We start from the raw sequence: 142,952 nt of genomic DNA on the forward strand, positions 1-142,952 counted from the left end.
CGCTGCTGGGGCTCCTGCCTGCACGGGACGCACAGGAGACTCCACGGAGGAAGCTAGAAACACCGAGGTGGAGGATCTCACCAGCTGCTATTGCCCTCAAAAGATCCCTGCCGCAGCACACACCAGGCTGTGTCTAGAGGGGCTTTGGCAAGGGTACAGTCACATGGGGGAGGAGAGAGGGAAAGGGACCCATACTTACCAAGGCAGATCTGGGTTTGAATATTATTCTGCCACTTAATAGCTCTTTTACCTTTATAAATCACTGAACCCCCTTAGCCTTAATTTTCCCATCTGTAAAATGGACATCAAAGTATCTATTCTGTAGGGTGCTTGTGAGGACTCAATGCGACAAGCTAGGTAAAAGTGGCAAGCAAATAACTGAGGCTCCCTTCCTTCTCTACCAGGTACCCTGGAGGCAGCCAGTGTGTCTTATTCAGTCAGCTCAGGTCCTTATTTATTTTATTCATTTCTGCGGGGATAAATTCACCTACCTTTCAAGGAGAATATGAGGTTTCAATGAGATAAAAGATCAAAACTGTGCTTAGCATAGTTACTGGACCAAAATAGGCACTCCATAGGTCTTGTTGGGTACCGGGATGGAGGGATGGATGGATGGATAGATGGGTGGGTAGATGGGTGGGTAGATAGATGATAGATGGATGGATAAATGGATGGGTGGCTGGATTGATGGATAGATGGGTGCGTAGATGGATGGATGAATGGGTGGATGAATAGATGGGTGGGTAGATAGATGATAGATGGATGGATAAATGGATGGATGAATAGATGGATGGGTAGATAGATGATAGATGGATGGATAAATGGATGGGTGGCTGGATTGATGGATAGATGGGTGGGTAGATGGATGGATGAATGGGTGGACAGATGGATGGCTAGGTGAGAGGTTGGCTTGCTGGCAAAATATCAAAGGGCACATGATCTGTTCTGTAGAAATACCAATTCTGCATAAAAAACCAGGTGCTTTACAAGAGGCGTTTATTATATCTCTTTGTGACCTTAGGTCTATAAAACAGATGAATAAAAATAGGCATAAGCATATCCGTTTCTAGTCAGCTGTGACCTACACTTAATCACTCTCGTGTCTATGACACATCTCGATGAGGCCAGTCTTGCATGAGCCAGCATTCTCCAACTGAGATCACTGGTAGTTCCCTGGGGCAAGGGCTGAGATGAGGAAACTGCAAGGTGAGGCCCTTCTGATACACAGGATGCCTTGGAAACCCCAATCAACGATGTTTCACCAAAAGAGTTAGGACCTTTTTTCCATAATCCCATCACCATTGCAAGAATGGAGAGACGCAGATGAATGGCCAGTTCCATGCTGTGTACCTTCTGCCAAACCTTAGCCCCTCTAAGCTCCATGTTCCTCTTAGTAAGATGACTGGCTTGGACCCTCCCATTTCCAAAATGTCCTGATCCTCTGAAAATCCCCTACATCTTCTATCAAAGTCAAAATAAAAATGTAGAGGAAGCTCTAAATTTAACATATTATTTGGGAAGGAAGAACTGTAATTCAGAATACACACACACACCAATATGTCCAAAGAACAAACAAGGTTAAAGGTTTTATTTTTATTTTTTTCATTTTTCTTTTTCTTTTTCTTTTCTTCTTTTCTTTTCTTTTCTTTTCTTCTTTCCTTTCCTTTCCTTTTCTCTTTTCTTTTTCTTTTCTTTTCTTTTCTTTTCTTTTCTTTTCTTTTCTTTTCTTTTCTTTTCTTTTCTTTTCTTTTCTTTCTTTCTTTCTTTTTTTTTTTTTTTGAGACAGAGTCTCATTCTGTTGCCCAGGCTAGAGTGCCGTGGCATCAGCCTAGCTCGCAGCAACCTCAAACTCCTGGGCTCAAGCAATCCTTCTGCCTCAGCCTCCTGAGTAGCTGGGACTACAGGCATGTGCCACCATACCCAGCTAATTATTCTTTTTAGATATATTTTTAGTTGATAGGCTAATTTCCTTCTATTTTTAGTAGAGACGAGGTCTCACTCTTGCTCAGGCTGGTGAGGTTTTATTTCTCAAAAGGAATGTTACATGTGATCTTGAGAGAAAGTTCATTGGTATTAGTAACGCTTTGGGAAAATGACAAACTCGAACTGGTGGGCAACTCTAGTGGGCAAAATTAGTCCTAGAGGTACAGTAAGTTACCTCAGCAACTATACCTAAAACTGGCTTCAGGTTGTAATAGGCAGTTTCAGCCACAGGATTTGCAGAGAATTACATTTTTAGAGCAATGTTATGTACCCTGAGTGTTTTTCCCCCTGGACCCTTGACTCTCATTTAGTTGGATAGGACAAGAATGACCCAATTTGGATGATCAACTTTCACACTTCCTTTAAAATATGGATGTAGAACTTTGGAAGAATGTGTATTAAATTTCTTCCCCATCTGTCCCTATAGAGTCTCCTTAAACCCTTTCAAAATAATTGCATGTATGTGCTACTATGACTGTTTATGCTCTTCCCTGGGGAAGCCGTACACTTTGGAGACAGACAGATCTCAATTGCAGGTGTTGGCGAGATGATTAGGATCCGGTCCCTGCCCCCAGGGTAGGGAAGACACTATGACATGGATAAACCACAATAGTCATAGTAAATAAGGTATAAAAAAAGGCAAACCCTCCCAGTCTCAAAATGTTGCCTTCAGGAATTCAGAAAGCAGTGTTCTTGGTGTTACTGGAGGTGTTCTGGGCAAGGTCAAAAGAAGAGATGGGCTGGGCATAGCGGCTCACACCTCCAGTCCCCGCTGAAGTGGAAGGATCTTGTGCACTATGATCATGCCTATGAACAGCCACTGCACTCCAGCCTGGGCCACATAGTGAGACCCTGTCTCTAAAAAAAAAAAAAACACGAGAAGAGGCCGGGCACAGTGGCTCACACCTATAATCCTAGCACTCTGGGAGGCTGAAGCTGGAGGATCGCTTGAGCCCAGGAGTTCAAGCCCAGCCTCAGAAAGAGTGAGACCTCGTCTCTACTAAAAATAGAAAAAAAATTAGCTGACCAACTAAAAATAGAAACAAAAAATTAGCGGGGCATGGTGGCTCATGCCTGTAGTCCCAGCTACTCAGGAGGCTGAGGCAGAAGGATCCCTTGAGCCCAAGAGTTTGAGGTTGCTGTAAGCTAGGCTGACGCCACGGCACTCACTCTAGCCCGGGCTGTCCCTATTGAGACTGTGTCAGAAAAATAAAAAAAAATAAATAAAAACACACACAAGAAGAGAAGATGTCTGAGGACACAAGCAGGCCGAGGTTACAGGAGGAGGAACGGTGGCTGCATTGTGGGTGACAAAGAGAGCAGGGCTGGAGCATGGGCTACAGCCTCATCTCCTCCTCCCACCCACCTGGAAGGGGTGAGAGCCCGGCCTGCGTGCTGGGCAACATCCTGGGAGAAGCAGGGAGGTAATCATGAGTCGTCTCCAACTGTCAGAGCTACTCTCTACTGAGCACTTTATGCACGTCACAGCGGGGCTTCCTGAAGCAAGCTGTGTGAGTCACTGGGGCATATGGAGTGACTCTAGACAGAACACAGAGAAACACTTTTAGTAGTTACGTTTTTCTGTTTATGTTTACCTTCCATTTGTGGCAGGGGGCATTAGTTTTTATTTACAATTATGAGTTTTCTTTTAAATAAATGTAAAATATTTATTAAGTAGACACATAGGTGGTACAGAGATATCACAAAGGTTGCGAGGAGGGTACAGAAATGACAGAAATTCAGAAAACACTGTCCATCAGCATACCGCGTTTACCCTATTCAGAGCTCTTTGAGTTGTAAGCGATAGACACCCACTCAAGTCAGCGTAAGCAGAATGAGAGACTGTATCCTGACAAGGGAATCTCACAGCGTCCTGTGAGGTAGGTTTTACCTCATGGGTAACACTCCTAAGAGGTAGGAAACTCAGCTCCATCGGCAAGAAATGATAAAGCCAAGGCTTGAACCTGGGTCTGTGCGACCCCAAAGCTCAAGCATGCTGCACTAGCCAGCTGGTCACCATCAGCCAAGTCCAGCCCTGAGCCGCCATCCCAGACCCAAGCAGGTTACTGGCTCAGTGGGGGACATTCATCAAAGTCAGCAATTGAGCGCTTGCCCAGGACACAGGAAGGAAGCGTCCTAACTTCATGGGGACTCTGTCTGGAAGGAGGGAAGATTCCTCAGAAGGAGCACAGAGCTCTGGAAACCAGAAGCCTCCTCTGAGTCCCTGAGTCTGGAGGCTGAGAGGTTCACATTGCAGGCTCACATCCCTGTCTCGGGGTAGGAGAGGAGGCCCACTTGGAGACATCTGCCAAAACTCACGATCCTCAACAGAAGCGGACACCTGCTGGCCCTTGGGACTGTGACTCCTGGAAGCCAGGTTAGGAGGAGTGGCGGGAGGAGAACTGACAGGCTCCTTCCCCCCAGAGGCCTCAGGCACTTTCCAGCCCAAGTGCCTGTTCGCATGGAAGCCTCTGGACACTGAGGTGCCCTGGCCTAGAGGGCCCCAATTTTGCTTTGCGGGGTCGTTGAGCCACAGTGGGTGGCTGCCCCACAGGAGGTACTTAGTCAGGGTCTGTCGTGGAAACAGAAAGATAGATGAGGTGGGCATGGCTCTCCCACTCCCCCAGAGCTGACCCAGGCGCACGGCAAGGCCTGCGCAGAGAAACACATCTGCCTCGAGAAGCAAACTCCTGTCCTAGCTTTTGGTCTGTTCATGTTTTGTCATCTCTAGTCACCATTCAGGAAAGGTTGCTGGGTGAGTCAAGAGAAGACTCCATTGAGCCACTTCGCCAGGGAAATGTCACACAGACTTTATGTCTGAGGGCAGATAGAGGATGATACTGTCCTAGCTCAAAAGTCTGCCCCTAAAGATAGTGCCACACAGCTGGCAGGCATGGGGACTGTTCCTTTCCCAAAATTCTTCTCTGCCAGTATCGCATGGGAGTAGTTGCTCAAAGCTCTAGGCTGCTACCCCAATGGGGTGAACTAGGTGGCTCAAAGTCTGTCCCTGAGGTCTGCACCTGGCCCTGACATTCCTCCCAGCTCTGGAAGACTCAGGATAAGGTCGCAGACAAGGGTGTGCCCAAAGATGGAAGAAGGGGCTCATTCAAGTTCTGGATTTTTCAGCAGTCACTCTGCCATCATCCCTGCCAGGGGGAGGTAGCCCCTATACCTACGGGGCCACCAGTGGCTTGGGAGGAGGTGCCCAGACCACAGCAGTAGCCCTTCTTCCCCCAGCTCAGTCCGTGATGTTCATGGAAGAAAAGGTCTGGACCCAACAAGCAGGGACTAATTCTTGAGGGAATTGGCGGGGACCTGGCTGAGGGGTACAACCACCTCGGTGCCTGTCTCCGTGGTGGCCCGGGAGCATTTCCGGCTGCTGCGCATGCTGTAGAGCTTCTCCGTGAGGTGCTTGCGGAACTTCTTGGTGAGGAAACAGTAGATGACAGGGTCCAGCACGCAGTTGGTGCTGAGGAGGCAGAGGGTGACCTGATGCGCGTCGTTAATGGCCTGGTGGAAGTCGCTGTTCTGGTAGCCCAGCTCGGCCAGCGTCCAGGGCAGCTGCACCATGTGGTGGGGCACAAAGCAGATGCTGAACACGGCCAGGACCGCGCAGACCATCCACAGCGCCCGGCGCTTCACCTCCGCGTTGCGCGGCTGCTGCACCGGCTGCGTGAGCAGCGTGCGGATGATGACCAGGTTGCAGAAGAGGATGATGAGGAAGACCAGGAAGAAGCTGAACACGATGAAGATATGGATGACGAGCACCGGCACGCTGCGCTGCTCGTAATGCTCAAAGCAGCGGGTGACGTTGGCGGAGCCAGCCTTGACGGCCACTACGTTAGTGGAGTCCAGGATGAGGAAGTAGGATGCGGCGGCCACGATGGCCACCCAGATGACCAGGGACAGACAGATGCCGCGCTTTCGGGTGGTGGCCTGAGCAGTCTTGATGGGCCGAGTTACTGCCTGGAAGCGGTTGTAAGTGATGACGCCCAGGAAGGCCACAGAGCAGTAGGTGTTGATGAAGAAGAGGCAGCCAGCCAGGTTGCACAGGAATTTGGGGAGAATCCAGTTGCCCTGGTTGTAGTAGTAGACGATCCACAGCGGCAGGGAGACCAAGAAGAGCAGGTCGGCCATGGTGAGGTTCACCATGAAGATCTTTATCTCATTGAGTTTCTTGGAAGGGTACAGGCGGGCAAAGACCCACAGCACGTAGCCATTGGAGACGACCCCAAGAACAAAGATGATGCTGTAAACAATCGGGAAGAGGGTGTATCGGAATTCAGAATCCACTCGAAAGGAATCATTGGGCTCCATCATTCTGGGCTGGAAGGGTCAGCAGGTCACAGGGTCCTGGCTGTGCCTGGAAGACCACACAGGAATTCTGGTTAATAAAGGGCCAAGAAGGGACTGTCCTCTTTCATCAATTCCAAGACTCCCTGCTGTGGTTGGAATGATGGTGTCCCCTCTAAATTTCATCTTATAACATAATCCCCAGTGCAACAGTGTTAAGAGATATGGCCCTTGGGAGGTGACTAAGGCAGAGGGAACAATGGGATTAGCACACTTATAAAAGGGCTCGAGGTTCAAGGGAGAACTCTTCCCTCCTGCCCTTTTCGCCTTCCTGTCCCTTCCGCCATGTGAGGTCATACCTTTCAAGGCACCATCTTGGAAGCATTTATCTGGGCCTCGCCAGACACTGAACCTGCTGGTGCCCTGATCTTCAACATCCTCCAGAAATGAATTTCAGTTCTTTGTAAATCGCCCAGTCTCAACACTAGTGAACTGAACCCTCCCATTTTGTACATTTTTTAAAAACTCTAAAGTTGATAGTATCTTCCAATTAATTGGCAGTGAGGTTTTTTTCCCATATGAAATAATGGTGTAAACGTTTTTACAATGAATAGCAACTAAGATTCAACAAAATCAATAGTAATTCAGTTTCTTTTCTTTCCTTTTATTCAATGTTAAAATATCACTTTTTCTTTATTGGTTTATTTTAACTTAAAGTTTTTAATAATTTATTTCTAGTGATAAGATATAAAAATCATGTTATAAAAATTTTAATTTTTCTATTGATGGAATTTGAAATAAAAATGTTGTGGCAAATGCTCTGTATTTTAAAATAATTTATATTCTCATAAAAAGTCTGGAAAATACAGAGAAGTATAATATTTGGGTCACCCAGAGCATAAAATGCTAGGCAGTCATTAAATGGAATGAGTTAGATCTGATTATACTGATACAGAAAGCTATTCCTGGATAACATTGTTAAGTAAAAACAAAACAAAGCAAAAGTTTGAGAAAATGTTTGGTCTGACATCATTATATACGTGTGTATAAATAGACGATCTAGAAAAATACACTTCAAAAAGTTCAGACTGGTAAGTAGCCTCTGGGAAGCTGAGAGGTAGGCTTGTGGAGTTTATTTACTTCATACTTTTATTTGTTTGAACTTTTAAGGAGCATTTATCATTTTTTTAATAGAGGTGGGGTCTCACTATATTGCTCAGGCTAGATTCAAACTCCTGGGCTCAAGAGATCCTCCTGCCTAAGCCTCTCCAGTAGCTGGAACTACAGGTATGTGCCACCATGCCTGGCTAATTTTTTTTGTTGTTGTTGTATTTTTAAAAGAGACAGAGTCTCACTCTTGCTCAGGCTGGTCTCGAACTCCTGAGCTCAAGCAATCCTCCCATCTCGGCCTTCCAGAGTGCTAGGATTACAGGCATTAGCCACCGCGCCCAGCCCTTATGATCTTAATAATTAAAAATTGTTTAAATACAATTTAAAAAGAAGAGTAGAAAGTGGAGAAACCCAGTAGACAATATTTTAACCAAGTATTCAAGAGTGACATCACCATTAATAAGACATATCAACATCATGTACCCCTGTTATGACATACTGGGAAAAAAAAACAATTATCACTTCTGTGGCAGCCTTGCCAAAAATGCATAATCTCAATTTACTCATAAGAAAATGTGGGATAACTCCAAAGTGTGAGACATTCTACAAAATGATTGGCCAGTATTAATTGAAAGTGTCAAGGTTGTGAAAGACAAGGGAAGACTGAGGAACTGTCACAGACTAAAGGGAACATACGACAACGAAAAGCAATGTGAGATTCTGGATTGTATCCCAGAACAGAAAAAGGTCATTATGAGGAAAACTGGTGAAGTTCAAATAAGGCCTATAATTTAGCTAATAACATTGTAGCAACATTCATTTCCTGGTTTTGATCACTGTATTGTGGTTCTACCAGTTGTTAACTTTGGGGAAAGTTGGGTGGAGGGCAAACAGGAATTCTGTACTACTTTGCAACTTTTTTTGAAGGCCTAAAGTTATTTCAAAACAAACAAAAAAATTTTATGTATATTAAAGAAGATTAAAACTGGCCATAATTCCACTGTACAAAGTCTGGCCCATTTTCAACAATTCCTCCCCACCACCCACTCTCCATCCAAACCAGTTGCTCAGCTGGGTGTGGTGGCACATGCCTGTAGTCCCAGCTACGAGGGAGGCTGAGGCATGAGGATCGCTTGAGCCCAGGAGTCTGAGGTTGCAGTGAGTTATAATAATGCTACTGCTCTCTAGTCCGGGCAAGAGAATAAAACCCTGTCTCAAAAAAACAACAAAAGGCCGAGGGAAAAAACAACAACAACCACCAGTTGCTTCCTTTTTTGTCCCTCCCCTCCCCTCTTGTTCCTCCCACTACTGCTCCACTGCCAGCACCCAGAAAGAACTCAGCCTGGGCTCAGCAAGGCCCAGCTCACCATATATCAAAGTGTAGTAAAGAGCACACAACGGGGATTAAGAAGCAAGAAAGACAGTTAACACTCAGGAGCACGCACCTCTTTCTGAGCCAGGCACCTGCCAGATGCTTCCACATGGACTACTTCATTTCTTCTCACACAAACCCTTCGTACTAGGAAGTACAGTCTGCATGTTACAGAATAGGAAACTGAGTACAGGGTGGTTGTGTGACTTGTGCAAGATCACACAGCTATTAAGGGATGGTGCCAGGATCTCAGAGATCCAGCTCTGTTCTTTCACACATTCGTCCAACAAATGTTTCTGAGTGCCAACTGCATGTCAGGTGCCCCGCTGAGCACAGGAGCTGCAGGGCGAACGCGGACTGACTGAAGGGGCCCTGCCCTCGGGGAACATACACAAGGAGACACACGAAAGCAATTGCTGTACAAAGAAAATGGGCTGCTGATATGGAGAGCGAAAAGAGATCTACTTAGAAAGGAGGTGACGTTTCAACCGAGGCGTGAAGCAAGAACAAGAGAACCTTCCAGGCAAAGCGATCTGCATGGGGCCAGGACTGTGGCCCAGCTCGGCAGTTTCCAGGAACTGAAATGAGTCCACCAGAAGGCCCTCACCCTGACCTCCAGCTGCCACTCCACCCTCATCTCGTGCCACCTTACCACCAGGCTCCGGCCAAAATGGACTTCCCAGGTGGGTCTTCAAACCTGTCCAGATAGTTTCTGCCTAGGAGCCTCCGTGACACCCATCCACTGCCTTGAAGGCTCTTCCCTACCCACGCCCCACTTTCACCTTGCCGACTCCAACTCCTGCTCGCTGGCCTTAGGCCCAAGACAGTCCCCCACCCCACAAAACTTCCTGTACTTCATAACCCTGAGCACAGTTGTAACCACATTGACATTCGTGTGACTATTTAATGCTTCACCCACTTGTCTGTGAGCAGCAGGACAGCAAGGACCCTGTCTGTCTCTCCAGCACCGCATCCCTAGCAGCAAAAGCCAATAAATGAAGGAAGGGGTGATAAGCCATATTCATTACACCCGTCCCTTGGGGAGGCCACAGCAGTAGAAACACTTACAGAAGCCTAAAGATACTTACAGGTATGTTTAAATAAGCAACTGGCCCTAACTGGAATTTTGTTGATTCAGAACATTTTTGTGCTTTGCTCCATTTAGTGTGGTAGGGGTTTATCTACCTTAAATTAAATAAATGTAGGTTTTATTATTCCCAATAAATCATTGTGATTCCTTTAAAAGCAAACTCATCCTCCAGTCCCACTGAATTACGTAGTTGATTTGAAGGTGTATTTTATGCTGTTTCCTCAGCAGCAAAATTACCAGCTTCTACACTGCTGAGACCTTTTCCACCCCAAGGCAGTCTTGCCATCTGATTCCAAGCTCTAGGACAATAGTTCTCAATGGGTGGTCCATGAATTGGGGATGGGAGGATCTATGAGATCAAATTATTTTCATAATAATACCAAGACATCATTTTCCTTTTTCAGTCTACTGACATTTGCCCTAGTAGGGCAAAAGCAATGGTGAGCAAAACTGTTGGCTCCTTAGCACAAATCAATGCAGTGACACCAAACTGTACTAGAGTCATTGTAGTCTGCAGATCCACAGACTCACAGTGTAGAGGGAAAGAAGGCCAATGTCACTTTAAAATGTCCTCAATAAAGCAAGGAAATTATTAATTTTATTAAATTTTGAATAACATTTTTTTAATATTCTATGTGTAAAATGGGAAATGCACATGAAGTTACTTGTGCTGCAAACCCAACTACAATGGCTGTCTTCAAAGAAAACAAATGATAGGACTTAATACCAATGATAAAACTCGAGAGAAAGAATTTTTGGAGAACTTGTATCTGCCAGCATTAGCTTGGCAGCTTTCTAATACTTAAAGAATTTTCTAATGAGATTGATGGCAATATTAATGAATGCAATTTTTGATATTGTATAATGAAAGGTCAACCATTAGAAGAAATGCATAACTCAGAGAACCAATATTTTTCAAATGAGCAAGGAATTTATATGATTTTCAAATTATTCATAGGTAAAAGATCCATTCAATGGCAAGATAGACCAATCCAGTGTAGTGTAAGAGATCACAAAAAGTTCATTGATATTATTTAGATTCTTTTTTTTTTTTTTTGAGACAGAGTCTCGCTTTGTTGCACAGGCTAGAGTGAGTGCCGTAGCATCAGCCTAGCTCACAGCAAACTCCTGGGCTCAAGCAATCCTCCTGCCTCAGCCTCCTGAGTAGCTGGTACTACAGGCATGCGCCACCATGCCTGGCTAATTTTTTTTTCTATATATATTAGTTGGCCAATCAATTTCTTTCTATTTATAGTAGAGACGGGGTCTCACTCTTGCTCAGGCTGGTTTCGAACTCCTGACCTCGAGCAATCCGCCCGTCTCGGCCTTAAAGAGTGCTAGGATTACAGGCGTGAGCCACCGTGCCCGACCTAGATTCTATTAATAGATTACAACTAACCTTTAAGAAACTACCATTTGTGGGCCAGGCACAGTGGCTCACATCTGTAATCCTAGTACTCTTGGGAGGCTGAGGTGAGAGGATAGCTTGAGGTCAGGAGTTTGAGACCAGCCTGAGCAAGAGCGAGACCCTGTCTCTACTCAAAATAGAAAGAAATTAGCCAGGCATGGTGGCACATGCCTGTAGTCCCAGTTACTTGGGAGGCTGAGGCAGGAGGATCGCTTAAGCTCAGTAGTTTGAGGTTGCTGTGAGCAAGGCTGACGCCACGGCACTCTAGCCCAGGCAACAGAGACTCTGTTTCAGAAAAAAAGAAAAGAAAAAAGAAATTGCCATTTGTGGAGCTTTGACTTAGTTTGACATAGTATCAAAGAAGAGTATCACCAAAGAAGAGTATCTGAAAAAGCCATTGAAACTTCCCTTCCTTTACGAGTATATATCTGTTCGAGGGCAGATTTTCTTCATCTACTTCAACCAAAACAACCTATCACGACAAAGGGAATACAGAAGTAGATCTGAGAATCCAGCTGTCTTCTATTAAGCCCGGCATCAAAGAAGTTTGTAAACAAATATAAATCAACGCCACCCTTCTCCCTAAATTGTTTGTGTCTTGGAAAATCTAGTTATTTTTTTCACAAAAATGTGTTATTTATGTTAACATGAAAGAAGTTTATTATTGGACTTTTTAATTTAAAAATGAAAAGTTTTAGAATGTCTTAGTGTTAATATAGTAAATATTGATAGATATAATCCATGTGAACAAAAGCTCTTTGGAGTCTTCAATAATATATTTTTTTCTTTTTTTTGAGACAGTCTCAGTCCGTCACCCTGTACCCCGGGTAGTGTACAGTGATGTCACCATAGCTCACTGCAACCTCAAACTCCTGGGCTCAAGCTATCCTCCTGCCTCAGCCTCCCTTTAAGGATATAAAGGGAATCCGAAACCAGAAGATTTGGACACTGCTGCTTCACAATCTCAGCACCCCCCTTTCCTTTGAGCCCAAGATGCCCGTTCATCTGGAACTGGCCTTCTTTCTCTCTTTTGCTCTACCCTCATGCCTTGGGGACCCTGTTCCTGGGATGATGAGGCACCTTTGTCCTAGCTCTGTCCGAGACAGACAGGGACTGAGGCGCAGCCCACAGCTGGGCAGAGCATGGTGCTCACTCTAGGTCTTTGCAGAAGTCATGTCCCTACCCACCCCCGACGCAGGAGGTACCTTCCTCTTCTCCAGTATGGGCTCCAGCTGAGTGGGGTGAGGGGCAACTATCCACCGGAAACTCTCCAGCCAGAGGACCCAGCCCAGGATGTCCTGAGCCCTGCCCCTTGCCTGCCTCGGCCTGTTGAGAAAGTCTTTGTACCAGGCCAGGACCAGGGCGAGCCAAGTGAGGCACTCACTGGGTGCAAAATTTAAGGGGGCACCAAAACCTCTGTAATCAAGATAAATAATATTTTAATGCAATTTTTTTTTTTTGAGACAGAGTCTCGCTTTGTTGTCCAGGCTAGAGTGAGTGCCACGGCGTCAGCCTAGCTCACAGCAACCTCAAACTCCTGGGCTCAAGCGATCCTCCTGCCTCAGCCTCCCAAGTAGCTGGGACTACAGGCATGTGCCACCATGCCTGGCTAATTTTTTATACATATATATATATATATATATATCAGTTGGCCAATTAAATTATTTGTATTTATGGTAGAGACGGGGTCTCGCTCTTGGTCAGGCTGGTTTTGAACTCCTGACCTCGAGCAATCCGCCCGCCTCGGCCTCCCAAGAGCTAGGATTACAGGCGTGAGCCACTGCGCCCGGCTTAATGCAATATTTTTAAAAATCAAAAGGAGTATTACTGATTCTTCCTTTTGCCTCACGCTCTAACATGGATCTGCCTGGGACAATTATGATCCTGTCTTCATGTAAAATTTTGGGGCCGGGTACGGTGGCTCACGCCTGTAATCCTAGCACTCTGGGAGGCCAGGGTTGGGTGGACTTTGTTTGGATCCTGATTCAAATAATCCAACTGTAAAAAATATTTTTTAGACAATGGGAAAACTCAGCCACAAAGTATTAGATGGTATTAAAAAATTCCTGTTAATTTTGTCAGGTAGGATAATGATATTGTGGTTATATTTTTTAATTCCTTATCTATTAGATACACATAATGAAATATTTATAGATGAAATTATACAAGATCTGGAATTGGCTTTAAAATATTCCAGGAAAAAAATGTGCCTGCATGCTAATCCCCATCTTGAAGTTGGTTTTCCAGGAACCCAAGCTAGGAGAATGTGTACTCGAGCCCGTCTGACACTAGAAGCTCCTGGTCCACACAGCCCCCAAAGGAGGCCCAGCAGAGGACTCTTCCTTCCAGATAAAGGCCCAGAATCGGTGTGGGGAGCGTGGGTGGAACTGCTTTGCCCAAAGCCTTTGCCCTTGGTGTCTCCAGTACCTGCCTCCCTGGCCCTTCCTTCCCACTTCTGCTGCCTTCTGTCCAGTCCCAGGGTCCTGGTTCCCATGTGACTCCCACTCCCTTGGCCCTCATCCCCAACTTAGTGCCTAGCTGGACCTTTGCAGCAGCAGGACCCTTGAAATCACCCAAAATATTCATATAACCAGCCGAGTCTCCTCTGGGCTTGGGGGCTCATCCCTCCATGCCTTTATTCATGCAGTTTCCTCTGCCAAGAAACCTTTCCCTCCTTCTCTTTTCCTGCATGTTTAGTAGAACATCATTGAAGATTTCTCAGGCCTCATTTCCTCCAGATAGTTTTTCCCAAGCCTGGGGAGCCTCCTGCACACCCACCCTCACCCCCAGACCTGGTTAAGTGCCCATCTTTTGGTCTTCCACAGCTCACAGGGCTCTGTATTTTTTTTTAATTATTTTATTTATTTATTTTAGAGACAGGGTCTGACTCTGTCACCCAGGCTGAAATGCAGTGGTGTGATCATAGCTCACTGCAGCCTCCAACTCCCAGGCTCAAGTGATCCTCCTGTCCCAGCCTCCCAAGTAACTGGGACTACAGGTGTGCACCACCACACCCAGCTAGTTTTTCTTATTTTTCATAGAGATGGGGTATCACTATGTTGCCCAGGTTGGCCTGGAACTCCTGGCCTCAAATGATCCTCCTGCCCTGGCCTCCTAAAGAGCTGGGATTACAGGCACGAGCCACCGCGTCCAGTCGCTCATAGCTTTTTTTTTTTTTTTTTTTTGAGACAGAGTCTCGCTTTGTTGCCCAGGCTAGAGTGAGTGCCGTGGCGTCAGCCTAGCTCACAGCAACCTCAGACTCCTGGGCTCAAGTGATCCTTCTGCCTCAGCCTCCCGGGTAGCTGGGACTACAGGCATGCGCCACCATGCCCGGCTAATTTTTTATATATATATCAGTTGGCCAATTAGTTTCTTTCTATTTATAGTAGAGACGGGGTCTCGCTCTTGCTCAGGCTGGTTTCGAACTCCTGACCTTGAGCAATCCGCCCGCCTCGGCCTCCTAAGAGCTAGGATTACAGGCGTGAGCCACAGCGCCCGGCCAAGTTGCTCATAGCTTTTTATCCCACTGAAATCACTTGTATGTGTCCTCTCTGCCTCCCAGGAGCAGAGACAATGTGCATTCATCCACTTCACGGTCACTGGCATCCTGCTGTGGGTAGCAGGGTGGGTGCTATGCACTATGTTGAGGTTACTGCAGGAATGAAACAGGCAGGTTCCTGCTCTTGAAGAGCTTATGCTCTAGCTGGAAGAAACAGTAAAAAATAAGGAGAGAGATAAAAGAACAAGATAATTTCAAATTGTGATGAACTCAATAAAAGAAATAAAAAAATAGTAACACGATGAAGATTGGTTAGGTCTATTGCTTTAAATAGAGTGACCAGGGAAGGCTTCTCAGAGGAGGTGACATATAAACAAAACCAGAGACACATTTTCCATGCAGTCAGGGAAGCTTAAGCTTCAAGGCTCCTTCTTAAGCCCTGTGTCTAATTGTGTGTTTGTAATTTGGTATCTCCTCTTCAAAGAGGGGCCTCCAAATTATATAAGCTTTAGGGACCCGAAAAACCTGTATCTTGTCCTGGCTGAAATCTAGAAAGTGAGAAGGAACAAGTCAGGAGAAGGTCTGGAAGAAGGGTGTTCCTGGCAAAGGGGATCATGTGCAAAGGGCCTGAGGTAGGAACAAGAAACTGAAAGGTCAACGTGGCCCTTAGGGAGTGAGAAATAGGAAGAGTGGGATGTAATCAGAGGGTAACAAGCCCCAGATTGCTCCTAGACCACGGTAAGGAGTTTGGATTTTATTCTACGAGTGTCAGAGAGCCACTGCGGTGCTGTTAAACAGGCAAGAAACATGATCTGACTTGCTCTGGCTTAGCAACTAGATGGCAGAGAACAGATGGTAGGGGCAGCCGTGGAAACAGAGAGACCATTTTGGAGGTGAAAGATGGTGGTGACGTGGACCAGAGAGAGGCATCTCCAGTTTTTCTCTCCATCCCAGCACTCAGCACGAGCCAGAGCAGGAGTCTGGTAAACACTAGCCAAGTGAACAAACATGTCGCCACCAACAGGATTGCCTGCTGTCCAGAGCAGCTGCCACTCAAGGCAGAGCCCTCTGCAACCTGGCTGCTCGCACTGTGGTCCGTGGACCAGCAGCAGCAGCATCACCTTGGACAAGCAGCATCAGCTTATTTGAAACAAAGATCTGAGCCCCATGTCAGATCTACTGGATCAGAATCTGCATCTTAACGAGATGCCCATGTGATTCACACACACTCTGGAGTCTGAGAAGGGCTGTGCCCCAGCACACCGCCAGCCACACGTGCCTGATCCAACACCGTCCTTGACTCCCCTCGCCCGGGATCGAGTCCTCGCTCTCTTCCCACCATTCCCTGCTCCATGCTCTACCCTGGCCCCTGAATTTCTTGCTGCTTCTTTAAAAATGCTATTTCTCCTCGAACCTCCGTGCCTTTGCTCATGCTGTGGCCCCTACCTAGAGGACCTTTTTCCTATTGCTTTACCTAGGAAAATCTTACTCGCCTTTCAGACCTAATGTAAAGAGTGCTTCCTCTGGGCACCTTCTTCTGATCGCCACAGGCAAAATGACTTGCCACCTTCTCTGGGTCACCACACACTGGACATATTCCTCAGTACAGCACTTGACACAACATGGGTTAAGTATGGCTTTCTGTGGCTGTTTCCTTATCAGACTAGGAGCTTCTTGGGGGCAGGGACTAGATCTTTCTCATCTCTGTACCCCCAGTATAGGGCACCGAGGAATGAAATGAATGAATGACCAAACTCCTGATAACCATTCCAAAGAGCCTGGCACAAAGGGCATGTGCATGGTCTCTCCAGGGAGGTGCACTGGGGTGGAATGCGTCAGGGACAATAAGGCCTCTGGAGTCAGAAAGACCCATTTATACCTGGTTTATACCTGGCTTACCATTTACTTGCTGTGTGAACTTGGGCAAGTGACTTCACCTCTCTGAGCCCCAATTTCTTAATGTGCAAAATCTCACAATTCTAACAATGGTTCCAAAGATAAGCATGCAAAATGGCTAGAACAGAGTCTGAGCCACAAATGGCCAGGCCTCCCTCTCCCCATCAACCCAGCTGCATGGAGCCAGGAGAGGGGACTATGAGACACCACTGACCCAGGGACAGAACCCCCAGCTAACGCCAGCAAAGCTTTCAACAGCTCAGGAAGAGGATGAGCACTTGGAAGAAGAAGGAAGAGGAGGCTCAGAACACTCAGTTTAACACATGGGCTCTGCTTCTCTGATGGATTAAGGCTGGGCAGCTTGCCCAGGTGGAGCCCTCAGCTTGGGGGGTAGGGTAGGGAGGCCATAAATATTCACAGAGACAGAAGAATTCTGCTATCTGAATCTACTACCCCTTGCCCTGCTCAGTGTTCGGCTCCATCCCCACTGGTAATATTTCCAGCCCCTAGGGGACCAGGATAAGGGGTTCTCATCCACAGCTGGGCAGTCGGAGGGGAGGGACCATCGGGTGCTGGGCAGAAGGAAGTATTTGCTGCTCAATTTCCCAGAGGAGACTGTGGGTTGGGAAATTGGGTTCACCAATCTGGCTACCCCAAATATTTGGGGCCAGTTGAAGTCAAGAGTACACAAGTCTAAATAATTAAAAGCTAAAAATAAGATACATCCAAGTTCATCGGCAGCCCCTGCCCCAGCAGCTTCTTGCAGCCCGCAGGCCTGCGGGTACATTCACAAACAGAACGTGGGCTGCAAGTGGTGGGTGGGAGAAACCTAGGTTCCAAGTGGGCACACTCTCTGGCATCCAAGTGCTCCTTGGTCTGTGGGGGAGCACATGGCTGGAGGGGAGCCAGGCCCAGGCCACCTAAGTGCAGGGCATTGACACATACTTTTTACTCATCATCATATTTCCTCTTCAGATCAGCTTCATGAGGTAGGTTTTACAAGATGCCCATTTTTTCCAGGGAAGAAAGTGAGATTAGAGAAGAAAACAGACTCATCCACAGTCACAAAGCTGGAAAGTAAGTGGTAGTCTTGGCAATTTGAACCCCAAGGATTGTCCTGACTCTCCTAGACCAAGCTGTCACCCCTGCTGGAATCAAATTGCTCCTTGGCCAATTTGTCCACTCCCAAGCCTGTCCTGTGGCTTGAGAACAGGAGCTTTAGATGCTGTAAGGCCCCAGGATGAGATGCCTGTGACCTGGGGCCCTGCTTTTACCTTTGCTCCCCAAAGCTGGAAAGGGACCGGAGCAAAGAGAGGGTGCGGTCTGCTCTGCACCCATCTGACTCCTGCCCGGCAGCACTGGAGCTGGGACCAAACCCTGCTTCAGCCACTAATCTCACCCTGTGACTCTGAGTCTCTGTATCCTTATTTGTAAAATGAAGATTTTTAAATGAGCCTAAGAGAAAAGGAAATTAAGAAAGCAATCCCATTTATAACAGAATCAAAAAGAATAAAATACTTACGAATAAACTTAACCAAGGAAGCAGAAGACCTGTACACTGAAACCTACAAAACATCGCTTAAAGAAATGAAAGATGACACAAATAAATGGAAAGACATCCCAAGCTCATGCATTGGAAGACTTAATATTTTTAAAATGTCCATAATACCCAAAGTGTTCTACATATTCAATGCAATGTCTATCAAAATCCCAATGTCGTTTTTTGCAGAAATCAAAAAGCCCATTCTAAAATTCATATGAAATCTAAAAGGACCCCAAATAACCAAAACAATATTGAAAAAGAAGAACAAAGCTGGAGGTCTCACAATTCCTGATTTCAAAACATATTACAAAGCTATGGTAATGAAAATAGAGTGGTATTGGCATAACGACAGACACATAGATCAATGGAACAGAATAGAGAGCCCAAAAATAAACCCTCACATCTATAGTCAAATCATTTTTGACAAGTGGGCCTGGAATGCACAATGGGGAAAGGACAATCTTTTCAACAAATGGTGCTAGGAAAACTGGATATCCACATGCAAAAGAATGAAGATGAATTCTTGTCTTACACCATATACAACATTTAACTTAAAAATTAAAGACCTAAACCTAAGCCCTGAAACTATAAAACTCCTAACAGAAAACATAGGATAAAAGCTTCACAACATTGGGATGGGTAATGATTTCTTGGATTTGATACCAAAAGCACAGGCAATAAAAGCAAAAATAGACAAATGGGACTATTTGGTTTTGGGTTTTGTTTTTTTGTTTTTGTTTTTGTTTTTGTTTTGGTCAAACTTAAAAAATTCCATGCAGCAAAGGAAAACAATCAACAGAGTGAAGAGGCAACCTTCAGAATGGGACCATATATCAGATAAGGGGTTAATATTGAGAACTCCTATAATTCAATAACAAACAACTCAATTTAAAAAGGCAAAAGACTTGAATGGACATTTTTCCAAAGAAGATATACAAATGACAACAAGCACATGAAAAGATGCTCAACATCACTAATCATCAGAGAACAACAAATCAAAACCATAATGCAGGATCACCCCACACCCATTAGGATGGTCATTATGAAAACACAGAAAATAACAAGTGTTGGTGAGAGTGTAAGAAATTGGAACATATAAGTTAATAATAGGTTCACACCTATGATCCCAGCACTTTGGGAGTCTGAGGCAGGAAGATTGCTTGAGGCCAGGAATTCAAGAACAGCCTGGGCAACAGAACAAGACCCTATCTCTACAAAAAGATTTAAAAATTAGCCTGGCAAGGTGGCGTATGCCACTTGTCCTAGCCATTCCCTGAGTCGCTTGGGTCGCTTGAGCCCAGGAGTTGGAGGTTATAGGGAGCTATGATCGCACCACTGCACTCCAGCCTGGGTAACAGAGCAAGACCCTGTCTCTAAAAAAAAAGGAAAAATTGGAAGCCTTGCCCACTGTTGGTGGGATTATAAAATGGTGCAGCTGCTGTGGAAAACAGTATGGAGGTTCCTCAAAAAATTAAAAATAGAACGATCATCTGACCCAGCAATTCCACTTCTGGGTATACTGAATATCCAAAAGAACTGAAAAGAGGATCTTGAAAAGATACTTGCACACCCATGTTCATAGCAGCATTATTCACAATAGCTGAGCAGTGGACACAACCTAAATGTCCATCACGGATGAATGGATAAACAAAATGTGGTATAGACAGACAATGAAATATTATTCAGCCTTAAAAAGGAAGGGAATTCTGACACATGCTACAACATGGATGAACCTTGAAGACATTATGCTAAGTGCAATAAACCAGTCACTGAAAGACAAATACTGTACGATTCCGTTTATATTAGGCATCTAAAGTAATCACATGCACAGAACCAAAAGTAGAATGATGGTTGCCAGGAACTGGGGTGAGGGGGAAATGGGGAGTTGTTCAATGGATACGAAGTTTCAGTTATGGGAGATAAGAGTTCTAGAGATCCGTTACACAACGTGACTATAGTTAACACGCCTAAACTGTATACCTAAAAACTAGGGCCTCTGATGAAACCTATGTTGGTAGTGACATCTGACAGTGTTAATGAGAATGCCAACTGCTCTGATGAAAAAAAAATTGTCAAGAGAGTAAATTTATGCTATTTTTTTTTTACCATACTAAAAAAAAATGTTTTTTAATGGGCCTGAGAGATGGCAGATTTGAAAGCACATTGTATATTTTAACTTGGAATGATATGACTTAATAGTTGTGCAATCTTTGGTAAAACTGCTTCTCTTCTCTGAGCTTTGTGAACTAAAATAAAATCTTAAGTCCCCCAGATGATTGAATGGACCCCCTCTTGGTCAAGGGGACCCCCAGAAATACCCTAAAGCTGCATTGCTGGCCAAAGCTACACAAGACAAAGCTTAAACCACACCTCCAGGTCATCAATTTACTTAACAGATCCCTTGAGTCTGGGTGTATGTCGGGTGACTTGTCTCTAACAGACTTTCTTAACTTAAAACTCTACGAGCCTTTAGACAAAGCTTCATTTCCTTAACCAATTTACAAATCAAAGAATCTTTAAATGCACCTATAATCTGTAATGCCCCACTCAGAGATGTCCTTTTCAGGCCAAACCAATGTACCCCTTCCATGTATTGATTTATGACTTTATGTGTCATTCCTGTCTCCCTGAAATGTATAATATCAAACTGTAACCCAACCACGGCAAGACCACTTGCTCAAGGCTTGTTGGTTGTGGCTCTCTGGGCCATGATCACACTTATTCAGCTCAGAATAAATCTCTTTAAATTATTTTACATAGTTTGGGTTCTTTGCTGTTGACAGCTTCATCTGTAAAAGGTGGATAGTAGGGCCGGGCGAGGTGGCTAACACCTGTAATCCTAGCACTCTGGGAGGCCGAGGCAGGAGGATCACTTGAGCTCAGGAGTTCAACACCAGACTGAGCAAGAGTGAGACCTCGTCTCTACAAAAAACAGAAAAAATTCACCAGGTGTGGTGGCGCATGCCTGTAGTTCCAGCTACTCGGGAGGCCAAGGCAGAAAAATCGCTTGAGCCCAGGAGTTGGAGGTTGCAGTGAGCTATGATGCCACCACTGACTGCACTCTACCCAGGGCGACAGAACGAGACCCTATCTCAAAAAAAAATTTGATTTAATAAAGAAATAAAATGTGGACAGGAACACATCTCCTTTACAGGGCTTTTCTAAGCATCAAGTGAAATAAAGAATGAATAGTATTTAAAGAACAATAGTTAAAAACACAGGCTCTATAGTAAGACAAACCTGGGTTCAAATCCTGCCTATGTCACTTCCTAGACACAGGACCATTGCCAAGGATGGCCTCTCTGAGTCTCAAGTCATTGCTCTGTACGTGGAGCTGACAACAGCCCAGGCACATACCTCTCCAGAGTGGTGTGAAGATTCAGTGAAATGAGTGTGAAGTGCTTAGCACAGTTCAAGTTATTTACAATCAACAGCTCTAAAAAGCTGTGTCTACAGGAAATCAAGACAATCTGCTAATTAGATCAGATCGAATGTTCTCCAAATGTTTCACTGCTCACATCAAGTTCACCCCAGCTTGAAGCCCCCTACGTCGGGCTGCCAGATATATCATTACATTACCCGTCCAAGCTCCTGGGAACCAGTTAGGGTCTTTTTTATGGCAGCTGGGGTCAGTTGGCACAATGACATCGGCCAATTCTTACCCAAGGCAAGTGATTTAATTTCCATGAGTTTCTGTTTACTCATCTGTAGAATGGAGATAATAATAATGCCTACCTTATAGGGTTGTTGTAAGGACTGAACAGGACATGCATGGTTTATAGTGAGAGCTCACTGAGTGTTGGCTATTGTTAGTCTTACTTCTCTACCCATGACAGGGCTCCCACAACGATAGGTATCAAGTTGCATTATAACAGCTGCTGAATTCTCCCTCCTGGGCTGGGAACTCCCTGGGGCCCAAGCTCCTGGCACGTCACCAGCACCCATGGCAGGGCCTCCTTCACAGCAAGTTCTCAAGAAACCCCACACACAGTCACAGTGTCCCTCACCCTTCACTTCCAAACCCTCACAGAGCAGCCGCAGCCACTCCCAGCCCCCAGATTCCCAGGGGACAGTCCCAGTTTCCTCACGGGAATAATGTCAACATGACAGATAAACCTCTAAAGCGCTTGACATATAGTAGGTGCTCAATAAATGAGTTACCTCCTGTTCTGACCTCCTCTGTTGCTTGACATTCGTGTCCTGGCCTGGCCGTGCTGGCCATACCTCACAGAGTGGTTTCATGCTCATTTCTGCAGGATTCAGAAGGATTTGAGGGGCACATTAGGGGAGCAAGTATCCTGAGCTCTGGGGAATTCTGTGTCACTTGCCGCACCTCCTGAGACAAAGGAGTCCAGCACCGTGCTGGGCACTTTTATTGCTTGATGAATGGAGTTCCTTGTGCAGGAGAAGGACAGTGATGGGCTTAGGGCCCCAGAGATGGCGTGGTCTGGGTCCCAGTCAGAGTTACCCAGTGTTCCTTCTCACTGGGGACTCTACCCTGACCCCAGGTATGTGTACCACATTGATGAGATTCAGTCCCTGCCCCACTGGCCTAGGAAATCCCTATAAAGTTGCAGGCCCCCTAACTTGGCCTGGGTCTCTGCTCCTGCCTGCCAAGTCATATCTGTGAGTCACCCTTCCCCTCACCTTGCTTCCTGGAAGTTGGCCAGGGCAGGGCAGGGCAGGGAGAGTGAGGAGGTGCCTCCTCCTCTGGGCTTCCCCAGCACTGGGCACACCCCTCTGTTCTACCAGGAATCGCCCTGACTTCCCAGCCCGGCAGCTCCGGTGTCCAGCTGGTGTCCCCGAGGCCAGTCCAGGACCTGGCCAGGGAAGAGAGTAGGTCTAGGCACAGGCCCTGGAGCCACACAGACTTGAGTCTGCACCTGGCTCTGCTCTTTCCTTGCCGTGTGGTCTTTGGCTGTCCCAACCTCCGTTTCCTCCTCTGCAAAACGGTAAAACCGTCCTTACAGGGTAGTCATAAGAGCAGAATGAAGCAATTTACTCAGTAACTGTGAACTCCCTTCCCCGCTGTCCTCAGAACGTATTTGTTGAATAATTGAATAAGGAAGCAAACAAACTGGCCATGCACCAAGCCAGCCACATCTCCTCTTTTGGAAGAAGCAACCAGGGGTGGCAGGAGAGAAAAGCGCAGGAATTGGAATCCGGACCCAGGCTCTGGCCTCGGCGAGCCGCCCACCGCCTAGAGTGAGTCTCTCCCCAGCTCTGAGCCTTGGGATTTTTATCTGCAAAATGCAGTGTCCGGCTTACCTCGAAGCATTGTTGTAAAAAGGAAGTGAGATTATTGGGGGTGACAAAGAGTTTGGTAAACAGTAAAGCACTTGGTAAACCGAAATGGGCTCTACAAACTGTGAAGGGCTATGCATAATGTATAAATTCGTGACATGCTTCTCCCATCAGTGAGCTGGGCTGGACTCAGAACCCAGGCCCTGAGGGTCCCCCTCCTGCAGAACTAAGGGGACAGGGAGGGGCGGCTGAGTAGTGATTCTCCCCACTCATATTCTCTCTCCCCCCAACACACACATGCTCAAACACATACACACGTGGTCTGGCACTGGTTCCCCTGGCTGAAGACGCGCAGAGGCGTATCAACCTCTCAGCTGGTTTTGTTGGTGTTCCTGCTTCCAGGAGCTGTTGGGCTGGCCTGGGCCCACCTGCAGGCACATGTGGACACAGCCAGAGCCAACTCCCGTCCACCCCACACAACCACAGACACACGTGCAGCCACAAAGATACGCCAGAGGCTTCTCCTTGCTCTCACCATTCTGCCAAGGAACCTGAGTGTGGCTGGTTTGAGAGGTGACAGGGCCCAGTCATTTGCCATTTAGGAACCAGCATTCCCAACCCAGACACCTCCCCCCTAGGACATATCAGGGAGAGTTCCCAGGAGGGGTGCTACCAAAAAGGAGAGTGCCTTCCTCTTCAGCAAGGCCTTGCTCACCGGCCTGGGGTGAGAAGTGGAGTCTCTGCTCCCCACAAAACGACAAACACGATCCCAGCCTCTTGTCATAGCCACCTCCAACCCCAGCACCAACCACAGGAAAGTCCGTCTTGGAGGCACATTTTGTCATGAATGCTATAGACTGTAAATCCCTTACCTAAACCTTCCATGGCCAGTTGGGGAAACTGAGACCCAGAAAAGAGAAAGGATTTTCCCAAGGTGACAAGAGTATCCCGGACAGAGCTGGGACTCACTGTCCATTCCCTTCCAACGACAACCTACTGCTCTATCATTTGTCTATTCAGTGTACATTCTAAGCATGTACCACATGGCAAACTCTGTGCTAAGGGCAAGGATAAAATAATGAATAAAATAAGTCTCTCATCCTTAAGGCATTTACAGTAAAATAAAGAATGACAGCATCAGCCTTAGTAGTAATGCATCAGCTCACATTTGTGCAGCATTTTCCAATTGACAAAGCATTTTCCTACCCTGCCTTTTACTTTGTCCTCCCGACAAACCCATAAGTCAGTATTTTCACCGCAATCTGCAGAGGAGTAAAGCAGGGCTGCTCGGTGGCCCAGTGGCCCAGTGGCCCAGTGCCCGGTCCTGACTTGTAAGCAAGACCGGAATCAAAACCCCAGGTGCCCCCCCACCCCCAGGGCCATTCCTTCACCTTCCAGCCAACTTCTTTCCCTGGCTGGCTTGTCAGGACCTAAAGATAGGGACATCTGTTTTTCTTTTTTGCTTCCCTCGCCATCCCCTAAGCTCCCCTCCCATGCACACCCCCCCAAACATCTGGAACACAGCTGGGTATTGGATCAGAGCTAAATGAGAGTGGCCTGAATGTCCGGGGAGAGCCTGCTGGTTCTCCCATTCTTCACAGGTGGGCGAGCGCACAACCCCACGTCTGGTCCTCCTGCCAGTGAAGGACAGGGGGTACCCGCCTGGGCCCTGTCCCCAGCACCTGGGACCAGAAAGGGGAAAGTGTGAGCCTGGTGCTTTGTACCAACAACCTGGTTATTTTCAGCATCCCCCAGGAAACGCAGCATTTCGCGAGCTCCTTAGTACCCAGCCCTGTACCAGATCCTTACCCCTCCTAGCAAGTATGCCGAGAAATGGCATTATCCCCATTTGACAATTTAGAAAACTACACAGAGAGAGCGTGTTTCTCGGCCAAGGTCACACAGCTGATAAAGTAGATGGCATTCGGCCCCCAGAGATCTAATTAACCCCCTCTCATCACCACTGTCACCTCCCAGGGAGGTCTCTGGGGTCACCTCAGTGCTGCCTTGGCCTCAGAGAACCAAAGAGGGGTTTGGGGTTCCCTGGGAAAGTTTGGTCATCAGAAGTTCTTTCTAAACATGAGACTGGCCCTGAGAAATATACCAGTCCTTAAAAACAGAACCACCCATCTGCTTAGGTGCAGCCTAGAGGCATGGCCTTGGGCACCTGAGAACATTTTCATATGCCCCCCTTGCCCTGCCACCCCCCTGCCCAGCTGGAGCTGGGACCCCTCTTACCTGCAGCAGGGGCAGTAGCTGCGAACCCTCAGGGGCTGAGTGTCTCCGTCCGGTCCCGGCCCCAGCCCCAGCCTCTGCGCTGTCTGGCAATTGCAGAAGTGAGGAAACAGAGCATATCACTGCCAAGTCACCCCTGGGAGGAAATGCTGTGACTCTAGGACCCCTCCAACGGATGCCACCTCCAAGCTGGGCCACCCAGCCCTGAGCACCGCGCACAGGCTTCTGAGGGACAGGGTGGGGCGTGGACAGCGCCCCGAGCCGGGGACCTGCAGCGAGAGGGGAAACGCAAGAGAGAGAAGGCAAGAAACTGGGAGAGTGTGCACTCGGGAGCGAGGAAGAGGAGGGAGGAGAAATCAGTGACCAAGAACACAGGAGCGAGGGAGGGGGCGGAGGGCGTCAGGAAAACAGTGAGAGAGCAGAGGCAGAGATGGAGGGGGCGAGGCAAAGGGAGAAAGATGTAAACAGGGGAGAGAGCATGAGGGAAGGGGGGACACAGACACCAAAGGAGTTCAAAGGAAAAAGATGAGACACAGACAGCGTGTGCCAGAGAGAAAATGAAAGAAAGGGGGTGGAGGACAGGGAGAAGCCACCAGCATGTAAAAAGGACGAGAGGAGAGGCCATCAGGGAGCTGCCCTGGTCAGCAGCATGGCTGGGCAGGACATCTGTGGTGACCAAGAAGCACTGAGCCCAGGACTCCCAAGAGGACAGAGTGCTGCGGGAGCGGGCAGGGAGGAAGCTCCTAAGCCCCTGAGCCGCTGCTCTTCGCTCTCCGCAGCCTGTGAGTTCACGGAGCAGAGGGCAACTGAGGGTGAACAGGTGAGTCTGTGGTGAGCGCGGGTGTGGCCTGCCGTGAGCTGGGTGGGGACTTCCCTACATAGTGAGGAATGAGCCAGCATTCCTGCCTCAGTTTCCAGTCCATTTACCCACTTGTTCATTCCACCAAGCAACAAACGTTGCCTGGGCACCCCCAGGCTCCAGGCGCTGTGGTGGACGCTAAGAAAGCAAGTCCCTCAGATGCATCAGCCACACCCTGGACACAGGGGGAGACTCGCGTCCAGACGGGGTCGGGGCCCACGGCGAGGCAGGTGCAAAGCAGAGCCCAGAGTGCAGGCTCCTGACTGCCCACTCAGTTCCAGCCTCAGCCCAACCCGGTGTCTGGGCTGGCCGCCTCCTGCTGTCCGGACCTAATTGTTGTCCCTTATCAAGGCTGAAAATGGCTCTCAAAGGACAAACCACCTTGAACATGTATTTCAGCCCTAAAGAACTAGAGCCAAGAATCTGCACCCTCCGCCGGCTGCGCCCCCATCACACATAGTCAAACACACTCAAACCACTTATACGTGTAACACGTGCGGCACACACTCTCCTCCACGCACACGCACTCTCACACCTACTCTCCCATCGTGCACACCTGCCAGGCTCACCGCCTCGCTCCAGCTCACAAACCCACGCTGCTCCACATTCACCCCCACACATTCCCTCCTTGAGTCCCAACATGCAGCCTCCTGCCACGGACTTCAGAACAAGCACAGCTTGGTCATCCTCGTTGCCTCCTTAAGAGGCCTTTTGGGCCTCGAGTGCCCTGAGACACAAGAGGCTGTAGACTGTATGTTGCATTTGACCTTCACACAAACTGTCCGCCTGGAAGACACCCCCCAGCTTTGCTCCCCAACTCAGAGCCTCCTTTCCCCAAATGGCTTCACCTTCTCAGCCTTCCTCAGGCCACCAGCTCCCAGGAGGAATGTCAAGCCTGGTAGGGACCTCCAGGATCAACCAGTCCCTACTGACCGGAGTCTCCAGGACACCAGGCTCAAATCCGGGACTGCTCGGCTCAGCCTGTTTCCCGCTTTCCAATACACAGTCCCCTCCATGTGCACATGTAGCAGTTGCATGTCAGGATCTCTTTTGAGATTATCAATAAGCAGGGTGGGTAGGTAGACATCATCAATATTTTACAAACAAGGAAACTGAGGTTGACTCTCTCACATCCCACATCCATTCTGTTAGCAAATTCTATCATCTCTCCTTTAGAATACATCCAAATTCGAATCTAATCAAGACTTTAGATCTAACCTTCCGTTTACAGGCAATAGAGGGGACAGAAGAATAAAGTAAAGGACCCTACAAAGAAGCAATCAGCCAAATCCAGAATGCAGGACATTCTAGAGCACAACTGATCCAATTCTTTCAACAAATCAACCACTTGAAAACAAAAACAGAAAAGCAGGGAAGAGACTGCTCCAGATTAAAAGAGATTCAAGAGACACAAAGATCTAATACAATATGTGGATCTGTTTTGGAACCCAGATCATCAAATCAACTGTAAAAAGACACATGTTTCAGTCAGGGTCCTGGAAAGAGAAGGCACCCTGAAACTGGGCAATCGTGAAGACACATGGGGCCAGGCACAGTGGCTCACGCCTGTAATCCCAGCACTTTGGGAGGCCAAAGTGGGAGGATCATTTGAGGCCAGGAGTTTGAGACCAGCCTGGGCAACATACGGAGACCCAGTCCCTACAAAAGAAAAAAAATTTTGTTTGTTTTAAAGATTCGTAGGCAGGGCTAAAGAATAGTGTAGTATTCAGAGGCTGCCAAGAGTGGGAATCCCTTATCACCGGCAAGGCTGAGAGGAGGGAGCAGCTCCTAAAACCCAAAGAGGCTGTTTGGGAAGGACAGCCAGACAGGAGATGTGACCTTGGAGAGAAAATTGCAGCTGATCCTGCAACTGGCAGAGAGGGAACCAGGAAGTAAACACCCAAACCTCTCTCTTCACCTGTGCTCTGACGTCTTACCAGTGCCTCCGGGTTGGCTGAGCCCAAGAAGCAAGGGACATTTTATATAATAAATGTTTTATTATATAAAATTTTATTATTTTATTATATAAATATTATATATTTATATATAATATATAATATAATATATAATAAATATATATTATTTATATATTATATAAATATTATTTTATTATATAAAATGTCCATAGTTGTAGAAATATTTAGTGGATGAAATTACAGGCATTTGCCTTAAACTATTACAGCAAAATAAGAAGAAAGGATGGAGACAGAAAACGAGAGAAAAGAAGCAAAGAAAGGAAGAAAGAGAAAGAAAAGAAAGAAAGTGAGGAGGGAAGGGAGGAGAGAAGTATGGACAGATAGAGAGAGAGGAAGGAAGGATGAGAGGGAGGGGGAAAATAGAGAATGTGGCAAAATATTTATAATTATTGAATCTGGGGAATGGGTGTTGTAGTAGACTGAATACAAGCCCTCAAAGATATCAGGTTCTAATCCATGGAACTTGTGCATGTTACCTTATATGGCAAAGATTTTGCAGATGGGCCTTAATACAATCATAAGTATCCATGTAAAAGAGAGACTGAGGGGGACTTGACTTCAGACAGGAAAGGAGAAGGCAATGTGACCACAGAGGCGAGCAATGAGACCACAAATCAGAAAGGCCTGTAGCCGCAAGGAACAGATCCTGCCTTAGGGCCTCTGGAGGGACAAAGGCTCTGATAGCACCTTGATTTTGGCCCAGTGACACTGATTTTTGGAGTTCTGGCCCCCAGAGCCATAAGAGAATAAATGTGTGTTGTTTTAAGCCACCTGGGTTGGGCTACCTTATCATAGCAGCCACATGAAACAAATACAAGAAATATAAGGATTTATTGAACTCTGTGTGTATGTTTGAAAACTTTCCTAATAAAGTTGTGTTTGAGCAGGCACAATTCATAACACTGCTTATGAAACAGTCTTTCCAAGGAAATATAAACAGAATCAACAAGTTCAGCCAGAAATTTACAGGCAATACAGAAAGGAACAGATCATAGAGATGCACCCAACAAACCCAAACAATGCAGAATGGTAGAGAGCAAACAACCTGGTTTCTTAAACAAATAAGTTGGAAGGAAGAAAAAAGATGAAGGGAAAAACTACAGATTAAAAGAGAATTAAACTGCCGGGCGCAGTGGCTCAAGCCTGTAATCCTAGCACTCTGGGAGGCCGAAGGGGGCGGATAGTTTGAGCTCAGAAGTTTGAGACCAGCCTGAGCAAGAATGAGACCCCATCTCTACTAAAAATAGAAAGAAATTAATTGGACAACTAAAAATACATAGAAAAAATTAGCCAGGCATGGTGGCACGTGCCTGTAGTCCCAGCTACTCAGGAGGCTGAGGCAGGAGGATTGCTTGAGCCCAGGAGTTTGAGGTTGCTGTGAGCTAGGCTGCGCCACAGCACTCTAGTCCGGGCAGCAGAGTGAGACTCTGTCTCAAAAAAAAAAGAGAGAGAGAGAATTAAGAGACATGGCAACTAATTGCTATGTAAGAATTTTTTTTGGATCTTGATTCAACAAATGGAAGAAAAACAAAAGAAAGAAATTGATGAGAAAATTAGAAATTTGAACACGTAATGGATAGTCAAATTATATTAAGGAATTAATGTTAAGTATTGGGTATGTTAATGGTTTCATAGTTAATGTTAAAAAAGAATTCTTATTTTTTAGAGATACACATAAAATATTTACAGATGAAATTATACACTTGGGATTTACTTCAAAATAATACAGAACCTATCTCAGTGGGAAAAAGTGGGTTAATAATTGTTGAAGCTAAGGGCAAATGGGGATCCATTATGCCATTAAGTGCACTCTTGCATGTGTTTCCAATTTTTTATAATAAAAAAAAGTTTTCTTGTTGTTTGTTTATTGAAGCAATTCACATTCATTTCAGTTTTGGAGATCAGAACAGCAATGAAAAAGAGAACTGCCCCAGTGTAATATAATGGATAATTGTGCCTTGCGATGCAACCTTCCTGAGATTGCATTTTACTGGGATGTTAAGTGCTGTATCTCATTCAACAGAGATGGAAGTGAAAATGGTGTAAGCTAGAAAGCTCTGTTAAATGGCAGAAAAGGGGCCGCAATAGCAACGAAGATGCTTACACCAGAGTTTTAAAGGGTTTGAATAAATTTGTTTCATGAAATTTGAGAGTATAAAAAATAAATATTTATGAAATAACAAACTATTGCCCCAAATATTTAAGCATGTAAATAACTAAAGGAATAAATTAAATATTGTAAGTAGGCATTTGACTATACCAGTGGTTCTCAACCAGGGGATATTTTGCCCTCCAGGGGACATTTTTCAATGTCTAGAGACGTTTTTGGTGGTCACAACTGGCAGGTGGGGTGGGGCGGGGTGTGCCGCTGGCATCTCCAAGTGACAGAGGTTAGGGAGGTGCCTAAACAACCCACAATACACAGAACAGCCCCTACCACAAAAAAATTACTTGACCCAAAATGTTAATAGTTCTGGGATTAAGAAACCTGGACTGTATTATCTATATTGCTAAGAGTTTATATATTCAAATTGACCTAAAAAAATCTCTTTTGCTCAGTTCTGTGCCTTTGGTCAGTTCTGTGCTTTAATTACTGTGCCAGTAATTAAAAAAAAAAAAAAATTGGCCAGGTGCAGTGGCTCACACTTGTAATCCTAGCACTCTAGGAGGCTGAGGCAGGAAGATTGCATGAGGTCAGGAGTTTGACACCAGCCTGAGCAAGAACAAGACCCCATCTCTACCAAAAATTGAAAAATTAGGCCGGGCGTGGTGGCTCACACCTATAATCCTAGCACTCTGGGAGGCTGAGGTGGGTGGACTGTTTGAGCTCTGGAGTTTGAGACCAGGCTAAGCAAGAGCGAGACCCCATCTCTACTAAAAATAGAAAGAAATTAGCCAAACAACTAAAAATAGAAAAAATTAGCCAGGCATGGTGGCATGCGCCTGTAGTCCCAGCTACTCAGGAGACTGAGGCAGGAGGATCACTTGAGCCCAGGAGTTGGAGGTTGCTGTGAGCTAGGTTGACGCCAGGGCACTCTAGCCCGGGCAGTCTCACAGAGTGAGACTGTGTCTCAAAAAAAAACAAAAACAAAAAACAAAAAACTTGAAAAATTAGCTGGGCGTGGCCATGGTTCGGACTAAGCACAGACCTATAGTCCCAGCTACTCTAGAGGCTGAGGCAGGAGGAGTATCACCTGAATCTAGGGGTTTGAGGTTTTGCAGTGAACTATGACCAAACTACTGCACTTTAGCTGGGGCGACAGAGTCACCTGGCCTTCCTGCCCTTCCTCAACACTCCAGGCACACTCCGGCCTCAACCTTTTGCACCTGCCTGGTTTCTCTATGCCTGGAACACTCTTCCCTAGACACCCAAAGTTCGGGTCTTCCCTCACATGCCACTTTCTCAGTGAGGCCTTTCCTGCCCACCCTAGTAAACTGCGGCCACCCCCAACAGTCCCTAAGCCCCTACCTCGCTTTATTTTTCTCCATGGTATTTATTGTGACTAACATGCCATATATTCTGCTTATTTACTTTGCTTATTATCTGTCTCCCCAACCACATTGTAATCTCTTTGTTTCTTGTTCTATTCCAAGATCTGGAACATTGCCCGGCACATTGCAGGTGCTAGATAATGTTTCTCGAATGAATAAATGAGATTAAAGAGAGGAAGTGACTTATCCAAAGTAACATAGCTGGCGGGTAGCAGAGCTGGAATTGAGACCCAGATACACTAAACCTCAGCTGGGTCCTGCACAACTGTTATATAAGCTTTGTTAAGTTCTTTCTGTTCTTGGAACCTGTCCTTCACCTAGAGTGGTGTGGATGCTTTGCTTCTGGGGACAGCCCTTTTCTCATCTGTGATGGAGGATAATGGGGGAGGAAGAATAGCATAGGGTGGGACTGCAAACTAGCACAACCTCTTTGGAAAGCAGCATGGAGATACCTCAAAGAACTAAAAGTAGACCTACCATTCGATCCAGCAATCCCACTACTGGGTATTTACCCAAAGGAAAAGAAAGACATTTTATAAAAAAAAAAACACATGCACTTGAATGTTTATAGCAGCACAATTCACAATTGCAAAGATGTGGAAATAGTCCAAGTGCCCATCAATACATGAGTGTATTAATAAAATGTCATATATGTATACCATGGAATATTACTCGGCCATGAAAAAGGTGAATGAATACCTCTTGTATTAAGATAGAACTGGAGACCATCCTTCTAAGTGCAGTATAGCAAGAATGGAAAAACAAACAACACATGTACTTACTATTAAATTGGAACTAATTGATCAGTACTCATGCACATACGATAGTAAAATTCAACAGAAAAAATGGAAGCAGGAGGGAGGGGGAAGAGGGGATGGGTAAATTCAGTCCTAATGGGTACAGTGCACACTATCTGGGTGATGGACACACTTACAACTTTGACTTAAACTGTACAAAAGCAATTCATGTAAACAAAACGTTTATACCCCCACAATATTCTGAAATTTAAAAAATAAAACTACAAAGGGAAAACCGGAAAAAAAAACAAAAAAAGAATAGCATAGGGAAAAGAGCATGGATTGTAGAATCAAAGAGACTTGAGTTCAAATCTTGCCTGCCACTCACTTGCTGTGTAAACTTGAAAAAGCCAAATTACCTCTTCAAGCCTCAGTTTCCTAATATGCAAAACGTAAATAATCACAACCTCCTTCTGTTGTGAGGAATATGAAACCAAAAAAAAAAAAAAAGGTTATAAAGATTGGAAAGACTCACTGAAAGTATATTATATGGTGGTGTAAAAAAAAAAAGATTGGAAAGAAAAAATAAAACTATCATTTTCACAGACAATATAACGATTTACATAGAAAAATGACAGCATTCCATGGCCAAATTAACAGAACCAATAAAAAATTTCAACTAGATTTCTAAATATAAAATTTACATATACAAAACAATCATGCTCCTATAAGCAATTAAACAGATAATGTCTTTCTTTTCTTTTCTTTCGTTTTTTACATATTAGGAGATTTGTTGCAAGGAATTGGCTTATGTGGTTGTGTGGCTGGGCAAGTCTGAAGTCCATGCAACAGGCTGTCGAGAAGGGCAGGCTGGAACTCTTGCCCACAGGCCGAAGCTGCTGTCCATAGGCTAGAATTTTCTCTTTCTTTTTTCTCTTTTAATCACAGGCTTATTCTCTAAATTTTTGTTGTTGTTTTTGTTGTTATTTGTTTGTTTGGGACAGGGTCTCACTCTGTCACCCAGACTGGAGTGCAGTGGTATGATCACAGCTCACTGCAACTTCCACCTCTCTGGTTCCAGTAATCCTCCTGGTGCAGCCTCCTAAGTAGCTGGAACTACAGGTGCGTGCCACCACGCCCAGCTAATTCTTTTTTTTTTTTTTTTGGAGAGGTGGGATCTCAAACTCCTGGCCTCAAGTGATTCTCTTACCTCAGCCTCCCAAAGCTGGGATTGCAGGCATGAGCCACAACACCCAGCCAGAATATCAAAATGTCTTTTTTTTTTTTTGAGACAGAGTCTCACTCTGTTGCCTGAGCTAGAGTGCCATGGTGTCAGCTGAGCTCACAGCAACCTCAAATTCCTGGGCTCAAGCCATCTGCCTGCCTCAGCCTCTTGAGTAGCTGGGACTACAGGCATGTGCCACCATGCCCGGCTAATTTTTTTCTATATATTTTTAGTTGTCCAATTAATTTCTTTCTATTTCTAGTAGAGACGGGGTTTCGCTCTTGCTCAGGGTGGTCTCGAACTCCTGAGCTCAAACGATCTGCCTGCCTCAGCCTCCCAGCGTGCTAGGATACAGGCATGAGCCACCGCGCTCGGCCCAGAATATGTCATTTTTAAGAAGATACAATTTGTAATAGTAAGAAAATTATCTTGGCTTTTTTCTTTTGAGGAAGCAAATATATATACAAGATCTTGATGGAGGAAATTACAAAAATCATTGAAAAAATAATTAAACAAGAATTAAATAAAAGAATAGATGTACCATATTCATGGATGGAACTGTCAATATCATAAAAATATAAATTATTCCCATATAATCTATAAATTCAGTGCCATTCCAGTCAAAATCCCAATAGAGTTTTCCAAGGAACTTTATAAGCTAATCCTAAAATTTCAAATGAAAAAGCAAAGAGTAGCCAAGAAATTTTTGAAGAACAAGGACAGATGCTAGAACTTTCCTTATTATATATCAAGTCTTATTATAAAGTTAGAGTACTAAGACAGAGTGGTATTAACAAAAGGATAAATAGTCCAAAGGAACAAAATAGAGGCTCCAGAAATACAGAGCACACATATATGGAAATTTGACACATATGACAGAGTTGCCATTAAAGATCAATAAGAGTAACTATTGGTACATGTTATTAACTATCTATTAGGAAAAACACAATAATAAAATTAGATCCCTACCTGATACCATATCCAGAATTAAATTCCAAATAGAATAATGACCTAACTGTGAAAAGCAAAATATGAAAAATTTTGGAAGAAAATAGAAGAGAATATCTTTATAATATAAGGGTATGGGAAATTTTCTTAAATTGAGACACGGGAATTAAAAATAGTAAAACAAAGAGCTGGATAAATTTGACCACATAAATTTGAAAACTGTATACATCAAAAGATACTATAAAACTGGTAAAGAGACAAGATCAGGAGAAGATATTTGCAACAAATATAACAAAGAATTTCCAGGAATTACATAAAATAAATTCCTATAAATCAATAACTTTAAACAAAAACCCAATAGTAAAATGGATCAAAGAAGGAATAGGCAATTCACAGAAGAATAACCTGAATGACCAAGAAACATAAAAATATTATTGATATTTTGGGAAATCAGGAGCCTAACTTAAAACAATCTCCCATCAGGTTGGAAAAAATTCAAGCCTGCCAATTCCAAGTACTGAGGAAGATGTAGAACAATGAAAGCTCTCATTATGCAGCTAAAAAAAGGATACAATTGGCACTAGTCTTTTGGAAATTAATAACAATTCCCAAAAGTCATAATAAAGTTAGAAATATGTACATCCGTTCTAGGTATTCACCAAAAATATTAAACACATTAATAAGGAAACATATATTTGTACGTTTCTACAATGTAATCCTGTACATAAGTTAAAATGCACAGAGCTACCTGTAATAACATGAATAATAAACATGATGCCAAACTAACAAAGCATGTTGCAGAAGGGTAAATATATTAATGCATGGTACTGTTTCTTAAAATTGTAAAACATTATTATGTTGGAGAACACAACACATTGCATCAATATATACAGACAAATTCAGAATATGATTAGCACTGGGGAGAGGAGAGGGGTAGATTAGTGTGGGTACACAGGAAGCTTCTATTATATCTGTGGTATTCTATTTAACTCAACAGTGGGTACACAGGTATTTGTAATATTATTCTATATATAGTCTATATATTATATTTATTTTATATTCTCTATATAATATACGTCTATATGTAAAGTACATGAGCCTGAGATTAGCCAGAATAATTTGGAGAATGAGAAGATAGATGAGCAGTTGGGAACAGACCGCATCACCTATCGACACTTACTGTAAAGTCACAGTAATTAAGACAGGGCGGTGTAGGCAAAGGGAGAGACAAATAGTGCAAACTCACAGAACTCTCTCTTATTTACTCATCCTCCCTGAAACTTTGGGAGTTTGAATCCCAACTCTGCCACTTCACAACTGCATCACCTTGCACAAGTCACTCAAGCTCCCTGAGCTCCAGATTGTTCATCTGCAAAGCACCATGACATGACGCTCGCTCACCATGGACATGGGCATGTAAGGAACGGCCCTGGCAGGTAGTCCTCACTCTCCGCTCCTCTCTCCTTCTTTTCTTCCTTTATCCCTTCCCTCCTCTCCCTCTCCAGCCCCAGTGCACTTTTTTTTTTATTTCATCATATTATGGGGGTACAAATATTGTTACGTTTACATATATTGCCCTTGCCACCCCTTCCCCCTGCTGAGTCTTGGCAGCAAAGTGAGAACTGCTCCCGCCCCATGTTGTAAGAGGTGTCACCTCATCATAGGAAGTATCTTAAAAGGAAGCCTCAGAGGTGTGGCCAGGGCCCACAGAGTGGCCTCAGGGAAGGTAAACCTGGCCCAGGGGACTTAAGGACAGGGAAGTCTCTGGGGATTTAGGACAACAGAGGGCTCCAGTTGGAAGTAGCCCTAGAGGGGGCCACTGACTTTGGGCTGGGCAGGGGAAGGCTGGGGAAAGCCCAGCGCCTGGGCACTCTCCTTGGAACACTAAGACATGTTTAAGCAGCACGTAAACTAAATGTCACGAGTCTAACTCGGTAGTTAAGAGAGAGATCTCCAAGAGGTAATTCAAGTTTCCTCAAGGGGGAAATTGAGTGGTTGGAGAATAAGAACAGCACTGCAGAGTCTTTTCATATGTACTCTTTTACATCTACTGAACTTTTCTTTTCTTTTTTTTTTTTTGAGACAGAGTCTCACTTTGTTGCCCAGGCTAGAGTGAGTGCCGTCTCATCAGCCTAGCTCACAGCAACCTCAAACTCCTGGGCTCAAGTGATCCTCCTGCCTCAGCCTCCCAAGTAGCTGGGACTACAGGCATGCGCCACCATTCTCGGCTGATTTTTTCTATATATATATATATATTAGTTGGCCAATTAATTTCTTTCTATTTACAGTAGAGATGGGGTCTCGCTTTTGCTCAGGCTGGTTTCGAACCCCTGACCTCGAGCAATCCTCCCGCCTCGGCCTCCCAGAGTGCTAGGATTACAGGCATGAGCCATTGCGCCCAGCCTCTACTCAACTTTTAACTTGCTAATGTGTTACTTCTTTAAAAAAAATTTTTTTCATCTGACATTTTTAATCTAAAAAAATAAAAAATAAAAAAAATAAAATAAAATAAATTTTTTAAGTTAAAAAAAGAGGTGAACTCTGGGACCAGACTCACCTAAGTTTGAGTCCCATTGCTGCCACTTAGCTTTGGCACACTGGGCAAGTTTCTTAACCTCTGCAGGCCTATTTCCACAGCTATAAAATAAAGATAATGGTACCCACTTCTTAAAGGTATTATGTAAGATGATGCTTATAAAAGTGTTTAGCATTATGTCTGGCTTCCAAGAGGCATGTGACAAATGCTAGCTGTTTTCATTATCAGCGTATGCAGAGTCCTAGGGCTATAGGAAGCAGCGGCCAGCCAGCCAGGAGAGGCAGCCTCTCTTTCCTGCTCTTTGATGCATCTGGGACCTGGCTCTGCTCCTCCCCTATGGCTCAGCTATGCCACCCTGGCCACCCCAATGCACAGCAGACACCGGGGGGTGAGAAGTGGGGATGGCGTTACTGACTGGGCCCAGCTCCTGCCCTTGCCCTGACCGAGCTGTAGCACCCAAGGATCTTGAGGCCCCATTTGGGGTAGAAGGGGGTCCTGTGATATGTACGGGTGGTTGCACTGATGTGTGTCTATGTGTGCATGTGTGTGTAGGGGAGATGCTTGTGTGACCATGTGGAATATGTTTGTCTGTAGCTGAGTAAGCCGGGGGAGTCTTCGATGTTGGGGTGTGCGTCTGTCAGCACAGTAGCACATTGTGTGTCTGTAGGATGTGTGTTTCATCCTGTGGGTTACAAACTGCATACGTGAGGGAATATTGTGTCAGTTGGTGACAGTTTGTGCATTGTGTATGGTGACGGGTCATGAGTTGCATCTGTGGGTGATGAGGGTCTGTCGTGTGTTGTGAAGTGTTTCTGTGGTTGACCAGGCTGTTTTGTGTGACGTGTGCAAGGGAATGCCGTGTCGGTGGGTGCTAAATGTCTATGAGGGGTGACAGGATGTATGCGGTGTCTGTGGGTGACAATGGGAGGTTGTATGTCCACGAGGGGGTGCTGAAGGGAGAGAAGGCAGACATCACCTAGCTATGTGCACCCTTCCAGAATTTGACCAGCCTCAATGATTCTGCAGGGTTGCTCGACAAAGTGGCCTAACCTGACCCTCTCCCCCAGGCCACCAACCTCTTACCTGAGAAACAGCAGGCACGCTGGTCTAGGAGGTGACAAAGAGGCTGAGGGGGAGAGGGCCTCAGAGAGCATACTTCCTGGGTAGCTTCTCAGGGAACTCAAGACGCAGGGACGAGTGGGGAGGAGGCAGAGGCAGAGGGTGACTCACTCTACCCTCCAATGAGCAGCGGCAGGGTGAAGGATTAGGAGAGGCCTGCCTGCGGGTTCTGCTGGGTGGGTGGGGCATCTGAGGCCAGGAAGCCAGCTCCTTGGGTGGGTCTCCAACCCCAAGGTCATCAGGAATACCCAAATCCAGCCAGGCAGCCTGCATACCAGCTCAGCCAACAATACAGGCTGGGCCCATCCATGCTGAGTCCCCCTAGGAGGAAGGGCTGGGCCCGGGGAAGCAGAGGAGGGAGGAACTGGGTCCCTTGTCTGAGGAGGAGATGGGCCCTTACCTAGAGAAGGTCCCATCCCTGTGCTCAGGTGCCCCAGGCTGGGGTGGTAGGAGGGATAGAGCCCTGTCCTCAGGAGTCTCCAGGCTTTGAGGGTCAGGGGGATAGAGCCTTGTCCTCAGGAGGCCCGGTCTTAGGGGGGCAGGGGGATAGAGCCCTGTCCTCAGGAACCTGTCAGTGGGTGCAGCCCCAAGCTGATGGAAAAGACCCAACACTACTTCCAGAATACACCCCTGCCTGAGAGGACACACAGCCAGTCTGGCCCACAGGAAACCACAGTCCAAGGGATGTGACACACCTACTCTCAGGTGCCCCCAGCCAAGGAGGAGCCCTGCCTTCAGGAATGCCCAGTCTATTGGGAAAGAGAAATTTCTGCCTCCTGAAGCCATTTCCAGTTGAGAGGGAGACAAAGCCATCCCTGTCCTTATGGGCCCCCAGTCTAATGGCGAAGACAAACCTTCACTCTGAGCAGTCCCTAGTCTGACCAAGGCAAAGGACCATAGTTCTGGCAAAAGCCTAGGGCTGCACCCAGAGGTCTGCACCCAGAGGTCTGCACTCAATGTTACTCCTTGTCTCTGCCTTGGCCACTGCCCCCCTCACCAAAATATCTGATAGGGCTTAGCAGGGAACAGGGGTGTTAGGCCACAGAGGAAAGCAAACTGGGCCATGGCATAGGTGGGCATTCTCAAATGCTGATTCTAAGTCTACTAGATTGGGTTGTTTTTTTTGTTTTTTTTTTGAGACAGAGTCTCGCTTTGTTGTCCAGGCTAGAGTGAGTGCCGTGGCGTCAGCCTAGCTCACAGCAACCTCAAACTCCTGGGCTTGAGTGGTCCTTCTGCCTCAGCCTCCCGAGTAGCTGGGACTACAGGCATGCGCCACCATGCCCGGCTAATTTTTTATATATATATCAGTTGGCCAATTAATTTCTTTCTATTTATAGTAGAGACGGGGTCTCGCTCTTGCTGGTTTTGAACTCCTGACCTTGAGCAATCCGCCCGCCTCGGCCTCCCAAGAGCTAGGATTACAGGCGTGAGCCACAGCGCCCGGCCCTAGATTGGGTTTTGACTGCTACCCCTGGTCCTCAGCTCGAGCCCTCCACCGAACACCTCTGAGCCTCGGTTTCCTTAGTTTATAACGGCGGCACATACTCCCTACGTCATCCCTAGCATGGTACCTGGCACATAACAGGGATTCACTACATGAAAATAACTTTATTTACCCCAGCTCCTGCCTAGGGTCCCAGAGGTAGGGGTCAACTCCTTTCCACACATCAGACTCAGTTTGAGAACTTGTTAAAAATGGACACTTTTTTTTTTTTTAAGCAGTTTTTCAGATTCTACTTCCAGAGACTCTGACCCGGTAGTGCCAGTAGTGGGGCTGGGAAATGAAATTTTAACTAGCGCCAGTGTGATTCCAAGTTAGCAGTCCACGGAGCAGAGCAGGCTTGGAAGGATGCCGGAGGAAGCAGGGGCTGGGAGAGGAGAGGTCGGTCACCTGGGGCTCTTTCTACCTGTGCTTGCCTAGATGTCCCCTTAAGAATGGCTGCCCCTCCCCATCTGATGGCTCCAGCCCAGGCCAAGTTAACCTGAGAATTTGTGAAAGATCCACCTGTCTCTCTCTCTCTCACACACACCCTGAATCAGAATCTTCAAGGAGACCAGAAAAATGTCTAAAGTTTCCCAGGTGTTCTCAATCCTGAGCTCTCTCATCCAATTCTTGAAGCAGGAAATGCCATGCTGCGGAGTAGGGCAGGGAGGAGCAGCCACTGTGTACCCCGCTGGACTGGGCACCTAGTTTCCCTGATCTCCTCAACCTTAAGGACAATCAACAGAAGTGATGAGGAAGCTTAGGCTCAGAGAAGTTTCAAGACTTGCACAAGGGCCGGGCATGGTGGCTTACATCTGTAATCCTACCACTCTGGGAGGCTGAGGTGGGCAGATTGTTTGAGCTCAGGAGTTCAAGACCAGCCTGAGCAAGAGCGAGACCCAGTCTCTACCAAAAATAGAAAAAAATTACCTGGGTGTGGTGGTGCACCTGTAGTCCCAGCTACTCAGGAGGCTGAGGCAGGAGGATTGCTTGATCCTAGGAATTTAAGGATGCAGTGAGCTCCGATGACACCACTGTACTCTACCCAGGGTGACAAGAGACTGTCTCAAAAAAAAAAGGGACATTTTTTTCCTCACTCCTCCCCCCTTTTAATTAATAAAAAAAAATTTTTTTAAAAGACTTACACAAGGTCTGTTTGTAGTGGAGCCAGGATTCGAACTCCACTCTAATGCCAAATGCAGGCTTGTTGTCTCCATTTGCAAGGTTTATTCTTTTGAAAAGAAACAGGATCTCTGGTACCAGAGTTCACAGACAGGAATGGAGAAGGTGTTTTACCCTCATTTTACCAAAGAGGAGACAGCTGAAGTCCAGAGAGGGAAAATGATTTGCCAGGTTCACAAAGCTAGTGAGTGGCAGGGCAGATACTCACGGAGGGAACCCCAATCCCCTTCTATGCGCGTTCCACAACACCCCATAGAGCTCTGAGCCCCGATCCCAATGGTGAGAAGCGCTGATAACCTCCAGCAAGTGGGCAGAAGATCCAGATATGGTAGGATGGGGTCAGGGGAGAGGGGAAGGAAAAGGAGAAGGGCCAATCCGGTTTCTCAGAGGTTCCACCCTTAGCGCAGGCCCAGACCCATCCGTAGCCTCCCACATACTTCCTCCTCCCTCCGCTGTGGCATCAGGGTGGTGAGAGTAGCCAGAAGGTTGGGCCTGGCTGTGGCTGCCCCAGGAAGCAGCTGAGAGGCCACAGCCAGGGGTGAGGGTTCAGGTGCCCAGACTACCAAAGGCAATGACTGATGCCCTCAGCGGTCACACTGTGTTTTAAAGGTACAATTCCCACTTAACACACAAGGAAGCTGAGGCTCGGAGATGAAGTTGGCCCAAAAGCTAGGGTGTTAACTAACCCTACCGAACTGGCCCCTTCCACTTCACCTCTGCCCACAGTGGTCCTCTTAGCCCAGAGGGCTGCGCAGTGGGACATGTGTGGGAGGGGGTGGCTATCTGCTCCATTACTTGCAGCTAACCACAGGAAGGAGCGAAGTGGCTCCTCCAGCCCTTCATTCCCTCTGGGCCCTGGCATTCCTCCAGCGAGCCTTTCCTGCCCAAAGAGCTCCCCTTAACCTATTCCTGGATGAAGGGGCTGGAGATACTGCCACTGTCCTGGCCACAGTCCTGCCCCAGAGGCCAGCCTTGACTATGCTGCCTCAGTTCAATGCCCACCACACACCCTTCTCCCAAGCCAGGTCATCAGAGAAGATTGCTCCGAGCGGGCTTATGAGAATGGGCTGGGACCTCTACTGATCTGCCCAGTGGGTCTGTGGCTAAAATGTGCCAGAAAGGAAATGAGAAGACTTTGGTCCTTCTGGGAAAATAGGATATCCTGTCTGAAACCCAAATTTTTTGATATAACTTCATGATCACTCCAGGAATAACAAAGGACATTCAATTCCACGAATGGGCTATGCTCTTACCTCTAGGCCTTTGCACATGCTATTTCCTCTGACTGCAACATCTTTGCCTCAGGTCCTACCCCCTCTATGCCAGACACTAGTAGGTGTTCCCAGCACACACTCCCTCTTTCATTCTTGCCGGGGAAACTTTATTTCATTGCTAACAGTAGGTGCCCAGCCCCAAGGGACGAAGCTTGGTGTACTGCCTATCCATTCTCCTTTGCCACTCTCCCAGCCACACTTACCATTAACAGGTGTCCATGGGACTCATTTTCTGGCCAATGTCATCTTCCGAGAAAATTTCTGCTTCCTAGATGACTTCCTTCTGCTTAGCAGAAGGAAGGTGTGGTGCTGCCACAACCTTCTTGTGACTATGAGATACTCAGGCCCCGGAGAGGCTGAAGCAGCAGCACAGCAACAGCCTGTTTCCGGAGGGAGGGGGAGGGGCAAAAACCAGCCTAATGGGCACTATGAACACTATCTGGGTTATGGGCACACCTACAGCTGGGACTTGAGCATTACAAAAATGATCCAACCTAAAACATTTGTATCCCCTTAATATTTTGAAATAAAAAAAAATAAAAAATGGGAGGTGGGATCGCTCAAGGTCAGGAGTTCAAAACCAACCTGAACAAGAGCGAGACCCCGTCTCTACTATAAATAGAAAGAAATTAATTGGCCAATTAATATATATAGAAAAACTTAGCTGGGCATGGTGGCGCATGCCTGTAGTCCCAGCCATTCGGGAGGCTGAGGCAGTAGGATCACTTGAGCCCAGGAGATTGAGGTTGCTGTGAGCTAGGCTGACGCCATGGCACTCACTCTAGCCTGGGCAACAAAGTGAGACTCTGTCTCAAAAAATAAAAATAAAATAAAAAATATTGGCTGATAAGGTACTTCTGGATGGTCAAAAAAAAAGTGAACAAAAATTTATATTATATAGAATTAAATATTGTAAGCAAAATATTCCCCTACTTATTTTTCCCAGTTTTTCTTTGAAGCTGAAAACATTCCTAACTGGTACATCAGCCACTGGGTCCCAACTTTTATAAACAGGTCACTTTCTCCAGGAAACATACCTTGGGTGTTAAAAACAAGAGCAAGGGCTCCCTCCTCAGAGCAGTAGATGCATTGTCACTTGCCTGTGTACCTTAGCTGTGAGGCAGGCAGCAGGAATCCTGTGGTGTTCACCATTTTATTTCTAAACCAGCATACTTACTGAACAAATACACACACCCATAGCTAATTGCTGGCACAGCCCCCTCGAGGGCAAAAATGAGCTTGCAGATAGCTGACCACCACTTAACCTCTAAGGAAGGCGCGGGTATGTACACCCACACACTGGAGTAAGACAGGTGTCACTTTGCCTGGCTAGAAAACCAAGCCACTGCTCCCTGCACAGGACAGCCTGCATTACCTCACAAGTATGGCCTTTTGCAGAGTGACTGAACACCTCCCTCCCTCTGCCTTGGTCCAGTTTTAGCCAGAGCCACAGCTACCCACCCCCCCACACCCCATCCCCATGCTCTAGTTTCATATGTGGTTTGGACGTGCTCTGCTGTACTTGGAAAGACAGTAAGACACCCAAGCTTCTGTCCCCTCCCACAGAGAAGCAAATCAAAGTTATGGTATCTGTGGATACTATAAAACATTGTGCCTCTCATATCATTGTACCTATTTACTCATCAACAACTGCAAAAAGCAAAAGTCTAGTTTCAAGCCATCCAGTTTTCTTATTTTTACATTTCATGTGTCACCTTTCTATTTCTCACTTTATGCCCCTCCCAAGGGCTGATCCTATCTCTCTCAGCAAACAGGACATTTGAGCATATATTATGAGCTGGATGCTTTCATATATTATTTCAGTTAATCCTCAGAATAATCAGTATCTTCATTTTACATAGAAATAATAGCATAATGGCAATACCCACTGAGCACAATGGTAGCTACCTTATATATGCCATGGGTAATCCTCCCTAAAAGCTGCTGCAGTAATTTATATTCCCATTTTGCAGATGAAGAAACTAAGGTTCGGCAAAAAAATGGTAGGGGACCAGTTTCTGTCCAGCCTCAAAGCATTCTGAGGTTGGGCCAAGCCAGACAAGGGACCCACCCTTGGAATAATACCTGAGGGAGAGAACATCAATGGTTTGGGTATAAAAATTTATTATACATAAAGAACATTACCACTAACAAATGCAGACAGACTAGGATACCATGGTATTGAATGGAGGATAGCTAATTCTTTGGAAAGTGGACAGGTTTAGGTGGCTTCCGGCTTCAAGCCACCTTGATTGGTCAGTTAGATGGGAGGGCACATGCCAAACACCACAGGGCACCAGGGCATCAAGCAATTGCTCTGGGTGTCCACACTGCCTTCCCTGCCTGATCTGGGGCTTTCAAGAATGGCATACCCAGAAGCTAGCAACTGAATTAAAGGGGCTCCCCTAAGGTGGCTCAAGCTTGTCTTTGAAGTCACGGCAACACCATGTTAAGCAATATGTTTAATTGGGTGATTTCCACAAACTATACACGAAGTTTCTAACCATCACAATTCAGTGAAGTACAAAACATTAAGTTACTGGCTGTGGGAAGAGAAGGCAGCACCAATGGGTGGCACCTTCCAATCTGGTTGTTCTAGGAGTGGGGGTAGGGGAAGGTCTTTTGTTAACCAAGCCCCTCATTTCGATGTACAAAAGAATTACTCTGATCAATAATAAATTGTATTGAAAACAAAATGGGCTAAAAAGCAAATACTACTCTATGTTGGGGTGGAAGTGGGAGGAAAGAATGAGTCCTTCAAAGCAGGAAGGGAGACGGCTGGAGGAAGGTTCTGTGGCTGTGATCCTAGAAGGTCACTCACGCTGCTCCATTTTTACTTTTGGTGGTCTCAGGAAGGTCCGATTTTTCTTCTCTTTCTTCCCCTTTGTATTTGCTTGGAAGTTTCGCCAGCTGTCCACACGACCATCTCGACTTTCCTAAGCACAAAGAAGCATGAGGTGAGGAGACCAGCTAACAAGAAGAAGGACCGGAACCTGCCCTACCATCCACCAACCCTCCTGTGATCCAGCCCAGGTCAGCCCTCCGGAATAATCCAAGAGTAGGAGAGCAGGGCTTTTCTCCCACACCCAAAGGCCTAGGCAAGTGTCACAGCACCCCTAGAAAGCAGGATGTGATGCAGGTTGAAAAAGGAGAACAAAATTAATAATACTCACCACATCAACTAGGCCCCATTTATTGTGGACCTCTGGGCTAGACGTTTAGCATGTTATTTCTAATTTTCACAAAGAGCTGGCTATGGTGTATAAAGCCACCAGCATTTCACAAATGATGACAGGCTCAGAGAAGTTACATCATTTTCTCAAAGCCATACAGCTAACCAGCAGTACAGGCACTTTTTCCACTATACCTTTTTGCAACCCCCCCAAACGTGGATGGCTGATCCAAAGCCAGTATAATGCCTAGCCAGTTGTGCCTCAGAGGGCCACTAGGATCTCCACCTTGATAAAGGGGCCTCTTCATATTCTCTCTTTTCATACATGCAGTGAGACAAAACAAAGATAATTCTCTGGTTAGTCAACCCCTACCCTGAGTCCTAAATCCTACATAAGATCAAATGTTGCTACAATCCAGAAATTGGCCAAGCATCTAAAGGATATAACCAGGATCTCAAAGAAAAGTCAAATTCAAAAGCTGGCTGGGCGCGGTGGCTCACGCCTGTAATCCTAGCACTCTGGGAGGCCGAGGCGGGAGGACTGCGCCAGATCAGGAGTTCGAAACTAGCCTGAGCAAGAGTGAGACCCTGTCTCTACTATAAATAGAAAGAAATTAATTGGCCAACTAATATATATAGAAAAAAAATTAGCTGGGCATGGTGGCACATGCCTGTAGTCCCAGCTACTTGGGAGGCTGAGTCCCAGCTGAGCAATCTCCTGGATTGCTTGAGCCCAGGAGATTGAGGTTGCTGTGAGCTAGGCTGACACCATGGCACTCACTCTAGCCTGGGCAACAAAGTGAGACTCCATCTCAAAAAAAACAAACAAACAAACAACAAAAAGCTATAAGTCTCTCTGTAGGCAGGACACAGGGGTCAAAAGAACCCCAGTTGCTACTAACAGACCCTCAAGTAGGGTGCTACTCCTATGTTTGCCCCCTAAATTAAACGTGCAATCCATTTTTCTTTTATTTTATTTTTAGAGAATGGGTCTCAGTCTGTCACACAGGCTAGAGTGCAGTGGCACAATCATAGCTCACTGCAGCCTCGAACTCCTTGGCTCCAGCGATTTTCCAGCCTCAGCCTCCCAAGTAGCTGGGAACAGGTGTGTGCCAATACACCTGGCTAATTGCAATCCATTTTTCTTGAGCCCACTTGGCAGCTATGGCTACCACAATCTCTCAAAATCCTTCCAGGGATCCTCACTGCACTTACCATGGCTGCAGAAGCTTCTAGGAGGCTGAGCCAGGAACAGATTCATTCTCCACAGCTCCCACTCTCCCCTACATAGCCCATTTCCCTCTGACTGCCTGCCCCACTCAATCCTCTGAATGCCACAGGAACCATGTTTCCTTATTCTGGAAAAACAATCTCTAGTCACCTTAGAAATTTACCTCAAAGTTTTTCTGCCACTCTCTTTCTCGTTTGGCTTTTTCTTGAGCTTCAATCTCTTCTTCCCTTTGTCGTTTCCTAGGAGGAAAACCAGACCATAGTATTTATAGAATACTCATACACTGTGTTAACCATACAAGTTAAGGCATCTCCCAACAGAAGCACACATACATAGTAAATCAATTCCCTAAAAATCTATAACTATGGCTGTCTGGAAAGGGCTCAAATCCCTTTGTGTCTCTTTTTAAAACATGCAAATGAGGGCCGGGCGCAGTGGCTCATGCCCGTAATCTTAGCACTCTGGGAAGCCGAGGTGCGTGGATCGCTCAAGGCCAGGTGTTCGAAACCAGCCTGAGCAAGATCGACACCCCATCTCTACTAAAAATAGAAAAAAATCAATTGGACAACTAGAAATATATAGAAAAAGTTAGCTGGGCATGGTGGTGTGTGCCTGTTGTCCCAGGTACTCAGAAGACTGAGGCAGTAGGATTGCTTGAGCCCAGCAGTTTGAGGTTGCTGTGAGCTAGGCTGATGCCGTGGCATTCTAGCCCAGGCAACAGAGTAAGACTCTGACTCAAAAAAAAAAAAAAAAAAAAAAAAATGTGCAGATAAGACTGTGGGCAGAGGTGTGGGGAAAGACATAAATATCTGTTACAGAGATAGATAAATAAGGTAACCAAAGCCCAGTCAACACTAATCTAAGGTTTTGAGCTCAGTCAATGATAAAGCTATGTAGAGAATACAGGCCGCTTTATTTCAACAGAATGACCATTATACTGCAGTTCTTTTTTTTTTGAGACAGAGTCTCACTCTGGTGCCCTGGCTAGAGTGCCGTGGCTTCAGCCTAGCTCACAGCAACCTCAATCTCCTGGGCTCAGGCGATCCTACTGCCTCAGCCTCCCGAGTAGCTGGGACTACAGGCATGCACCACCATGCCCAGCTAATTTTTTCTATATATTTTTAGTTAGCCAATTAATTTCCTTATATTTTTAGTACAGACAGGGTCTCGCTCTTGCTCAGGATGGTTTCAAACTACTGACCTTGAGCGATCCACCCACCTCTGCCTTCCAAAGTGCTAGGATTACAGGCGCCCGGCCTACACAGTACTCTTGATTATAAATAAACTCCCTAAGGACAGGCCTATTCAGTATTTCCCAAAAGTCAAAGAGAAAACTTCTTACCCTTATGATTCAAAAGCTTGACTATTTCAGATAACTATATTAACAGTCTCTTAAGTGATACACTACATAATTCCTTCCTTAGAAAAATCCCCAAAGACCACTGTTAGTTAGTCTGGGTATTTAGATATAGTTTAAATGAATATACTGATATGTACCTTTCATGCATCTCTTTGGCTTCTTTCTCTTTCCTTTTAATTTCCAGCTCAGCAAAGAGTTTCATGGTCTGTTTATATACTGCTTGTTTAAACTATAAAAAAATTAAGAAAAAAATAAATAAAAGTAAATATTTTACCAGCAACTTGAATCTAGTACTTTCAGCTGGAGCCCAAGACAAAGCAAATTAACCCTGAAGGCATTTCAGATCTTCTAGGCAAAAAGAGAAAAAAAAAAAAAAAGACAAAGCAGATTAGAACCCAGCAAGGAAAAAAGACTCTTCAGAGAGAACCACTTAATGCTGCTGCCTCTCTTGGGACATAAACAACACATCCACCTATGAGAACTTTCCATTTTACCATGCAGATAATACAGAGGAATCTGGCTATGGTCGAAATTATCAATAAGAAAAAAAATTCTACCCCCTATCACTACCACGTGAGATTTTTGGAGGGTACTTTCCTCTAAACAATCTCCAAAAATATGAAACTAAAAAAAAAAAAAAGAAATTTGTCCTGAGTACAGGGGCAGGTAGGTTGGGAAGAAAGAAAAAGAGGAAAAAAAAAGAACTTCCAAAAATAACTTTCTTTTTTTTCACAAATATTTTATAATTATCTGCTCTGTGCCAGGCACCGAGCTAGGTACTAGGGATACAAAGTTGCTATCAAGCAGCCCAGTCTCAGGGGTCTATTGACTGTGGCAGAGCTACTAGTTACCCCTCCACTAGAATCATGTATCTCAAGGTATAAAGCCACCCAATATAAAAGCAAATCCCAGGCTTCCCTGTAGGTAGATATGGCCACGTAACTTAAGCTTCAGTCAATAGGATATAGAGAAAAGTTATGTATACAACTTCTGGAATGTTTTTAGAGGGAGCAGGTTTATTCTTTCTTCCTCCTTTCCTCTATTCTGCTGTTTAGTACATGGATGAGGTGAGAAGACATCCTAGACTATGAGGATGGAGGTAACATTCTTATTGGCAGAGCCACAGAAAGGAGTAGACCAAGTCCTTCAATGACACATGGCACAGAGCTGGTACAGTACCAGCCAACTTCCCAAAGGTTATTATTATTATTATTATTTTTTGAGACAAGTCTCGCTTTGTTGCCCAGGCTAGAGTGAGTGTCGTGGTGTCAGCCTAGCTCACAGCAACCTCAATCTCCTGGGCTCAAGCAATCCTTCTGCCTCAGCCTCCCGAGTAGCTGGGACTACAGGCATGCGCCACCATGCCCGGCTAATTTTTTCTATATATATTAGTTGGCCAATTAATTTCTTTCTATTTATAGTAGAGATGGGGTCTCGCTCTTGCTCAGGCTGGTTTCGAACTCCTGACCTCGAGCAATCCACCCGCCTCGGCCTCCCAAAGTGCTAGGATTATAGGCGTGAGCCACTGCGCCCGGCCGTGACCAGCTTTTAATTTTTTACTTTCAAGAGTTCCTTTCCCTAAGTCCTCCTTTAAGAGTAAAAAAAAAATAGAGTTCTTAAAAACAGAGGTTACATTCTTATTCTACCTTAAAACTTTTTCCTCCAGATATAAAGTATTTTAAATATACATATAAGTACAAAACATAATCCATCATGCAGATTTAATAGGGCCTATATTCTAAAATCAGACAGTGGAGCAAAGAGTGATACATGGAAAAAAAGGGAAATAAAGGAGCCCTCAAATTTCCATGACTTCTTTTCAATACTGCTATCCACCAGGCGCTGCACAGTGAAAGCAATGCTGACAACCCTCGATCCCTAGAAAAGACAAACATTTAAGTGGTGAAGGAGCCTGTAATGGACATTTCAATATCTCTAAAAGCTCCAAACTCTTCTGGGTTGACAGATACTGGCGATTCTTAATTTTTTATATGTTTCTGCTTTTATCAAATTTTCTATCATTAGCATGTGCTCTTTTATAATCAGGGGGAAAAAACTCAAAAAAGTTAAGGTTCTTAATTAAGGAGGACCAAGGAGAATTTGTAAAAGTCTTCAGAAAAGACTGAACAGGCCAATTAAAGGAAAGAGAACATAGGACTGAGAAGAAAATAATAAAATACTGGAACAAAATAACCCAAACTAGGCAGCTAGCAGAAAAGATGACCAAATCATTCTCAAGCATTATTACCACACTGAAGATGGGACCATCTGCTGTTACCAAAATCACTGAAGCAAGAAGTTGTAAGGACATTTCCCTGCAAGACAGCTTCTCCTCTATAAATCTTTAAAAAACAAGGTAAGTACACAATAAGATTTAAGATGACTTTAATAAATTTTTCAGGCTAGTGAGGCAATCCAATATTTAAAAGCATCTCTCTTAACCATTCTCCACTAAATAACTCACTGGATTAACCAATGCTCTCCATTTCCTCTGTAAAACATTACCTGGGCTAGCACTCTGGGAGGGGAGGCCAAGGCAGGAGGTTCATTTAAGGTTAGGAGTTTAAGACCAGACTGAACAAGAGCCGAGACCCCATATCTACTAAGAATAGAAAAATGAGCTGGGCATGGTGGCATGCACCTGTAGTCCCCAGCTACTCAGGAGGCTGATGCAGGAGAATCACTTGAGCCCAGGAGTTTGAGGTTACTGTGAGCTAGGCTGACACCATGGCACTCTAGCCCAGGTGACAGAGCGAGACTCCATCTCCAAAAAAAAAAAAATTACCTGGGGCACGATAAGCACTTATAACTAGCAGACAGTTGTCTCTTTACCAGGTGTTAGTTCTCAAAGTTGGGTATGCCAATTGTAATCAATATTGTAGTTGTTATTTAAAAATCACAGAAATTGATGAATGTGGTTATAAAAAATAAATGCTTATTTCTTTGAAAGATTCAATAAACAGGAGTCCATAAATTGACTACTGTTGAATTAGCTATAGGTGAGACATCTGGAAAAGACTGAAAAAGGAATCATAAATATGTAGAATTTTGCTCTTGGTTTGTACCTAAGTTTTCAATATACTTCAAAAGAAACTAAAAGTAGAAACTATAGATAATACTTTGTGTGTGTGGCTTGTAAAATAGTCAACTGTGAATTCCAATCAGCAGAAGTTCACTCAAAGAAAAAAATATAGCCCTATATCAAAAAAGGGTGAATAAAAAAGAAAAAGGCTGAATGAATATACATTTACACATTTTAAGTTAAAATAAAATGTTTATAGTAGATTTTCATCATTCTTTTGGCTTCTCCCTCTTTAACCCACCAATTGGTAGTCCCAATCACACAAGATAAGGTACCTTTTCCCATATTTAACTCACCAACTCAGGATCATCCTCCTCTACAATTGTAGGTTTTCCTTCCTTCTTTAATTGTTTTTTTCGCTCTTTCACCTAAAAAGAATTTTTTTCATCAAAAGATGAGCACCCATAGTTTGAGAATATCCAGTGAGCTGTACACACACATGTGTACCTTCCCCTAGGTATAAGTATAACAAAAAGTTTGCATTAAGAAAAAGAGCCTCTCCCCGCCTTTCCCCCTCAGAGCAGCAATGCAATCAAGGAAAACTAGGAACCACAGGTCCTTTCTCTAACTTAATCTAAAATCCAGTCTACCAGGAAGGATAAAATGGGACCAGCAGAGTGTTGTCCCCTACTCATCAGATCCTAGCCAAATCCAAAGAGCCTCTGATGAACTGAACAGGTTCACCACTTATCTTTCTTAGCTTGTGGTTGCATGCTTATGGCAAAAATTATATAACTTGTTAAGTTTTAGGAGAAGCTACAGAATTTGTGGTATTCCATCTAAGAAGTGTTTTTCTTGCATTTCTACACTGAATTCTTGATCATTTTCACTGTGAAACTTAAAACAATAATTTTCATATCCTATTAACAGATGTTTTTATCACTTTGGCCAAAAAATTTTAAATATAACTATTCATACAAGAATGACACTACTCTATTAAATAACCAGTCTATTAGTCTATTAAGGAATGACTTCCTTACAGGCAAAAGACAGACAGAGGGTAGCTATAATGATTTAAGATGAAAATGTCAGGCATTTTTTCTTTTCTCTTCTCATTTTTATCAGGATTGGGCCTACAAATGCTGTTTCCAACACAGGACCAGCAGGGCATGGTTATGGCCCTCTGTCTCCTCTTTTTATTCATTTTCCTAATCTGCACTGGATACATGATTATTACTTGTTATAAAGTTTGGTTTCAGATTACAACATTCTTCAAACATTCATCCACATTCACTCCCAATTGAAACAGCTCTTATAAACGGCCTCAAGATACTTGCCCAAGCAAGTAAAAAATTAAAACAAAGACCCTTCTTAACATTTACCATCATTAGGAGATATATATAATGCCTCCAAGAGCAAAAAAAAAAAAAGGCCAGCTGAATTTCTTTCAATTGAGTCCTTCCCAACCCTGTTATTAATATAAACATATACCTCCTCCTATTTCTAAAAAAATGTACTCATATCCCCTCGCTAGCCTTTATCAAGCCCTTGTTCCAAACCCTCTATAGGGACAAGAATAAAAATCAAGCGTCAAGAGTTATCATGGCTGCTCCACTTTTCCACTCTCAGAATGGGGTAACATGGCCAACATGTGAAAAGAGGGCAAAAACACTATACAAGACTGGCAAAAAAGGTGGTAGGAGCAGTGTCCTCCTAGCTATTCCTCATCCTGAGCACTTCTCTTAGGGGTGAATTATAGCTTTAGGCATACATTATTCATGACCACCACAGCAAAGTGGTAGAGATCACATAAGTTGCCATAAGTTATGCCAGTAGGCATTACCATGTTGACATTTGCCCTCCTACAAGGTGCCCAAGGCTTGCTGATACTTCCTATAAACACAGCAGCACTATAAATACTTACAGTGTGTTCCACGTATTCTTTTCCTGCCTGAATTACATCCAGGGCCCTCTTCTTTTGCTCCTGATCCAGTAGCAACTTGTAAGCTTTGTCCACAGCTAATGCAAAACATTGAAATTAACTGTTTCTGCAAACACCCTCTGAAAGTCTGAACTATACTCAGGCAGTGTAAATGAACTTGTGTCGTCTAAAAGCATTCCCTATTTTGTTAATTATTTACTGCTGTTAAACTAATTTTTTAAAAAACATACAGCTATAGCAGTAACTTTCCTTGAGAGCCTTGGAAAAATTTAAGTACACACTCAAGGCTAAAAACACCACATCTAGATTTAATTCATTGATAAAATATTTCCAATATTCTTTATGTTCAAAGAAAAAACGATCCTATGCAATAGTAGTCTTTGTTAGCACACAAAAGTTTTAACACAGTGAAGTTAAGGCCTACTTCTTAAACAGCAACATTCTGCTTTGGAATGACAATTGTTCTACTGAAAACCACAGCCTCTTGGTGACCAGAAAACAAAAACTATAACATTCTTTCTTGATCTAGGAAAAGGAACAGTTAGTCCCTATCATGGACAATACATTACTCAGAAGCAGGTAAATTTACAAATACCTTCAAAAGCCTTTTGTGCTCTGTCAGCATCATCTTGATTTTTGTCAGGATGCACCAATATGGATAACTACAATAAGAGAAAAGTTAGATTTGTCAATAAGAGAAACATTTAGTAACTCTTGGCCCGCAGTCTCTTTACAACCAAAAGCTCTAAGGTACTATGGCAAAAAAAGACTCTTAGGAAAAAGCATTTTTTAAAAAAAACTGAAAGTTATTAATCTCATAAAATGCCCCAAAATAGTGGTCTTTTAACAAAATTCAAGCATCAAAAGGTAAATGCACAACTGAGGAATATCTCAGGTTTTAATCACAATGTTGAAAATAAACAGAAGCCTAGCATTATGAAGATGTTGTAATAATTTGGGGGAGGAGAGAGTTTGAAAAGTATCAAGTTCCTATTATGGGCCAGGTGCAGGGGCTCATACCTGTAATCCTAGCACTTTGGCAGGCCAAGGTGGGAAGATGGCTTGAACCAGGAGTTTGAGACCAGCCTAAACAACATAGCAAGACTCTGTCTCCACAAAAAATTTAAAAATTTAGCCAGGTGAGGTGGAACATGTCTATAGTCCCAGCTACTCAGGAGGCTGAGGCAGGAGGATCACTTGAGCCCAGGAGTTTGAGGTTGCAATGAACTATGATACCAGTGCAGTATAACCTAGGTGACAGAGCAAGACCTGTCTCAAAAAAAAATTAAAAAGTTCCTATTATGTTCCTTATACAGGTTGAGAATCCCTAATCCAAAAATCCAAAATCACAACAAACTCTCAACTTTTTGAGTGCCAATATGATGCTCTAAGGAAATGCCTATTGGAGCATTTTGAATTTTCTAGGGATGTCCAACCAGTATATATTCTGTAAATATTCTAAAATCTGATAACTTCTAGTCCCAAGCATTTGGGATAAGAGATACTTAACCTGTATTGAACACTAAGGGAGATAAAGCAGGAATGAGACATCATCTCCTTCCTCAACTTCTAACATAAAGCACTGTTTCTCAATTCTGGCTATGCTCCAACCCTGTGAGGCTTTTCAAAAATAGGTCTATTTTTCTATCCTGAGACCTTCTTAATCAGTCTCTGGCTTCTGTACTTTGTAAACCTCTACTAGTCTGGGTGTCAGAAGATGGCAAGGAATTAGGGTTAATTTTTAGGTGTGATAAGTAGTTATGAAAGAAAATATCCTTTTTTATTGGGGGGGGTATATGCTGAAGTATTTGGGGGTAAAGCATCATGGTGTTTGCAATTTACTTATGATTCAGCCAAAAATATATAGTTAATGAAATGAACTAAAGTGTATGGATATTCACTGGTCTTTTTTTTTTTAGACAGTGTTTCACTCTGTCACCCTGGGTAAAGCACAGTAGCGTCACTGTAGCTCATTGCAACCTCAAATTCCTGGGCTCAAGCAATTCTCCGGCCTCAGAATCCCAAGAAGCTGGGACTATAGACGAACACCACAATGCCCAGCTAATTTTTTCTATTTTTAGTAGAGACTAATATTTCTATTTTTAGTAGAGAAGGGATCTCAGGCTTGTCTTGAACTCCTAAGCTCAAGCAATCCTGCCGCCTCGGCCTCCGAGAGTACTAGGATTACAGGCAAGAGCCACTTCACTTGGCCTTCATTTTTAAATATAAATATATTATCATAGAAAAGTTAAAAACAAAACAAAACAAAAAACCTTCACAGGTGAGTTTTTCAGACATCATGGTTAAAACTACTGACATACTGCCATTGACAGACAGAAACCAACTAGTTGGAACAGAGGGAATTGTGTTGTGGGATGATAACAAATGGGAATCTAATGCTAAATTCAGCATTACTGGAACCATAATCTTGGGTTTTAATATTTACTCAATCACTTACTAGCTTAGACCTGGAGCATTTACCTTATGTCTTGTCTCAGTTTCCTGTTCTGTAAATGGGACAATACTAGGTACCTATATCTAACGAGGGTGTTGTAAGGATGACATGAAATAATGTAAGTAATTAGCATACTGTTTAACCTACTTTAATAGCATATAATGAGGACATACTATGAGCCAAGACTTCTTCTAAGTGCTTTATGTACAATACCTCATTTAAATCCTTATAACAATCTCATGGGGTAGGCAACATTATTACGTACACTTTACAAACACAGTAGCAGGCACAGAAATGTCGAAAGCTCACAATGCTTTTAAGTGGTACAGTAAAGATTTGAACTAAACTCATATAGCTCCAACTCTCATTCTCTTAACTATTAGGCTCTATTAATGACTCATTAAGAACTCTTAACTCTTCTTGAGTTCTTTCTGTAGCTAGATAAAAAGTCATTGGTTTGGTTTTGTTTGTTTTTTTTAAGATGGGCGTCTTACTATGTTGCCTAGGCTGGTCTCAAACTCCTGGTCTCAAGGGACCCTCCACCTCAAACTCGCAAAGTGCTGGGATAACAGGCATGAGCCACAATTCCTGGCCAAAAGTTGTTTTGACTATGGACTTGAATGCTTATTAAATTAGGAAAGACTGCTAATGCATTATATTAGGAAACTTGAAATTTTAGAAAAAGGAAAAAAGCTAAATATAAGTGCAGAGGAGAGCTCAGGAAAGAAAAAAAGCTATAAAGTTATATAATGGGAAATGATTGCGCAGACAAGATAAAAAACATCTTGGCTTCGCAGCAAATCAGAAGATGACTATGAGTCAGCAATATGGGGAAAACTACTGTATTAGAAAAGTAACCACAACACTGGATATTAATAAGTATGTCATGCAGAAGCTGAGAATTGCATTCAGCATTGGTCAGGCCCTATTAAAATATGAAGTACATACAAGATACAAAGAAGTTAAGGAAAGTTTTAAAAAAGACATGAAATAGGCCGGGCACAGTGGCTCACACATATAATCTTAGCACTCTGGGAGGCTGAGGCGGGTGGATAGCTTGAGGTCAGGAATTCGAAACCAGCCTGAGCAAGAGCGAGACCCCATCTCTACTATAAATAGAAAGAAATTAATTGGCCAACTAATATATAAAGAAAAAATTAGCCGGGCATGGTGGTGCATGCCTGTAGTCCCAGCTACTCAGGAGGCTGAGGCAGCAGGATTGCTTGAGCCCAGGAGTTTGAGGTTGCTGTGAGCTATGCCAACGTCATGGCACTCACTCTAGCCTGGGCAACAAAGTGAGACTCTGTCTCAAAAAAAAAAAAGACATGAAAAATACAGAAAATCTGATTTGCAAAGACAGATTACAGAAAGTGTGATTAATCAACTCAGAAAAAAAGGCTGTCCAGGCATGGTGGCTCACACCTGTAATCATGGCACTTTGGGAGGCCTAGGTGAGAGTATAGCCTGAGGTCAGGAGTTGGAGACCAGTCTGAGCAAGAGGAAGACCCTATCTCTACAAAAAAAAAAAAAAAAAAAAAGAAAAGAAAAATTAGCAGGGTGTGATGGTGTGTGCCCGTAGGCAGGCGAATCACTTGAGCCCAGAAATTTGAGGTTGCAGTGAGCTATGATGACATCACTGCATTCTAGCCTAGGCAACAGAGTAAGACACTGTCTCATTAAAAAAAAAAAAAAAAAAAGGCTAAGAGGTTGGTTACTTAGCTGTCAAAACTGGAAGGATTTTTTAAAAGGTTATTATAAAACTTTGTAGTTCAAATTATTCCATATAAGAATGGTCAAGAATCAGAGGTTGTAGATCTTCTTTCCTGGAGAACTTTCAAAAAGCACTCTTTGGTAGACTTCCATGTTGTCCAAGAAAGGGGCCATGTAGCAAGGGCTGGGGGGTAGCCTCTAGAAACTGAGAGTGACCCCATGCCAATAGCCAGTGAGAAAATGGACACTCAGTAATTAAACCCAAGGAACTGAATTCTGCCAACAACCCAAATGAATTTGGAAGAATAATTTGAGCCCTCTTGTCCTAGGTTAAAGGCCCAGCTGACACCTTGATATCAGCCTCATGATATGTGAGCAAAAAACCTACCTAACCTGCATCTCTTGACTCTTGGCCCACAAAAATAAGGAGGTAATAAATTTGTGCTATTTTAAGCCAAAAAAAAAAAAAAAAAGCACTCTTTATATTAACCTAGGTATCTCTTAGGTATTCATTATTCATTGAAGTTGGCAAAAGATAAAATTATTGAGGAATGGAGTATTGAAAAAGTGTTATGAATCATTTAACATGTTCTCTCCTAGAAGCCAGGGGATTTGGTAAGTATGATTCCATATAAGCTCTACTATTCTATCTTGTACTTCTCTCTCTTAACTAAGGGGCTGGAGAGATTCTATTTGGATATAAAATTCATTCTATTCACAGTCAAACTTTAGTCATTAAATTATTTCAGATTTTATGTTACTATGAGTTTTTTCAAAGAACAGTTACACAGCCTTAAGTTCAAAAAAAAGGTTTAATTGTGGCCCAAAAGTACCTAACAAGTCATAACAGCAAGTGCTAAGAGAATCAAGTGCTTCATACACTTTTTTTTTTTTAGACAGAGTCTCACTCTGTTGCCCACAGGCTAGAGTGCCATGGTGTCGGCCTAGCTCACAGCAACCTCAAACTCCTTGGGCTCAAGCGATCCTTCTGCCTCAGCTTCTCGAGTAGCTGGGACAACAGGCATGTGCCACCATGCCCAGCTAATTTTTTCTAATATGTTTTTACTTGTCCAATTAATTTCTTTCTATATTTAATAGAGATAGGAGTCTCGCTCTTGCTCAGACTGGTTTCCAACTCCTGACCTGGAGAGATCCGCCCGCCTCAGCCTCCCAGAGTGCTAGGATTACAGGCGTGAGCCACTGCGCCCGGCCTTTCATATACTTTTAAAAGGTTCAAACTGCATCTAATAGAGGGAAATATTTAATAGTACTGTACCTGCCGAAATCTCTTCTTTATTTCTTCATCTGTGACTTCAGGATCTATCTGAAGAACCTGGAAGAACCAAAACCAAAACTGTAAAGGAGTTTAAAAGAATTTATATTTAAGAGGTGCCCAACAATTATATATGTTATAATCAATATCTAGAACACTGGCTGGCACACAGTTCTAAAAACTGCTCAAGAAACATGAATGACCAAATCAGTAACAGAATAACAGCTATATTGTCTTAGGGATCTCAATTAACATGATGCTTATTTTCTCTCCACTTGAAAAATAATAATTTATTTTACACCGAGACACCATGATAAAATTCTGCATTTCTCCTTTATTCATTAAGAAAAATCCCACCCTACCTCCCTTATCTTTGCAAGCGTAGAGAAAGCATACCAACTGAACACAGAAAAAATTCAGCCAGCTACCTGATTTACAACTCAATTCAGAAATGGACACTTATAATTTACACAGCCCAGTGGTTTTCAAGCCAGAGTGAACATCAGAATCACCTGTGACAGCAATGCCTAGGATCCATTCCAGGAAAGTCTGATTCCAACCCAATGGAATGAGGGTGGGGCCAAATGGCAGGAACATCTGTATTTTTTGAGCAACATTGCTTTAAATAAATAAATTAATCACTCTTCTCCAACTTTGGGTATCTTGCTATTGACATTCCTCACCAAGGATTCTGACTCCATCACCAAAAACATTTATTTATCCAAACATTTATATAGTAACTACTACCTACTGAACACACTGCTATGTACTATCAGAAATGCAAAGATAAATAAGTAGGGGAAATATATTTTTTAAATTACAATTTTAGTGCTTTTTTTTTTTGAGACAGAGTCTCACTTTGTTGCCCAGGCTAGAGTGAGTGCCGTGGCATCAGCCTAGCTCACAGCAACCTCAAACTCCTGGGCTGAAGCAATCCTCCTGCCTCAGCCTCCTGAGTAGCTGGGACTACAGGCATGCACCACCATGCCCGGCTAATTTTTTCTATATATGTAGTAGTTGGCCAATCAATTTCTTTCTATTTATAGTAGAGATGGGGTCTCGCTCTTGCTCAGGCTGGTTTCGAACCCCTGACCTCAAGCAATCCGCCTGCCTGGGCCTCCCAAAGTGCTAGGATTATAGGCGTGAGCCACCGCGCCCGGCTTTAGTGCTTTTTTAACAAGGGAATGTTATAAGATACACAATTAAGCAGCTGATTCCATAGTGCAGTCTATGGATTCAATATAGCAACTATTGTTTATGTGGCATTCAAACCCAGAAAAAGGTACTGAAAGGGCAGAGGGCAAGAAGGATATATTAGAAACAGAAGAGACTGGGCTTGGTGGCTCATTCCTATAATCTCAGCACTTTTGGAGGCTGAGGCGGGATGAATGCTTGAAGCCAGGAGTTCAAAACCAGCCTGAGCAACACAATGAGACCCTGTCTCTACAGAAAATTTTTTTAAATTAGCCAGGCGTGGTGGCACACACCTGTAGTCTTAGCTACTCAGAAGGCTGAAACAGAAGGATCACTGGAGCCCAAGAGTTTGAGGCTGCAGAAAACTATGATCACTCCATTGCACTCCAGCCTGGGGGACAGAGCCAGACCCTGTCTCAGGAAAAAAGGAAAACAAATACAGAAGAGCAGGCCCCATTTCAGTCTGACTGAATCAGAACCAACATTTACAAGATCCCCAGGTGATCTGTATCACATTAACATTTGAGAAGGATTGGTAAAAAATGAGGACAAAGGTTAGATATAAGTACATTTCAAAGTATCGGTTAATAAAGGGTGAAAAGAGAAAAAAATTACGTTTTGAAATGAAAAATATCATACCAGAGAAATAAAAACTGAAAAATAATCTGCCAAGTTTAGTCTAATGCTTACAAAGCCTTAGAAAAACCTAGCAATAAGTAATGTCAGGATTTATAACAAGCTTTCAAAACATTCCACCTATACCTTCACTGGTAGGCAATGAAGCAGAATAACCGCTGCATTCAACAGACTTTTGAAGGTTATGATTCAAACATACACATTCTCAAATACTAGGCATATAACTGGGGTGAGGAAGAAGGAAGAACAACCACTTTAAAGTGAAAATTTTCAAGAGTCAGCGCGTCACCTGCCCATACCTTCCCAAGGAGAAAGGAACTTGTAATCACTCAATAGGAAGAGCAAAGTCATACAAGATTTACAGATGAGGTCCAGTAACAGTACATATAAAAATACTAAGAGAAGAACCATGCATTCTGAAGAAAAGGAACTTATTGGGGCAAACTAAAGTCCAACAAACCCCAGGTGTCCAAAATGAATAGAGTAACGATGGAAATCCTCCCATCTTCACAGAAAAGCCTCTGATAAAGTTATAGCTTAGAACTAATTATGACAAATAAATTCATAAACCTTGATTGGTCCCTTTTTAAAAAAATAAATGTTATTACATATATTTGAGATTTACAATATGATGTTATAGGATACATATAGATAGTAAAATGGTTACTACAGTGGTTCACGAGTTTTAAAAAATACAATAGCTATAAAGGAGATTTGGGGGATAATTAGGGCATTTGAGTGTGGACAGTATGCTGGATGATTTTATTTAATTAGTGTTTTTCCTATGTGTGGTAACGGTGCTGTGGTTACATTAAAGAGTGTTCTTGTTTTGAGGAGATTTATGCTAAATATTTAGGCATAAAGTGTCACAATGTCTACAGCTTTCACATGGTTTGGCAAAAAGGAAGGGGATATTTATATATACAAACACACATACACACCTCAAAAGTTATTTTTCCAAGAGTTATATCAAATGTGCACCAATAAATTGCACCAAATATTCACTGAGTACCTTCAAAGCTATCCATCCAATACTGTGCTCACCACTTGTCTTAGTCTGTTTTGTGTTGCTATAACAATACTACAGATAGGTAGTTTATAAAGAAAAGAAATTTATTTCTTACAGTTCTGGAGACTGGGAAGTCCAAGGCTAAGGGGTCCACATCAGGTGAGGGCCTTCTTGCTGAGTTATCCCATGGTGGATAGTGAAAGGACAAAAGAGCGAGAGCAAGAGGAGGCCAAACTCGCTTTTATAACTAGCCCACTCTTGAGATAACTAACCCACCCAGAGACAATGACATTAATCTATTCATGAAGGCAGAGCCCTCACAAACTAATCACCTCTTATTAGGCCCCACTCCCAACACTGTTGCACTGGGATTAAGTTTCCAACATATGAACTTTGGGGAATACACTCAAACCACAGCAGTACTGTTCTCATGGAATTTAAGGCCCAGTACACAAGGGACAGTAATTAAGTAATTCTGACAAAAATGATAGATGCCACATTACCAATATGGCTCTAAGAAAGCACACAGGTCTATTCAGATTCTTGGAAAGTTTTTCTGAACTTCTGTGTCTCAAGCTTTGGGGATACAGCAATGAGACCCACAGTCTTGGACCTCAAAGAGCTAATCAGTCACCACACAGAAACAAAAATGCTTAACTGTGGCATTCAGATAAGTTCCTGAACTCAAATAAACTATAACATTAGTCTCCTTTAGGATCTTCTGCTTGTAATAGGAATCAAGTCTTAAGTAGCACCCGAACTCTCTCACCTATTAATAATGTTCAAGTTCCAGAGTCCTGTGAGATAAATCCCTTTCTTTCCAAGGTGCTGAACAAGATAAACAGAAAAAGTCTGTGGTGCTGCCTACTGGGGTCTTACAAGTTAAATCAAGAGGAAGATAAACAAGGCAGAATTAAACAGGGAGCACAGTTCATCTAAACTTTAGGAAGGAAGTGGGGGAGGGCCCTTAACCTAAGAATAAATGTAGAATGCATAAGAAAGATGCTTGCATTAGGGCTAACAGAAATGTGTCCAGACTGGGAGCTGCAGAGATGGCAGGAAAGAAACACATCACACACACACACACACACACACACACACACACACACACACACACACTCACTCACTCTCTGCACAAAATGCTCCCTGGGTAAGAATTCCTGTAATAAGACCCCTCAGACTCCCAATCTAATTTCTCCTTTTTCTAACTGCTGCTCAGTAAAGTAGTATATGGGAAGATTTCAAATTCAATTGATAGGGCCGGGCGCGGTGGCTCACGCCTGTAATCCTAGCACTCTGGGAGGCCGAGGTGGGCAGACTGCTCGAGTTCAGGAGTTCGAAACCAGCCTGAGCAAGAGTGAGACCCCGTCTCTACTATAAACAGAAAGAAATTAATTGGCCAACTAAAAATATATATACAAAAAATTAGCCGGGCATGGTGGTGCATGCCTGTAGTCCCAGCTACTCGGGAGGCTGAGGCAGGAGGATCGCTTGAGTCTGAGGCTGCTGTGAGCTAGGCTGACACCACGGCACTCACTCTAGCCTGTGCAACAAAGCAAGACTCTGTCTCAAAAAAAAAAGCAATTTTGTAAGAAGATAATGACACTCACACATTTAAAGTGGCTGGCACATTTATATGAAGCAAAAAAGACAGAAGTTCTAAAGGACAGTCATGAAGTCCTGCCCACTCAAATACAACCTCATACCTTCCAAAGTGTGCAACCTCACCGTACTGTCAAACATTCAAACACACTTCCTATAGTTAGGATAGGTGCTATGGTGCATTGAGTTCCACTCCCAGAACCACATAAAATAGTAGGGTACTAAAATTCTGGCCTTCATACTGATCCCCAACAAACTGTTACCTATCATCAACCAGGAAACACTAATTAATCAAATAAGTTATATGGTCACATGACCCCTTTTCATGGTACTATGCTCAATTTAAACATATAGTTAAATAGAAAAAACATACCATCAAATTCTTTATCACCTCTTCCAAAAATCATCTTCTCCTCTGCTCTCCCCAAAATCATATTAAAAGTACTGTTGAATATTTGTACAACCATGTTCATAGCATCCTACTCACAATAGCTAAACCACAGAGCAACTCAAGTGTCCATCAAAACAGATGAATGGATAAGTAACGTGGTATATCCAGAATATCATTCAGCTGTATAAAGGAAGGAAATTCTGCAATATGCTACAACATGGATGAACCTTAAGGACCTTGTGCTAAATTAAATAAGCCATTCCCAAAAAGACAAATACTGTATGATTCCTCTTAGATGAGGCACTTAGTCAAAAATCATAGAGACAGAAAGTAGAATGGTGGTTACCAGGGGCTGGGAGGACGGAGGAATGGGGAGTTATTGTTTAATGAGTATAGAGTTTCAGTTTTACAAGATGAAAAGAGTTATGGATGTGGATGTTAGTAATGGCTGGACAACATTATGAGTATATTTAAAACCACTGAACTATATACTTAAAAATGCTAAATTTTACATGTATTTTGCCACAATTTAAAAATTAAAAAAAAAAGCACTCTACTTCGAGCTTTTCATCTCCCCCTTCCTTTCCTGAGCAATGTCATCCAAATCCATTAAGTGGGGCCAGGCAAAGTAGACATCCGCCCTGGGTGAGAGTCATATGGCTCAAAGCAGTGTCAGAGTCCACTAGGGATAAAGAAGAGGGTGACCACACAGGGAGTGGTGACTGACTAGTCACAGGTTACTGGAGCCCAATTGGGGTGAAAAAGGGCATTCACATAGGACAGCCTGACATGGAGTACAAAGTAGGCTGATAGGGCATTCCCATAGACAGGCAGCCTGGCAGAAGACATAAGAACCTCTGCAGGATGAGGATGACAACACAAGAGGGTAGCCTGGTACAGAGTATCAGAGCCCAAGAGGGTCATGGAAGACATCCCTGTAGAAGCACAGCCCAACATGAGGTGTTTGAGAGCAAGCAGGGTAAGGAAGGTGTCCACAAGGTAAGGTGGCCTGACATAGGGTACAGGAACCCAACCAAGGACATTCTCAAAAAGGGGTAGCCAAGCACAGGATGTAGAAACCTGAGTATGGTGAGGAGAGTGTCCATGTAGGAGGGCATCCAATAGTGGAAGGTAGCCCAATACAAGGTTTCAGAGCCCAAGCAGGGTAGAAAGAGCATTTGCGTAAGTTATGGCTTGGCACAGGGAGTTGGAACCTAAGCAGAGTGAAGAGGACCTCCACATAGGGGACTGGAGTCAGGGCCCAAGTAAGATGAGGGAGGTGTCTGTAGAAAAAGGTAGCCTGATAGAGAATGTCAAAGCCAGAGCAGAGTAGGGAAGCCACCTTCTCAGTAGGGAGGATCAGTGTGGGATACTGAAGACCAAGAGTGGTGAAAAGAGCCCCCAGGGAGTGGAAGACAGACAGAGAGCCAAAGAAGGTTGAGGAACATACCCACATGGAAGGGTGACCTGGCAAGGGAGTTTATGAGAAGGGTTTCTACATAGTGAGGCAGCCTGGTGCTGGTGTCAGAGTAAAGTGGGGCCAAGGAGGGCATTCATAGAGGGAAGGAATGGCAATAGGAGATTAGCTGCATACAAAGCTATGAATTAAGTAAATGTAGGTATTAAAGATAGTGGGAGCCAGGTTTCTCACTACTAGAGAAGGGAACTATGAACATAGAAAACTAGAATACATCCTGTGGTATTGGACTGAAACTGGATGTAAACATGTGTGTACACACACATATATACATACTCCTTAGGTCTATCTTCCAACAAGGTCTGGGAACAGTGACATCCCAATAACAATGAGTCCACCTAAATCTTGATTTCTCTGTACTATTCTTCACTAAAAGGAACCAGGGCTCATTAGTGAAATGGTTAATTCCAAGCTGGGTCAGGAAAAGCACAAGAGTGCCTAGTCTTCAAAGAATCATGAAGACATATGAAAAAGATACAGGAACTAGACTGAAGTAATCTACTGAGCATCAAAATAAATACTATCAAATTATAACCCACTGACTAAAATACAAAACTTCAAGTCCATACTGACAAATAAAAGAACTGAAACTTTAATAAAGACAAAGATATTTACATAGTTTCAAAGTACCTCCCCATGAAATAACTATTAATTATGAAGAGTTAGTAAAAAGTAGCTTCATAAAGAAACCTGGAAGACACCTCTTTTTTTTTTTTTTTTTGAGACAGAGTCTTGCTTTGTTGCCCAGGCTAGAGTGAGTGCCGTGGCGTCAGTCTAGCTCACAGCAACCTCAAACTCCTGGGTTCAAGCGATTCGTCTGCCTCAGCCTCCCAAGTAGCTGGGACTAGAGGCATGCGTCACCATGCCCGGCTAATTTTTTCTATATATATTAGTTGGCCAATTAATTTCTTTCTGTTTATAGTAGAGACGGGGTCTCACTCTTGCTCAGGCTGGTTTCTAACTCCTGACCTCGAGCAATCTGCCTGCCTCAGCCTCCCAGAGTGCTAGGATTACATGTGTGAGCCACCATACCCGGCCGACACCTCTTTAATTAAGTGATCTAGTTAACATCATTAGTAATGAGATAAATCAAAATAACCTACCACATGATAGGTGGCAAACAGAAAAATGCAACATGACTTTTGTGGTATTCCTGCCAATGTTGCATAAACCGAATCTAGTATGAGGAAACATCAGACAAACTCAAATTGGGGCACATTCTACAAAATAACTCATCTGTAATGCTCAGAAATATCAAAGTCATGAAAATTAAGGAAGACTGAGGAACCATTCCAGACTAAAGACGACTAAAGAAACATGACAACTAAATGTAACAGATTCTGGAATGGCTCCTTTCACTATAAAAGGCAATATAGTAGTAGCTGTCCTCCCAGCTTTCAGTTTTTATTTTTTTTAATTTTTTTGTAGAGACAGGGTCTTGCTCTGTTACCCAGGCTGACCTTAAACTCCTGGTCTCAGGTGATTCTCCCACTTGGGCCTCCCATGACCACTCTGTTTTCAAATAAAAGAGTTTTGAGTGTAAAAAGTTAGGCATGGCTATTTCTCTTAGGTGGAATTATACATGAGTATTTATTCTTAGTTTTTCTATATTTCACATTTTTATAAGATATATGATTTACATATAATCAGGAAAAATTTAAAGTTACAAAATTAAGAAAATGTAAAAAGTGTCTCTCTCTAAAATCTTGTGACCTTTGTTTTGTTGTTGTTGGGTTTTCACATTTTTTTATTGCAGTGAAATAAATACAAGTAGTTTAAATCAAGGATCCTATATTTATCAGGACTAGCTACCCCTTCACTTCTGAAATTAAATCCTTATATATTTGGGTTACTAAAAGATAACAGAATATTTGACAGGGCAAAGACCATCTCAATTTCCATGCAAGAGATTGAGATAATCAAAAAAAAATAGACCATCTCATTTTCCTTCACATGCTATCTCTCTGCTCAATTAACACATTACCTGCCACACTAGAAAAAAAATTTTTCCTTGGGGCCACGGTATTTTAATACAAAAATTGAATAAAAACTTCAAAAACAAAATGATCCTTTTTAATTTAATGAAAAATTTATTTTTGTATTGTTTTCTGTGCATGAGTTATATTCAACTTGAAAAATAGCTCACTCAGGCCCCAAGGTAAAAAGACATTTAAGTTACATATGCTTCCCAAGGCCCCAGGCTCAAAACTACCATGGGTTAAATACAATTCACATGGCAGTTAATGTGTTAAACCACCCAAGTTCAAAGACAACCTACATACAGGTTAAGTATCCCTAACTCAAAACTCCAAAATCCAAAGTCTGAAACTTTTTCTTAATTCTACCTATCATACAAATTAAGTATGTGTTCCAACATAAGTATGCTGCAGCTATGCAAAGCTCCCCCATCACAAAGGCCATAGCAACATCAATCAGCTCACCTCAAATGGGTTCAAATTGAAGTAAGAGGAACCAGGACGGGTCAATCTTTCAATTTGATTCTTGGATGTTAGAACCGAGTCTCTCTTCTCTATTTGTTTCACCTAAAATTATGAAAATTAAAAACTTCATTAATAAAGCTCAATAATAAACTTAACTGTCTACATTAACACAATACTCACTGCCACGTTCAGCAAACATGTGTGTCTACCATGTGCAAGATATTTCGCTAGACACTTTGAAGAATGATTATAGCAGCTACCATTTATTGAATTTTAATAATATAAAAACTTTACATGTATTTATTAACCTCAACAACACTATATCCCCATCACAATACTATTATCCCCATTTCACAGATAAGAAAACTGAAGCTTAGCGAGATTAACTCTTGTTCCCAATTATACAACTTGTAAGCCAGAATTTTAACCCCAAGAGTTTAACTCCAGAGCAGTCATCAAGAGGATTCAAAGATAAATAAGTCACAGTCTTCAAAGAGCTTCCATTTTAATGATGGAAGATGTACTTGTGTGTAGTTACACTTCATTTCCACGTTTTTACTTCAAGAAAGGAAAAACACAAGCATTCTGAAACATAAACTATGAGCAGCATCATAGTGTTAACTATAATGATCAAATAACTCCACCTTCCTAACTCTAACAGACTTAGAAAAATCCCTGACCTGGAGACAATGACAAGGAGAACAAATACCAGGCAATCCCAGGAAAACATCCTTGGTGCCACTGTCAGAGTTGGAATGCTACTTGAAATGAATCTCTGGTATGCTATATACCATCTTTATTCCTATGGTCAAAAAAAGGTTGGAAAGAATTTCATTAACATAAAACGTCACTCCTTCCCAGCATCTTCCCTCTTCACTTTCTAAAACAGCATGACCACTCCCCTCATACTCTCTTTTTCCTAAACTTAGTTTGCCTCATAACATTTATCCACTACTTGACACTATATAGTATATGTGTTTGTTTAGAGTTTATCCTTCTCTATAGAATGCAAGCTCTACGAAAACAAGTTTTTTTTTTTCTCTGTTGTTCACTACCATATCCCCAGTACCTAAATAGCACACTAGTACATGTCATGTGCTCAATAAACATTGGTTAAATGGTGACTGAACGCCGGGCACAGTGGCTCACACCTGTAATCCTAGCACTCTAAGAGGCCCAAGACAGGAGGACTGCTCAAGATCAAGAGTTCAAGACCAGCCTGAGCAAGGTGGACGAGACTCGTCTCTACTAAAAATTAGCCAGGCGTGGTGGTGAGCACCTGTAGTCCCAGCTACTTGGGAGGATGAGACAGAAGGATTGCTTGAGCCCAGGAGTTTAAGGCTGCTGTGAGCTAGGCTGATGACATGGCACTCTACTCAAGGCAACAGAGTGAGACTCTGTAGCCAAAAAAAAAAAGAAGAAGAAAGAAAGAAAGAAATGACACAAGGATTCTTCCTTAGATACTTTCTTACTTTCTCCCACCCAATTCAAACTAATATTGCTATTTGTTTTTAAAACTAAAAGACAGTAAGTGAAACAAGTTCCACTATAATTGATGAGTAGTCATCAGAAGCCAATAAACTGGTACCAGAGCATCAATACTTTCAAGTAAATTAGGCATTTCAAAAGGACAGAGTATAAAAGATATGCTAAATTCTCGTTTTTAAATGTAATACTTTGGTGAAACTACAGTGTAACAAATACAAGATACAATACTACTGTTACAAATACAAGAGATAAAAAGATGAATGTGACATGGTCCTTAACTCTGAGTAGCCTGCTGGAGAGTAATTCCATTCCTCAAATCCATGCCAATCTAAAGAGGTCCCATCGTCAGCCTTGTTTAACTTGGCTGAAGCAGATGCTTCTGCTTTATCTTTTATGAAACCCTTCCTTATACATTAATTCCTTTAATCCTCATGAAAACTCTTGTTTTATTATTAACGCTCTCGTTTTGTAGACGTAGAAACTGAAGATCTGCAAAACTATTGTCTTGAAAGAATTCAATCCCAGTCAGCTTAACTGCCTTGAAAGAATTCAATCCGAGATTCTCTGACTCCAAATGACATGCTTTTTCATGTATTCATTCACTCAAAAAATATTTACTGAGGCCGGGCGCTGTGGCTCACGCCTGTAATCCTAGCTCTTGGGAGGCCGAGGCGGGTGGATTGCTCAAGGTCAGGAGTTCAAAACCAGCCTGAGCAAGAGCGAGACCCTGTCTCTACTATAAATAGAAAGAAATTAATTGGCCAACTGATATATATATATAAAAATTAGCCGGGCATGGTGGCGCATGCCTGTAGTCCCAGCTACCCGGGAGGCTGAGGCAGAAGGATCACTCGAGCCCAGGAGTTTGAGGTTGCTGTGAGCTAGGCTGACGCCACGGCACTCACTCTAGCCTGGGCAACAAAGTGAGACTCTGTCTCAAAAAAAAAAAAAAAAAATATTTACTGGAAGCCAAGGCGGGTGGATGGTTCAAGGTCAAGAGTTTGAAACCAGCCTGAGCAAGAGCGAGACCCCGTCTCTACTAAAAATAGAAAGAAATTAATCAGACAACTAAAAATATGTAGAAAAAATTAGCTGGGCATGGTGACGCATGCCTGTAGTCCCAGCTACTCAGGAGGCTGAGGCAGGAGGATCACTTGAGCCCAGGAGTTAGTTTGAGGTTGCTGTGAACTAGGCTGACGCCATGGCACTCTAGCCCAGGCAACAAAGTGAGACTCTGCCTCAAAAAAAAAAAAGAAAAAAAAAAAATATTTACTGAGCATCCACAATATACTAGGAGTCGGAGATGCGACAGTAAACGAGGCTGAGACCAAGCTTGCCCTTATTCTAACAAAACAGCACGCTGTTAGCAGTTCTAAGACCCCAAACAATTTGCCCGGTGTGGTGGCAAAAGCCTGTAATCCTAGCTACTCAGGAGGCTGACGAAAAAGGATTGCTTGAGCCCAGGAGTTGGAGGCTGCAGTGAGGTATGATAGCGCCACTGCACTCCAGCCTAAGTGACACAGACCCTGTCTCAAAAACAAAAGGCACAACAACAACAACAAAAAATCCCCAAACTATTTCACCTCTCTAAACCTCACGTTTGTCAAGTGTATAACGAATGCAATATGCCTACTTGGCATGATGCACAGTGCCTCCCATTCGTGAATAGCAGAAATAACCACTAACACAACTAACTGCAGAGGACTATGAAAAGAGAACGTTTTGGGGGCCAAAACGACTAAGTCACCCCCAGGAAGTGCCCAGCCTCTCTGCCAGCCCCGGACTCTGCGGACTTGGGGCACTCCTCCCGCGCCCAGGCACTTCGTTGGCCACACTCGCTGCCTCCCTCCATCCGTCGGACACCGACCCCTCTTCGGTTGCCCGGAGTTCTCCCAGCAGTTATCAGTGAGGGAGACACACACACACCCACAGACCCCCGCCACACCGAAGGCCGGACCGGAGGAGGCGCTCAACGGTCCAGGCCTTCGCCACTGCTTTCGCCCACTGGGAAAGTAGGCCCAATCGTGGTCGCCCGGGTGCCACTAATCCTCACTCTGTGTTCACCTCACTGTAGAAGGTCATAAATGCATCCTCTGTGCTGCCTCCGCCACCCGAAGTCCCGCTTTCTCCTGAAGCCGCCATTTCCCCGGCCAGCCACCACGTGACCCTTCTGCGCAGGCGCTCCGTCACGTGCTTCCTAGCTTAGAGGTCCCCCTCTCTAGCCCCGCCCCCTCCTGAGCTACCCTTAAAGGGCTCCCTGCTCAGACAGACGCTTAACCTAGACTGATTGTTTTATTAAAATGAAATACATATTGGCCTGCCCGGTGGCTCACGCCTGTAATCCTGGCACTGTGAGAGGCTGAGGCGGGAGGATCGCTCAAGGTAAGGAGTTCGAAACCAGCCTGAGCGAGACCCCCCGTCTCTCTACTATAAATAGAAAGAAATTAGCCTAACAACTAAAAATAGAAAAAATTAGCCGAGCATGGTGGCACATGCCTATAGTCCCAGCTACTCGGGAGGCTGAAGCAGGAGGATTGCTTGAGCCCAGGAGTTTGAGGTTGCTGTGAGCTAAGTTGACACCATAGCACTCTAGCCCCAGCCACACAGTGAGACTCTGTCTCTAAATAAATAATTAAAGTAAACAATTTAGTTGCCTTTAGTACATTCACAAAGTCGTGCAACCACCACCTCTATCTAGTTCCAAAATAGTTTCATCATGTCAAAAGAAGACCTGATAGGCCACCCAGTGGCTCACGCCTGTAATACTAACACTCTGGGAGGCCAAAGCAGAAGGATCAGTTGTTCAAGACCAAACTGAGTAAGAGAGAGACCCAGTCTCTACTAAAGAAATTAGCGGGCGTGTTGGCACATGCCTGTAGTCCCAGCTACTTGGGTGGCTGAGGCAAGAGGATTGCTGCAGCCCAGGAGTTTGAGGTTGCTGTGAGCTAGGCTGATGCCCCAGCCCAGCACTCTAGCCCTGAGCAAGACTCTGTCTCAAAAAAAAAGGAAAGAAAGAAGAAAAAGACCTGGTACCTGTTAAGTACCCTCTCCCCAGTCCCTGTCAATAAGTAATATGTATACCCTGTATAGAAGTCCATGAAAAAAATAAATAAATAAAAATAAGTAATATGTAAACTGTCTCTGTGTATTTACCTGTTCTGGATATTTCCTATAAATGAAATCATACAATATGTAGCTTTTTGTGTCTGGTTCCTTTCACTTAGCATAATGTTTTCAAGGTTTATCCAAAGTGTAGTATTGGCCTGGCACAGTGGCTCACGCCTGTAATCCTAGCACTCTGGGAGGCTGAGGCAGGAGGGTCGCACAAGGTCAGGAGTCTGAAACCAGCCTGAGCAAGAGCGAGACCCCCGTCTCTACTAAAATAGAAAGAAATTAATTGGTCAACTAAGAATATATACAGAAAAAAAAAATTAGCTGGGCATGGTGGTGCATGCCTGTAGCCCCAGCTATTCCAGAGGCTGAGGCAGTAGGATTGCTTAAACCCAGGAGTTTGAGGTTGCTGTGAGCTAGGCTGACGCCACGGCACTCTAGTCTGGGCAACAGAGTGAGACCCTGTCTGAAAAAAACAAAAAACAAAAAACAAAGTGTAGTATTTATCAGTACTTCATTCCTGTTTTATGGCTGAATAATATTCCACTGTATGTTTATACCACAATTAATGTACCCATTCATCAGTTAATGGACATTTGGGTTGTTTCCACCTTTTGGCTATTTTGAAATAGTGCTGCTATGAACATGCATGTACATGTATTTGTTTGAGTACCTATTTTCAACTTTGTGGGGGTTTGTACCTAGAAGTGAAATTGCTGAGTCATGTGGCAAATCTACATTTAATTTTCTGAGCAAATGCCAAGTTGTTTTCCACCATGACTGATCTATTTCACATTCCCACAAGCAATGTACAAGGGCTGCAATTTCTCCACATTGTCACTGTTATTTCCCCTTTTATTGTTAATAATTATACCATCTCGTAGTGCCTAGATGGATCTTTTCCATAAACTCAGCAAGATCTTCCACTGGATGTTCAGCCTAGGACATGATCGAGAAACAGCAGTATCTGAGAACTAGAAACAGTTTCTGCGACTGGCCTGGCACTTAAAGATCATCTAGAAACACACCAAACTATTATTACTAGGTTGGGGGCCTATAAGATCATTATTTCCATCATTCTACTTTTGTGTTTTCCAAAATTTTCTGCAAGGAACATTTGAAAATTTGCTCTGCAGACATTTCTTCCCATTTAAGTAATACAAACCAGGAATGGTATTTTCCCAGCCAAAGGAGGATCAATAAAACCAGTTCTGCTGGACACAGTGCCTCAGGAGAACTGCTTGAGGCCTGGAGTTGGAGACCCGCCTGAGCAAGTGTAAAAGTGTAAGACCTTCCCCACATCTCTACCAAAAAATAGAAAAATTAGCCAGACCTGGTGGCACCTGCCTGTAGTCCCAGCGGGGGAGGGGGCGGGGAGGGGGAGGAGCTGAGGCAAGAGAATCGCTTGAGCCCAGGAGTTTGAGGTTGCTGTGAGCTATGATGACGCCACGGCACACTAGCCCGGGAAACAGAGCGAGACCCTGCCTCAAAAAAATAAAAAATAACGACTTTAGGATTAGAATCGTGGGCTGGAGTTGGATGCCACGCTTCATTCTGATGGGTCCAAGGGCCAAAATTTCGGCTTCTGACATTCTCCTCATCCCCCTCTACAACCTCCTCTGTGTCATTATTAGCTACGAAGCTTTGGCCACTTATTAGCGGTTGGCTAAAAACAGGTCCACATCTTGCTCAGGATTCGCTGTGAGCTCCCGGAATCCCGCCTCCTCTCTCCCATGATTCGCTACTCCTGTATTCATTCCGCCCCTCCATCGAACAGATTGGGTGCTTGGCCATCCTCGTCATTAGCGCGTTCAGAGAGGCTGTTGCCGCAGTGACCTGAGAGAAGCTCTGGCAACTATGGCAGTCTCGGTGTTGGCGGTGCGGTCGCGGCTTGGCATGTGGGGCGTGAAGGCCGTCCAAGCCCGAGGCTTCGGCTCGGATCAGGTACGCAGCAGCAGTGTCCGCTGCCCCAACCCTGAACGCGGGTTCCATCTTCCCTTCCGCACCTTTACCTATGTCCCCGTCTCTCCCCAGGCCGAGCATACCGACAGGGGCGCGGGCTCGATTAGGGATGCTGGTGGAGCCTTCGGAAAGAGAGAGCAGGCGGAAGAAGATCGATATTTCCGGTGAGGCCCTCGAGATCCCAAGTACATCCCTACATCTCCCAGGGAAGATGGAAGATCTCCCATCTTCCAGTCCAAGGCACCCTACCTGGTTCCTGGGAGCGGTCCAACCCACAGCAGAATTCCCAGACCCATCACAACCTAACACTTGAGGACCCGGACCGTTGCCACCTATAGGGTGCTCCCAGTTCCTTGCTAAACAGTCCCAGGGCCCCCAAACCCAAGCCATTTCCACCGGCGGGTCTCCAGAGAAATTTAAACCCATGGCTCAACTCCTTTATCAATTACCATCTCCCCCTGCATGGAGTTTCCCCCGATCTGCGAAATGCCCCCATTTTCTTCACGCAGTGTCTAGATCCGACTGTCCAGTACTCGCAGACCCTCTGAGCCCGACTCCCTTGGTTTTCACCCTCCTATCGTCCACTCTACGCTTTTTCTCCCCCACACGCCTTAGCTTGGCAAGCCCACGTTCATTCCTTAAAGCTGCAGACTTTCTCAGCGGTTTCTAGATCCTCATGCGTGTCCAGTTCTGCCAGAGTGGGTGGGTCCTAGGAGCTGGTAGAACTTGCTTATGGTTGGACTCCAACCCTTCCTGGAGACCTTGGCTCTACTCAGCCCAGCCCAGACCCGAGGCTGTAGATTTACCTCTCTCTCTTAGAAGTAGGGAGTGGGCTGAGCCTATCAGCTTCCTTTCCCGGCCCTGAGTTATCTTTAATTGACTTTTGTCTACACTGGGGAGCAGCAAGGAACTAATCTTCCTTCTGCGTGTTATTGAGAATTTGTGGCACCTGCCTTACCAGAGAGCCAAGGTACAGCCGTTAGAGACCGTGTAGTTGGGTCTCTACATTTTATAGTTAAGGAAAACAGAGCTAAATGTGGCTGAACCAACATTTTAATCTAGTCCTTCTTGACACCTAGATTGAACTGCCAAGTACTGCCTATGCAAGAAACTCCTCCTTTTTTGGCCCTTACAGTGGGCCACACATTTCTCTAGGCAAAGAAGGCCCTAGATAAATTCGGAGAGGAGATGGATATTTGTCCTTTAACCACATCGCTTTCTCTCTCTCCCTCCTTTTTGCTCCTTTTTTCCCCTAGAAAGGCACTCAGGTGCTCTGGATTGTTCCTCCAATAAGGTGTTGGGGATTTAGGCTACATCTCTCTGGAGTTTTCAATTTTCAAGAGGAATCTGAAAGGAATCGCTCATTAATGGTGGAGTTTCAGGCATTAGCACAAGGAAAATGGAATCATTTTGGTCATTTCCTTAAGATGCTATACCTCAATTTGAGATGGCGATTGTGGGTTAAAAGAGGATGACCAGCCAGACTCCATGGTATTAGGACTCCTGTACTTTGCCTTAGGTATTGCAGGTTATACTTAGAGATCTCTTTTTTTTTTGAACAGTCTCGCTCTGTTGCCCAGGCTAGAGTGAGTGCTGTGGTGTCAGCCTAGCTCACAGCAACCTCAAACTCCTGGGCTCAAGCAATCCTACTGCCTCAGCCTCCCGAGTAGCTGGGACTACAGGCATGCACCACTATGCCTGGCTAATTTTTTTTATATATATTAGTTGGCCAATTAATTTCTTTCTATTTATAGTAGAGACGGGATCTCGCTCTTGCTCAGGCTGGTTTTGAACTCCTGACCTCGAGCAATCCGCCCGCCTCGGCCTCCCAGGGTGCTAGCATTACAGGCATGAGCCACCATGCCTGGCCTAGAGATCTCTTTAGAGTAAAGGATTGACATTAAACTCTGAGTCACTGTGTCTTCATAGGGCGCAGACTAGAGAACAACTGGCAGCCTTGAAAAAACACCACGAAGATGAGATTGGTCATCATAAGAAGGAGATTGAGCGTCTGCAGAAAGATATTGAGCGACATAAACAGGAGATCGACAAGATAAAAAAGGATGATTAAATGCACACAGTTCCCCATAGAATGGCACATATCATTGCCCACTTCTATGTAGACATAGTTCTGGTTTAATTAATATTTGTGTGCCACTAACAGATTCTAATAAATTGTCATCAGTGAAATGTCTCTGATGTCTTCTCTGTGGAAGGGGGTAGAGGGACAGACACTACTGGACTGCCAAAATGAAATAGACAGGTCCCTCCAATAGGGAGTTCACAATCAAAGCACAATGTGATAAGTACTGTGAAACAACATGGAGGCAATGAGGGGTAAGTGTGACATCTGACACAGACAAGGGATTCCTCCTCAGTCTAGTTAGAAGCATTCAGAGAAAGCTTAAAGGATAAATCCCAATCCAAAGCACAAAGACCAGGAGCAAACTGGAGAACAGAGAGGGATCATTGCTTCAAAGATGCAATTCAAGGTACCATCATTAATAATACCATTTGGCATTTATAAAATGGTTTAGAGTACTCCTCGTATGAACCAGTCATCTTTGTTCTAATTTTGCAGATTGAGAGAACTGGAATTAGAAATCCTGTATTGCCTACAGTCACTCAATACATTGGAGTTGAGACTTGCATCCAGGTTCTGTGAATACTAATCAAGTCTATTAATAGCAGAAAATCAGAATTATTTTATAGGTTATATTTTGCTTTGCCAAGTGTTCTTGTTTCAAATTAGACTTTAAGGCCTAAATTTTTTTTTTTTTTTTTTTGGAGACAGTCTTGCCCTGTCCCCCAGCTAGAGTGCAGTGACATTATCATAGTCAAACTCCTGAGCTCAAGGGATCCTCCCACCTCAGCCTCTCAGTGCTAGGATTACTGGCAGGCTAGAGCCACTGTGCTGGCCTTAACTAAATTATTATTCAAACTCATTGTGTTAACTCCTCTAGACAAAAAAACTTGAGGTGATATTTAGACCATTTAGAAAAACATTTTCATTTCACGAGTTCAATATATTATTTGCCCAGAATTGTGATGAGTCATTTGTTACAAGACCCTATCTCACAAAGGCCGGGGCCATGGAATGATAAAAATTGAACAGTCATTGACTTTGCCCATGTAGATAATATACTAGATGGCTGTTTCCAAAACTTGCTTGCTCATTAAACTGAACATTTTGAATTATAATGCTGCTGTTGGGAGTTTTATAGATGTTCTGAGGTGTGAGTGCTGAGATTCAAGTGTCCAAAAGCAAAATAACCTCAAAGATTAAGTTCAAGAAATTATCATCTTTAGGTCAGGATTGAAAAAAAAAAAATAAAGGAAGAAAAAAAAGAAATGATCATACTAAGTGAAATGCTTTTTTATAAACTTTACAACAAAACAAAATTTGAAAAGCTTAAAAGATTAGGAAGAAGTTTTAACATCTTCCATTTTGCACATTTATAACCAAAAAACAAAGCATACAAAATCCCCTAAATTTGTAGATGATAGTATTTTTGTGACTTCTTATAATCAACAATTGGCCTTATTAGTAATGATGTTCCTGGTGACAAAAAAAAAAAGAATGATGTTCCTGAGCTGATTTCTCAATAGGGATGTGCCATTACACTATATTTTATTTTAAATAAAAATCAGTCTAATGATAATTGAACAAAACAAGCAAAAAGTTGGAAGAAAGTGCAGATGAAAGAATCATGGCTTGAATTCTTAAAAAGATTAAATAAATAATTTTTGGAGCAGGCTAATTTAAATATACCTGAACTTTGTGAAAATGGTGACTCACGGTCTTTTTGTTATGATATACCTGTAGTTAATTTTTCTATCATGCTACAATAAAAGCAAGATGTTAAGTATTGAGTAATATCACAAATATATGTTAAAACTCTAAGTTAATTTATGTGATGTGAACCAGTAACCGTAGAAAAATAGCCTAGGTCGTAAGTTTCATCTGGGACCCAGAAGCACCCCAGATGGTTCTTAAAATCAGGCAAGTTTGGAAAACACTACAATAGCTACAGCAGTGGTTTCACAAGTAATGTTAGTATCACCTGGGAACTTGTTAGAAATGCAAATTCTCTGGCACCACCACAAAACTGCTGAAATGGGGTGTTCAACCCAGCAATCTTACCCTTCCAGTTGATTCTGTTATGTACTGAGATTTAAGGACTACTGTAGTATACAGGTAGTTTCTCATGGAAACTACTGACAATTTTTGAATAAACAACACTTTTTATAAAGGCAGGTTATTATGCATAAAAATTATACACATTTAATATAGTTCTTAATATGAATGCTGCTTTAGGATTTAGAAATAAAAATGTTAAGAATTTTCTTGTATGAAACATTAACATTTTAGAACATAGCATTCTGCAGAATACAATTTGGAAAATACTTCACTAGCTTATTGCATTTGTTAAAATCCTTTTTGTTCACACGTAACAGAAACCAGCACTGGCTATTAATTTATTGGAATAGAGGCTATTGTCTCACAAAATCTCAAGAAGACTTGCACAGACAAGACTTGGGAAAGGAAGACACCAGAGTAGCTCTGTGAACTGCAGGAACAGATCTGTCTAAGCAGCTTCCAAACCATCTGTGTCAGAATCATTGGGGTCCTTGCTTTTTTGTAAGAGGTCTGTGAAGTTTTATGCAATGAAATTATTTAACAATTGCACAACAATATATATTTATGGAGCACATTACAATTATTTGCTCATTAAATCTCAGGATGTTTTTGGCAAATAGGTCCTTTACATTAGTTTAATTTTTTTTCTTGTTTGTATTTAAAAAAAAAATTCTGGCCCGGTGCGGTGGCTCACGCCTGTAATCCTAACACTATGGGAGGCCGAGGTGGGAGGATCACTCAAGGTCAGGAGTTTGAAACCAGCCTGAGCAAGAGCAAGACTTCATCTCTACTAAAAATAGAAAGAAATTAATTGGCTAACTAAAAATATACAGAAAAAATTAGTCGGGCATGGTAACGCATGCCTGTAGTCCCAGCTACTCGGGAGGCTGAGGCAGGAGGATCACTTGAGCCCAGGAGTTTGAGGTTGCCGTGAGCTAGGCTGATGCCACAGCACTCTAGCCTGGGCAACAGAGTGAGACTGTCTAAAAATAATAATAATAATAAAAATAATAAAAAATTTTTTTTCCCTCTGTCTACCTGGCCTTAGCACAGACCCCATAGGTTAAGGGTTCAGGCCCACAGACTGCCCCCATTTCAGACTTCAGTCTCAAGTGCAGGCCTCCAGAACTTCTCACCACCACCATTCCACCCCTGCTAAAATTGGAGGTTCTGAAACCCCTTCTGATTGTTCCATTGTTTGTTAGAGCAGCTCACAGAACTCAGGGAAACACTTTCCTTATGTTTTCTATTTTATTATAAAGGATACAACTTGGGAACAGCCAGATGAAGAGATACATAAGGCAAGCGATTGTGGGGGGCGGCAACCCCGGAGCTTCCATGCCCCCCCAGGACCCACCCTCCAGGCACCGCCACAGTATTCAGCAACCTGGAAGCCTAGTTTAATTTTATAACCAAAGGAACTGAAGCAGGGAAGTTACTGCGAAGTAACTTTCACGAGGTCATACTATCAGGTTTCTGCTGATCAAAGTCTTTACTTCAGAACTCTTGCTCCCACAACCTGGAGTTGCAGTTCCAATGTCATGGTATAGCTATTATCTCCCTCTTCGATGTGGAACAAATCAGAGGATATGCATGGACATCTGGGGGTGGATGGTAAAAGCAAAGGCTCTTGGCAATAAATGTGGAAGTGCTGGTGTTGGTGCTGGCATTCATTGGCTTTTTGGCTGTGACATAAACCCCATCAGCATGTCTATGCATGCTTACATGATGCCAACACACATTTACGATAGAGCCTAGTTTGAGATTTTCACACTGTTAAGTCTAAGTTGTAGTTCTCAGCACAGGCTGCACATTGAAATACCTGAAAAGCTTTATAAATAAAACCTCAGGGCTGGGCAGGGTGGCTCATGCCTATAATCCTAGCACTTTAGAAGCCCCAGGGAGGAGGATCACTGGAGCCCAGGAGTTTGAGGTTACAGTGAGCTATGATCATGCCACTGTACTCCAGCCTGGGCAACATAGCGAGACTCTTGTCAATAAATAAATAAACTTCAGGAGTAATGAAATCCAAATCTCTAAGATTGGAGCCTGGGCATCAGTACAGGCATGCCTCCTTTTATTGTGCTCACTTTATTGAGCTTCACGGATAACTGCATTTTTCTACAGATTGAAGGTTTGTGGCAACCCTGCATCAAGCAAGTCTATCAATGCCACTTTTCCAACAGCCTGTGCCCACTTCATCTCTCAGTGTCACATTTTGGTAATTTTCATAATATTTCAACCTTATCTTTACTATTATTCTATCTGTTATGGTGATCTGTGATCAGTGATCTTTGACATTACTATTGTAATTATTTGGGGGCACCGTGAAATGTACCTATATAAGACAGAGAACTTAATTGATAAATGTATGTTCTGACTGTTCCACTCACTGGCCATTATCCCATCTCTCTCCCTCTCCTAGTCCCTGAGACACAACAATATTAAAATTGAGCCAATTAAGAACCCTACAATGGCCTCTAAGTGTTCAGGAGAAAGGAAGAGTCACATGTCTCTCACTTTAAATCAAAAGCTAACAATGATTAAGCTTAGCTAGGAAGGCGTATCAAAAGTTGGAACAGGTCAAAAACTAGGCCTCTTATGCCAAATAGCCAAGTTGGAAATGCAAAGGAAACATTCTTAAAGAAAACTAAAAAAAAAAAAAAAATAAAATAAAAAAAAAATAAAAAAATAAAAAAAAAAGAAAACTAAAAGTGCTACTACAAAGAATACGTGAATAACAAGAAAACAAAACAGATCTGTTGCTGATACGGAGAAAGTTTTTTTGTTGGTTTTTTTTTTTTTTTTGAGACAGAGTCTTGCTTTGTTGCCCAGGCTAGAGTGAATGCCATCAGCCTAGCTCATAGCAACCTCAATCTCCTGGGCTCAAGCAATCCTACTGTCTCAGCCTCCCGTGTAGCTGGGACTACAGGCATGCGCCACCATGCCCGGCTAATTTTTTCTATATATATATTAGTTGGCCAATTAATTTCTTTCTATTTATAGTAGAGTTGGGGGTCTCGCTCTTGCTCAGGCTGGTTTTGAACTCCTGACCTTGAGCAATCCGCCTGCCTTGGCCTCCCAGAGTGCTAGGATTACAGGCGTGAGCCACCGCGCCCAGCCCAGAGAAAGTTTTAGTGGTCTGGATAGAAGATCAAACCAGCCACAACATTGCCATAAGCCAAAACCTAATCCTGAGCAAAGTGGTAACTCTCTTCAATTCTAGAAAGGCTGAGAGAAGTGAGGAAGCTACAGAAGAAAAGTTGGAAGCTAGCAAACTTCAGTTAGTTCATGAGATTAAAGAAAAGAAGCTGTCTCCATAACATTATGAAAGTGCAAGGTGAAGCAGCAAGTTTTGATGGAGAAGCTGCAGCAAATTATCCAGTGGTCTAGCTAAGGTCTTTGATGAAGATGACCACACTAAACTACAGATTTTCAATGTAGATGAAATAGCTTTATAGTGAAAGATGCCATCTAGAAATTTTATAGCTAGAGAGGAGAAATCAATGCCTGGTTTCAAAGCTTCAAAGAACAGTCTGACTCTCTTGTTAGGGGCTAATGCAGCTGGTGACTTTAGTTGACACCAATGCTCATTTACCATTCTGAAAATCCTAGGGCTCTTAAGAATTACGGTAAATCTACTTAGCCTGTGCTCCATGAATGAACAACAAAACCTGGATGACAGCACATTGGTTTATAGCATGGTTGGACTGAATGTTTTAAGCCCACTGCTGAGACCTAGTGCTTAGAAAAAAAAAGATTCCTTTCAAAATATTACTGCTCATTGATAATGCAACTGTCCACCCAAGAGCTCTGATGGAAATATACAAAGAGATTAATGTTGTTTTCATGCCTGCTAACCAACATCCTTTCTGGAGCCCATGGATCAAGGAGTAATTTCAATTTTCAAGTCTCATTACTTAAGAAGTACATTCCTTAAGGCTTTAGCTGACATACATAGTGATTCCTTTGATAGATGTGGGCAATGAATACTGAAAATGAGGCTGAGGCAATAGGATAGCTTGAGCACAGGAGATTGAGGTTGCTGTGAGCTAGGCTGATGCCACAGCACTCACTCTAGCCTGGGCAACAGAGTGAGACTCTGTCTCAAAAAAAAAAAAAAATGAATAAATAAACATTAACTCAAGTTGGGAAGAATTTGATTTCAACCCTCAGGGGTGACTTTGGAGCACTTTGGGTGATTCAAGACTTCATTGGAGGAAGTAACTGTAAATGTGGTGGAAATAGTAAGAGAACTAGAATTAGAAGTCTGAGACATTTGATTGAATTGCTGCAATCTCATGATAAAACTTGAGCAGATCAAGAGTTGCTTCTTACAGATGAATAAAGAAAATAGTTTCTTTTAGACAGAATCTGCTCCTGGTGAAGATGCTATGAACATTATTAAAATCACAACAAAGGATTTAGAATATTATGTGAACTTAGTTGATAAAGTGTAGCAAGGTTTGACTCCAATTATTTTTTTGGTTTTGTTGAGACAGGGTCTCGCTCTGTTGCCCTGCCTAGAGTGCAGCGGCATTATCATAGCTCATTACAACCTCTTACTCCTGGGCTCAAGCCATCCTCCTGCCTCAACCTCCTGAGTAGCTGGGACTACAGGCATGCACCAACATGCCCAGCTAATTTTTCTATTTTTTGCAGAGATAGGGTCTCGCTCTTGCTCAGGCTAGTCTTGAAGCCCCAGCCTTAAGCAGTCCTTCTTCCTCGGCCTTCCAAAGTGCTAGGATTACAGGCATGAGCCATAGTACCTGGCCATGACTTCAATTTCGAAAGTTGTTCTACAGTGAGTAAAATGCTATCAAACAGCATTGCATACTACAGAGAAATCTTTCCTGAAAGAAAGAGTCAATTGTTGCAGCCAACTTCATTGTTGTCTTATTTTAAGAAATTGCCTAGCAAGGCATGGTGGTGTGCAACTGTGCTCCTAACTACTCAGGAGGCTAAGGTAGGAGGTTGCTTGAGCCCAGGAGTTGGAGGCTGCAGTGAGGTATGACGGCAATCAACATGGAGGCAAGACCCTCCACCAGCAGAAAGACTATGACTCACTGAAGGCTCAGATGATTGTTAGCATTTTTGTAGGAATAAAGTATTTTTAAATTAAGGTATGTACATTGTGTTTTTAAACATAATGTTATTGCATACTTAAAAGACTATAGTATAGCACAAACATAACTTTTCTTTTTTTTCTTTCTTTTTTTTTTTTTTTTTCAGAGACAGAGTCTCACTCTGTTGCCCAGGCTAGAGTGAGTGCCGTGCCATCAGCCTAGCTCACAGCAACCTCAAACTCCTGGGCTCTAGCGATCCTTCTGCCTCAGCCTCCTGAGTAGCTGGGACTACAGGCGTGCACCACCATGCCCAGCTAATTCTTTTTCTATATATTTTTAGTTGTTCAGCTAATTTATTTCTATTTTTTTAAATAGAGACAGGGTCTCGCTCTTGCTCAGACTGGTCTCGAACTCTTGAGCTCAAATGATCTGCCCACCTCGGCCTCCCAGAATGCTAGGATTACAGGCATGAGCCACCACACCTGGCCCAAACATAACTTTTATATGCACTGAGAAACCAGAAAATGTATGTGACTCACTTTATTTTCATACTCACTTTATTTGCTGTGGTATGGAACTGAACCCACAATATCTCAGAGGTATGCCTGTAATTTCAAAAAGCTCCCCTGGTTTTTCCAATATGTGATTAGAATTGAGCACCACTGGTATGTGGCATATGGTTGGTCAGGTTGTTCACTGCACAAGAACACCAGACTGAGGGGACTAGGGATCACTGAAATTCAGTCTGTACTCTGCTCACCAAGCAGTATACCATATTTTGAAAGGGGCATCTGTTCTGAAAAATAGTCACCTTTTGCCTAATTCCCACAAAGAGGACCTGGAGTCTTTCCCCTATTCTTTTTTTTTTTTTTTGAAACAGAGTCTCGCTTTGTTGCCCAGGCTAGAGTGAGTGCCGTAGCGTCAGCCTAGCTCACAGCAACCTCAAACTCCTGGGCTCGAGTGATCCTTCTGCCTCAGCCTCCCGGGTAGCTGGGACTACAGGCATGCGCCACCATGCCCGGCTAATTTTTTTTTTATATATATGTTAGTTGGCCAATTAATTTCTTTCTATTTATAGTAGAGACGGGGTCTCGCTCTTGCTCAGGGTGGTTTTGAACTCCTGACCTTGAGCAATCCGCCCGCCTCGGCCTCCCAAGAGCTAGGATTACAGGCGTGAGCCACAGCGCCCGGCCATCTTTTTTTTATTATTAATATTTTATTTATTTGTTAAATTATGGCAAGAAGCCTCTTTCCAGAAGAATTTTTTTATTAATATTTTATTTTTCCCCTATTCTTGGATATGCATTGTTGCATATTCTACATATTCCATTTTCATCTTCATATTCCATTTTCATCTTTTTACAAAATGCACTCAGTGAAATTATATTTAACATCTACTATATGCTGGGTGTCTGCTATTCACTGGGGATACAACAAAATAATCATAGCTTCTGTCCTTATGGAACACGCCGCAGCCTTTTGGGAAAGACAAGTAATTAAACAGGGAATTAAACAATGTGGGAAGTGCTCTAAAGAGGGTGAATACAAAGCGCTGTGGAAGGAAACTGGACAGGCACTCCACTCAGACCTGGGGCTCAACGGGACCTCATGGTGGAAGAGATGTACCAGTGACCAGGTAAAAGGGAGAGGGTGGCATTCAAGGCTGAGTAACAGCGTTTGAAGAAGGCTAGCATTGAAAGAGACCACGGGTTATTGGAGAATTGACAATAATTTAGACCATATGATGCATGGAGAGAATGATCAGGGAGGAAGTGTTGGTGAGGTTGACTCTATCAATTTTCCAAGGGCTGGGTTGGCCACATGCAAGCTTAATTGCTGTGTCCCATTTGTCGATCCTTTTCCCTCCCTCCTCTTCCAGTCCTCCCACTCTCCCTCCCTTCCCTCTGCTTGTTAGGTACAATCCTTTGTTAGAGCACAAAATACCTAAACTACTTATACCATACCTCCAGGAATCTATACTTCGAGCGCTAGAAAGAGCAAAAATCTTGGGAACAGGTGAAGGAACAAAGAAGCATGGGGCATGTCACCACTTCATTTAGTGCCACCTGGCACATCCTCACAATTAGCACGTATTTCACAGATTCCTCATTGGTCACCACTGTCTCTGTTTAATTGAGATTAAATTCACATAACACAAAATTAATCATTAACCACTTAAAGTGTAAAATCAAGTGGCATTTAGTATACTCACAATGTTGTGCAAACATTATTTCTATCTATTTTGAAGACATTTTCGCCACCCTAAAAGGAAACTCCCTACCCATTAAGCAGTCACTCTCCATTCCCTGCTCTGCTCAGCCCCTGGCAACCTCTACTTGGCTTTCTGTCTCTATGGACTCGCCTATTCTGAATGTATTATATAAATAGAGTCGTACAATATGTGACCTTTTATGTCTGGCTCCTTTCACTAAGCATGATGTTTGCAAGGTTTATCCAAAGTGTAGCATGTATCAGTACTTCATTTCGTGTTTTTTTTTTTTTTATAGTAGAAGGAGCCAAGCAATGGCTAGTCTTCATTGGAAAGAAGAAACTTTACAGCACATTTCATTTCCAGTAAATTAAATTTACTCAAATTTACTGCAGGGGCTCAGTGTGCCAACTGGTGGGGCACCAGTTTGTAATGGGTTCCACAATTAGGGAATTGCTGGGTCTCGCCTTTGTGCAGCCAGAACCAGATGGTGGCACTGTTGTCCTCTTACAGCCCACTATTTGCTTGTCAGTGATGGAAGAGACTAAATTAGGGTTTTTCCTGGTGCCTAAAGCTGCGTTTGGGGGTAGCATATCGTATGGGTCCAGTCCCTTCCACGCAGCCATCAAGACCTCCCTCTCCTGCCCAGTTGCCTTCTCAGTTGCCTGCTCATTATCAGTAGGAACACCACCTCCAGACACCATGGAGCACACCGCAGTGGGCGCACTGGGACTGCAGGCTCTCAAGGGCCTGCGTGGCCAGCCCTCCAGCTCCATGAAGTAGCCTAAAGCCATCACTTTCATTCCTTTTTCATAGCCAAATAGTATTCTAGTGCACAGGCTTATCAGTTTTGGTTATCTGTTCATCAGCTGATGAACATTTGGGTTGTTTCCACCTTTTGGCTATTGTGAATAGTGCTGCTATTAGCATTCATGTTTGAACACTTGTTTTCTTTAGGGTACATACCGAGGAGTGGAATTACTGGGTCATTTGGTAATGCTATGTTTAAATCATTGAAGAACCATCAAATTGTTTTCCAAAACAACTGTAGCATTTTTTATTCCCACCAGCAATGTACAAGGGTTCTGGTTTTGCTATATCCTGGCCAACACTTATGATATCTGACTTTCTGATTCTAGCCATCCTAGTGGATACAAAGTGGTATCTTATTGTGGTTTTGATTTGCATTTCTCTAATAACTAATAATGTTGAGCATCTTTTCATGCGCTTTTTTTTTTTTTTTTGAGACAGAGTCTCACTTTGTTGCACAGGCTAGAATGAATGCCGTAACATCAGCCTAGCTCACAGCAACCTCAAACTCCTGGGCTCAAGCAATCCTGCTGCCTCAGCCTCCCAAGTAGCTGGGACTACAGGCATGCGCCACCATGCCAGGCTAATTTTTTTCTATATATATTAGTTGGCCAATTAATTTCTTTCTATTTATAGTAGAGATGGGGTCTCACTCTTGCTCAGGCTGGTTTCGAACTCCTGACCTCAAGCAATCCGCCCACCTCGGCCTCCCAGAGTGCTAGGATTACAGGCGTAAGCCACCGCGCCCGGCCTCATGCGCTTTTTGACCATTTGTTTATCTTCTTTGGAGAAATAGCTATTTAAGTCTTTTGTCTATTTTATTATTTATTTATTTAAATTTGGTGTATTATGGGGTTACAAATGTTAAGGTTACGTATATTGCCCATGTCCCCCCCCCTTTTGTCTATTTTAATTGAGTTATTTGTATACTTGTTGTTGATTTATAATAATTCTTTTTATGTTCTGAATACTAGATCCTTATTATATATATAATTTGCCAAAATTTCCTCCCATATTGGGTTGCCTTTTGATTTTCTTACTAATATTCTTTGGGTTTTTTAAAATTATTATTATTGGTGTTGTTGTTAGGCACAGGTTCTCACTCTGTCACCAAGGCTGGAGTGCAGTGGTGTGATCATTCATTTTTTTTTTAACCCTACTAGGAAGTACTTTAATCATTTTTCTTAGAAAAAAGTTTTCAGACACTGACAGTTCACAACATTTCAACAATAAAGTACTGGTTGAGGGGTTTTCAGCAGTTGGGGATTCTAAAATATTAGGAAGAAATGTTGGTATCCTGTTTCATTATAGATGGATGGCATAGGCCATAAATGCAAGACTTCTGGCTGCTAAGCCAGTATCAAAACCCAGTGGAATGACACTTCCTTCTACAGTTTATTTTCTTTCCTTTTGTCTTTCCTATCCCACAGAAATGCCACCATATAAAGCCCAGTAGCCTCTAGCTTAGGCTCCAGCCTTCCTCTTGGGTAGCAAAGGGAGTGAAGGTCACTCTTGAGTTTACGTGCTTTCCTATTCCTCTCCTTGAGGTGGTTCTTCTGTATTCACCTCCTCTTCTTCTCCTTCCTTCTTCTCTGGTGGCTTCTCGTAAGCCTTGTCTGAGGGTGTCACTATCACTCCATCCCAAGTAGATATTTCAGAAGCAAGATAGCTGGCATCACCCTCCTGGCCAAGGATCTTCCTAAAGCCACCATGTGATAGGATTCGGACCAGAGTCTGAGCTGTGTAGCAGACCATGACCTGCTGTTCCAGGGTCATTATTGTGTGTACTCTGAAGTTGCCACTCTCACAGGGGTCAGTGATACCCACTGAACCTGGCAGGAACAGTCCTGCAGCCAGAATCTGCAAGCAACGCCTGTATGCCACGTTTAGAGCCAAAGGCTGTCTGGTGGGGTTGTTCACCACAGCATAATGACCCAGTAGATCAAGGATCCAGGGTGTAAGGGGCTCAAAGCCAGGAAACAAATCCTCAAGTCCTTCAGTAGTCTGATGAGAACTTTAACTGTGGACTGAGAAGCATTTTCCTCAAACCAGTGAGCATGTCTGCTAAGACACTCTGTATATCCACCTTTATATCCAAGTGGAGTTCTGGGTCCAGTTTTTGGAGATTGGGTGGCACTGTTGTAATGTAATAATCTTCACCATAGCATCAGAGAACTGATTTCAAAGCCAGTTACATTGGTCAGCATGGTCAAAACTTCAGAAGAATCCTGCGCTCTTAGGCTTTCCACGACTTTGTTCCCCAGGGCAGCAACAGCTTCCAATGTTGGCAGAATCTTTAGCATTACTACCAGGTCAGCCACATTGTGTCCTGTTGTCATTGTTCCCTTTTTATATGATCCTACCTGTCGGACTTCTTCAATTTGCACTTCAAATGTTCCTGGACCCACAATCAAATTTCAATCACATTATTCATTTTTGTAACCAGAGAAAGGATAGAGGCCTGTTCAGCAGAATTGGGAGCAAGGTCCTGATTCCTCTTCAGCAAGGCCTCACTGAAAAGAAGTTTCATCAGGCGCTGGCTTCACCCCGGGGAAGGCCATTTCACACAAATAGAAATCAAATGGAATATGTGGCACAAAGGGCCTGAACCCTCCTCCTGGGCCACCTCTGGAACCAAAGCGCCCACCACGACCATGGCCTCTGTCACGCCTCATGGCGCCTTAAATCCTGAACAATGGAGGCCGCGCCAACTGCCCCTTTCCTCTGTTGAGCAGACAAGTCGATCATTCATTTTTGAAGCTTACAGAATGTGAGGGAAGCAAAATATAAACAAGTAAGTATACATGTGAGGTGGAAGAAAATTAAAGCAGGGTAAAAGGACATAAAGTCGGCCGTGCGCGGTGGCTCACACCTGTAATCCTAGCACTCTGGGAGGCCGAGGCGGGCGGATTGCTCAAGGTCAGGAGTTCGAAACCAGCCTGAGCAAGAGCGAGACCCCCATCTCTACTATAAATAGAAAGAAATTAATTGGCCAACTAATATATATAGAAAAAATTAGCCTGGCATGGTGGCGCATGCCTGTAGCCCCAGCTACTTGGGAAGCTGAGGCAGAAGGATTGCTTGAACCCAGGAGTTTGAGGTTGCTGTGAGCTAGGCTAATGCCACGGCACTCACTCTAGCCTGGGCAACAAAGCGAGACTCTGTCTCAAAAAAAAAAGAAGGACATAAAGTGGCTGGAGGTAAACTATTTTATATAGTATGATCTGATAAGGTTGTGACATTATATATAGAGTTAGCTGATAAGGAGATGCCTTAGAATATAATATAATAACATGAGTTAGGAAGATACAGAGCATTCCAAGATGAGGTCTAATAGCAAGGCCCTGACACAAGAGTGGTTTGACAGGGACAAAGAACAGCAAAGTGACCAGCATAGCTGGAGCAGAGTGAGCAAGAAGGAGAGAAATAGGAAATAATGGGGTGAGAGGTATATGTGAGGTTGCACATTCTGTAGCAAAATTTCCATTTCTGGACACTCCGTTCCATTTAATTTGGATTTATGCAAATTGACTGACTTTGGCCTGGTCTTACCAAGAAAAATAAATACTTCAAGTTAATGAGTAAAGAACCAAATGAGGTAGTTAAAAGAGCTTGGATGAGATGAGAAATCCTGGCTCTAATCCTTATTCTGTCACTGCCTTGCATTCTGACCTTGAGCAAAGGTGTATGTGAGAAGGGATGAGCAAGAGGATAGGAAATAAAGGATGAAAAGAAGACACAAAACTATCAGGGGGCTTTGAATGCCATGTTAAGAAATCTTGGCCTTGTCCAGGAGCTTCAAACTCAGGTTCCAACAGAGGCCAGGCAGGTAACATAAATGAGTCAAATGTCCCATTTGTTACTGTTATGGAAACTGAGACCTGGAAAAGACAAGCCCATTTACTAAGTCTGGCTGATGGCCCCTAGAATGCAGATTTGATGTTGCCAGATCTGCCTGTTTTCTAAGAGAATTCATGAATTGGAGACTTTATGTGAAATCTCTCATCAATTTTTAAATCTAAGTCATTTAAACCCAGAGGATTGAATGATATATATTAGCAAACCAAATTAAGATCCATTAAATGTCCAACTACAACCAGGACAATGTGAACCAGAAAGGTTTTTTTCTTATTTTAAAAAAATTTTTGCAGCCGGGTGCAGTGGCTCACGCCTATGGTCCTAGCACTCTGGGAGGCCCAGGCAGGAGGATCGCTCGAGATCAGGAGATCAAGACCAGCCTGAGCAAGAGTGAAACCCCATCTCTACTCAAAATAGAAAGAAATTAGCTGGACAACTAAAAATATATAGAAAAAATTAGCCAGGCATGGTGGTGCATCCCTGTAGTCCCAGCTACTTGGGCGGCTGAGGCAGCAGGATTGCTTGAGCCCTGGAGTTTGAGGTTGCCATGAGCTAGGCTGATGCCATGGCACTTTAGCCTGGGCAACAGAGTGAGACTGTCTCAAAAAAAAAAAAAAAAAATTGGGGGGACTGCAAACTAGTAAGACCTCTGTAGAAAGTAATATGGAGCTACCTCAAAGAGCTACAAGTAGAACTACCATTTGATCTAGCAATCCCATTACCAGGCATCTACCCAGAGGAAAAAAAGACATTTTATAAAAAAGCCATCTGCACTAGAATGTTTATAGCAGCATAATACGCAATTGCAAGGATGTGGAAACAATCCAAGTGCCCATCATTACATGAGTGGATTAATAAAATGTGGTATATGTACACCATGGAGTTCTACTCAGCCACAAAAAACAATGGTGATCTAGCATCTCTTGTATTATCCTGTATAGAGCTGGAGCCCATTCTACTAAGTGAAATATCCCAAGAATGCAAAAAAAAAAGCACCACATGTACTCACCATCAAATTGGTATTAACTGATCAACACTTAAGTGCACATATACAATATAGTAGTAACATTCATCGGGTGTGGGGGAAGATGGGAGGCAGGAGGAGGGGATGGGTATATATATGCACACCTAATGGGTGAGGTGCACACCATCTGGGGGATGGACATGCTTGAAGCTCTGACTCAGGTAGGGCAAAGGCAATATATGTAGCCTAAACTTTTGTATCACTGTAATGTGCTGAAATAAAAAAAAAAAAAACAGATAAACTTCATTAAGAACTCTGTGTTTAAAGAGTTAGTAAGGCTCTAAAAACTCTTAGTACAAAATAGCTATTGTGGCTTTGGGAAGTACAGTGCTACTGTGTATCTTCAAACATGTAGAAAATTTGAATACCAATGTGTCTTCTATCTCAATAAAATAATTGTTAACATGAAAAAAAAATAAAATTTTGCATAGAGGGCTTTCCTGTGAAAACCAGAAAACCTGCCAGACAAATTCTAAAAGACCTGTAATCACTCAAGAATTTTGTGCCCAGTAGTCACTTGCTCAGAGTATTTTCGTATGTATTTATTTATCTGAGCTATTTATATGTCCTTTTGTCTTATGACCTGTTTGATCTTGGCAGCCGGATTTGGGGCATTGTACTCTGTACTCTCCCGATCCCCCGCCCCACCCACACCCTCACCCAAGCACAGTGTCAGGCCCAACTTCAGCATAATGTTCAAAGAAACAAACTGCTTAAAAGATTTACAATTAGCATCAAGAGTCTTAAATAGGCCAGGTACAGTGGCTCATGCCTATAATTCCAGCATTTTGGGAGGCTACCTGCGAGGATCACTTCAGGCCAGGAGTTCGAGAACAGCCCTGAGCAACATAGTTAGATGCCCATCTCTACAAAAAAATAATAATAATAATAAATAAATAAAAAGAAAAAAAATTAGCCGGATGTGGTGGCACCTGTCTGTGGTTTCAGCTACTCCGGAGGCTGAGGCCTGGGGAGGATTGCTTGAGCCCTCAAGGAGGTTGCAGGTTGCAGTGAGCTATGATCACCCCACCGCACTCTAGCCTGGATGACAGAGCTATGCTCTGTCTCTAAAAAAACATTAAAAATAAAATAAATAAAAGAAGAAAAACTCATGAACACAGACAGTAGATTGGTGGTTACCAGAAGCTGGGAGGGGGAGGAGGAGGGAGGGTGGAGGGAGGAGGGAGATGGGGGAAAGAATCTAAATGTATTTATTACCACTGAGCTGTACACTTAAAAATGATAAAGATGATAAGTTATATGTGTATATTTTATCGCAATACAATTAAATTTAAAAAACAAAAGACAAAAAAGGGAAAAAAGAAAAACAGCAGGCGAGGCATTCCCGATGCCACCCTGCGGAGGCGGGGCCGCCCGCCACGATTCACACCAATCAGAGCCCGGTTGATAGGCAGAGCCGGGAGAATTCGGGGACACTCCCCGCCCATCAAACAGCCATGGGGATTGGCTGCTGTAATCAGCCTGGAAACTCGCCTGGGCCTATCCGGCGAGCCGCTGAGGGCTACTATTGGCTGCCAAGAAACCCGCTCCTCTCCCTGCTCATTGGCCGCCGCGGTTTACGAAAGAGGAGCCTGTTGCTGAGCAAAAAGTGAGTGCTGCAGTTTTCGCTGAAGAGACAGACGTTTGGTCTGAAACCATACGGGGTGCTCACGGGTCAAAAAACAATCCTAGCCACCATTTATTAAGCTGCTACTAAATGGCCAGGCTCCGTGCTCCGAACATTTAAATATTAATGGTTATAGCCACCTTTCTTGAACACCCACTATCTGCCAGTCACTGGGCTCTGAAATAAGAATAGTAACAATATAAATAATAACGACAGTTTATTGAGCACTTAATCTGCATCAAGCCTTGTTAAGGGCCTTGTGTGCATTAGTTCTTCTCCCAACAGCCCCATGGAGGTAACTGGTGCCCCATTTTACACAGCAGGAAACCGAGGTTCAGAGAGGTGAAGTGACTTGCCCATGTTCTCACAGGGATGGTCGGAACTGGAACCTTCAACTCCGATATCTCGATTCCAAGTCCAGCTTTTTCTGGGAGAGGATCGGGGTACTGAAATCTTTTGGGGTTAGTAGGGAGGAGTAGGACAGGGTAGTGGTAAGGGCCAGGGGCGTTGTTTCAGGGTCAGGCCTCAGGGTGGCTCTCTGAGTCTGGGATGTGTAGAGCCTCTGCGCGTGGAGCGGTGGGAGGAGACAAGAAAAAAAGGGAGTAGTTGTTTTCTCTGGAAATGTGAGGCTCCTGAGGCAACCTATTAAGGTGTAAGTGGCCCTAGACTGGGGGCCGGACTTCAAGATTCTAGTCTCCACTCTGGCCAACTTGCTGGGGGACCTGGGGCAAATTCCTTCTCTCTGTGAGAGGGAGTAAGCAATGGGAAGTGCATTCGGGCTGTGAAGTCTTTGGAGTCTGGTCCTTGCTGGCAGCAGGGAGAATCTTTTTTTTTTTTTTTTTTTTGAGACAGAGTCTCGCTTTGTTGCCCAGGCTAGAGTGAGTGCTGTGGCATCAGCCTAGCTCACAGCAACCTCAAACTCCTGGGCTCAAGCAATCCTGCTGCCTCAGCCTCCCGAGTACCTGGGACTACAGGCATGTGCCACCATGCCCGGCTAATTTTATATATATATATATTAGTTGGCCAATTAATTTATTTCTGTTTATAGTAGAGATGGGATCTCGCTCTTGCTCAGGCTGGTTTCGAACTCCTGATCTCGAGCAATCTGCCCGCCTCGGCTTCCCAGAGTGCTAGGATTACAGACAGCTGTGAGCCACCGCGCCCGGCCAGCAGGGAGAATCTTTAACAACCACACAATCTTTACTCAACTGTTGCCAGGCTTCTTTTCAAGGCATTGAGGCGGTGACATGGTACCTGACAATCCTATAAACTCAAAACGGTTTGTGTCAGCCCTTTCCAGGTTCTGAGCTGTAGCAGGGTCTGGCCTACAGGTGGTGTTGAGGGCTCACTCGGCTGAAAAAACAAAACTAAACTGGAACTAAGAAATTTGCCCAAAAGTACCCGGTGGGTTAGTTTTAGTATTTTATTTATTAAGAAGGGTGAACTTTTCCAAATCTGAAGGTTTCTGTCCTCAGTATGCAATGGAGGAAAGCGAATTGCATGCATTGCCGAACACTGTTTCTCTCCATTAGTGGCTATGGAAGGTTAGAGCAAATTTCAATTCTCTCTTTTTTTTTTTAAAGGTCTCTGTCACCCAGGCTGGAGTGCAGTGGATCCATCATAGCTCACTGCAGCCTCTAACTCCTGGGCTCAAGCAGTGTACCTGCCTCAGCCTCCCAAGTAGCTGGGACTACAGGCAAGCACCATTACCACATCCGGCTATATATATATATAATATATATAAATATAAATTAATAAATATATATATATATTTTTTAGAGAGGGGGTCTTGCTATGTTGGCCAGGCTAGTCTGTAACTCCTGGCCTCAAGCAATCCTCAGGCCTCTGGACTCCCAAGGTGCTGGGATTACAGGCCCACGTCTTTGTTTCCCATACAAGGAAACAGATTCTAAGAGCTTTAAAAAAATTCAATTTGGGTCACAAGTCTAAAAACTAGCACCTGAGTTGCCAGACTCCTGGGAAGTGCTCTAAGGAGATAGCTGGCTCTGTTTCCAGGAGTCTGTGGTCATCCTGTCCCCTAATGCACAACTCCAGGAGACAATTTCAATTTTGATTATGTATAATAGCTTGACAGCTCAGGGCTTGTCAGCTCTGTGCAGGAAGAACTTCCCTCAGCACCTAGCACAATGCCTGCATAATGAGTAATTGAATGAATATGTGAATAAGCCTTGGTGGGTGGGTCTCTTTGGTTTTATCAGACCAGTTGGAGTGGAACTTCTTTATTGAAACCTCCCATGGCAGGGAATTGGTGTTCTGAGATTGAGGGGTGGGAGAGGAAAATAAGAAGAGCTCAGAAAATGATATCTGGGGTGATAAATGGCCCAATACAAGGTCATTAGTAAAGCAATCCCAGGATTTGGGATTAGAAAATTCAGGAAGAACAAATAAGAATGGATTAAGAACCCCATTAGGATCAAAATCTGAGAGAGGATCTGAGCTGAAGAAATCTCAAAAACATTTCAAACTCAATCTAGTTGTATCTTTGAGACTGCAGTGTGATTGAAGAATAAAAATAGCTTTGGCCAATCAATGGCCTCAATGAAGCTGATGCAAGAGTAGAGAGAGTATGGCAACCGGAGGAGGAGATCTTCACTGAATCAAAAGTATCATACCAGGCATGAGGGAGGGGAGGAATGTGTCCAGCCAGTGGCACCCTGCCCTATCCCACTGGGTTGGTGGCTTCACTGTTAAATTTCCAGAGCCAAGCACAGTGCCTGGGACACACTAGATAGTAAATAAATAATTATTGAATGAAAAAGGCAGGGAAGGAGCTGGAGCTCAGCAGATTTGCCATGAGTAGAGCCAGTTCAGTGATTCAACTTTTCACTTGTTCCTTTTGCTCAGATTCCAACTGCCTTAGCCACCTTCAGATGATGATTTGGCTTCCCATGGAGGCTGTCCTACAAAGAGGAATGCGTTGGCCCTCAATTATAGGCTACTTGACAGTTAGGTTTCTCACTCCCAATTAGTATATCTGTTTTAATCATCAGTTCCTTGTGCCAGCCTACTTCTTACATATTCATGTCCTTTTCTCATCAATGGTGTGGTGGAGTTTCTGCATTGGAGACATTCCTGACTGGATTTGAATCCTTACTCAGCATATTACTAAGCTGTCTGACCTTGGCCAACACACCTCTTGAGCCTCAGTTTCCTCATTGCTCAAATGGAGACATTAAATGTTTCCTGGATTCTTGCTGGAGCCCAGTAAATGTTAGTGTCTGTGCCCTTTCTTACCATTTCTTTCTTGGAGACTGGGTCACAAAAGATCATCTAATTGATAACATCGGTATTTTTTGCCTTTCCTCCTCAAGCTTCTCCCCCTTACTAACTTTGTAAATGAAGCTTTGGGAATGACTTAGTCACTTGAAGATTCTAAAGGGTTATTCTACAGAGTAACTCATATTCATTCATTCAAAAATATTTACAGGTATACCTTGATTTATTGCACTGTACTTTATTGCACTACACAGATATTGCATTTTTTATAAATCAAAGGTTTGTGGCAACTCTACATCAAGCAAGCCTATCAGCGCCATGTTTCCAAAAGCATGAGCTCATTTCATGTCTCTGAGTCACATTTTGATAATTCTTGAAATATCTTAAACTTTTTCCTAATTATTACATCTGTTATCGTGATCTGTGATCAGTGATCTTTGATGTTATTATTGTAAATGTTTTGAGGTGCCACAAATTATATGCAAATAAAACAGTGAATTTAACAATTTGACAAATAAATATTTTGTGTTCTGACTGCTCCACCAATCTGCCATTTCTCTCTGTCCTGCCTGCCCCTGGCTTCTCTATTTCCTGAGACACAATATTGAAATGAAGCCAATTAATAGCCCTACAATGGCCTCTCAGTGATCAGATAAAATGAAGAATCGCATATCTCTAACTTTAAATCAAGAGCTAGAAATGATTAAACTTAGCCAGTCCAAAAGCCATGTTGAAAGCCAAGATAGGCCAAAAGCTAGGCCTCTTGTGCCAAATAGCCAAGTTGTGAATGCAAAGGAAATATTCTTGAAGAAAATGAAAAGTGCTACTCCAGTGAACACACAAATGATAAGAAAACAAAACAGCCCTCTTGCCTGATATGGAAAAAGTTTTAGTGGTCTGGATAGAAGATCAAACCAGCCACAACATTCCCATAACCCAAAACCTAATCCTGAGCAAAGTGGTAACTTTCTTCAATTCTAGAAAGGCTGAGAGAGGTGAAGAAGCTGCAGAAGAAAAGTTGGAAGCTAGCAAACTTTAGTTGGTTCATGAGGTTAAAGAAAAGAAGCTGTCTCCATAACTTATTATAAAAATGCAAGGTGAAGCAGCAAGTGTTGATTGAGAAGCTGCAGCAAGTTATCCAGTGGTCCAGCTAAGATCTTTCATAAAGGTGGCCACACTAAACAACAGATTTTCAATGTAGATGAAACAGCTTTATATTGAAAGATGCCATCTAGAAATTTCATAGCTAGAGAGGAGAAATCAATGCCTGGTTTCAAAACTTCAAAGAACAGTCTAACTCTCTCATTAGAAGCTAATGCAGCTGGTGACTTTAAGTTAAAGCCAATGCTCATTTACCATTCGGAGAATCTCAAGACCCTTACGAATTATGGTAAATCTACTCTGCCTATGCTGTATAAATGGAACAACAAAGCCTGGGTGACAGCACATCTGTTTATAACATAGTTAACTGAATATTTAAAGCTTACTCTTAAAAGCTACTGCTCAGAAAATAAGATTCCTTTCAAAATATTACTGTTCATTGATAATGCAGCTGACCACCTGAGACCTCTGATGGGCATATACAAGGAGATTAACATTGTTTTCATACCTGCTAACACAATTTATGCATTTGTAGCCCATGGATCAAGGAGTAATTTCAACTTTCACATCTTATTGTTTAAGAAATACATTTTGTAAGGCTATACAGCTGCCATGGATAGTGATTCTTCTGATGGATGTGGGCAAAGTAAATTGAAAACCTTCTGGAAAGGATTCACCATTCTAGGTGCCATTAAGAACGTTTGTGATTCATGCAAGGTCAAAATATTAACATTAATAGGAGTTTGGAAGGAGTTGATTCCAATGCTCATGGATGATTTTGAGGTGGTTCAAGACTTCAGTCGAGGAAGTAACTGCAGATGTGGTGGAAAGAGCAAGGGAACTATTATAGAATTAGAAATGGAGCCTGAAGGTGTGACTTGATTGAATTGTTTGATTTCATGAATTAAATTCATGTGTTTGAATTACTGCACTCTCATGATAAAACTTGAAGTGATAAGGATTTGCTTCTTATGGATGAGCAAAGAAAATGGTTTCTTGAGATAGAATCTACTCCTGGTAAACACTGTTGAAATGGCAACAAAGGATTTAGGATATTATATAAACTTTGTTGATAAAGCAGTGGCAAAATTTGAGAGGCTTGACTCTGATTTTGCAAGAAGTTCTCTTGTGGGTAAAATGCTATCAAATGCACTGCATGCCACAGAGAAATCTTTCATGAAAGGAAGAGTCAATGTTGCAGCCAACTTCATTGTTGTCTTATTTTTTAAAAATTGTCATAGCTACCCCAACCTTTAGCAACCATCACCCTGATCAATCGACAACCATCAACACGGAGGCAAGAACCTCCACCAGCAAAAATATTACCTCTCCCTGAAGGCTCAGATGATCATTAAAATTTTTAGCAATAAACTATTTTTAATTAAGGTATATACATTGTGTTTCTTGGCACAATAGTATTGCACACTACAGTATAGTGCAAACATAACTTACATGCACTGGGAAACCAAATAATTTGTGTGACTTCCTTTATTGTGATATTGTAAACTCACAATATTTTCGAGGTATGCCTGTATATGCTAGTGAGGGATAAAAAGACCAACACAGTTTCTTCCTTAAGTTTCCTCACTTTGTACAAGTAGTCAATAACATATTCCATTGTTAGTTAGAGGGAAGGGGTAAGACATCTAGACCTGATATTGAAGCTGCATCAAGTATGGAGACCAGAGGTACAAAGAGGCTGAAAGAAAGTGTTGAAGGTGCTGAGGAGTGGGTGAGATTGCTTTCAGCTGAGCTGAAGAAGCAAGGCTTTTTAAGGAAGGAATGGCAATTGAAGTCTTCCTTCAAGCCACAAACAGTAATGAAGGCATTGAATGCTGGATACAATTTTAGCGGGCAGAAATTTGTAAGGAGGAGTACTGGAAGAAAGGTATAAAGGCCAAACAAGGAACATGGGGGTGGCGGGTGATAAGAATGGAAAGATTAAGTTGAGGCACATCTTGGCAAACCTTGGATGTCAATGTAGGGGCTTGAGTTTTATTCTGTAGCTGAGAAAATACCAGTGAAGCTTTTTGAGCTGGACATTGACATTACAGAGTAAATTTTCTAAATAATAACTGAATCAGGCCGGGCGTGGTGGCTCACGCCTGTAATCCTAGCACTTTGGGAGGCCGAGGCGGGCGGATTGCTCAAGGTCAGGAGTTCGAAACCAGCCTGAGCGAGACCCCGTCTCTACCAAAAATAGAAATAAATTAATTGACCAACTAAAAATATATATACAAAAAATTAGCCGGGCATGGTGGCGCATGCCTGTAGTCCCAGCTACTCGGGAGGCTGAGGCAGTAGGATCGCTGAGCCCAGGAGATTGAGGTTGCTGTGAGCCAGGCTGACGCCACGGCACTCACTCTAGCCTGGGCAACAAAGTGAGACTCTGTCTCAAAAAAAAAAAAATAAATAACTGAATCAGACATAGGGTGGTCTAGAAGAGAATTTAATGCAAAGGAAGATTCAGTGAAAAGGGCATATTATTGGCAGGACATTGTACTAGGTGGCATAGGGCAGGAGACAAAGATGTCAAGATGTGGACCCTACCCTCAAGGAGTTTATTATCAAAAGGGTCAGATAAGACATGTACACAGAAATTATTAAAAAGGTAGAATGTCTTATGTGTTAAAACAGAGACCCATCCCAAGTGCCTTAGCTCAGGAGAGGGTGAGATTAATTTTCTTCTCCCAAGAAGCTGGAGGCAAGTGACTGAGTCAGAGTCTCATCTTTGGAATCATAAGCCTAGTTTCAGAGTGTCAAAGGGGACCTTGGGGGTCTAGTTCACCCTTGTCCCTGCCAGGATTCCTTGTCTTGAATAAACAATGACTTTAAAATTGAAAGAAAACAAGGAGCTGTGAAGGAAAACTGTAAGGAAGCATAAATTCAGCTTTAAGGTGCAGGTAGAGGCGACTTGCTAGCAAGAGGGGAGTTGACGGCTAGGAACTGGATGAGATCAGGGAGAGCATGTCTGGAGGGAAGAGGGATAAAAACAGAAACTAGGGGAGCACCCACGTTTTAGGGAGTGGGTGGAGAAAGAGGAGTCAGAGAAGGAGTGGCCAGATAGGTGAGAATAGACCCAGCAGAACACCTTGTTACAAAGTTTCGAGGAGGGTGGCAAGGGTGGAAGCCAGGACTGGAGACTCCAAGGGAGAAGTGAAAACTGCAGCAGTAGAGATTGAGGTTAGACATAAGGTTACCAGTGGCATTTCAAGGAATGAAGGCTTTTCCAGAGACTCCACAAATAAGGCGAATTCTCTGTTTCTGGAACATTTGGAAGTGGAGTCTTTCCCAAGCCCAGGGGTAACAAGGTTGTGTCCTCTAACCTCCAAAGATCTGGTGTTCAGCACCACTGGATACACAGGGACCAAACCTCTCCTAAACCTTAACCAGTCCCTCCAGGAACGGAAAAGATGAAGAATTCACTTGAGAGATTTCACACCCAGCTCTCTGACCAGCCCGGTAAAGTCCCTTTTTATCACGCAACCCTAATGACTCTCTGGGGTGTCACTGTCGTCTGGTATTGCCAGAGATCTGACTAAACCCTCTTGCAAAAGTTTGCAGCATTTGTCCAAGGCCAACTACAGCTCCCAGAGTTCCCGGGCACTTCCCGGAGCCGATTGGTGGAGCGGTTGGCTCCAGAGGGGGGTGTCGTCCCCGCCTCCCTGGGAAACAGACATCTGATTGGCTGCGCCGCGGGGCTTTGTGTCCCCGCCCTCCCCCGGGGACCGCAGCGGGCTGAGCGGCGCTGCTAGTGTCAGAGCCCGGCGAGCGCCGGCAGTTCCGCGGCGGGGATGCTGAGGAGCGCTGGGTCCGCGAGCAGCCCTGGCCACTGCGGACTTCTGAGGCCGTGAAAACCCCTGCGCCACGGCCAATCCCGGGCCCTCGAGGCCATTTACCGTTCCAGCAGCCAGACAGGGGGAAGAGTCCAGCACAGCGGCGGCCGTTCTCCGATTTCAGAGGGTTCTGAAACCCAGAGAGCCACCCCGGGGTTCTAGAACCTCCCCAGCGGCGCCCAGTCCCGGCTTCCTGCGTGCGGCCGTCCAAAACCCCCTCCGGTGCACGGGTGGCCGGCGAGCCGCGGCGGGTCCTGGCGCACACGATGATCGTCGCGGACTCTGAGTGCCGCGCGGAGCTCAAGGGCTACCTGCCGTTCGCCCCGGGCGGCGTCGGCGGCTCCGGGCCGGGAGAGGTAAGCAGCGGCCGAGCGACGCCACTCTTCCCTTGAACCCTGCGCCGCTTCTGCGCCTCAAGCTGCCCCGAGCCTAGTCTTTGCGCCCCCCGGGCTCGGGGAGGGGAGTGGAGCGCGTAACCCAGGACTGGGGTTGCATCAACTGACAGCCGCGGCCCTCCCCTCCCCCTCCCCCTCCCCCCGGGGCAGTGGAGCTCTCCTGGGCTCCCTCGGACTCCTGGCCAATGAGGGGATAGCCTTCTCCAAGCTCTCCGGGGTTTAGACTCCTGTCGAGAGCGTCTTCAAGTCCAGGCAAATCCCGGCCGGAGCGGCCCGACCACTCCTCCTCCCCGCCCCCTTCCGCAGATTCCCTTCCTCCTAGCGGGGGCCGGCGGGCAGGGGACTCTTTCTAGGATACGGCCCGACTCCTACCCCCAGCGCGGGGGCTGGGGCACTGGGACTTGCCAGCGAAGGTCGACCTTGCCCCCAACCCACCAGCACCCCTGATTTGGGGGCGGGGGGGGGCCGCGGGTGCTCTGGGGGCTTGGCAGGCCGCCCGGGTCGCGGCGGCGGCTGCCAACGCTGGGGAGAGGGGACAGCCCTGGCTGCGGCTCCCGAAGCCAACCGCGGATTAGGCTGAGCGCTGGGAAGTAAGTGGTCTGAGGTCCCAGAAGTTTGTTTCTCGGGAACTCCCCGCGGCGTAGCCCGGAAAGGCTTTGCACGGAGGCCTGGAATAAGGTGGACCTAATCTAACAATTGGCACTCCCCCACCCCCCACCCTCAACAGCTATAATGGATAGTTTATCATTTATCAAGTACCTAGTACTTGCCAGCCTTTTCCCTGAGTCCTCAAGACTAAACCTGCAAAATATTACAAGCTACAGTATAGCCCCATTTTACAGGATGAACAAATTGAGGCCCAGAAGGTGCTTAGAGAGAGGCTTTCTTCAGTAGCCCCACCGAGTTCTTTGGCCTGGGTGTCTCTAGGATTGTGGAGAGTGTTTGGCCCTACAGAGAGTTTTGCTTGTTTCTTTAGTTCGAAGGCCTGGAGCATGGTGGAGGTGTATGTATGGCTGGGACTGAGAGTTGGCGGAGTGCTAGTACTAAGCTGGGCGAACTCTGGAAAATTTCTGCTCTTCTCTGAGCAACATGGTTTCTGGGGGTCCCACTTCCAGCAGTGTGTGGTTTGTGTCTGGATTTTCTCTTAGCTTGTTCACACTTCCCCACCATGGAGCCCTGTGTAGGAATGACCCTCACTCCTGTCACTTCTCTGCCATATGACTTTGACCAAGACACTTTGATGTTATTATTGAGAGCACCTGGGCACTAGAGTGAGCGCTACGTTCCTGTCCCAGCCCTCTTGCTAACTTGCTGTGTGGCCACAGCCTAGGCATCACTTTTCTGATCCCCTGTTTCTTCCCATGGGAATTTTATAGTATCTCTGAGGGATATTTGGGAGAATTAACTCAGAATTCAAGCAAAGGCTGAAGCACAGTGCCTAGAACATGCTAACTGTATAAAACATGCGAGCTATTAACAGAATGCGGCCAGGGCTCACGTTTCCCTTTCATGGGAATATGTCACTAGATGGTGCCTGCGCCTCTTCCTGCCTGCGGGAGGAGAGAGTCAGTACACCCTTCTCCAGCACAGCACCTGGAAGTGGTGTAGGGAGAAAATAGTGCCGCAGGTGGTCCAGGCAGGCTTCGCAGGAGTAGCCTTTAGACAGAAGCCATGTTTCATCAGTGAGTGGGGAAGGCTGGTGCTGTCTGGCATATTTCCACGTATCGTTTCTTGAAAAAAGAGGACCTTGGGAAGATGTCCGCTTTCAGTGGATCCTTAGAAGATAGCAGGGTTCTGATCTTACAGAGCCTGGTGCCCAAGACCCCTCAACTCCCCCTACACCACACACTGCCTTTCAGGGGATCAAGACCCTCGAATGTGTGTATCTCCAGAAAGTTCCAAGGACTTTACACTAGTTAGTGCTGGTAGTATGTTTTCAAAGCCATATTGGGTTCTAGAATAACTTCCTCAGATATTTCCTCAGGGAAGCCTTTCTTCCCTCACCAGATAAGTCCCCTTGCACACCCTCTTCCAGTCCCCTTCTCCATTGTAGGAGCTTTGGTCCCAGTTATGTGAAACAGTTGTGTAATTAGGTGTTTCTTTCCTGTCACCCTGTTGGACTCAAGACACCTCACGGGTCTCATCCCCAGCACTGTTCTTTGCACCCAGTAAGTGTAACTATTTGCCCCTCATTGGCTTAGGTGACCCTAGTGAACTGTCCAAGCTTCGGAGTCAGATCTGAGTTGTGCTCATTTGGGAGAGGACCTTTCCAAACCTTAGTAGCCTGTCTGTAAACAAGGGATAACAAGACCTATTTCCCTCTAGCTGGTTGTGAGGAATCAGATCAGATGTGTAAAGCACTTAGCCTGGTGCCCAGCTCATGATGGGCGGACAGATGTGTGGCACCACTCACACTCTGCCCTCCCAGCCCCCTACAGGGCTGAAGGTCAGGGGCTGCTTGGGCCATAGCTCTGTATTGTCTTCTCAGGTGTAAATCCAGGCAAATTTCTGAGTTCAGCTGCTGGAGTTAGGGGGTGATAATGTCTGCTCCCTCCTAGCTTGCAGAGTGACTTTGCAGGTATCTGTAGCTGAGTCGAGGGACTCGAGGGCTCTAGATAGGATATCAAGAATAAAGGCTGTCTGGGAGGCCCAGGCAGATGCATCGTTTGAGCTCAAGAGTTCCAGGCCAGCCTGAGCAAGAGCGAGACCCCATCTCTACTAAAAATAGAAAGAAAATATATAGAAATATAGCTAAAAATATATAGAAAAAATTAGCCAGGCATGTCTGTAGTCCCAGCTACTTGGGAGGCTAAGGCAGGAAGATCACTTGAGCCCAGGAGTTTGAGGTTGCTGTGAGCTAGGCTGATGCCACGGCACTGTAGCCCAGGCAACAGAGTGAGATTCTGTCTCAAAAAAAAAAAAAAAAAAAAAGAAAAATAGAATAAAGGCTGGGCTGAGGCAGGAAGATCACTTGAACCCAGAGTTTGAGGCTGCAAGGAGCTATGATCTCAGCACTGCACCCCGGCCTGGGCAACAAAGTCAGACCCCATCAAGAAAGAGAGAGGGAGAGAGGGAGGGAGGGAGGGAGGAAAAGAGCAAGAGAGCGAGGGAAGGGAGGAAGGAAGGAGGGAAGGAAGGGAGGGAATCAAGGAAGGAAGAGAGGGAGGGAGGGAGGGAGAAAGGGAGGGAGGAAGGACACCTAGAGTTTCTCTAGGAGGCCAGTGTGAGTAGTGGATAGAACCCCTAGAAGCCAGACTGAGCTGGGTTCAAATCTCCAGTCCTAGGGCCATTTCCAGAAGCTGTTATGATGGAGTGGAAAGGACCATAGAAGCCAAACAACCCTGAGTTCAAATCTCAGACTGGCCACTTGTCAACTAGTGCTTAACCTTTGGACCCTCAGTCTTTCCTTGTGTGCAAAATAAAGGCCCCCTTTACTCCCAAATGGATGAAAATTAAATGGAACCTGTGTGCAACTAACTACCTGTGCTAATATAAAAGTTAACATGTAGTGAGCCCTTACGTTGGGAGCCAGGCGCTGAACTCTAAGGCCATTACCCTCTTTGCAACTTGCCTGAAGACCTTCCTGTTGAGTGGCTACCCAGTGAGTTGTCTGACTTCGGTGTTCCTGCTGCCCCATGTGATCTCCTCAGTTGAAACTATAGGAATAGCCACCATTGGTTCTCCCTCCAACCCACACTAGCTGTGTTACCTCAGGCAGGAGACCTGCCCCCTCTGGGTTTCTCTTTATCTGTAAAATGGGACTGGAATCATGCCTTATTGGGTATGCTGAACGTGTGCTGTCCAATATGGTAGCCCTTAGCCATATATGGCTATTTAAATTTAGATAAATTAAAATTAAAATGAAAAATTCAATTGTTTTGTTGCATTAGTCATATTTCAAATGCTCAGCTACAGTGACTAGGGACTCCCTTATTTGCACACCATCATAGCAAAAAATTCTGTTGGGCCGGGTGTGGTGGCTCACATCTATAATCCTAACACTCTGGGGAGTCAAGGCGGGAGGATTGCTTGAACTCAGGAGTTGGAGACCAGCCTGAGCAAGAGCGAGACCCTGTCTCTACTAAAAATAGAAAGGAATTAGCCAGACAACTAAAAATGTATAGGAAAAATTAGCCAGGCATGGTGGCACATGCCTGTAGTCCCAGGTACTCGGGAGGCTGAGGCAAGAGAATAGCTTGAGCCCAGGAGTTTGAGGTTTGCTGTGAGCTAAGCTGATGCCACAGCACTCCAGCTTGGGCAACAGAGTGAGACTCTGTCTCAAAATAAATAAATACATTTTAAAAATGAAAAATAAATTAAAAAATTCTGTTGGACTGTGCTGTGTGAAATACTAGGGTAGCAACAAGGAACTAGGTTTGGTGTGTGCCTTCAAGGTGAGAAACAGTGTGACAGGTGCTGTGATTGTGGGCAGAGAGAAAGAGCTTCTCGATGCTGGTGAGCCTCAGGTGCAAACATCTGGAGATTATTGAGACATTGAAAAGTTTAGAGAGTGGGGACTTGTTTCTGCACTTGCAGAAACCTGATTTGAGTCCCCCAGCTCTCCTATCTCCTTCCCAGCTGAGTGGCCAGAAGTGAGTTGACCTCTCCGAGCTTTAGTCCTCATATGTGAAATGAGGGCCCTACTAGTAGCTTCTACCTTAAAGTCTAGGACTCAGGGGTCCTCAAACTTTTTAAACAGGCAGCCAGTTCACTGTCCCTCAGACTGTTGGAGGGCCGTTGGAAAGTGCGGCACATTCCACACATGCGCACTGTGGGCCTGGGACAAGTCGGCTGCTAAGCAGGACAGGCAGCAGTAGGCAAAAACACCCTGGCTGGATAGGATAAATGTCGGGCCACAGTTTGAGGACCCCTGGTAGGTAGTGTGTGTGAAGTCATTGCTTAGCCATCGGTAACCAGTGTTGTTACAAACCACTGTTGCTATTAACTCCCTATGCCAGGGAATGGGGAGAGGGCTGATTTGGAGATATCATCTTGAGGCAGTGCCCCTGCCTTGCCTATTTCCCCCCAGAACTTCCCCTGGAGTCAAAGTCAGGGTGGAGCCCTGGAGTCAAATCCTCTTGGTCTTGCCTTTGGGGCTTTATTCTGGCTGTTCCCTCTGGCTGGAATGCTGGTGTCCCTGGACCTTTACCCGCCCTGTTGCCTTCTCATCATTTAGATATCAGCTCAAAGGCCACCCCTTCGGTGGCTTTTACTGTCGACTTACACTAAAATATCGCACACTTTCCCACCCATCATACATTCATTTGCTTTATTTCACTCTGTGGAATCTATGATTTAAAATCCTATTCATCATTTGTTTGTCTTTTGCCATTAGGTACTGAATTATTAATATATGGAGTCTGAGGCTTTGTCTTTTCACTGCTGTGTTCTTGCTGCCTGCAATATAGTCATCAAAAATATTTGTCAGCCATACTCAAGTGAAATTGACAGTAAAAATTTTTTTAAAAATTTGTTGAATTAACAAATTGTTTCCACCTGGAAAGCACTTAGCACAGTGCCTTATACTTGAGAAAGTGATCAATAAGTAGTGCAAACAGTGGTCCTCACCCTGGCTGTTTGTTATGCTGGGGCACCACCCTAGATTAATTAAATTAAAATTACTGGATGTAGGACCTTGGCATTAGTATATATTTTTTAATTGAGATGGGGTCTTGCTATGTTGCCCAGGCTAGTCTCAAACTCCTGGCCTCAGGCCATTCTCCTGTTTCTGCCTCCCGACTACCTGGGATTACAGGCATGTGCCTGACGTGGGTATTTTTAAGAAAGCTTGTGCCACTGCACTCCAGCCTGGGTGACAGAGTAAGACTCACTCCCCTTAAAAAATAAATAAATAATACCAGGTTTACTTGGTGAAAAAGAAAATAAATAAGCCTCAAAGAGATTCTAATGTACTGCTTGGATTGAGAAGCCCTTGTTTGAAATAACAGTGAGGTTAATGATAGCGAATTGTATTAAGTGCTTATTGTGATGGAGATATAGAGGTAAGCTGTATGGTGTTAGCTCATTAAATCCTCCTGACTACCCAGTGAAAATAAGTATTTTCTCCATTATTTGGTAAGGAAACTGAGGCTTATATAGCTAACAGGTGATAGAGCTGTCATTTGAGCCCAAAAAGTTTGTGTCAAGAGCCCTTGTCTTTTAACTGGACATTATTATTATCATCATCATCAGTTATTGCTGGAAAATGCTGATGGATCCAGACTAATTGCCAAGACCTACAGGTGTCAGCTCCTCCCTTCGACAGCTCCTGGGTTCAATTTTGGAGGGAGCTGGCATTCCCTGTCCCTCCCCAGCACCTCTAGTGGGCCCTCCCACCCGCCCCTCCCAGCTCTGCCCTGCCCTGCCCTGCCCTGCCCTATTCCTCCTATAGTTTTCTATCTGTCCTCAGATCCCCTGAAGGGGAGGGCCAGTTTGTGGAGTCAGCAATCCTTATCTCCCAGACTGAGCTGTTGGGCTTTTTCTCTTTGGTGAGGGAGGAGGAGGGAAGCTGAAAAGGGAGTGCTTGGAGACCAGGGTGGTTACTATGCTGAACTTGGACCAGCCTGGTTGGCAGCTCCCCAAAGTGTGGGCTGAAAGGGGCCTGAGCAATCAACTCAACTACCTTCTTTGTCCAGGCTTAAGGCCCAGAGAGTCTAGGGGTCTCACTCTTGCTCAGGCTGGTTTCGAACTCCTGACGTCGAGCAATCCACCCACCTCGGCCTCCCCAGAGTGCTAGGATTACAGGCGTGAGCCACCGCACCAGGCCTTGAATTATCATTTATTATCCTCCTGCCACCACTACTTCATAGTCTACCACCATTTGGCTGGGTGTGGTGGCTCATGCATATAATCCCAGCACTCTGGGAAGCCAAGGCTGGAGGATCACTTGAGGTCAGGAGTTGGAGACCAGACTGAGCAAGAGTGAGACCTGGTCTCTACAAAAATTTGCCAGGCATGGTGGCACCTGCCTATAGTCCCAGCTACTCCTGAGGCTAAGCAGGAGGATTGAGTTTAGGAGTTTGAGGTTGTGGTGAGTTATGATGATGCCACTGCACTCTAGCCCTGACAACAGACCGAGACCCTGTCTCAAAAACAAACAAACAAAAAACAATCTACCACCATCTCTTGTCTAGACCACCACCCACAGCCTCACCAATTGTCTCTCTGTCTCCACTGCCCTCTCCTCTCCTGTCCATCCTCTACCCAGCAGCCAGATTAACTTTCTGAAATATAAACCTGAACAACTGGCTTAAAACCCTACCTCCTCCTCCCATGGCCTTTCAGATAAATTAGCCCCACCACCCTTCCATTGGTTATTCCTATTGTAAAACTAACTCTTATAGTCCTTCAGGCGGGCGGATTGCTTGAGGTCAGGAGTTCGAAACCAGGCTGAGCAAGAGCGAGACCCCGTCTCTACCATAAATAGAAAGAAATTAATTGGCCAGCTAATATATATAGAAAAAATTAGCCGGGCATGGTGGCGAATGCCTGTAGTCCCAGCTACTCGAGAGGCTGAGGCAGCAGGATCGCTTGAGCCCAGGAGTTTGAGGTTGCTGTGAGCTAGGCTGACGCCACTGCACTCACTCTAGCCTGGGCAACAAAGCGAGACTCTGTCTCAAAAAAAAAGATAATTCAAGAGAAATTGAAGCTGCTTCTTAGGCTTCTGGGGTACTTGGTTATTTGGCTTCAGGATATAAACCATGGGGTGGGTGGGGTTCTTGTATGAGTTCCCTGGGGCTGCTAAAAAGGTGGTCTCCTAGAGATGTGCAACATGGTGGTTGTATATAACACCCCCACCCCAGCGGTGCTGGGGCTCCCGGGTCCCTGCCCAGTTTCTAAAGAACTCAGCCTGGAATAAGTCCTCTTCCTTGTGCAACCTGCCCCCTTCCCAACAGGTGTACACCTCCCACTTGGCTTCTCTGTGCAGGGTGTACCAGAAGGGTGGTCTTAAAAGCTGGCTGTAGCCCCTGTAGGGTAGAAGGAGATGGCTAAAGAGATAACAGATTTTTTTTTTTTAGACAGTCTCGCTCTGTCTCCCAGGGCAGAGTGCAGTGGCGTCATCATAGCTCACTGCAACCTCAAACTCCTGAGCTCAAGCAATCCTCCTGCCTCAGCCTCCTGAGTAGCTGGGACTACAGGCACAAGTCACCCCACTTGGCTAATTTTTTCTATTTTTAGTAGAGACAGAGTCTCACTCTTGCTCAGGCTAGTCTCGAACTCCTGACCTCAAGCAATCCTCCCACCTCAGAGTGCTAGGATTACAGGCATGAGACACCTTGCCTGATAACTGTCCTTTTTATTCTTACCACCACCACCCACTAACCTTGATGTTCCTCCCAGGAGCAGAGGGAGAGCCGAGCCCGGAGAGGCCCTCGAGGGCCCAGCGCCTTCATCCCGGTGGAGGAGGTAAGTTTGGAAGGGGTAAAGAATCTTTGGTGCCTGGGAAGAAAGGACATAGGCATTGGTGGGTGAGGGTCTTTTACTGTTCCTTAAATTGCAACTTTGAAACTACCCCTTCAGATTCCTGATTCATTTAATTCACAGAGCAGCTCTGTGAAGCAGGCCCTATGAACCCCATTTTACTGGGAAGAAACAGACTCAGAGATAAAGTGCCAATAATACAGCCAGGTAATGGCCAAACTTTTGATTCCCAGATCAGCACCTGTTTTTCCTTAATAAGATAGAGATAGAACTATCTATCTTATTTCACCCCTGACTGTGCATATGTTACAATTTTTTTTTTGCTTCAACAGTAATGTATGTTTATTATTAAACAATTTTTTCCATACTCATCTGGCAGGGGAGATACCATGATCATGAAGGTAGTTTTCCCAGAGTGAGGCTCATCCATTGCACGCCGGGTGTGCTGACCCATGAGATTTCCCCAAATGCGGGAAACTCCACTGCATAATTTGTAGTGGGAAACTGGTTCTGCTTTTCCCTGTTTAAAAAAATTTTTTTTTCCAGTGTTTCAGAAATCTCTGATCTCCTGTAATCCCCCGCCCCCGCCCCCAAAAGACCATCGCTGTTAACCATTTGCTACTGTTTTGCAGGGCTTTTGTTCAGTACAGGGTACTTATTTTCAATGCAGAACCGAGGTCATAGTTTACACCCTGTTTTTTTGTTTGTTTGTTTTTTTCACTTAGTGCAACAGAGACAGCTTTCATCTACTGAATCCATTCAGACGTTTAACAGATACCGACTGAATGATTAATCTATGTCAGGTGCCATTCTGGGTGCTGGGGTTACAGCAGTGAATGAGACGGACACAAATCTTTGCCATCATGGAACTTACATTCAAGCGTGCGGGACTTCTGGGAAACGCAGAAAAGATTTAAAACAGTTTCCTGATTTTTCTTTGGCCTTCAATGAACAAGGATGAATTTTTTGTTTCCTTTCCTCCTTGCTCTCCTGAATGTGTAGGCCAAGTGGTTAATGAGCTGTTAGCAAGTGTCTATGTTCCCAGTTCCTCCCCTCCTTTGTAAGTGTAAAGTGATCAACCACTCGCTGATTACTTGTCTGTAGCCCAGAATTCTAAACTGAAATATTGCTCTTGTGTTTTATTTACAAATAACTACTCTTCTATAGTAAAGGAAAGAAATAGGCTTTGGAGTTAATCTGGATTTGGATCTTGGTGCTGTCATTTACCAGATCTGTGACCTTGAGCAAATAACAAAATCTCTGGTTTCCTCTGTCAAGGGGGGGAAATAACAGTATTCAGCTCATAGGATTATTGCAAAGATGCAATGAGATAAGGCAGGGACAGCTCCAAGCGCAGATTTGGCACGGACATGGCCTGGGCAAAGCACTCAGCATGTGTGAACTACTTTGCACCCACCCCCATGCCTGTCTGCATTTGCAGTGATGGAATTAAAGCTCCATGAAGGGAGGAGAACTTGTACTTTTAATCTCTGTGCCTAAGTTTTCCTATCTAAAAATGGAGAAAATAGAATTCCAATTTAATAATTGTTGCTAGAGTTAAATGAATTGGTATATATACAGTGCTTTAACGGTTCTTGGTATATGGCATTACACATGTAAGTTATTGGCTATTATTATTATATAGGGTGCTTAACAGGTATTCGTTTAATTACTTACTAAAATGTCTTTTCCTCCGCATTCCCCCTTTTTGGGCATGGTGGTGGTTTTCATTTTATTGCTATTAAAAACTCACCACAAAGAACGCATGGATCTCTTGTGTAGGGAGGGCAGGAAGGAAACCCACGGTCTCTCCTTTGCTTTGCAGGTCATTCGGGAGGGGGCTGAGAGCCTGGAGCAGCACCTGGGGCTGGAGGCGCTGATGTCCTCAGGGCGGGTGGACAACCTGGCGGTGGTGATGGGGCTGCACCCTGACTACTTTAACAGCTTCTGGCGCCTGCACTACCTGCTGCTGCACACGGATGGCCCCTTGGCCAGCTCCTGGCGCCACTACATTGCCATTATGGTGAGCTTGTCTGGGCCTACACTTATAGAGCGGCTGCACAGAGGGTTCTGTCTTCGGATCTCTTTTCTGGGAGTTTTCTGAGCTTATTCCTTAGGCCAGGAGGGAAGGCAGCATAGAGCAAAGAGAAGCCCTGGCTTTCTCTGACCATTTGTAGAATTTTAGGTTTTGAATAGAGGCATCTTTAATGCCTACTTTGCAGACTGGGCAACTGAGGTGCAAAGTGGTCAGGTGACCTGCAAGCTGGTGGCAGGGCTGGGGTTAGAGCCTAGGTTTCCTACCTCGTAGGCAACAGTGAGCCCTACGATATCTTCTTCCACGGGGTACCCACCCTGAGCGGGGCACAGAAGAAGGAGGGTGACCCAGGCCCTGTCTACTACCTCCACAGGCTGCTGCCCGCCACCAGTGTTCTTACCTGGTGGGTTCCCACATGGCTGAGTTTCTGCAGACTGGTGGTGACCCCGAGTGGCTACTGGGCCTCCACCGGGCCCCTGAGAAGCTGCGCAAACTCAGCGAGATCAACAAGTTGCTGGCACATCGGCCGTGGCTCATCACCAAGGAGCACATCCAGGTGCAGTAGGGAAGGAGGCGGGTCCCCAAGGAACCACAGGGGCCTGGCTGGGGCGTGGAGGGCAGCCCAGGGGCAGGCACTGAGCAGGTGTGGTCTTCCCTCCCCTCCAGGCTTTGCTGAAGACGGGCGAGCACAGCTGGTCCCTGGCGGAACTTATTCAGGCTCTGGTCCTGCTCACCCACTGCCACTCGTTGGCCTCCTTCGTGTTTGGCTGCGGCATCCTCCCTGAGGGGGACCCAGAGGGAAGCCCTGCCCCCCAGGCACCTTCACCCCCCAGTGAGCAAAGCACTCCCCCAAGCGGGGACCCACTGAACAACTCTGGGGTGAGTCACAGGCCTGGGGCTTGGTTGGGGAGGAAGGTGGCATGGCCTCTGGTCCTTGGGTGGAAGCCACTGCTTCCCAATCTCCTTACACTGAGGCCATAAAAAGTTATTTGACTTTGAGGCTCAGTTTCCTCACCTGTGAAATGGGAATAAAGACCTTTACTCACAGTGGGTTGTGAAGATTAAATGAAATACCAGGTGATTGACCTCTCACAGTATGTAGCCCCATAGGCTCACAGTCTGCCAGATTTTAGTGCTTTAAAAATACAAAGTTTGGCCTATAATTGTAGCTAGCACTTCAAGAGGCTGAGGTGGGAGGGTAGCTTGAGGCTAGGAGTTTGAGACCAGCCTGAGCAAGGGCGAGACCCTGTCTCTACTAAAAATAGAAAAATTAGCCAGGCATGGTGGCGAACGCCTGTATTCCCAGCTAATTGGAAGACTGAGGCAGGAGGATCACTTAAGCCTAGGAGTTGGAGGTTGCAGTGAGTTATGATGATGCCACTGCACTCTACCTGGGGAGACAGAGTGAAACCCTGTATCATTAATTAATTAACTAATTAATTAATTATGCCTCTCATTTCATAATGTGGCCTTTTAAAAAAAATACAGATACTTTAAAAAGTTCCTTACCTGTGAGAGAGAAGTTGGTGCCCAGGGAAGACTCGTGTCTTTCCCGCAGCTTCGTAAATTTCACTTTGGGAAGCATGGACCCTGTGAGCTGGCCACACAGTGGCTGGCACAGAGGCTGCACTAGGCCTTTGTGATCACTCAGGAAAGCCTGGCACGCGGGAAGGATGCGTGGAGCTTGCCAGAGGCTGAGGGAGGAGGAATAGACGGTCACCACTGGGCCCCTCTTCCAGGGCTTCGAGGCGGCCCGCGACGTGGAGGCTCTGATGGAACGCATGAGGCAGCTGCAGGAGAGCCTGCTGCGGGACGAGGGAGCATCCCAGGAGGAGATGGAGAGCCGCTTCGAGCTGGAGAAGTCAGAGAGCCTGCTGGTGACCCCCTCAGGTACGGGACCACAAGCAGCCAGGCTCCAGGGGCTGCCCGCTGCTTGCCCCATCTCTGGTGGGCAGTAGTCCCAGCTCCGTGCACCAAACCTCCTGTATTCCAGAGACAGCCACCTCTCAACCTCCCTTCCAAGACCTTCCAAACGTGGGCTGTGGGCTCAGACCTGGCTTTGAACCCTGGCCTGTTAGCTTTTCTGGCTGTGTGACTACTGACAAGTCACTTCCTGTCTCAGGGCTTCAGGATTGGTGTGCGGGGTAAATGAGACAATAGAAGCCAAGCTCTTAGCACAGAGCCTGTCCCAGGGCAAGCAACTCCATAAATCACTGTTGCTAGGGGCCTTGCCTCCTGGGTCCATAGGCCTGATTCGCCCCCTCCCCCAGGCCTGGGGTTAGCTGAAGTCCTGCACACTGTAGCAAGGGGCTTTCTTGGCCCTTAACGCTGCCTTGCCCTGCCCCCTTTGGATGATTAATCAGGAGTGGACCCTGTGTGCTCTGTGCCTCAGCCTCACTGTGACTTCTTTCTGGTTCTCAGCTGACATCCTGGAGCCCACTCCACACCCAGACATGCTGTGCTTTGTGGAAGACCCCACTTTTGGATATGAGGACTTCACCCGGCGAGGGACTCAGGCACCTCCAACCTTCCGTGCCCAGGTAGGGCGCTAGTTGGCCCTTGCTCCAGATTTGTGAATGAGCAGGGGTGGCTGGTTTGAGTGGTTATAGAGTCGGGTACCTTCTCTCCCTCAGGATTCCACAATGGGCTCCTGTGAATCCTACAGGGGCCCATCTGCACCCTTAGCTCAGGGGGTGCTGATCTTAGGGAGAAGGTCATCACCAAGTGCATCCTCCTTGGTGTTTCAGGCCCAGAGCAAGTGGCGTGTGAGATGTGTGGTGTGGGGAGGGAGCACTGTGAGAGCCAAGGTGGACTCCAGAGGACAGGGTCTCTCTGACCGGCTTTGGGCTCCAAAGATTTGCTCACCAGTCCCTTCCCACCTTGCTAAGGATTATACCTGGGAAGACCATGGCTACTCGCTGATCCAGCGGCTCTACCCCGAGGGTGGGCAGCTGCTGGACGAGAAGTTCCAGGCAGCCTATAGCCTCACCTACAACACGATCGCCATGCACAGCGGTGTGGACACCTCCATGCTCCGCAGGGCCATCTGGAACTACATCCACTGCGTCTTCGGCATCAGGTGAGCACATGTCCCCTCTCCCTGGTCATGTGTGCACTACAGCTCTTTACTCTGGGCTCACAGTTGTTTCATTTCTCTTTCTCTTTCTTGTCTATACTAATTTTTGTTTGTTTAGACCAAGTGGAATGAAGCTGCTATTGCCTATACTGTTTTTCAAAGCAAATTAATTTTTTTGCTGATTTTAAGAGATAATAGAAGTGCTTATTATTTGAACTTTGTAAATGAAACTCTTTAATCCCACCTCCAGAGATAAGTATGGTTTCATATGTGTGTATATACATATTTACACACATATATACATGTATATGCCTACATATATATTATATGTTTATGTTTGCATTCTGAGTAGCAATTCTTCTGTTACAGTAAATAAGGGCAACATAAATGCCCACCAATAGAGGACTTAAAATAATGATATATCCATTCAGTGAAATATGCAGCTATTATTTTCTTTATTTTTTAAATTTTTAAAAAACTTTATTTATTTATTTATTTATTTATTTATTTATTTATTTATTTTTGAGACAGAGTCTCGCTTTGTTGCCCAGGCTAGAGTGAGTGCCGTGGCGTCAGCCTAGCTCACAGCAACCTCAAACTCCTGGCTCAAGCAATCCTCCTGCCTCAGCCTCCCAAGTAGCTGGGACTACAGGCATTCGCCACCATGCCCGGCTAATTTTTTGTATATATTAGTTGGCCAATTAATTTCTTTCTATTTATAGTAGAGACGGGGTCTCGCTCTTGCTCAGGCTGGTTTCGAACTCCTGACCTCGAGCAATCCGCCCGCCTCGGCCTCCCAGAGAGCTAGGATTACAGGCGTGAGCCACCATGCCTGGCCAAAAACTTTATTTTTTAAAAAAATTTTATTTATTTATTTTTGTAGAGACAGGGTCTGGCTATGTTATCCAGGCTGGTCTCGAACTCCTGGCCTCAAGTGATCCTCCCACCTAAAGCCTCCCAGAGTGCTAGGATTATGGCCTTTTTTTTTCTTTAATTTTTAAAATTCTTTCCCAGATCTAAGTCATAAGAGATACAGCTATTAAATATTACAATAGAGGCCTATTTCTATTGCCATGGAAAAATATTCAAACTATATTGAGAGAAAAGAAAACTGGTTACCAATGAGAATCTTCTCTTTGTTCTTTTTTTCCAAACACTTATGCAAGCATGGAAAATGTGTGGAAGACTCACACTAAAATGTTATTTACTAGTGGTGCATAGTATAATGTTAATTACGTTTTCATCTTATTGCTTGTTAAATCTTTCCTGATTTTTCAATATTTTTTTAATTGATAGGCTCATATTTGACATTCTACAGTTTTCTTTTTTCACCTAATAATCTAGTATGAACCACCTTTCTTATCAGTATGAATAGATATTTCATGCTTTTTAACCACTGCATGGTATTTTGTTATGTATGTACTGTAATTATTCAATCATTTCCCTATTGTTGGACATTAAGGTTGTTATAGTTTTTTACTATGGCAAACACCATGTTCACTGACTAGTCTTATACATAAGTCCTTGTAGTCCTTATAGTCCATCTAGTCCTTCCTAGATGTGAAATTGCTTGTCAAGGATATGCATAGAACAATTTTTTTTTTTGAGATAGGCAACTCTGTTGCCTAAGCTAGTGTGCAATGGTGTCATCATAGCTCACAGCAACCTCAAACTCTTGGGCTCAAGAGATCCTTCTGGGCTAAGCGCGGTGGCTCACGCCTATAATCCTAGCACTCTGGGATGCTGAGGCAGGCGGATTGCTCAAGGTCAGCAGTTTGAAACCAGCCTGAGCAAGAGCGAGACCCCATCTCTACTATAAATAGAAAGAAATTAATTGGCCAACTACTATATATAGAAAAAATTAGCCGGGCATGGTGGCACAAGCCTGTAGTCCCAGCTACTTGGGAGGCTGAGGCAGCAGGATTGCTTGAGCCCAGGAGTTTGAGGTTGCTGTGAGCTAGGCTGACGCCACAGCACTCACTCTAGCCTGGGCAACAAAGTGAGACTCTGTCTCAAAAAAAAAAAAAAAGAGATCCTTCTGCACAGGCACATGCCATCATGCCTGGCTAATTTTCCTTATTTTTTTGTAGAGATGGGGTCTAGCTATGTTGCTCAGGCTGGTGGGGTTTTTTTTTGTTTTTGTTTTTGGCTAAGCATTTTATTTTATTTTGTTTTTATTTTAGCATATTATGGGGGTGCAAGTGTTAAGGTTACATATATTGCTCATGCCCCCTCCCCCCAACTCAGGCTGGTCTTGAACTTCTAGGCTCAAATCCTCCTACCTCAGCCTTCCTAAGTGCTGGGATTACAGGTGTGAACCCATTAATTAGCTTTTTATTTTAAAAAGATCTCACTTTGATAACATTATGGAAAGGTCAAAGTATTAAGAAAAAAATTTTCCCCGAATTCTACTCTAGTACAACAACCACATCCATCCACATTCTACGATGTTTTTCTCCTTTGCTTTTTTTCCTTTATGTTGTCACTTCTGTGCAGTTGAAATTATAATGATTATTTCATTTAAAAAATGTTTGATGTTTGTAAAGAGAAACAGCCTGATTTTTAGAAAATTTAGAATATGCAAATAACAAAAAGAAAATAAAAATTATCCATGATACTACCTGCTGTTATCAGATAGTTTCTTCCTGTCTTTTTTCTATGTACACAAATAGACAAATCATATATAATTTTACAAAAACAAGATCTGTTGTCATTTTCTTCCCTATTCATTTCACTTATTTTACTCATTTATTTGAGTATATTTTAGTGAACACATGATTTATCTTGCTTTTTTTTTTGTTTTAACAATTTATACCAACCATCAAAAAATTATCTCCCAATTTTTAAAAAGGTACATGTTCTGTATAGAAAAATTTGTTTCTATGTATTACTAGCTTTAAATCATAAATTTCACAGAGTGGGTTGAGTTTTGCTTAATTGCCCATCCTCTTGCTGGTCACTGGCAGGTTCCAACTCAAGGGTAGCCAAGAATGGGCATCTTAGAACGTGGCCAGGCTAGTTCCTGTGCTCAAGTCTAGGCCTGTCCACTCTCCAACATAGTCCATGCTCCTGTATCTTTGTCTTCCTCATCTGTCATCCAGTTTCAACCAGCCTTTCCCATCCACGTTGATCTGTGATGACGTTGGCTGCCCTAACTCATTGGACCACAGAATGGCAAAGTTGCTTTCAGACTTATATTGCCCATGCCCCCCCCCTAATTTCAACTATTAAACTTGCTTTTTAACAAGTTCATTGCCTTCTCCAGGCTTTAGTGTGCCCCTCTGTAGAATGTGTTCTGGCTCCTTTTTACCCTTAACCCTCTTCCTTCTCCAGAGTCAATATGCACTGACCTCCTCCCCATCTTCCATGGCCTTTACTGTACGGTAGTGAGTGGGGCCTTGGAGCCAGGCAGAGCTGGGTTTGAAACGTTCCCTGCCGTATCACCTAGGGCAAGTGACTTCATTTCTCTGAATCTCAGTTTCCTCATCTATAAAATGGGGTTCATGAATATAACATATTGTAGGCAATAGTTGTATATACGGTAGTGTATAGTAGTTGTGAGGATTCCATGAGTACATGTCCACGTGGCACGTGGTTGGTACTCAATACAGCATGCTCATTCTCTGTGCATTCCCTGGAGCGGTCCCCTGTGACTTGTGGCTTGTGATATATGATATCAGCTGTTTTTCTAAGAGGAACCAGGCTTCTTCTTGCTTCCTACATTCTGACTTTTCTTGCTACTCTCTGTTCTTCTTTCTATAGGGTGGGGGTAGGGGAGAGGAGCTACCTCTGTGAGCAGGGGGTGAATAATGCTGTTGGGGCCTTTCCATCCAGATATGACGACTATGATTATGGGGAGGTGAACCAGCTCCTGGAGCGGAATCTCAAGGTCTATATCAAGACAGTGGCCTGCTACCCAGAGAAGACCACCCGAAGAATGTACAACCTTTTCTGGAAACACTTCCGCCACTCGGAGAAGGTACAACCTATGCAGGAAGAGCAGGGTGGAAGCAGACAAGCCTAGCTAGTGGAGATGACAAGCGCTCAAGACCCATTGAGGGACCCAATACTAAGTCTGTCCTGCGGGAGGGACACCTGGGCCTGTAGTCCTGGATTCAAGTCTTACTGCACTGTGTGATTTTCAGACTCAGTTTTCTCACCTGTAAAATGGGAACATGGGTGCCTGCCTCACATGGTATCTTTAGTGGTAGCTTGGTAGACCTGGGTTCAAATCATAATGCTGTCACTCGGTAGCAGCGTGACTTTGGGCAAGCCACTTTGCCTCTCTGAGCTTTTTATCTTTATAATGGGAATAAATTCTGCTGTATTTCAAGGTGGTTTGGAGGATGAAATGAGAAAATGTATGTAAACCTCTGATTCCAAATAGGTGCTAAGTGGTAGCTCTTGTTTTTAGCTTTCGGTGATAAAGAGATTAGTCATGACAGGGATGACTGTGCTTGAAATTCTTCAGCAGTCCTTGCACCCAGCTGCTTGGAGCTTTAGCAAAGTGTAGGGCATCTCTGTAGGAAAGGGAAGGGTGAGGGAAGTGGTCAGGGATCGGGGCAGTCTGGGAGGGGTGTGAATGGCGAGAAGTGCCATCACTTGCTAACATGCCCTCCTCTGCACCACAGGTCCACGTGAACCTGCTGCTCCTGGAGGCCCGCATGCAAGCCGCGCTGCTCTATGCCCTCCGTGCCATCACCCGCTACATGACCTGATCCCTCCCGTGCAGGACCTGGGCCTGAAGCAGCTGACTGTAGGGGCAGCCTCTTCTCTGCAAGGACTTCTCCACCTGGAGACAGACCCAGACCCCTTTGTGTCCCACACCCAGCCAGCCCACTCTGGGCTGGGGGCTTGTGTGTGAAATGCAGCCCCCAAGCCACACCCTCCTTTTTCTCACTGGGATGGACGGGATCATTGCACTGAGTGGGATCTCGGCTCTGCCCCTGGGAGCTGGAAAAGGACTAGAAGATCCTGAGGGTCCACGCCCTTCCTCCTTCCCCTGCCGCCAGAGGCAGAGATCATAGGAAGGAAAATGGACTGAGCTCGGACTTATGTGCCACAAGTGCTGTGGCCTTCCTGGACTGGAAAGTCCCTGGCTGGCCCCCAAGGGAGAGGGGTGACCAGCTCCAGGGACTAACACTCCAGGCAGCTTTGCCTACCCTCCCTTCTCATTCCCAGATTTCATTACCTCCCACTTGCCATTCACCCATCAATGTGAAAGTCAAGGTCACAGCTGGTCTGTGTGTCCAGTTCCCCAAAAGTCTATTCTGCTGGGCGGCTTATAGGCCTCTTGTTCCCTGGTTGTCCAGATCCTAGTTCAGTTCTTTTGACTTCCTTCACCCTCATCCTTTTCTCTATGCCTGGCGGTATGAGGCCTCAGGAAAAAGGCCAAGCATATCAAAAAAGCAGATTATCTCTAGAGAGTTTGAGCCTCTGTTGGTCACTTTGGCTTCTGAAGAAGAGGGAGTATTAGATTATAATTTCTCTTTTTTTTTGGTCCTTAAATGGCCGAGGTTCAAACCTCTGTAGGTCCTCACCCCTGGGGCGGCAGCCAGTGTATGAGAGGGGGAGGAGAGGGAGAATGCCACTCTCCCCAGACCGCACCTGCCATGCAGAGGCCGCCACCCCACTCCCCTGTCTCCAGTGACTCTGCCGCAGATGTTTGCCAAAAAGTTAAGCCTTTTTCTAGGTGGCTTAGTTGGCACCAAGCCCAGCAGGGCTCTTGTGTGGGGCCCTGCCTCTGGCCAGGTGACCATGGCTACATTGCCAAATCTCTGACTGCCACAGTTGCAGACTGTAGGGTGTGTCTGAGTTTCCACAGTGTCTCATGCTGCCCCCCTGGATTCTCAGGCCAACCTGCCAACAGCAAACCGGTTTTCTTAAGCAGGATCTTAAAGGCCTCTGGGACCTCCCCCCTCCTCTGACTCTTGCAGTCAGTCTCTCCTGGGTGCCTTCCAAGGACCCCCACCCCCTCCCAGTGTCCCTTCTGTCCCCTCTTCTGGCTGTTAAGTGGATTGCTTGGAGGCAGAAGCAGCCTGGGACCAATCCAGGCACTTTCTGTAACAAATAACTGTGAATTACAACTTCTCTTGCCTGTATTCTAGCAGCCTGTGCCTCCTCTCTGACCAGTCTGGAGATGATTGAGGAAAGGCAAGGGCCGAGATGCTGCTGTTCCTGTCCCCCCTCTCTGAGCAGGCAGTAGAGGAGCCTGGCCAGCGTGCCACATTTCACACCCGTGCAGGCACGGAGAAGCGACTTGCCGCACCCCCTTCGTGCCTGAAAGCCCTCCCTGCAAAGACATGCCGGGAGAGAAGGGGCCCCAGCATGGGGATTTGGGTTCTGGAGGGGACTTGAGGCCTCTGTCAATGTCCCCTGGGCAGGTGGGGAGGGATATTCAGTGTTCAAGTGCAGAACTCTTTGGCTTTACTACCAGTTCCGTATGATGAGAAATAAACATTCGCCGAGGTTTTGTTTTGTACTCCTTGTTCATGGGCTGTTTTTCCATTTCCTGAAGGTCATGGTTCACCTCATAACACAGTTTCCTGAAGGTCATGGTTCACCTCATAGCACAGGCAGGGAGCTGTGATTGCATCATGGGCCTGACCCTGTGGCCGCTGCCCTGCCGAGTTCTTGTGCCCAGTGATTGCAGGTTGGGAATGTTGGCACTGAAAGTCCCCTGGGTGTCCAGCCCTGCCACCCTTCTGTGGCTGGCCTGGCATTGTGGAATAATAATGACCATCTTATTTTTCTGACTAAGCCTGGCCCTGGGCTGGATACTCAGAGACCATTTCTCTGAATCTGCAGCAATCCTGCAAGAGAATCATGACTCAGAGGGAAGTGGCATTGCTGAGGCCACATTGCTAGTCAGTAGGGGAGCCAGGATTCCAACCAGGGTCTACTTGACCTTGGGGCCTTGGCATTTTACCTTGCTGTTTTTTCCACTGCTGACTTCTCCTGTGACAGGGAGGCTGTTAGAGAAACTGGGGTGCCTCCTTGTGTCCCCCCACCTCACCGTGTTATTACCTGCTTCTCTTTCCCTCTCCAGCACCAAGGAGACACAACCAGGCATAAGGAGTTAGATGCAACCCCCAAGTTGAGCCAGTGCCATTTATAGCTGTGTGACCTTGGTCAAGCTTCTTAGTTTCTCTGGGCACCAGGAACTGGTAAGCTTATCAGGAAAACCACATCATGACTAAGAGCTAAGACCTCTCCTGCTGGTTTCCCACTTCCTCTAAACACTGCCTAGGTGTTTAGAAAACTAGGTCTCCTACAGGAAGCCTCCCTTGATTAACCCTGTTACTTTTTCCCTTGAGGTACCACTTTTTTCATTTTTGCAGAATTCCTATACACTTGCCCTTCCTTCTGCAGATATTTGAGAGGACGTGAATCACACTTGGAATATAAAACTTGGGTTCTGGTCCTGATTTAGCCACTTACTATCTCTGGGGGTATTGATTAATTTCACTGTGCCTGAAGTTTCCACAGCCATAAAAATGGGGATAAAACATGTCCATTTCTTCTCCAGGTAGCAATCATTGAGTGTGACTGTTGCCAGTGTTTTCAAATTGAATCTCCCAACCTTCAACTCTGTGAGAAAGGGGTGGTGGTCCCATTTTACAGATGAGGAAATGGTGCCTCAAATGAGAATCTAGGGAACACCAGCTTAGCAGTTAGACTCAGGTTCAAATTCCAGCGTTGACATTTAATATCTACCTGACTATGAGCAAGTTCCCTCAATCCTCCCTCCTCAATTTCCTCATCTATGGAATGGAATTAATGCCTAGGGTCACAGGAAGGTGATGAGGATTAAATAATGCGTGAAAACCACCTAGCACAGTTCAGGTACCTGGCAGCTGGTATTAGTGAGCCATTTGGTATTCAAAAATTTACCCAAGGTCCTGCAACTGAGGAAGAATTAGAGGAGTTTGCAGAAGGTCGCTGATAACTCCTTTCTTTTGTCTTTTAAAGCCAGGCTTAGTTTGAGGAATGCTGAGTGTGAGTAGAAAAAGGAATCAGGTGAGTCTCCCCCGGCAGGTTTCATTCACAGGAGCCCTGGGGCAGGTGGATTGGAGAAGTGGTTCACAAACTTTTCATGCCTTAGAATCTTCTAGAGCAGTGGTGCCCATCCTTTTTGGTACCAGGGACTGGTTTCATGGAAGAAAATTTTTTCATGGATGGGGGAATGGGAAATGGTTTGGGGGTGATTCAAGCACATATTCATTGTGCAGTCAAACCTTTCTGCTAATGATCATCTGTATCTGCAGCCGCGCCCCAGCGCTAGCATCACCGCCTCAGCTCCACCTCAGATCATTAGGCATTCGATTCTCACAGGAGCCACAACCTAGATCCCTTGCAGGCAGTTTACAGTGGGGGTTCATGCTCCTATGGGAATCTAATGCCGCCCTGATTTGACAGGAGGCGGAGCTTATGCCGGTGATGCGAGTGATGAGCAGCGGCTGAAAATACAGATGAAGCTTCTCTGGCTGGCTGCCACTCACCTCCTGCTGTGTGGCCTGGTTCCTAACGACACGGACAAATATTAGTCCTCAGTGTTGGTCCTTGGCCAGGGAGCAGGAGGGGGTATGTGTTAGGGACCTGTTGTTGGAGGCAGAACTCAGAAATTTGCATCTTTAACAACTTCCTTGGTATTCATTTATTCAACAGATGTTGTACACCTAGTAAGTAACATGCTCCAGAGATTGAGCAGTGAATGACACAGACATGGTTCCTGCTCTCTTGGGATTTATGGTCAAGTGGATGAGACAGACATTAGATCATTACACAACTAATTATTTAAATGACAGTTGTGATCAGTACCTCAAAGGAGAAATAGGAAGTGCTGTGAGGGCATTCACAACCTAGCAGTAGAGCCTTTTCTTTTAAAGAAATATGCTGGAAGCTGGGCGAGGTGGCTCACGCCTGTAATCCTAGCACTCTGGGAGGCCGAGGCAGGTGGATTGCTCGAGATCAGGAGTTCGAAACCAGCCTGAGCAAGAGCAAGACCACGTCTCTACTATAAATAGGAAGAAATTAATTGGCCAACTAAAATATATATAGAAAAACTTAGCCGGGCATGGTGGTGCATGCCTGTAGTCCCAGCTACTCGGGAGGCTGAGGCAGTAGGATTGCTTGAGCCCAGGAGTGTGAGGTTGTTGTGAGCTAGGCTGACGCCATGGCACTCACTCTAGCCTGGGCAACAAAGCGAGACTCTGTCTCAAAAAAAAGAAAGAAAGAAAGAAATATGCTGGACTTTTGCAGAAGATCTAACACATCCAAGGACAGTGGTTTCCCACTGAAGCATCTTCTTGGAACCTGGGGCTCTGTGGAAGAGTTAGAAGACTACTCATCAACATCCTCTGCAGGGGATACTGTGGTGTGCTACCCAGTCTGTGGCACTCATTCCTTCCCCCGCCCCGCCCTGCTCCATCAGGAGTGTTGATTGCTGAAAAATTTCAACCGAGTCCCTCTCTGGGAATTGCCGTGGGTTGAAAGGAGCAACTTAGTTCTTGGTCATGCCCCCTCCAGGCAGTCTGCCTGCAAGGACTGGTTGGTGGGAGAGGAGGGCACAAAGGCCTGGCCCTCATGCCTCCATTCAAAACAACTCTGAAGGATCATCCCAGCTCCAGCGCCTCCCCCAGGATCAGCTGAGCCCTGTGTTGCAGAGGCATTTATGTCCATCCTCTGCCCAGTCCCGCTTCTCACTGTCCTAGGTTATGGATCCCCAATGAATTTTCCATATGCAAATGGTATCGCCATAAGACACTCTTATTACAGATGGCGATGAAAATAAAGACCAGAGAGGAGAAATCACTTGCTTGAGGTCTCACAAGCCTGAACCTTCTCACAAGCCTGAACCATCTACCCTCTCTTGCTTGGGTGGTCTTGGGAGCTCAAGCAATCCTCTGGCCTCGGCCTCCCAGAGTGCTGGAATTACAGGCAGGAGCCACCACACCCAGCCCTGCCTTAACTTCCTCTTCCTGAATATGGAGGCAACTGTTGCAATGGCCAGAATAGGTTCTCACTCTCGTGGCTGGAGATCTTGGGCAAGTCACTTCTCTCTGGGCAGAAGGATAAGTGCTGTCTCAGTGCTCCATCTTCTCTGAAGTCTGCCTCTGTGTGATGCTCCTGCTCCCGAGAAAAGCCACGTCTCAGCCAGTTCCAGCAGCAGAAATTCCTTCCTCCCATGTCCAAATCACCTCTAACCTCACAGCTGGTTCTTTTTCGCAGGGAGTGGGCAGGAGCCTCGAGCTGCTGTCTCATTTCTGAGTGTCCAAACTCACATTTCAAGAAGGACTCCCCCCCCCATTTTTTGTTGTTCATGCCAACATTACCAAGTGCCTCCTGGGTCCCAGACACTGGCATGCGGAAGTACAGGAGTACAGCTGCGAGACAGACACACTCCTGGTCCTCAAAGGCCTTGAGGTTCAGTGGAAAAGATGTACTTCACACTAATTCTTGTGGTGAGCCCTGGGCCAGGAGAGAGCACAGGCTACTCTGGGCCTGAAGGAAAAGAAAGAACTGGCCAAGGATGGGAGGGAGAAAGGAGTGTTGAGAAAAGATGGCTGGCAGAGGAAAGAGCATGAGAGAAAATCTGGAGCAGGAAGGAGAAAGCAGCCCTGTAGGGACAGGGGGAGCAGGGAGAACATGATGAAGGCTGAGGCTGGAGAAAAAAGCCCAAGGCAGATCTGGAAGGACCTTGCAGAGCACATCGGGAATTTTGGACTTTATCCTGTGAGCAATGGAAAATCTTCAAAGGAGACTTTGTTGCTTATTACAAAATAGATAATATTTATTGGAAGAGAGAGTGGAGAAGGTAGTAAGACTAATCTCAGACCTCCTGTGAGCCAGGTAAGCCACTAAGTACTTCACAGGCATGGCCTTAGTGAATTGTCACCACAGCCCTATAGAATAGAGCCTACGATTATACCCATTTTACACATGATTCCCAATCTCCACCAAAGAATACATCTTCCTTCTTTGACCCTTACAAAATACTTCTGTTTTTCCAAGGCATTTTTTCCTGTCTAAGATTATAATCATTTGTGTGTCTCCCTCATCTACCCATTCGACTGGGGGCTCCACGAAGGCAGGAATTTTTGTCTGGTGTATTCACTGTTTTATTTCTCTCCAGGGCCTAGAACATGTAGGGCCTGAATAATAGGTGTGGAATACACGTTTGTATGCACCAGGACGCCTGGTCTCATGCTGGGCCTGGGTGGCAGTGCTCAAGAAATAACAGCCTCCCGACACTGGACCTGGCCTCTGCTCTCGTGTCTCTCTCTGCCTGGGTGTCTGTTCTGTGGCCAACTCTCAGACACTCAGCGTCAGTCTAGCGTAGGGGAAAGAGCTTGGACTTTGGAACCAGACAGATGAGGCTCAAATCTGAGTGCAAGTCCATCTGGAATGAGGCAGAATATAAATAAACAGAACCAAGTACCTGTGTGACCTTTGGTAACTTTTCTTTAATTTCCTCATCTATAAAATGGGAATGTTACCATCTGCATCCAAAATATTGTGTCAGGATCAAATGAGAAAATGTTTATAAAGTGCCTGTTACTTAATTTAACTTCTCCCTTCAGCAAGACAGGAATTTGGTCAATGCCATTTCCTTAGACTCAAGACCTCAGTTTCCTCATCTGTAAAATGGAAGTTGTGAGACGCAAGATAGTATAGAATTCCCACAACCTGGAATGTTCTGTAGACTGGTGGGGCTAGCTCCTTCTAAACTTTCAGTTCTCAGTTCTCATGTTTAATATCTCATCAGAGAGTTCTGATCTGATTCCTTTTTCTCAACCTAAACTTACCACCCCCCCATTACTTTTCTCTTTAACACTTTTTATCTTTTTCTTTTTTTTTTTTTTTAAGAGATAGAGTGTCACTCTGTCACGCAGGCTGAAGTGCAGTGGCACAATAGTAGCTCACAGCAACCTCAAACTCCTGGGCTCAAGCAATCTTCCCAACTCAGCCTCCCAAGTAGCTGGGACTATAGGTGTACACCACCACACCTGGCGGATTTTTCTATTTTTTGTGCAGACAGGGTCTTACTCTGTTGCTCAGGCTGTTCTCAAACTCCTGGCCTCCCAAGTAGCTAGGACTACAGGCATGCCATTGTGTTTGGCCCTAAGAATGATTCTTAAATTTCAAAGAAATGTCACCTTCGGAAGAAATGGGGAAAAATGATAAAGTTCTATTTTGGGGTCTCTTGTTGAATTGTAAGGTAGTCATTAGTTTAAAGAAATTATAAATAAGCAGGAGTGGTGTTTACTCTAAATTTAAGAAAGGGAATGCTAAAATTTAATATCTGGACCATGGCTATTGAGCTAAATTATAGCAACTCTTTTTAAAAACAATTTTTATTGAACATTAGCACACAAAAATTTTTTTAAAAAAGGAAAAAATTTTAAATAAAATTTTTTTTTTTAATTTTGAAAAAATTTGATTTTAATAATCAATAAATTATGTAGAAAAAATCCCAAACTGTCTTCTCATTGTTCTAATTATATCAAACAGGCCAGGTGTGGTGGCATACACCTGAAGTCCCAGCTACTCAGGAGGCTGAAGAAGGAGGATCACTTGAGCCCAAGAGTTTGAGGTTGCTGTGAGCTATGATGACACCACTGTACTTCAGCCTGGGTGACAGAGTGAGACCCTGTCTCAAAAAAAAATAAATAGGCCGGGCGCGGTGGCTCACGCCTGTAATCCTAGCACTCTGGGAGGCCGAGGCGGGCGGATTGCTCAAGGTCAGGAGTTCAAAACCAGCCTGAGCGAGACCCCGTCTCTACCATAAAAATAGAAAGAAATTAATTGGCCAACTAATATATATATATAAAAATCAGCCGGGCATGGTGGCTTGTGCCTGTAGTCCCAGCTACTCGGGAGGCTGAGGCAGGAGGATCGCTTGAGCCCAGGAGTTTGAGGTTGCTGTGAGCTAGGCTGACGCCACGGCACTCACTCTAGCCTAGGCAAGAAAGCGAGACTCTGTCTCAAAAAAAAAAAAATAAATAAATAAATAAATAAATAAAAATTTTAAAAGGGAGTCTTATCAGGATATGATTGGCATATAATAAAAATTTTCCATGTTAAGTGTATAGGTCATTTGTTTTGATCAGTATGCAGTCATGTAGCCATCACCACAATCATGATATAGAACATTTCAGTCTCTCTTAAAATTCCCTTGTACTCCTTTACTGTCAATCCCTTACCCTAGAGTTCCCTAGAAACCACTGATCTGCTTTGTCACTATAGTTTTGACTTTTCCAGCATTTCCCGTAAATGAAAGCATTTATTGTGAAATCTTTGTGTCTGGCTCTTTCAGTTATGGTAAAGCTTTTGGGAGTTACCCATGTTGTTGGATACATCAGTACTTTATTCCTTTTTATTTCTGGGTAGAATACTACTATACGGATATAACATAATTTGTGTATCCATACACCAACTGATAGACATTTGAGTTGTTTCCAATTTGAGCTATTACAAATAAAACTATTTGTGTGGACATAAGTTTTCATTTCTCTTGCGTAAAATCATAGGAGTAAAGTTATTGGGATATATGATAAAAGTGGATTTAATTTTATAAGAAACTTCAAAACCATTTTCCAAAGTGGCTGTACCATTTTGCAGTATATAACATATAACAGTTCCAGTTGCTCTACATCTTTTTTTTTTTTTTTTTTTTTGAGACAGAGTCTTGCTTTCTTGCCCAGGCTAGAGTGAGTGCTGTGGCATCAGCCTAGCTCACAGCAACCTCAAACTCCTGAGCTCAAGCGATCCTACTGCCTCAGCCTCCCAAGTGGCTGGGACTACAGACATGCACCACCATGTCCAGCTAATTTTTTCTATATATATTAGTTGGCCAATTAATTTCTTTCTATTTATAGTAGAGACGGGGTCTCGCTCTTGCTCAGGCTGGTTTCAAACTCCTAACCTTGAGCGATCCGCCTGCCTCGGCCTCCCAGAGAGCTAGGATTACAGGCGTGAGCCACCGCGCCCGGTTAGTTGCTCTACATCTTTACCAATACTTGTTTTTGACATGTCTTTTTGACATTGGTCTGGTGGTTAAAAGCCCATGCACTGGAGTCAGAGTTCAACTCCCAGCTCTACTATTTGTTGTATGACCCTAGGTGAGTCACTTCAACTCTTTTTTTTTTTTTGAAACAGAGTCTCAACTCCATTGCCCTGAATGGAGTGCCGTGGCGTCAGCCTAGCTCACAGCAACCTCAAATTCCTGGGCTCAAGTAATCCTTCTGTCTCAGCCTCCCAAGTAGCTGGGACTACAGGCATGTGCCACCATGCCCGGCTAATTTATATATATATATATATATATGTATACACATATATATATATATTTTTTAGTTGGCCAATTAATTTTTTCTATTTTTAGTAGAGATGGGGGTCTTGCTCTTGCTCAGGCTGATTTTGAACTTCTGACCTTGAGTGATCCTCCCGCCTCGGCCTCCCAGAGTGCTAGGATTACAGGCATGAGCCACCGCGCCAAACTTCAATTCTTAAGTCACAGTTTCCTCTTTTGTAAGAAGGGATAATAATAGCACCTAGCTCATAGGGTTGTTGTGTCCACAGAATTAAATCAGTTCTCACTCATGTATGATTTTGCCAACACAGAACATTAGGCAAAGTCTGAAGACATTTTTGATTGTTACAAATGGGAGGGAGCCTCTGGCATTTGGTGGTTACAGGCCAGGGATGCCGCTAAGCATCCTACCATGCGAAGGGCAGTGCCTTCAAACAAAAAATTATCCAGTCCAAAAGAGTCAATGGGTTGAGAAATCCTGAATTAAATAATGTACATAACATGTTCAATGTAACACCTGGCACATGTCAGCTGCTTGGTAAATGGAAAACAAACAGACTTTGGGGACAAATATGTTTTCAGGAGCAGCAATATGTTTGGTGTGTCCTTTTCCCAAATATCTAGCCATAAGGCTGTTACCAAGTGAGGAGGCTTACTACAGAAGAGAAGTGGTTTTATTACCGCAAATTCCTCAGAAACCAAAGGGTGAGCGGAAGGTTCAAGAGAAGAACCAAGCAGCCTTGGACCTTGGACTCATCCGTGTGGGGGAGGACTGGGAAGCTCACACATTCCATTCCTCCTTCCCACCAGGCAGCATCTCCCCTGGCTGGAGCTCCAGCTGTTGTCTGGGTCAGTGCAAACAGAGACCTTTGGGCTGTTAAAGATCCAGGATTTACAGCCCACAGGCTCCTCCCAGTTTACAGGAGTCCTCAAAAGACACATTCCAGGTCAGCAGGAATTAAGTAGGGCCCCCAAGGGGACTGTGTGTCACGTGGTCTGATGACACAGCCAGGATGAACTGGAGAGGGGCAAACCACAGTCCAGGGGGAAATGCAGCCGAAACTGATTCAATTCAACAGAGTCAAGCATTAGCAACATTCATTGCACTCCTACTGTGTGCCAGCCACTGTTCCTGTCTCAGGTGGGAAGCTGTTTGGAATAGTGGGTGGAACCCAGTCTCTATTTAGAGGACATTTGAATCCCAGCTCTGCCAGCACTAGGCGTTTGTCCTTTGCAAAACACATCACCTCGGTGCAACACATGGTGTACGTGCAATAAATCATGTGTGTATGTTTGTCTCAGTCCTCACCAAGAACTATGGGGAAAGGGCTCTTATCATCCCTATTTTACAAAAGAATAAACCAGGGCTCAAAGAAATGAAGGACTTTGCCCGATGTCACAGGACTAATTAAGTGGCAGAGAATCTTTATAATAGACTTTTGGGAAAATAGAACGGTGAATAAGATGAAGTCCCTACATCAACATGCTCAGAGTCTCTCAGGGGAGATAAAGATAGGTAGAGGTCTGATTCCAAGCAGAGAGACAATGAGAGAGATGTTACTAAAGAGCACGTACCGTGTTTCCCCGAAAATAAAACAGGGTCTTATATTTATTTTTCCTCAATAAGCCCTTTTCCCTAGGGCTTATTTTCAGGGGATGTGTTAGTTTCCCCTCAAAGCCTCAGCCTGCAGCACGCACAGGATGGCTGGGACCTGACAGGGGGAGCCGACCTTGTTGGTGGGGCTGCCCACACCTTTCCAGTCACCTCTGGGATAGTAGCTGTCACAATGGCTCAGATGAGAAGGGCTGTTCATCTTCTGTCTTCTTTACTGCTCCTCGACTAAATGCATGGGTTGTGCAGATATGCTGCGTAGCCACGCCCATCACTAGGTCTTATTTTGGGGTAGGGCTTATATTGCACAAATGCTTAGAAATTCTGCTAGGGCTTATTTTATGGGTAGGTCTTATTTTCGGGGAAACACGGTAGGTGGGGGTAAGGCAGGTCTGAGGTCAGTTCCAGGTGGGGCAATTAGGAAGGCTTCATGGAGGAAACAGTGGTTGAGCTGGTCTTTGAAGATGGATCTGATCAAAAGTAGACAGACAGACTGCTCCGTCACAAACGGAGTCTGGAGAAATGTGACCACTGGGGTGAGCCATAGGATGTGCACATGGGGGCAAGAACAGAAGATCTGGCTGGGAAAGTTGATAAATCAGGGCTAGACTATTTGTTTGGTGGAAATGGGCAAGGGTGAGCTGCAAAATATTTAACAACTGGGAAGGCATAGGCAAAAATTAATCAGAATGGACACTGAGCTATAAACAACTCCATGGCCATGCTGTGGGGACAGACTGAATCCCATGCTGAATATCCTGGAAAGGGTGTCCACATTTACCCACCCAATCACCTTCCCACCTTTTTTGGAAACAGCACGCTCCTAATATTTTTTTTTTTTTTTGAGAAAGAGTCTCGCTTTGTTGTCCAGGCTAGAGTGAGTGCCGTGATGTCAGCCTAGCTCACGTCAACCTCAAACTCCTGGGCTCAAGCAATCCTGCTGCCTCAGCCTCCCGAGTAGCTGGGACTACAGGCATGCGCCACCATGCCCGGCTAATTTTTTCTATATATTAGTTGGCCAAGTAATTTCTTTCTATTTATAGTACAGATGGGGTCTCACTCTTGCTCAGGCTGGTTTTGAACTCCTGACCTCGAACAATCTGCCCGCCTCGGCCTCCCAGAGTGCTAGGATTACAGGCGTGAGCCACCGTGCCCGGCCTATTATGTTTTAGTGATACACTTACCCTACTCTTGGTCTATATAGTTCTGGTAGGCCGGACTGCATCTTTATACATCCAGATGTGGGCACACACTGGAGTCTACTCTAGCCAATTAGAACACCACAATGACAATGAGGGACACATACCCCAAGGTGAGCCCGTGGAAATCCTCTCCAGCACGTTTGTTAGACTCTTGGGGGAAAAGAAGCTCTATTTCATCAGGTAAGCTAAAGGAAAGTCAAGTTTAGAGGGAAAAAAGAAGGCGAGAGAAAGAGAAAGCGAGGGAGGATCAATTCTTTATGATAACGTTTGAGTCTTGGGATCCAGCTATGCCTGAAGTCTTCACCTATACTCTTGAATTCCATGAGCAAAAATATTCTTTTTTATGAGTAAGATGGCTTGGGTTGGCCTTTTTGTCACTTGCAGCTGGAAGAATGCTGATTAATATAATTATGAAAAGTCCCAAATTTCATCCAAAGAATTCTACATAGGCTCTAGAAAGACATGAAAGGGAGAGTAAAAACAACCAGTGAGAAGGAAAAAGATGTGACATTTACTGAAGAAAGCTCCCTAGGGGGTAGAAAGGTTTGGAAGCCAAAGTAGAAGATCAAGGAAGTACCTCAGGGAAAAAGGAATCTAATTTTTGTTTTAAAGACGTCTCATTGTTTGCCTTGAGTCAGAGATAGAGGATCCAAGAAATTAAGCTTTGACATCACCCATCTCTTTCTCCCTGACCCAGCACATGAATGCATCTATGAACCTCATTTGCAGTGTGCCAAGAGGAGTTGAGAAAGATTTCTGTACGTTACAGAACTTAAAACACTCACAAGGGACATTCAGCCATTAAAATCATGTTATAAATGAACATGTAGGATCATGGAAAGATATATCCAACATATTGTCAAGTTATAAATCAAGTTACAAAACAGTATATACAGTATGATTTCATTTGTTTGTTTCTTTGTTTAAAATACATTTATATGTAAAGCTGGGTGTGGTGTCAGGCCCCTGCAGTCCCAGCTGCTTTGGAGGCGGAGGGGGGAGGATCCTTGAGCCAAGGAGTTCAAGGCCAAGCTGGGCAAAATAGTGAGACCCTGTCTAAATATATATATATATATATATATATATATATATATATATATATATATATATGTACATATATACATATATTATATATATGTATACACACAGATATTTATATGTCTATAAGGAAAAGACCCAAAAGACATTCAAACAGAATATTATACCTACCCAAAATCTCTTTCTCGTTTCTTCTTTGTTCATTGAATCTTACATGTGTGCAGGTATTCACCTTTCAGGGAAGGTGTCCATATCCAGAGCTTAGCTGAAGACTTAATTCTTTTTGTTGTTGTTGTTAATCTTTTTTGTCTTGTTTTGTTTTGCTAATGCTGACTATATTTCAAGTCGTCATGATGGGGTATTGGGAAAAGTTTTCAATTAGCAATAATTGCACCTCGGATAAACCTCAATGGCTACGATACTGTCACTGGGCAAAGCAGAAGACTTAATTCTAAGTCATCATGGTAATGCCAGGGACTGGGCTAGGGGCAGTCATGTGATCTAGGTTTGGCCCATAGGACAGGAAGGGGAGTCTGCTGGGAAGCTTCTGGGAAAGGATTCTTCTTGGTTTAAAAAAAAAATAAAGACAGAGGTGGATGTGAAGAAATCGGAAACCTCATATATTGCTGGTGGGAATGTAAAATGATGCAGCCACTTTGAAAAGCAGTCTGGCAGTTCCTCAAATGGTAAAACATAGAGTTACCATATGACCCAGCAATTCTACTCTTAATTATACACCCAAGAGAAATGAAAACATCTATCTACACAAAAACTTATACACAAATGTTCACATTAGCATTATGCATAATAGCCAATCAGTGGAAATAACCCAAATGTCTATCAACTATTAATGGAAAAAAAAAATGTAGCACATCTATATAATAGAAGATTGTTCAGCAATATAAAGGAATGAACTACTGAACTACTAATACTTTTTTTTTTTAAAGAGACAGGGGTCTGGCTGTGTTGTCCAGGCTGGAGTGCAGTAGTGTGATCATAACTCAAACTCCTGGACTCAGGCAACACTCCCACTCAGTCTCCCAAGTAGCTGGGACTACAGACTCTTGCCACCACAACTGACTGAACATTTTACAACATAAATGAACTCTGAAAACATTATGCTACGTGAAAGAAGTCAATCACAAAAGATCACATGTTATATAATTTCATTTATATGAAATGACCAGAATAGGCAAATCTGTAGAGACAGAAAGGAGATTAGTTGTTACCTAGAGTAGAATGGAAGAGAGTTGGGGGAACATTGAGTGACAACAGGTGCCAGATTTCTTTTTGGGTTGATAAAAGTGTTTTGAAATTGATTGTGGTGATTGTTGCACAACTCTGTGAATATACTACAAACCATTTACTTGTATATTTTTATTGAGTGCATTATTAATGTATGGTATGTGAATTATATCTCAACAAAGCTATTATTTACAAAGAGAGAGAGAAATTTTCAGGAATAGGCAGCCCTTCTTTGTTTCATTACAATCTAATGGTGCTAGATGTTATGTTCACAGGCAATGCTTGGAACTATGACATCATCTTTTTTTTTTTTTTTTTTTTTTGAGACAGAGTCTCGCTTTGTTGCCCAGGCTAGAGTGAGTACCGTGGCAGTCAGCCTAGCTCACAGCAACCCCAAACTCCTGGGCTCAAGCAATCCTGCTGCCTCAGCCTCCCGAGTAGCTGGGACTACAGGCATGTGCCACCATGCCCGGCTAATTTTTTCTATATATATTAGTTGGCCAATTAATTTCTTTCTATTTATAGTAGAGATAGGGTCTTACTCTTGCTCAGTCTGGTTTCAAACTCCTGACTTCGAGCAATCTGCCTGCCTCGGCCTCCCAGAGTGCTAGGATTACAGGCATGAGCCACCGCGCCCGGCCTATAACAATCATCTTTTAACGATAAAAGCAAGGAAAATGCCAACATGATAAGAACAGAAAAACAAAGAGAGAGAGAATTTGGGTCCTTGATAAAATCTTAGAGCTACTGGAATTACCAATTCTAGAGCTTCTCTATCTCAGGACTTCTTAATATGAGGGAGAAATTTTTCTTAAACAATTCTGAGATATTTTGTTTTTAATAATTTATTGAGGTAAAATTCATATAATATAAATTAACCATTTTATTTTATTTCTACTTAATTTTCTTTTGAGACAAGGTCTTGCTCTGTTGCCCAGGCTGGAGTACAGTGGCATGATCATAGCTCACTGCAGCCTCCAACTCCTGGGTTCATGATCCTTCTGCCTCAGCCTCCTGAGTAGCTAGGAATACAGGTGTGTGCCACCATTCCTGGCTAATTTTTTTTTTTCCCCTTCCCCAGTCTTTTCCATTTCAGCTGCCAGCTAGAGTCCAAGGTTGTGGGAGCCACGCTTCAGTCTTGGTCCTGTACCTTGAGTTCCCACCTATGACCCCAGCCAAGGGTCCAGGGACTAGCTCCCCTACCCAGGAATGCTGTAGGAACTTCCCCGAGATACTCATAGTCTCAGATTATTTACAGAGCTGAGGCTCTGGGGCCACTGTCCCCTGATGCACTCTTCTGGTCTCCTGGGTCCACTCCTCCAGGAGCGGGACAGGTTCAGATGTGGTGGTGGTGGGACCATCAGACCAGAGGGGGTGCGCTCTTCACATTCTTCTGATCACTCCCACCACCCAGGGCCCCTTGCGCCTATAGAGAACACTGCCCGTCGGAAGTCTTGGACTGGCACCCTTGGCACATCCGTTTGTGTCTGAGTAATCGATCTGTCCGAGAAAAACACTGATGACACCGTTCACACTTGTAAGGCTTTTTGCCACTGTGCACACGCTTGTGCCGTTCCAGGTGGTACTTTTGGATGAAGCGCACATCACATATATCACACTCAAACGGCTTCTCACCGGTGTGAATAAGGATGTGCCTCTTTAGGTGGTAACTGCTCCTAAAGGCTCTAAAGCAGTGTTCACAAACAAAATTTTTGGGAATCTTTACTTGAAAAGAACCATTTTGTTCCACTACCACCACCTTTTTAACAGTCTTTTTTGAATGAGAGGCCTCAGCCAAGCTGTCATCATCTTTGCGGCTCCGGGACTTATCACTGTCTTTTCGGTGGCCCTGACTTGAGCACCTCAGCACATCAGGGCTACCTGCCCGTTCTCCATTCTCGGCCTGCTTGCTGGCAATCTGGCTCAGCATCATCTTCTTGCTGGCTGCAGTGGGAACCAAACTTACACCTGCTAGGCCTTCACATGCCAGGAGACTCGCTTGAGCCATGCTGATTTCTCACTTAATGCAACCAAAAGTTCAGGAGTTCCTTGATCCACCTTTCCTTAAGACACTGTCGTTTGAAAAACTGTCACCAAATTATGATAACGATTCCTTCGTGCTTCTTCAGTCCTGTTGCCATAGTGAACTTTGTCTTCAAATAGAACTTAGTGTCCTCCAAAGAAAAAAAGAGGTGTCCCAAGAATCCCTGGACTCTGCCTGGCTCCTGCCTATTGTTTGAAGAAAAGAGAGTCTGCCCGTCTTGGTTTTCCAGTTGAATTCTCTCGATGAAGCTCTTGATCTCTTTCAGAAACCTGCAGAAGTCAAAGCCTGGTCTGTGCACCCCAGGCCAACCTAGTTACTTTCTACCCCTTCCACCTTTATTCCTCCTGGCTAATTTTTTTAAAAAAATTTTTATATACCCCCAGTCTTCCCCTTGTGCCTTCTGCTCTGCACTCCCCTCAAAAAAAGTTTTTGTAGAGACAGGGTCTCAAACTCCAGACCTCAAGCAATCCTGCCACTGCAGCTTCTCAATGCGGTGGGATTACAGGTGTGAGCCACCTTGTCTGGCCTAAAATTAAACATTTCATTTATTTATTTATTTAATTTAAAAAATATATTTTTTGGAGACAGAGTCTCAGTCTGTCACCCTGGCTAGAGTGCAGTGCCATCATCATAGCTCACTGTAACCTCAAACTGCTGGGCTCAAGTGATCCTCCTGAGTAGCTGAGACTACGGGCATGTGCCAGCACACCTAGCTAATTTTTCTATTTTTTAAAATAGAGACAGGGTCTCACTCTTGCTCAGGATAGTCTTGAACTCCTGAGCTCAAGCAGTCCTCCCACCTTGGCCTCCGAGAATGCTAGAATTACAGGCATGAGCCATCTAGCCTGGCCAAAATTAACCATTTTAAAGCAAGCAATTCATTGGTGGCCTCTAGCACATTCACAATGTTATGCAACTGCCACCTCTATCTAGTTCCAAAACATTTCCATTACTCCAAAGTAAAACCTCTTACCCATTAGTTTCTCCTATACTCCCCTCTCCTCAGCCCATGGGAACCACCAATTTGTATTTCATCTCTGTGGATTTATCTATTCTGAATGCTTCATATAAATAGAATTATACAATATATGACCTTTTGTGTCTGGCTTCTTTCACTTAGCATAATTTTTTTGAGGTTCATCCAGATCATAGCATATATCGGTATTTCATTCTTTTTTAGGGCTAAATAATATTCCTTTGTACATATATACTACAGTTTGTTTATCCAGTCATCGTTAATGGACATCTTGGCTATTGCGAATGGTGTTGCTGTGAACATGTGTGTAAAAGTACTGGTTTGAGTATCTGTTTTTAATTATTTTGGACATATATCTAGGAATGGAATTTTAGGGTTATATGGTTATTCTATGTTTAACTTTTTGAGTAACTGCCAAACCATTTTGCACAGAAGCCGAACCATTTGATATTCCTACCAGCAATGTACAAGGGTTCCAATTTCTCCATATTCTCACCAGCACTTGTTATTTTCTGGGTTTTTATTTATTTATTTTTATTCTTTTTTATTTTTTCTTTTTGTCTTCTTGAATAGCCATTTTGTCCTAGTTTTCAGGGTTTTTTTTAAAAAAATTATTATAGCCATCCTACTGCATTTGAAGTAGTACCTCACTGTGGTTGTTTTTGTGTTTACTTGCAGCTAAAAGCATAGAAATTGATACAGGCATTAAGAGTGGTGGAATTATGGTTATTTCGTTTAAAATATTTTCTTGATTTTGATTATCTGCCTTTTCAAATTTGTCTCTTATCATACTAATTTTTATTAAGTCTTTACAATGTACCAGACACTGCACTTAGCATTTTATGTCATAATATCATTTACTTCTCACAGCAAATCTATAAGATGAGTGAAAACTGAAGGACAGAGAGGAAGAGTAACTTACTCCAGGACACATAGAGTGATTTAAAATCAGGGCCCAGGATTTTTTCAATTAAACTGTTTATTTTAAGATAATTATAGATGCATATGTAGTTGTAAGAAATAATAAAAAGAGGTTCTATGCACTCTTTACCTAGTTTCCCCCATCATAATGTCTTGCAAAAGTTTAGTACGATATCACAAGCAAGGTATTCATACTGATACAGGCAAGACACAGGATTTTTCCATCACTGCAAGCATTCCTCATACTGACCTCTCTATAGCCACCCCCACTCCACTTCTGCCTCCACCCCCTCCTTAACCTCCGTAACCCCTGGCAACTAGTAATCTGTTCTCCATTTTTATAATTTTGTCATTTCAAGAATTTTATATAAATGAATCATACAGTGTGTAATCTTTTGAGGTTATCTTTTTTCACTCAGTGTCAGTCTCTGGAAATTCATCCAGGTTGCAATAATCCATATTCCATTCATTTTTATTGCTAAGTAGGATTCCATGCTGAGTAGTATTTTGTAGGTGTACCAGGTTTGCTTATTTTTATTATTTTATTTTTAAGAGGCAGGCTCTCACTCTGTCGCCAAGAGCTAGAGTGCCGTGGTGCAATCATAGCTCACTGCAGCCTCGAACTCCTGGCCTCAAGCGATCCTCTTGCTACAGCTTCCCGAGTACCTGGGACTATAGGCATGCACCACCGTGCACAGCTAGAATACATTTTATGAAAACCTGCAATACAACTTATTTTTAATTCCAAAAATATTCGCTTGGGTCTTACACAGTGGAATACATACAACATACAGCTGCTGAGCTGTTGGCCTTGGGAGAAGCGGAAGCACTTTGTCTTTTCTCTGGCGTGTGGTCTTTGAGGGTCTTCAGGTGCCAGGATCAGTGCAACATGCTTGGTGCTCACTGAGCCCACAGGATGCCCCTGTGCTATCCTGGTGTAGGTGGAATTTGCCCTTTTCTGAATCAGGGTCCTTTTGGGTGTAAGTAACAGAGACCTGCTCAGCTTTCAGGTACAAAGGGGAATCTCTTCATGGGGATACAGGAAATGCAGCTGAGCCATGTGAAGGACTGTAGATAAGAAATGGAAAGTTGTGCAGATCCAATCAGGTAGTCCGGGGGGCCAGTCCAATGGAGCAAGTGTAGTCACAGGCAAACAAAATGATTAAGAGCTTGGGCTCAGGAGTCCAGTGGATTGGGTTGAAATCCTGGTTCTACCACTTACAAGCTGTGTGACCTTGGGCAAGTTACTTAACCTCTCAGTCCTCCAGCTTCCTTATCTTAAAATGGGCTAAATAATGGTATCTACATTATCAGGTTCCCATGGGGATTAAAGAGTTTATAGATGTTAAATGTTTTACAATAGCCCCTGGCATGTAGCAAGTGCTGTATAACGTTGGTTATACAGTATTATTATTCTACAATTAAATGAAAAGGCATGTAAATTGCAGCACAGTACTGGTACTACTGCTCAAACTTGCCTGACTTTTTTTTTAGGAGACAGGACCTCGGTCTGTCACCCAGGCTGGAGAGCAGTGGCATGATCATAGCTCACTGTAACCTTGATTTCCCGGGCCCAAGTGATCCTCCTGCTTCAACCTCCCAAGTAGCTAGGACTACAGGTGCGTACCACCTGACACAAGTAATCTTAAATTTCTTTTTGGGTTGGTTGTGGTGTCTCATGCCTGTAACCCTAGCACTCTGGGAGGCCAAGGTGGGAGGATAGCTTGAGGTCAGGAGTTCGAGACCAGCCTGAGCAAGAGTGAGACTCCGTCTCTACTAAAAATAGAAAAAATTAGCTGGACATAGTGTCACATGCCTATAGACCCAGCTACTCTGGAAGCTGAGGCAGGAGGATTGCTTGAGCCCAGGAGTTTGAGGTTGCTGTGAGCTAGGCTGACCCCACAGCACTCTAGCCCAGGCAACAGAGTGAGACTCTGTCTCAAAAAAAAAAAAAAAAAATTCTTTTTGTAGAGATGTTGCCAAGGCTGCTTTCAACATTTTTAACAGCTTTACTAGATATAATTCGCATATCATACAAGTGTACATTTCATTGGTTCTTAGAATATTGAGTTGTGCAACCACCATCACAATTTTTTTTTGAGACAGAATTGTTCTGTCAACTAGAGTGGGCTAGAGTGCCATGGTATCAGTGTAGCTCACAGCAACCTCAAACGATCCTCCTGCTTCAGCCTCCCAGAGTGCTAGGATTACAAGCGTGACATCATCACAATTTTAGAACATTTAGAACACAATTTAGAACATTTCATTAACCCCAAAAGAAACCCCATACTTCTTATTGATTACCTCCTAAGCCTTCCATCCCTCCAGCCCTAGTCAACCACTGATATACTTTCTGTTCTTATAGATTTGCCTATTTTGGACATTCCATATAAATGGAATCATACAATCTATGGTGCTTTACAACTGCCTTCTTTCCCTCAGCATGTTTACAAGGTTCAGTGGTAGCATGCATCAGTACTTCATTCCTTTTTATTGTTGAATAATACTCCATGTGTGGGCCGGGCGCTGTGGCTCACGCCTGTAATCCTAGCTCTTGGGAGGCCGAGGCGGGCGGATTGCTCAAGGTCAGGAGTTCAAAACCAGCCTGAGCAAGAGCGAGACCCCGTCTCTACTATAAATAGAAGGAAATTAATTGGCCAACTGATATATATATAAAAAATTAGCCGGGCATGGTGGCGCATGCCTGTAGTCCCAGCTACTCGGGAGGCTGAGGCAGGAGGATCACTGAGCCCAGGAGATTGAGGTTGCTGTGAGCTAGGCTGACGCCACGGCACTCACTCTAGCCTGGACAACAAAGCGAGACTCTGTCTCAAAAAAAAAAAAAAAAAAAAATACTCCATGTGTGGATATACCACAAGTACTAATTTTTATAATCAATAATCTAACCACACTCCTTGAATTAGTTACCTATTGCTGTTGTGACAAATTACCACAAATTTAGTGACTTAAAACAACAGAAATGTATTCTCTTACTTTCTGGAGGCCAGCAGTCTGAAATGAGTCTTAGGGGGCTGAAGTAAAGGTAGCAGCAGGGCTGGTTCTGTCTGAAGGCGCCAGGGAAGAGTTCATTTCTTGCTTCTTCCAGCTGCTGGTGGCTGCTGTCATTCCTTGACTTCAGGTCCCATTACACCAATCTCTGCTTTCATCATTACATTGCCTTCTCTTCTGTAGTCAAACCTCCTCTACCTCCTTCTTATTTGTGATCACATTTAGGGCCTACCCAGATAATCCAGGGTAATCGCCCATCTTGTTATCCTTAACCTAATCCCATTTGCAAAGTGATCACATTATATATAAGGTAACACACTGATGGGTTCCAGAGATTAGGACTCAGATATCTTTGGGGGCCATTATCCAGCCAACCACACACTTTGATTAAAAATGTCTATTTCTCTTCTTATAATAGGAAATGAATCCAGCGATCAATGGGATAACAGTGGTACAACTGGCCTGGCACTGTGTCTGCCACAGCTGTCTGGTTGCTTGTTCACTACTTTGGGGTGCATGGGAAACGGCATTACAATAGCAGGAGGGGCAATTTCCACTTGGAGTAGGGGGAAGGGCAAACTTCGGCTCAGGATTCTAATAATGATTTATGAAGAGTTTTCTATGTTTTAGGAAATCTACATCTTTTATCTCATAAAGACAATTCTGCAAGGTGGATGTTTTATAGCATACGGAAGTTCACAGTTACAGGGGTAAGCCACTTGCCCAGAGTCACACAGATAGTAAGCAGCAGAGGCAGAATCTGAACTCAGGTCTGAATGATGTGGATGCCACAAACCCAGGCCCTGGCCACCATGCCAAGCTGCCTCTCAAGAAATAGCAGCTCCCTGGCCTCTAACACATTCCTCTCTTCCTGACATTGGCCCTGGAGGGTTGTTAGACCAGAATAACAACGAGGAGATGTTGTATGCAACTTAGGCACCCCAGTTTAGTCATCTGTGACGCCTCAAGGAGCAGAGTTCACAATTTGTGCTTGGCACCCCCGTCAGGGCTTTGACAAGCAACATGTTTGTCAGACACGATGTCCTTTCAAGGCTCAACCAAACAGCCCGGCCTACCTGCACAGACCAGCGGAGCAGGCGCGGGCTGAGTCACTGCCCAGGTTGTTTCACAACCTGTTTGCGAGTTGAGGCATCAGAAGCGGAAAAGGTCACTGGGTGGCTGGTGTCCTCTTGAGCTCCTGGACAGAAAGGTGGCTCCCAGTGACAGGTGCAAAGAGAGCTTGACTCAACTATGCCCATCCTGTTCTCACCTAGAGGTTTCTTTGACTTCTAGGCTCTCTTATTGACCTGAACTACAGTCCTTATTTCAACAAGCCTCGGTTCCTCATCTGTAAAATGGAAAATATACACATATTTAAATGATTGTGTACTCTACATCACTATATAATTTAATCTTTACAGCAGACCAATGAGGTAGATGGTATTATTTCATTTCACTGAGGATCAGGGATGGTTAGTACAGGTCAGGAATCAACTCCAAGTCTGTACAACTAAGGAGCTTGGGTTCAGAAGGAAATGGCCAAAGAAAAGTCTGGCTATCATTTGCCATCCCATGCAGAGTCATTTAGGCAAGTCCCTTCCACTCCATGGGCCTTGGTTTCCCCATTTGTTCTGTGGGGTGTGGGATAGGAAGTTGGACTAATGAGACTCAAGGCCTCTTTCACTTTTAAGTCTATGGTCCTATGATTTTATATCAGAAGGTCTTTCCCTAAGTCACACCTTGAACATAGGCTCTGTTTCCTGCACAGCCCATCTTGG

At 44.3% G+C, this 142,952-nt stretch overlaps 4 protein-coding genes, 3 non-coding genes and 3 pseudogenes across 14 annotated transcripts; 4 read left to right on the forward strand and 6 right to left on the reverse strand.

Moving 5' to 3' along the window:
• Positions 1–3,624: 3,624 nt before the first annotated feature.
• On the reverse strand, positions 3,625–42,869 carry PTAFR (platelet activating factor receptor). 7 transcript variants are annotated; one of them, XM_075995688.1, is made up of 3 exons: positions 42,708–42,869; positions 8,832–8,919; positions 3,625–6,346 (listed from the first exon to the last, which is right to left on the reverse strand). In XM_075995688.1, exon 3 carries the CDS (start codon positions 6,301–6,303, stop codon positions 5,272–5,274), a length of 1,032 nt encoding a protein of 343 aa, XP_075851803.1. In that variant the 5' UTR covers positions 6,304–6,346; positions 8,832–8,919; positions 42,708–42,869; the 3' UTR covers positions 3,625–5,271. The 7 variants fall into 7 exon arrangements, with proteins under 7 accessions (XP_075851803.1, XP_075851809.1, XP_075851801.1 ...); XM_075995694.1 differs by lacking the exon at positions 8,832–8,919 and adding an exon at positions 40,979–41,044; XM_075995686.1 differs by lacking the exons at positions 8,832–8,919; positions 42,708–42,869 and adding exons at positions 25,677–25,759; positions 41,194–41,409.
• On the forward strand, positions 20,187–20,256 carry LOC142869845 (small nucleolar RNA SNORD74). The gene has a single exon (XR_012918397.1). It is a non-coding gene; the product is annotated as a small nucleolar RNA SNORD74 (small nucleolar RNA).
• A 1,742-nt stretch (positions 42,870–44,611) lies between the features above and the next one.
• On the reverse strand, positions 44,612–71,093 carry DNAJC8 (DnaJ heat shock protein family (Hsp40) member C8). Of its 2 annotated transcripts, XM_012750741.3 has the most exons (9): positions 70,972–71,093; positions 67,420–67,521; positions 58,673–58,729; positions 53,827–53,893; positions 53,214–53,308; positions 51,646–51,717; positions 48,405–48,496; positions 47,071–47,146; positions 44,612–45,440 (listed from the first exon to the last, which is right to left on the reverse strand). In XM_012750741.3, exons 1-9 carry the CDS (start codon positions 71,047–71,049, stop codon positions 45,318–45,320), a joined length of 762 nt encoding a protein of 253 aa, XP_012606195.1. In that variant the 5' UTR covers positions 71,050–71,093; the 3' UTR covers positions 44,612–45,317. The 2 variants fall into 2 exon arrangements, with proteins under 2 accessions (XP_012606195.1, XP_075851817.1); XM_075995702.1 differs by lacking the exon at positions 67,420–67,521.
• A 2,694-nt stretch (positions 71,094–73,787) lies between these two features.
• ATP5IF1 (ATP synthase inhibitory factor subunit 1) lies at positions 73,788–76,170 on the forward strand. The gene is made up of 3 exons (XM_012750859.3): positions 73,788–73,962; positions 74,053–74,144; positions 75,910–76,170. The coding sequence occupies exons 1-3, from the start codon at positions 73,876–73,878 to the stop codon at positions 76,049–76,051; spliced, it is 321 nt and encodes a 106-aa protein (XP_012606313.1). The 5' UTR covers positions 73,788–73,875; the 3' UTR covers positions 76,052–76,170.
• An 11,542-nt stretch (positions 76,171–87,712) lies between these two features.
• On the reverse strand, positions 87,713–88,984 carry LOC105863577 (interleukin enhancer-binding factor 2 pseudogene; annotated as a pseudogene).
• Positions 88,985–91,518: 2,534 nt separating this feature from the next.
• On the reverse strand, positions 91,519–91,581 carry LOC142869801 (U7 small nuclear RNA). Its single transcript, XR_012918356.1, has one exon. It is a non-coding gene; the product is annotated as a U7 small nuclear RNA (small nuclear RNA).
• A 9,209-nt stretch (positions 91,582–100,790) lies between these two features.
• Positions 100,791–121,297, forward strand: SESN2 (sestrin 2). The gene is made up of 10 exons (XM_012750848.2): positions 100,791–101,245; positions 109,625–109,690; positions 111,531–111,728; positions 112,114–112,296; positions 112,407–112,619; positions 113,480–113,630; positions 114,162–114,280; positions 114,629–114,819; positions 118,651–118,795; positions 119,448–121,297. The coding sequence occupies exons 1-10, from the start codon at positions 101,156–101,158 to the stop codon at positions 119,532–119,534; spliced, it is 1,443 nt and encodes a 480-aa protein (XP_012606302.1). The 5' UTR covers positions 100,791–101,155; the 3' UTR covers positions 119,535–121,297.
• LOC142869624 (U1 spliceosomal RNA) lies at positions 110,070–110,228 on the forward strand. Its single transcript, XR_012918219.1, has one exon. It is a non-coding gene; the product is annotated as a U1 spliceosomal RNA (small nuclear RNA).
• Positions 121,298–133,298: 12,001 nt separating the features above from the next.
• LOC142869667 (uncharacterized) lies at positions 133,299–133,418 on the reverse strand (annotated as a pseudogene).
• A 1,787-nt stretch (positions 133,419–135,205) lies between these two features.
• LOC105863425 (zinc finger protein 740 pseudogene) lies at positions 135,206–136,535 on the reverse strand (annotated as a pseudogene).
• Between the last annotated feature and the right edge of the window lie 6,417 nt (positions 136,536–142,952).

Source organism: Microcebus murinus, chromosome 2 (assembly GCF_040939455.1).
Source record: "Microcebus murinus isolate Inina chromosome 2, M.murinus_Inina_mat1.0, whole genome shotgun sequence".
Lineage (NCBI taxonomy): Eukaryota > Metazoa > Chordata > Mammalia > Primates > Cheirogaleidae > Microcebus > Microcebus murinus.

Coding starts and splice junctions, on each gene's coding strand:
- PTAFR (XM_012750745.2), bottom strand. CDS start 6,303: ATGATGGAGCCCAATGATTCCTTTCGAGTGGATTCTGAATTCCGATAC.
- DNAJC8 (XM_012750741.3), bottom strand. CDS start 71,049: ATGGCGGCTTCAGGAGAAAGCGGGACTTCGGGTGGCGGAGGCAGCACA. Junction 53,894..58,672: donor TAAAGAAGAGATTTCGGCAG/GTACAGTACTAT, acceptor CTCTTATTGTAG/TTATCCATATTGGTGCATCC. Junction 48,497..51,645: donor AGGAGGATGATCCTGAGTTG/GTGAGTTAAATA, acceptor ATTTTTTTATAG/TTTAAACAAGCAGTATATAA.
- ATP5IF1 (XM_012750859.3), top strand. CDS start 73,876: ATGGCAGTCTCGGTGTTGGCGGTGCGGTCGCGGCTTGGCATGTGGGGC. Junction 73,963..74,052: donor GAGGCTTCGGCTCGGATCAG/GTACGCAGCAGC, acceptor GTCTCTCCCCAG/GCCGAGCATACCGACAGGGG. Junction 74,145..75,909: donor GAAGAAGATCGATATTTCCG/GTGAGGCCCTCG, acceptor GTGTCTTCATAG/GGCGCAGACTAGAGAACAAC.
- SESN2 (XM_012750848.2), top strand. CDS start 101,156: ATGATCGTCGCGGACTCTGAGTGCCGCGCGGAGCTCAAGGGCTACCTG. Junction 112,297..112,406: donor TCACCAAGGAGCACATCCAG/GTGCAGTAGGGA, acceptor CCTCCCCTCCAG/GCTTTGCTGAAGACGGGCGA. Junction 114,281..114,628: donor CTCCAACCTTCCGTGCCCAG/GTAGGGCGCTAG, acceptor CACCTTGCTAAG/GATTATACCTGGGAAGACCA.